This window comes from Pipistrellus hanaki (assembly GCF_964339955.1).
Source record: "Pipistrellus hanaki genome assembly, chromosome: 1".
Classification (NCBI taxonomy): domain Eukaryota; kingdom Metazoa; phylum Chordata; class Mammalia; order Chiroptera; family Vespertilionidae; genus Pipistrellus; species Pipistrellus hanaki.
The window spans coordinates 69,426,573-69,543,760 of NC_140503.1; the positions used below are offsets into that span (position 1 = coordinate 69,426,573).

General features: G+C 36.6%; 6 protein-coding genes and 1 pseudogene across 8 annotated transcripts; 2 read left to right on the forward strand and 5 right to left on the reverse strand.

Annotated features, from left to right (window-relative positions):
• Positions 1–3,382: 3,382 nt before the first annotated feature.
• LOC311610811 (olfactory receptor 4F3/4F16/4F29) lies at positions 3,383–52,536 on the forward strand (the record flags this gene model as incomplete). Of its 2 annotated transcripts, XM_084862329.1 has the most annotated exons (2): positions 3,452–3,535; positions 51,682–52,536. In XM_084862329.1, 2 exons carry the CDS (start codon positions 3,452–3,454, stop codon positions 52,534–52,536), a joined length of 939 nt encoding a protein of 312 aa, XP_084718455.1. The 2 variants fall into 2 exon arrangements, with proteins under 2 accessions (XP_084718456.1, XP_084718455.1); XM_084862330.1 differs by lacking the exon at positions 51,682–52,536 and having other exon boundaries at positions 3,383–4,390.
• LOC311610767 (olfactory receptor 4F6-like) lies at positions 25,644–26,573 on the reverse strand (the record flags this gene model as incomplete). Its single annotated transcript, XM_084862293.1, has 1 exon — positions 25,644–26,573. The coding sequence occupies one exon, from the start codon at positions 26,571–26,573 to the stop codon at positions 25,644–25,646; it is 930 nt and encodes a 309-aa protein (XP_084718419.1).
• A 2,187-nt stretch (positions 52,537–54,723) lies between the features above and the next one.
• Positions 54,724–55,636, reverse strand: LOC311620424 (olfactory receptor 4K1-like; the record flags this gene model as incomplete). Its single annotated transcript, XM_084879817.1, is given in 2 exon segments — positions 54,724–55,107; positions 55,109–55,636. Coding segments are annotated over 2 exon segments (912 nt in total).
• Positions 55,637–66,201: 10,565 nt separating this feature from the next.
• Positions 66,202–67,128, reverse strand: LOC311610800 (olfactory receptor 4N5; the record flags this gene model as incomplete). The annotated part of the gene is made up of 1 exon (XM_084862318.1): positions 66,202–67,128. The coding sequence occupies one exon, from the start codon at positions 67,126–67,128 to the stop codon at positions 66,202–66,204; it is 927 nt and encodes a 308-aa protein (XP_084718444.1).
• An 11,908-nt stretch (positions 67,129–79,036) lies between these two features.
• On the reverse strand, positions 79,037–79,975 carry LOC311610703 (olfactory receptor 4L1-like; the record flags this gene model as incomplete). Its single annotated transcript, XM_084862231.1, has 1 exon — positions 79,037–79,975. One exon carries the CDS (start codon positions 79,973–79,975, stop codon positions 79,037–79,039), a length of 939 nt encoding a protein of 312 aa, XP_084718357.1.
• Positions 79,976–85,573: 5,598 nt separating this feature from the next.
• LOC311620431 (proteasome subunit alpha type-1-like) lies at positions 85,574–98,604 on the forward strand (annotated as a pseudogene). Its single transcript has 2 exons — positions 85,574–85,590; positions 97,886–98,604. The product of its transcript is annotated as a proteasome subunit alpha type-1-like (transcript).
• A 2,532-nt stretch (positions 98,605–101,136) lies between these two features.
• LOC311610734 (olfactory receptor 4Q2) lies at positions 101,137–102,069 on the reverse strand (the record flags this gene model as incomplete). The annotated part of the gene is made up of 1 exon (XM_084862280.1): positions 101,137–102,069. One exon carries the CDS (start codon positions 102,067–102,069, stop codon positions 101,137–101,139), a length of 933 nt encoding a protein of 310 aa, XP_084718406.1.
• Between the last annotated feature and the right edge of the window lie 15,119 nt (positions 102,070–117,188).

Consider the following 117,188-nt stretch of genomic DNA (forward strand, 5'->3'; position numbering starts at 1 on the left):
AGGTATGTGTCCTTGACTGGTATCGAACCCAGGACCCTTCTGTCCGCAGGCCAATGCTCTATCCACTGAGCCAAACTGGCTAGGGCTGGCTGGGGTTATTAATCTAACCTCTCAACCAAGAACTATCTACTGACTTTCTATAGGTACATGGGTATAAAATATGGGCTGTATACATATGAATAATGATAGTTAATATTAATGGGCAACTTCTTAGTATATACTGAGTGGCCAGATTATTATGATATCTGAACACATAATAATCTGGCCACTCAGTGTACTTATGTAAAAGGGAAAGCTTGCAAATCTTGATATGTCAGGGGACCAGGAGATAGTGGCCCTCAGCCTCTGGCTAGTTAAGTCCTCTGCTTCTTTCTAACTACCCACAATGCAGTTCTTATACATGGAAAAACCTTATTTTAAAATCCCAACTCTGAGGTCAGTCTACACTTAGTGGCCAGATTCTTATGCGTTCAGAGATCATAATAATCTGGTCACTCAGTGTACAATTTAAGGTATTTTCCTCACATTGAGTATTTCTTCCTTTTTTCCCATTCAGTTTTCTATAATTCTTAAAGGGCCAAATCAGTATCTGTGCTTCTGGCCTTCCCCAACTGCTCTTATTGACGCAAGTTATTTTCTATCACTGCTCCTCTCCAGCAAAAAACTCTCAGTAATATTCATCTTACTATTCACTTTAAGTATATTGTATACCACATTAGATTGTATTTGTTCTGTGTGCAAGTCATGTATTTTCAACTATTTTCTTCGTTCTTTGGCTTACAGGAGTTAACAAAAAACAAACAAACAAACAAACAAACAAACAAACAAAAAAGCAAATCAGTATGAAATAGATTCTTCAATAGAACCTACAAGAAGTATTTGGAATTTTAGTTGGCCTTTGGGCACAATAAATTTAGAAAGACCAAAAGAATGGGCTCCTTAAAAACATCCCCTTAAATTTTTAAAAATACGTCTTTATTGATTTTAGAGAGAGAGAAGGGGAGAGGGAGAGAGATAGAAACATTGATTGGCTGCCTCCTGCATCTCTCTACTGTGAATCGAGCCCACAACCGGGCATGTGCTCTGATGGGGAAATGAACTGGCATCCTCTTGGTGCATGGGGCAACACTCAACCAACTAAGCCACACGGGCCAGGGCTCACCTTGAGTTTTCTTTAAACAGTTGTAATGACCAGTTACAGAAGCAGCAAAATAAGAATCAGTACAAAAATTTCAATATTAACGAATAATCACTTTCCTAAATACAATGAACTATTTATTGTATTGGTCAAATAATCCTTCATTGGGCACACATTTTACATTTATTTGTTGTTAGCCTGCTATGTAGTCTAGTATTAATAATGGACACTTTGTGTAAAAGTCACTGGTTAGTTTGTGTGTTCACCAGGAAAAATCAGTTTCCCATTTTTCTCTTTTTCACTTATTTTCTCTAGCATTTGTCTTTCTGGAATAGGCATCAAGAGACCTAGCTGTTGGTGCCCAGTTCTGACAGTTGTGTGAATCTGAAGAGTTCAGTTTACTTTGTTGGGTCTCATATTTTCCACCTGAATGATGACCAATTGGGCAGGATGGTCTTTATATAATTCCACGAGAATTTCTTCTCATCACAATGTAGACATGTGCTTTTTCTCACCAAGGTCTTGGGTATTTTTTAACAATCACTGAGTTTCCAGGGTCTCTCCCCAGTGTCTCCATCACATTTCCATGCACATTCATCCTGTCAATCTTCTCCCATGCAGACTCTCCCTGCCCTGATGAGTAGCACATGTGGCTGTTCCCTGCTTACCACCTACTCCAGGTCCCAGGTTTCTGATAATAGAAAGTATGTGCTTGAGACTATTGGCAATAGAGGTGACAGTGTAATTGCTATGTGTAGGTGAAATATAGAGATTCATGCCAGTGATGGTGACCCAGAATTGGGGTCAGGACACAGTGACAGCCTCTATGAGTTTTATGGTCTGGGATGAATGAGGGCCTCAATCTTAGGGCCTTTGTGGAGTTGTAGTTGCAAAAATGAAGGATGTCAATACACCTCTTCTAGTGTATTTCATCGACTCCTAAAATGATTAACCTGTGTTAAGTGTTTTCAGGAACTACTTTCTACTCTAGGGAATGATTGAGGTGGGCACTGAATATAGAGAAACATAACACTTTTCTGCTCACCCTTCACATCACATATAAATACAATACATATTAAAGGACTAAATCTCCAGTGTTGCATTTTGTATTTTATGGTTCAGATGAAGAAGAAAGCGAATCTGCCCTCCTAAAATGTGTCTCATTAGTGTTGGATATTTCTCTTATTTTTGTAATCATAAATCAAAAGTATAAAATACAAAGTCTCTTGAAGATAAAATATTAGAATGTATTTCAGTTAAAGTAAGCAAGGTAATACAAAATACCAGAACAGGTTACCAGGCAGGCAGTACTCAGTATTTTAAAGGGTTGGGGGATGCCAGTGGACATAACGGTGTCACCAAAGGGTACCATTGATGAATGAAAATTCCGTATCTCATCTATTTCAAGTGATGGTCTTTAATACCCAGGTTTGTATGGGCAGAAAAAAGCTGCAGTGCTATTTTATATTTTTAGTGGCTAAGCTAGGCATGTGCCTTGGCTAAACTCTGATGAAATATCCCAAATACACATTTATTAGGCCTAGAGAAAGTCTTGCATCATTAGAAGGCATAGGGTCCTTAGGAAAGCCTTGCAGAGTGTTGAGGCCAGTTAGGGCTTTGTAGTTATGAAAAATCTTGTGGAAATTAGAGACACCCAGGATCATAGTGGACATGATAACATCTGATGGAAAATAGTGCTGGTTCTATATTTTATCAAGATCCACATACTTGTCCTGTTCTACTATATTTAGAGGCTCTCTAGTTTCACAAACCCAGCCTCTTCATTTAGTTTCAATCTACAGTCTATTCTAACTTAGCTTATTCTTATGTCTCAGGAACCTTTCACTCCAGGTGACAGCTCTTCAGTTAACCACGCTTTTCTCTTATCCTTACTTTCAGTCAGTGGATTGTGAGAACCACTGGAAAAAGAAGAGGATAAGGAAAATATACATAAAAGCAAGATGGACTATGTTGGAAATGAGGAATAGTCAATGTCAGAAGTGATTTAAACAGGGGATGAATGTCACGAACACTCATAAAACTTTTGTTCTTGCTTAATCTGTTAATTTGAGAGCTGAACATTACAGTGAGAGTATTGGAGATAGGTTTAAAGTATGTTGCAGCTCCCATGTTGTGATATTATGTTGACTTTTATTCTTTGTTTTGTATATTTGAGGAACTGGATAACTGTATACTTCTCATGTATAATGAGAACATTGAAATTCTTTGACATGTTGTCATCTCCATAATCACAATTTCCTCCTCATTTTCTTAGTTCTCATAATTTCAGCCACATCCCAGTTGGGTGGATCTATGGATGAAGGGAATCACTCGGTGGTGTCTGAGTTTGTGTTTCTGGGACTCACTCAGTCATGGGAGATCCAGCTTCTACTCCTGGTGTCTTCCTCTGTGCTCTATGTGGCAAGCATGACGGGAAACATCCTCATTGTGTTTTCTGTGGCCACTGATCCTCATTTACATTCCCCCATGTACTACCTTTTGGCCAGTCTTTCCTTCATTGACTTAGGAGCCTGCTCTGCCACCTCACCAAAGATGATTTATGACCTTTTCAGAAAGCATAAAGTCATCTCTTCTGGAGGCTGCATCACTCAGATTTTCTTCATCCATGTCATTGGTGGTGTGGAGATGGTGCTGCTCATTGCCATGGCCTTTGACAGATATGTGGCCATATGCAAGCCTCTCCACTACCTGACCATCATGAGCCCACGAGTGTGCATTTTGTTTACAGCTGCTGCCTGGGCCCTTGGTATCAGTCACTCGTTGTTCCAACTAGCATTTATTGTTCATCTGCCCTTCTGTGGTCCTAATGTATTGGACAGCTTTTACTGTGACCTTCCTCGGCTCCTCAGACTGGCCTGCACAGATACCTACAGATTGCAGTTCATGGTCACTGTCAACAGTGGGTTTATCTGTGTTGGCTCCTTCTGTGTACTCCTTATTTCCTACGTCTTCATCATGTTTACTGTTTGGAAACATTCTTCCGGGGGATCATCCAAGGCCTTCTCCACTTTGTCAGCTCACATCACTGTGGTTCTTTTGTTCTTTGGCCCAACCATGTTTGTTTATACATGGCCACACCCCAATTCACAGATGGACAAGTTTCTTGCTATTTTTGATGCAGTTCTCACGCCTTTTCTGAATCCAGTCATCTACACATTCAGGAATAAAGATATGAAAGACGCAATGAAGAGAGCATGCAAAAATTTAGTGATTTACAGAAAGATCTCTTAAGTGATATGATATGTCCTTTTTACTAACCGAAGTGTAGCCTTTTGTTTCTAGGTTTGATATTTTAGATTCAGGAAGTTTGAGGCACCACATATTGATTTGAATGTTATCAAACTTTAATATAATTTTAAACTGCTGAATGTATTTATTCCCAGGGAAGAATGAGCCATAAAAACAGTATATTTACCTATGAAAGTCCCATTAAATACTTTTTAGATATGTTATATAGTTTTCAGTGAATTGGTCTTACCTATCTTTTTTGAGATTTATCCTTAAGTATTTAAATTTTTGATACTGTTTTAAAAAGTATATTTTTATTTAATTTGTAATTGTTTATTACTAATATATATAAATACAACAGATTGTTTTTGCTTTTTGATTGACATTGAATTCTGAAGACATTACTTCTACTTTTTTTTTATAGATTAAGATTTTCTTTATAGATGATTATGTTGTCAGTGAATAAAAACATTTTACTCCTTTTATTCTGATGTGTTGATTTTATTCATTTTTGTTGCATTATTGTACTTGCTAGATCAAAAGGTACAATGCTGAATAGAAGTGGTTAGAGTGAACATGCTTGACTTATTCTTATGAGAAAACATTGTTTTTTCTGTCTTTAAACTAGAGGCCCCAGTGCATGAAATTTGTGCACTGGAGGGGTGTCCCTCAGCCAAGGCTGCACTCTCTAATTTGGGACCTTATGGGGGGTGTCTGACTGCCGGTTTAGGCTTAATCCTACAGGCAGTCGGACAATCCTGGACTGCTGGCTACTAACCACTCGCCTATCTGCCCGCCTGTTTGCCCCTAACCACTTCTGCCTGCTAGCCTGATCACCCCCTAACCACTCCCCTGCCAGCCTGATTGATGCCTAACTGCTCCCCTGCTGGCCCACTTGCCTCCAACTTCCTTCCCTGCCAGCCTGGTTGCCCCTAACTGCCTTCCCCTGCCAGCCCAATCACATCTAACTGCTCTCCTCTCTTGGCCTAATTGCCCCCAACTGCCCTCTCCTGCAGGCCTGTTTGCCCCTAACTTCCCTTCCCTGCTAGCCATCTTGTAGATCTTGTGGCAGCCATCAGGTTCTTATAAGAAGTCAACTGATTGATGTTTCTTTCTCACATTGATGTTTCTATCTCTAAAATCAAAGCAGGTCCTTGGGTGAGGATTGTAAAAGTTTATAAAGACTTGTCTTATGGCCTATAAGAGAGCAGGTTTTTAATCTCACCTTATACTTAGCACTGACAGTTTGCATAGCCTGGTTTCTCAACACAGCTAAGAACATAGGAAAGGGAAGGGCAACAGTTCACAGCTGGTGCTGCTCTGTGAGACTGGAAATAAACACAGAACTGAAGTTAATTTCCAGGAAGGAGAGAAGGAAGCAGAAGGGGCCTAATCCTCAGAAATTCATAGTGCCCTCTGTGAAGGCAAGTTCTTGCTCATACTGAGTGCTAAAAAACTGGAAAAGCTGTCTTCTGGTCAGCTAGCAACAAAGTAAAGAAATGTGTATCCTCTTATAGTTGGCAGTGTTCTGCAAGATTGACAAAAAGCACAGAACCAAGGCTTTTTCTCCAGGAAGGCAAGAAAAAAGTAAGAGGGTCTTGTTCCAGCCTTAAAGCACATACTGTGAGGGACCTTGCTATATATTGAGCACTGTTGACTGGTGAAGGTCTCTCCTGGTCAAAACCAGTTCATAAATACTTGAAGAGGAAGGTGATTATTTAAATACACAGACAAAAAAAAGAAACCTACAAGGAACATAAAGAATGAACCATGACACAACCCAAGAAGAAAAACAAATCTCCAGGAACCAATCTAACAGAAACAGAGATCTGTGAATTGTCTGAAATATAATTAAAAATAATCATACTACACAATAAAAGAGCAATATGCAAATTCACCATCACTCTGCTACACCCACCAACCATGCCCACCAGCCAATCAGAGAAAGTATGCAAATCAACCCCAACCAAGATGGCTGCAACCATAAAGAACAGGAGAGAGGCTACGGTTGCCCCTGGCGATAGAGGAAGCCAAGATTCTGCAGCCCTGGCCAGCCTAGGCCTCTACTCTAGGCTACAAAGTTTCAATTATAGAAGGTAAACAAATCCAAACAGAAATGGCTGTAGCCACTGAGCGAGCAGGAGTTTGTCTCCACTCCAGGCTACAAAGTTTCAATTGTAGAAGGTAAATAAATTCCAGATACCAGGGCCTCCGCTTGGGTTGCCAAAGGGTCTGGCTGGCCCCTCACTCAAGCCTCCCCACACCCCAAAGGAACCCCCACCCTGATCCAGGATACCCTTCAGGTCAAACCAGCTGGTCCCCATTCATGCACCAGGCCTCTATTCTATCTAATAAAAGAGTAATATTCAGATTGACCATCACTCAAACACACAAGATTGCTGCCCCCATGTGGTCAAAGATCCTGCCCCCATGCGGACACAAGATGGCTAACATAAGATGGTCAGCAGTTGGTAGGGACCAGGCCTGAAGGGTAGGGCAGTTGAGAGGGACCAGGCCTGCAAGGGAGGGCAATTGGGGGTAATCAACCCTGCAGGTAAGGGCAGTTAGGGGTGACCAGGCAGGCAGAGGAGGGAAATTGGGGGCAAACAACCTGGCAGGAGAGCAGTTAGACATCAATTGGGCTGGAATGAGAGTGGTTAGGGGGTGATCAGGCTGGCAGGCAGAAGTGGTTAGGGGAAATCAGGAAGGCAGGCAGGTGAGCAGTTGAGAGCCAACAGTCTTGGATTGTGAGAGGGATACAAGATTGGAGAGGGTGCAGGCTGGGATGAGGGACACCCTCCATGCATGAATTTCGTGCACCGGGCCTCTAGTCTTTAATAAGCACATTGAGTTATAAGAGAACATGATAGGTACCTAAATAAAATCAGGAAAGCAACATTTGAAAAAACATGAGAATACCAACAAAAGAGATAGATATGATAGGAAAAAGAACTAAACAAAAATACTGGAGGTGAAGAATATAATAATTGTATTGTGAAGTTCACTAGAGGGGGTTCAAAACAGAATTTGTCAAAAATAAGAAAAAATTAATGTACCTGAAGACAATTCATTTGAATTTATACCTGTCAGAGGAGCAAAAGGATAAAAGAATGAAGTAGAATGAAAAAACCCTAAGGGAATATGACTCACCAAAAATAAAATAAATATATGTATCAGAATATATCCAGAAAGAGAAGAGAAGAAAAAGAGAGAGAGGAGAAAGAGAGAGAAAAAGATAGAGAGAGAGAGAGAGAGAGAGAGAGAGAGAGAGAGAGAGAGAAAGAGAGAGAGAGAGAGAAAGAGAGAGAGAGAGAGAGAGAGAGAGAGAGAGGAGTATAAACCCCATTTAAAGAAATCATGGCTGAAAACTTCCCATATCTAGGGAAGAAAATCAATATCCAGGGGGTTTCAAGATGGTGGCAGAATAGGTGGAAGTTACACTCATCTTTTTTTCAGGACCAAACTGCAATAACAACAATCATCCTGAACAACAAATAGTCTTCAACTGAAGACTAGCTGAGGAAGAATCTTATAAACAAATATTTACAGGAGAAGGCACATTGAGATTGCTAGGAAAGATGAAGATGTATAAAAGACTGGCCCTACTCCCACTGGCTATTACTGAGGTTCTGGGTGGATATCTCAATGGAGGGAGTTTCCCCTTAGAAGTGTGGAGCCTAAACCACAAGCTGGTCTCCCCAGCCAGAGCACCAGAGCCAGGAAGAGGTGCCCAATAATATCTGGTTATGAAAAGCAGTGGAGTTTCTGTGTACTAGAAAGAGACCAGAATCTGCTAGAGACACAGGTACCCTTTTAAAGAGCAAGTGCACAAAATTTCATTTGCAGACACTCACCCTGGGTTTTGGTGGAGGAAAGGAAGAGCAGACTATAGACCTGGAAGGACAGCTACCAGGATCCCTGTGCTGAATCATTCTTCCATACCACAGATGCCCTCTTTTTTTGGATGAAACACTCCCTTTTATGTGACATCAGCCTGGGGCAAAGCAATTGCCCCACCCTCTGGACTCTTTGTCACCCCACCCTGCAAAGCTTAGACCCTGCTGGGAGTCAGCTTCCTTGGCTAGTATGTAGAGGTCTGGGAAAACTCAGAGGATGTCAGTGACTAAGTTGTATGGTTTTGGAGTAGGGGTCATTCCCCCAATTTCCCATGAATCTGAATGGTGCTTCCCCCTCACTAAAGATTGATATAACTACTCTCCTGGCTTTTCGTAGGCACACACTTTGGTCTCTGGAGACCCCAAATACTTGAACCCTAGTGACTCTACCTTGCTGAGGTTGGGGTAAAAATCCAGGATAGATTGACTTATGTGGCTCTGTGGTGGGAGCCACATCCACCACCTTCCCTGAAGCCTGGCTGGCACCTCCTCATCATGGGAGATTCACTAGCTCCATTCTCTCAACTCCACCAGAGGCTCTTATAGGAACTTGAACCTAACAGGCAGCTGGCAGGCAGAGGCAGGTGCATGCAGATCTCAGGGTGCCATGGGACTTTTGCTGACCTGTCTTTATGGGTCTGGTGCTGGTAAAAGCCAAACTTGGTGCACAGCTTGGTTTTTCCCACATGAACCCAAGCCCGACAGAGGCAGCCACACACTGGATTGCTTGTAGCTCCAAACAGGTTGTCCAGGGCTAGGCATAGATAGTGTCTGACTTGGCCTGCAGCAGAGTCCCTCTGAAAAGATCCAGAACCAACACACCCAGTGACCAGCTTCAGACCATATCAGAGCAGGATGCAATAAGCTTCACAAGCAGAATATTCAAACAGAGATCTTGGCAGACACCAAACTCTGCTGAGGTGAATTCCACTTTGTGTGGTCAGCACCTGCTCAGCTGACCACACAAAGTTCACTTACTGTTGGGTTTGTGGCTCATAGTTAGCCAGTCTGAGAGTCAACCCTAAACATGAATGCACCAATAGCAATCAAGACTCAATTACAGCCCTCGCCAGTTTGGCTCAGTGGATAGGGCATTTTAGTTGCAGCCTCTTCCCCAGTCTGGGCCCTGGTCAGGGCCTGTCCAGGAGGCAATCAATCGATGTGTTTCTCTACCATCAGTATTCCTCTCTATCTTTCCCTCTTTCTCTAAAAATCAATGGGAAAAAAATATCTCTGGATGAGGATTAAAAAGAACAACGAAAAACAAAAACAAAACAAAACAAAAGATTCAAATACAACAAGAAAAATTATAACCCACATAACCCACAAAAGAAAAATTCCTGGAGCACCAAGCTCAGGTGATTAAGGAATCTGTGCCAATGGAATCCACAGGACACCTACTATATAAGGCCACCCAATGAAGACTAGGATCATAGCAGGTCTATATAGGGGTGTCGAACTCAATCAGAGAAGGGGCTTAAATCTAAAATCCAGCCTAAATCGCGGGCCGAATGGTTTACTGAACAGTCATAAACTGACAATGTCATAAACTGACAGCAGAGTGCAGTGATGACAGCGCGGTGCGGGCCACATTGCAAGGCCTGGCGGGCTGGATTTGGCCCGTGGGCCTTGTGTTTGACACATGTGAACATAGAAACAAACACAAAGATGCAGCCAAGATGGGGAGACAAAAACAAACAACGAAAAAAACCAAAAAAAGGGTTGAGAGGAGGTAAGATGGCGGAAGAATAGATGGGCGGATTCTGAGCCCTCTCCCGAAGCAGAAAGAGAGAGCAACTGAGGGTCTTGTGCTGTGAGTGTTTATTGGCAAGCTGGGAGACAGCGAACACCAGAAGAAACTGCTGGGGGGCTGCTGACAGAGGTGCCCCTCACAGGGAAGCACCCACGCGGGCTGTGTCCCTGCCCGGAGCTACCTACCGGCTTGGACGGGGAAACCTCGCCATCTTGAGAGGAAGATAGGATCGTGTCAGAGGCCTGAATATCCACAGCCGCAGCGACCACCAAGCATCTGTGACCCCCAGAACGCGGATCCCAAGCGGCGCGAACACTTGCCCTCACAGGATTGCCCCACTGCTCAGCGAAAAGGTCAGATTTCGTGGGGAGAGGGTGGAGAGCGCTCGCGGCGAAAACAAAAAGCCTGTGCGCACAGAGCGCGCTCCCGGAAGCTGGAGGACAGGGGTGGTGATTACAAGTAGAAGCCCCCGCTGTTGGGCGGTTGTCACCCTTGAAAGTGGACGGGGCTCCTAACAGGGGAGATATCTAAAGAGCAACACATTTGGATCCGGCTCGGAGGGATATCGGAGAGTTGCGGGAGATTGCAGTTGCTCGGACCTGCCCCCTCCCCCCCTCCATAGTTCCAGCTTCAGAGAGGACGGAAAAAAAAAAAAAAGCTGGAGAGGCTTTAGAGTCTGGGAAGTCAACCTAGAAACACTGCCCCCAGAGGCTAATTCACAAATTGACTCTAGTGTAATAAAAACAAAGCAAAACCTGCCTAAAAATCAGGACTGGATCATAACAATAGAGGAAGCGAATGACCTTCATTACTGCTAATTTTAATTAAATTTTTAAAATTTTATTATTATTTTTTTTTAATTTTTAAATTTTTGTTTTTTACTTTTGTTTTCATTATTTGCAACGTTTACTCAAGAAACTATTTTTTTTTCTTTTTCCTCACTTGATTTTATCTTGATAATTATTACATTGTATATGTAATCAACATTATTACTACTACTAATTTACCTTTTTCATCTTATTTTCTTTTGTTTATTTTTATTATTTTTATTCCATTTGATTATATATATATATATATTTTTTTTTTTTATTTTTTATTTTTTTTTTATTTTTTATTTTTTTTAATTTCAGGATTACTGTTCTACAGTCTTTATCTATCCTTCTTTCTCCAACGCTTTATTCTATCTCAAACCTACCTTTATGCCCTCACCCTCTTTCCAATCTTTTCCTTTGATACCCTGTTTATCTTAACCCTTTCCTGCTCTAGATTTCCCCCATTCCATCTGTCTACCCCCTCCTAAAATTTCACCCTACTTGTATATATCTAATTTCCAACTACCTGCTCCAAACCCATTCACACCTCCCTCGCAGTTGTCCTAAAAACAAAAAACAAAAACAAAAAAAACAAAACAGTCTTACTCTCTAACTCTTTGAAGTTGTATGTTGAATGTTAACTTTACTGAAGTTGTATGCTTTTCTTTTATAAGATTGATTTGCCTATGCTTTTTGTTTGATTGTATGTTTTTGTTAGCTGGGTTCTAGTCACCCTTATTGGTGGTTATTAATATCGCAAACACATTTCGATTCAGTGCCTTGTGTGTTGTACCTGGTTGTGTTGTATTTTGTGCCTTTAAATCAAAGCAGGAGAGAGAGAACTACACAACCAGACATCATAGATCATGGGGAGACCAAAAAACAGCCCGCATATGAAAGAAAAGCAGGCTTCACCAGAAAAGGAAGTAAACGATATAGAGGCAAGCAACCTACCAGAGCAAGAATTCAGAGTAACGATCTTAAGATGGCTAAAAAGAATGGAAGACAAATTTGACAATTTGAGTAAGACCCAAGAGGAAATGAAAAAAACCCAAGAGGAAATGAAGATGACTCAAGATGAAATGAAAAATGACATCGCTACTATGAAGAACTCAATAGAAAGCATCAAGAGCAGACTAGAAGAAGCAGAGGATCGCATCAGTGAGCTAGAAGACAAGATGGAAAAAAATACCCAATTAGAGCAGCTTCTAGAAAAAAAAATTAAAAAGCAGGAGGAGAGCCTACGGGAGCTTTGGGACAATGCAAAACAAAACAATATTCGAATAATAGGGGTTCCGGAAGGAAAGAAAACCGAGGTAGACATGGAAAATGTATTTCAAGAAATAATGACAGAAAATTTTCCTGAGATAGAGAAGAAAAAACCCACACAAATCCAAGATGCTCGCAGAGTCCCAAGCAAAATGGATCCCAGAAGACCGACGCCAAGACATATTATAATTAAATTGGCAAACACCAATGACAAAGTTAGAATCTTAAAAGCAGCCAGAGAGAGACAGAAAGTTACATATAAAGGAACCCCCATCAGACTAACAACTGATTTCTCAACAGAAACTTATCAGGCCAGAAGGGAATGGGATGAAATATACAAAGTCATGCAAAGAAAGGGTCTGAATCCAAGAATACTGTACCCAGCAAGACTATCAATCAAAATTGAAGGGGAAATCAGGAGCTTCACAGACAAAAAAAGACTAAAGGAATTTATCTCCTCCAAACCAGCAATGCAAGAAATGCTCAAAGGTCTACTGTAAAAATAAATAAATAGGAAGCGAAGAAGGAACACAGGGGTATAGAATAAAAATGGCATCAAATGAGTACCTATCATTAATAACATTAAATGTAAATGGTTTAAATGCTCCAATCAAAAGACATAGGGTAACAGATTGGATAAGAAAACAAGACCCATACATCTGCTGTCTACAAGAAACCCACCTCAGAAAAAAAGATGCACACAGACTGAGGGTGAAGGGGTGGAAAAAGGTTTTCCAGGCAAATGGAAATGAAAAGAAAGCTGGGGTAGCAATACTTATATCTGACAAATTAGATCTCAGAGTGAAGGACATAACAAGAGACAATGAAGGCCACTTCATAATACTAAAGGGAGCAATCAAACAAGAAGAAATAACCCTGGTAAATATATATGCACCCAATACGGGAGCACCCAAATACATAAAAAAACTGCTGGAGGACATTAAGGGAGAGATTAACAGCAATACAATCATAGTAGGAGATTTTAATACCCCACTGTCACCCTTCGACAAATCATCCAAACAAAAAATCAGCAAAGAAATATCAATCCTAAATGACTCACTAGACCAGATGGAATTAATTGACATCTTCAGAACATTCCACCCCAAAGCCACAGAATATACATTCTTCTCAAATGCACATGGGACATTCTCAAAGATAGACCACATTTTGGGACATAGGCAAAGTCTCTTCAAATTCAAGAAGATAGAAATCATATCAAGCATCTTCTCAGACCATAATGGCATAAAACTGGAAATTAACTACAATAAAAATAATCCAAAGAAATCAAACACATGGAGACTAAACAGCATGCTATTAAACAAGGACTGGGTTACCAGAGAAATCAAGGAAGAAATTAAAAACATCCTGGAAACAAATGACAATGAAAACACAACAATCCAAAATCTATGGGACACAGCAAAAGCAGTTTTGAGAGGGAAGTTCATATCCTTACAAGCCTATTGCAAAAAAACTAGAAAAAAGTGTAACAAATGATCTAACTCTACAACTCAAAGAGTTAGAAAAAGAGCAACAAGAAAAGCCCAGTGTAAGTAGAAGGAAGGAAATAACAAAAATCAGAGCACAGATAAACGACATAGAGACCAAAGAAACAATACATAAGATCAACAAAACCAAGAGCTGGTTCTTTGAAAGGATAAACAAGATAGATGGACCTCTAGCCAGACTAACCAAGAAACAAAGAGAGAGGACCCAAATAAACAAAATCAGAAATGAAAGAGGTGAAATAACAACAGACCCCACCGAAATACAACGGATTGTTACAAAATACTATGAACAACTCTACTCCAACAAACTGAACAACCTGGAGGAAATGGACATATTCCTAGAAAAATATAATCTTCCAAAACTCAATCAGGAAGAATCTAAAAATCTCAATAAACCAGTGACTTGGGAAGAAATTGAAACAGTCATCAAAAAGCTTCCAGCAAACAAAAGCCCAGGGCCAGATGGCTTCACAGGAGAGTTTTACCAAACATTCAAGGAAGAACTAAAAACTATCCTCCTCAGACTATTCCAAAAAATCCAAGAGGAAGGAACACTTCCAAATTCCTTCTATGAAGCCAGCATCACCCTAATACCAAAACCAGATAAAGACAACTCAATGAAAGAGAATTACAGACCAATATCCCTCATGAACATAGATGCTAAAATCCTCAACAAAATTCTAGCAAATCGACTCCAGAAGAGCATCACAAAGATCATACACCACGACCAAGTAGGATTTATTCCAGGAATGCAAGGATGGTACAATATCCGCAAATCAATAAACGTGATACATCACATAAACAAATTGAAAGATAAAAATCATATAGTCATATCAATTGATGCAGAAAAAGCATTCGATAAAATCCAACACCCTTTTCTGATAAAAACTCTTAACAAGGTGGGAGTACAAGGATCATACCTCAACATAATAAAAGCTATATATGATAAACCCACAGCCAACATTATACTCAATGGGCAAAAACTAAAACCATTCCCTCTAAGAACAGGAACAAGACAGGGATGCCCACTCTCGCCACTCCTGTTTGACATAGTACTGGAAGTACTAGCCATTGCAATTAGACAAGAGGAGGAAATAAAAGGCATCCAAATTGGAAAAGAAGAAGTAAAGTTATCCTTATTTGCCGATGACATGATATTGTACATAAAAAACCCAAAAGACTCCATTAAAAAACTAATTGACTTAATAAATGAATTTGGTAATGTAGCAGGATACAAAATTAATGCCAAGAAATCCATGGCTTTTCTATACACCAACAGAGAAACTGCAGAAACAGAGACTAAAAAAGCAATTCCATTTACCATCGCACCAAAAAAATTAAGATATCTAGGAATAACTTTAACTAAGGAAGTAAAGGACCTATATGGGGAAAACTACACGACACTGAAAAAAGAGATAGAGGAAGATGTAAGGAGATGGAAGAACATACCATGTTCATGGATTGGTAGGATCAACATCATCAAAATGTCCATACTTCCTAAAGCAATCTATAGGTTCAATGCACTCCCCATTAAAATACCAACGACATATTTCACCGACCTAGAAAGAACTCTCCAAAAGTTCATTTGGAACAATAAAAGACCCCGAATAGCCACAGCAATCCTGAGAAAGAAGAGTAAAGTAGGAGGGATCTCAATACCAGACTTCAAACTATATTACAAAGCCACTGTTCTCAAAACAGCCTGGTACTGGCACAAGAACAGACATATAGATCAATGGAATCGAATTGAGAACCCAGATATCAACCCAAATCACTATGCTCAACTAATATTTGACAAAGGAGGCACGAATATACAATGGAGTCAAGACAGTTTCTTCAATAAATGGTGTTGGGAAAATTGGACAGACACATGCAAAAGAATGAAACTAGATCACCAACTTACACCATTCACAAAAATAAACTCAAAATGGATACAGGACTTAAACATCAGACGGGAAACCATAAAAATACTAGAAGCATCCACAGGCAGCAAAATCTCAGACGTATGCCAAAAGAACTTCTTCACTGATACTACCCCTAGGGCAATGGAAGCTAAAGAGAAAATAAACAAATGGGACTACATCAAAATAAAAAGCTTTTTTACAGCAAAAGAAACCATCAACAAAACAACAAGAAAGCCCACAGTGTGGGAGAACATATTTGCAAATGATACCACTGATATAGGTTTAATCTCCAACATCTACAAACAGCTTATACAACTAAATAAAAGGAAGATAAATAATCCAATTAAAAAATGGGCAATGGACCTAAATAGAACATTTTCAAAAGAAGACAGAAGGAAGGCCAAAAGGCACATGAAAACATGCTCAAAGTCACTAATTGTCCGAGAGATGCAAATCAAAACAACAATGCGGTACCATCTCACACCTGTCAGAATGGCCAACATCAACAAATCAACAAACGACAAGTGTTGGCGAGGTTGCGGAGAAAAAGGAACCCTCGTGCACTGCTGGTGGGAATGTAGACTGGTGCAACCACTGTGGAGAACAGTGTGGAGTTTCCTCAAAAAACTGAAAATGGAACTCCCATTTGACCCAGTAATCCCACTTCTAGGAATATATCCCAAGAAACTAGAAACACCAATCAGAAAGGATATATGCACCCCTATGTTCATAGCAGCACAATCTACAATAGCCAGAATTTGGAAACAGCCTAAGTGTCCGTCAGCAGATGATTGGATCCAAAAACTTTGGTACATCTACACAATGGAATACTATGCGGCCATAAAAAATAAGGAATTCTCATCATTTGCAGCAAACTGGATGGAACTGGAGAACATCATGCTGAGTGAAATAAGCCAATCAATGAAAGAGAAACACCACATGACCTCACTCATTTGTGGATAACAAAGAGCATTATAAACTGATGAACCAAAAGATAGATATAGAGACAGTAAATCAACAAGTAGACTGTCAAATTACAGCGGGGAGGGGAGGAAGATCTGGGGGAGATAATAGATCAACCGAAGGACTTTTATACATGCATATAAGTATAACCAATGGACACAAAACTCTGGGGAGGGAGGGGATGTGTGGGAGGGAGGGTGGGGGGCAAAAAAAAAAAATCAATAAAATATATTAAAAAAAAAATAAAAAAAATAAATTATTGCACCATATCTAATTATGAAGCTAAAAAAAAAAAAAAAAAAAAAAAAAACCAAAAAAAACCCCCAAAAAACAAATAGGCCCAAAATGAAAACAAACAAACAAACAAACAAACAAACAAGAGAATCTCTAGAAAAGGAACTAAATAAATTGGAGGCAAGCAATTTATCAGATATAGAATTTAAAGTAATGATTATATGATTGTAAGGTTGATCAAGAAACTTAGTGAAGCTGGAACCAATTTGGCTCAGTGGATAGAGTGTCGGCCTGTGGACTGAAGGGTCCTAGGTTCGATTCCGGTCAAGGGCATGTACCTTGGTTTCCGGCACATCCCCAGTGGGGGGTGTGCAAGAGGCAGCTGATTGATGATTCTCTCTCACCGATGTTTCTTTTTTAAAATACATTTTATTGATTTTTTACAGAGAGGAAGAGAGAAGGACAGAAGGTTAGAAACATCGATGAGAGAGAATCATTGATCAGCTGCCTCTTGCACACCCCTCACTGGGGATGTACCCACAACCAAGGTACATGCCCTTGACTAGAATCGAACCTGGGACCTTTCAGTCCGAAGGCTGATGCTCTATCCACTGAGCCAAACCGGTTTCGGCTCTCAACGATGTTTCTAACTCTCTATCCGTCTCTCTTCCTCTCTATAAAAAAATCAATAAAATATATTTAAAAAAAAAGAAACTTAGTGAGAACTACAATAGCATGAAAAAGAACACAGAAACCATAAAAAGGACCAGTTAAAAATAAGGAATATAATATCTGACATCAAGATTACACTGGAAGGAATAAACAGTAGGTTGGATGAAGTCAAGGACTGAATCAGTAATTTGGAAGACACATAATCAGAGCAGGAAAAGAAAAAATAACTAAAAAGGATGAGGATTGATTAAAGAATCTTTGAAACAACATGAAGCATAACAATATCTACATCATATTGGTACCAGAAGGAGAAGAGAGAGAGCAAGGAATTGAGAATCTATTTGAAGAAATAATGACCGAAAACTTCCTTAATTTGGTGAAGAAGAAAAAAAAAAAAAAAAAAAAAAGATACACAATGCTAGGAAAACACAGAATCCCAGACAAAATGAACCCAAAGAGGCCCACATCAAGGCATAGAATAATTAAAATGCCAAAGATTAAAGACAGTGAATCTTAAAAGCATTAAAAGGAAAGCAATTAGTACCTATAAGGAACTCCCATAAGACTGTCAGCTGATGTCAAAACAAAAACATTGCAGGTCACAAGGTATTGGAAAGAAATATTGAAGGTGAGTAAAGCAAGGCCCTACATCAAAGCTATAATTTCGAATGGAAGGACATATAAAGAGATTTCCAGACAAGAAAAATTAAAAGTGTATCACACCAAACCAGTATTACATGAATATTAAGGGGTCTTCTTTAAGAAGAAGAGAAATAGTTAAAAATATGAATAATAATATGGCAATAAATACATATCTGTCAACAATTGAATGAAAAAATAAAATAAACACAAGCAGAACAGAAACAGACAAGTAGTGACAGAAAACAAGCTGAGGGTTGGCAGATGAGAGAGTGGGTGATGGATGGTTGAAAAATGTGAAGGGACTAGAAGTACAAATTGTTAGTTACAGAATAATTACAGGGATGTAAAGTACAGCATAAGGAATATGGTCAATATTATAATAACAATGTATGAAATCAGATGGGATGATCACTTAGTTATATTATCTCTAAAAACTGAGTTATACACTTGAAACTAATATAATATTGTATGACAACTATAATTAAAAAATAAAAAACTTTAAAGTAAAAAAAATAAGAAAATTATATGCCAACAAATTGGATAACGTAGAACAAATGGGCAAATTCTTAGAAACATATGATCTTCCAATTCTGAATTGTGAATAAATGTGATATCTGAATGGAACAATGAATGAGGAGGTTAGTAATCAAATACTTTCCTACAAAAAGTCCAGCTCTAGATGGATTTACTGGTCATTTCTACCATATATTTAGAAAAGAATTAATATAAATCCTTCTTAAACACCTTTTTAAAAATTGAAGAGAAGTCAACAGTCCCAAACTAATTTTACCAGGACAGCATTACTCTGATAACAAATGTAGACCATGTCAGTGCAAATTCCCATCTTGAGATCAAGCAAGGGGCCAGAAAGCCTCTATGACTCCCCTAAAGAAACTTTTCTTATCTGTAACTGCTGCATAATGTCTTCTGCAGTGAAAATTCTAATATGTGTATTGCTAAATTACAAGGCAAGTTGAATTCATAACCTCACACCATCTCTTAAATTAAAGGTATGGGATTGATTGAGAAGTAAAATAAAAATGGAGGCATATGGCAAATTCCAATAAAGCTAAGAAACTTGAATCTCTAAATTCTTCCAATCCTTTCTACTCATGGAGGCATCTTTCTTTCTTTCTTTCTTTCTTTTTTTTTTTTTTGTCTGTACCTGAAGAGATATGTCTCCTCTTATCTGAAGAAACTGTAATGACCTTCCCTAAATTGGTTGCCATACATAGGGCTACTGTTAGTTCTCAGTTTCTGCCCTCACCTATTCACATTGCTCCAAGTCCTATAATCAGTTTCAAGTCCCAGAAATCTATAATACAATGAGTCAGGGACAAAGTAGGACTCATGAGAAGATGGAGCACACATAAAAAGAATTGCAAGATTTTTACATATTTATATAAATAGAAATCTAGAACATGTATGGGAATGAATTGCAAGGGTGTTGAGCTGGATGGAATGAATGCAGTATTGGATTGGGCCACATTAAATGATATTATGGCACTAAGCAATGATTTTGTGTTCAATATGTTAGTTCAGATGGCTGGTAGTGACTATAATAGTTTGCTTTGTTTGGTTGACTGCAAACTTAGATGTAAATATGGCATATACAGAATGAGCTTGATCTGCCAGAACCTCCTTAATTTATTATACAAGATAGCATTATTCAAAGGCTCAAGGATATTGGAATATTACAATTGACATAAGATTCCCCCCCCCCGCCGCCCACTATTCTTATTCAGTTATTATTTACTTTCCTTGTTACACAGGGCTGTCTATGGCCAAAAAAAAAAGTGTAACAGGGAAAGGAAATGGTAATTTACAGGAAGAGATGTCACCCCCCAAGTGACCCATTAGCCACTTTTCTCCATAGTTACCCAAGAAAGCTAAAATGACTCTAAGAGACAATTCCCATAATGGACTGATTTCTGGCTGGCAATACCAAGTCTCGGCAATTCCACTTGGTCACTACCCAAGGATAATTAGTGCTGTTAATTAACTGCCTTTACTTTGGCAGCATTTTGTGTAACTCTTTGCACAGGGGAGAATTATGCAACAGAAAGAAACTTTCTAAGTTGTTCTGGCTTCCTGAAGATGCAGTTACCTTATTCCCTGAGGCAGAGGAGACAAATTTTCCTTGTTCATTGTGTTTCAGTTTTAAAAATATATCTATACTGATAGGGTTAGTTTCTACTAATGGTAGTTGACTGTAGGTTTCTAGACAGGAATGACAAGGTTGGAGGTTTTGTGCTGTACCTTGTTCACCATATTTTGGCTTAATTTTATTTATTATTTTAAATTGTAAAATAAAACATGATACACAAAATTTTATAGTATAATCAATTTTATAAAGTAATCACCACTCAAGTCACTGTATAGAACTATGTAAACAGTGTTATCTCAGAAATCTTCTCTGTAACTTATCCAAATCACAACCATTTTTCTCCTCAAAATCATGATTCTGTTATTGTAAAAACTTCCTTACATATATTTACAGCTTTATATTCCAAATGTGCATCCCAAGACACTATAGTTTGTGTTGGCCATTTTTTTTCCATTTGACTTGGCATACACCAAGTCAAATACATATGCAAATATTTGTATGTATTAAACCTATATCTCCAATATTTGCACACTTACATAGTGTCTAATATTTTGCAATCACAATAATACTATATGTATATTTGTATCTTTGGTGGTGTGTCTCCAGGTCATAACAGTGGAATTATTGAGTTAAAAATGGTTGCATACATTAATGCATACATTGATGCATACAACATCTACATATATTATAGATATTGCCAAATTCCCCTCTTTAAGAGTTGAATTATTTTTGTTGTTGTTGTTAATCCCCACTGAGGGGATTTTTCCATTGACTTTTAGAGAAAGTGGAAGGGAGGGGAAATAGACACAGAGAGAAACATCAATGTGAGAGAAACACACATGTCCCAACCAGGCCTCTCACACATGTCCCAACCAGGCCCAGGGATTGAACCTTCAATTGAGGTATATGGCCTTGACTGGAATTGAATCTTGGATGCTTCCGTACATAGGACTATGCTCTATCCACTGAGCAAAATCAGTTAGGGCATGAGTTGAACTATTTTGCATTCCCACTTGAACACTAGCTTTCTTCATAATCTTGACAAGAAATTTAGTGTTTTTCCAACCTGATGTGTGAGAAATGGTTTTAGCTTGTCATTTTATTATTGATGACATTTAACATTTTATATGGTTAAGAGATTTTTAAAATCTGTTTCAGAGTGTTTATATTTTTTTGTCCTTTAAAAAATGAGGTTAAATGTACATAATGTAAAATTTATCATTTTAAAGTGAATAATTCAGTGGCATTCAGTACATTCACAATGTTGCACAACCACCCTCTCTCTAGTTCCAAAACATTTTCATCACCCCAAAAGTAAACCACTTACTATTAAGCAGTTACTCCCCATTCTGCTTCCCTGTCAGGCCCTGAAAACTACCAATTTGACTTTTGTCTTTATAGATTTACCTAATCTGGATATTTCATATAAGTGGAATCATACAATGGGTACTCTTTTGTATCTGGCTTCTTTCAGCATATTTCTGAAGTTCATCCACATTATAGCATGTATAGCACGTTATTTCTTTTTATGGTTGAGTAATAGTCCATTATATAAATATACCACATGTTGTTTACCCATTCATTTGTTGACAGATGTTTGGATATTTTGACTATTTTGAATAGTGCTGCTATGAACATGTCTATATAATTTTTGCCTACTTGTCTTCAATCCCTGTAGGTATATACCTAGGAATGAAATTGCTGGGTCATATGCAAACTCTATTTTTAAGATTTTGAAAAACTGTAAGAATGCTTTCATTTGCTGAAAGTGTTTTTGAAGAATTCCTTCCTCTTTTCCACCTTCAGTGAGTTTTGATTTAGGTGAAACAAAGTTTTCCAGGTGGCCCTCAGACAGGTTATAACAAACAAACACAGTTCTCTGAGAGCCACTATCTTAGAGACTGATGCTGACATAGGGAGGGGTCTAGGAAAATGGCAAGAAAAAAAACCTACAAAGTTATCCTACCATTTTTAGTTGCTTTTATTTTTATTCATTAATCACTTGGTTGCTATAAGCTTATGACTATTTTTCCTAGTTTTTTTTAAAAAAATATATTTTATTGATTTTTTTTCAGAGAGGAAGGGAGAGGGACAGAGAGTTAGAAACATCATTGAAAGAGAAACATCGATCAGCTGCCTCCTGCACCGCCCCCCCCCCCCCCCCCCCTCCACAGGGGATGTGCCCGCAACCAAGGTACATGCCCTTGACCGGAATCAAACCTGGGACCCTTCAGTCTGCAAGCCAACGCTCTATCCACTGCACCAAACCGGTTTTGGCTATTCTCCCTAGTTTTGACAAAGTTGATTCTGGTAGCTTTTGCCTGACTTGTCAATGTTTCTATGAAGCAATGAATTCTTGGATCTGCTTATTCTGCCATTTGCCCCAACATCAACCCCTGTGCATTTTACATTTACCAGATGTTTGGTGTTCCTCTTTCAATTGTGAGAGTTATTTATGTATTAATGACATTAGCCTAATCCGTAACATATATTATAAATATTTGCTCCCAATCTGTCTTGAATTTGCATCTATTTTTTAAAAGACCATTTTGGGTTGCAAAACTTTTGTTATTGCTTGTTATTGTTTTAATTCATCACTTCCTTAAAAAAAATCACATATTGGTTTAGTGTCACAGAAAGTTTTCCCTTGTCCTCAGAGATTTTGGGACATCAACCCTTATTTCTACTGTGTATCTTCATGTTTCACATTTGGATTTCAGACCTAATGCAATTTATTCTTATGCATGGTATGAGAAATGGAGTCTAATTCACTAATTTTTTATTTAGAATTTGCCTCAATTTTCATGGATGATATCCTATTCTAATAAAAGAATAATATGCAAATTGATTGTCATACCAAGACACAAGATGGCCACCCCATGTGGTCAAAGGTGGCTGCCCCCATTTGGACACAAGATGACTGGCACAAGATGGTCACCATAAGATGGCCTGCAGGGGAGGGCAGTTTGGGAAATTAGGGGTGACCAGTTCAGTAGAGGAGGGCAGTTGGGGGTGACCAGGCCAGCAGAGGAGGGCAGTTGGGAGAGAACAGGCCAGCAAGGGAGGGCAGTTGGGAGAGATCCAGGCCAGCAGTGGAGGGCAGTTAGGGGTGGGGGGATCAGGCCTGCAGTGGAGGACAGTTGGGGGAACCCAGGCCTGCAAGGGAGGGTAGTTGGGGGGGACAAAGTCACCAGGGGAGGGCGGTTGGGGGGACCAGGCCTGCAGGGGAGGGCAGTTGGGGAGGACCAGGTATGCAAGGGAGGGCAGTTGGGACGTGACAAGGTCTTCAGGGGAGGACAGTTAGGGGGAGTCTAGGCCACCAGGGGAGGGCATTTGGGGGGGGGGACCGGGCCTGCAGGGGACGTATGAGTACTCCCTTGTAGGTAACTATTTTTTTTTCTTGCTGCTTTTAATATTCTCTCTTTGTCTTTTGGTCTTGGCATTTTAATTATGATGTGTCTTGGTGTGGTCCTCTTTGGATTCCTTTTGTTTGGGGTTCTGTGTGCTTCCTGGACTTGTATGTCTATTTCTTTCACCAGGTGGGGCAAGTTTCTGTCATTATTTCATCAAATAGGTTTTCAATATCTTGCTCTCTCTCTTCTTCTGGCACCCCCATAATTCTGATCTACCCATAATTCCTAGTCTACCCAATGTTAAAGAATTAAATTTATCCAATCAAAAGAACCACTGTCACTCTAGTACATTTATAATAAAAACCACAACAAAAAAACTAGCAAAATTAAAGGAAATATTGTCAATTAAAAATATATTTAGTAGATATATTTAGTATGTAATAATGTTCAGAATTTTGGGTGGGAGTAGAAAATAGTAAATCAATTGTAGAAATTTGAGTACTGAGACTAATTCTTATAATTTAAAAAGAGGATTCTCAAAATAATCTTCCTGAATTAAGGGCTATTGTCACAATTTCTTGGTTCATTTAGATATTTTTGCTGTTTCACTGAGTATAAAGGTGAATTTTTTAAAGAACTATTGTAAAAACAATTAACTAAGATAAACATAAAATTAACATATAGATGGCTTAACAAGACGAAGAATAATAATGCTTTAGACGTTATAAAGAGGGAATAGTTTTTCACCTATATGCTATAGTGATGATCAATTTTGGAGAAAATATAGGAGAAATACCTTGATCAATAATAAATACTCAGTTTGTATCATCAATCATTTATTGGACATCTTTAATTACCATGCACAAGTTTAAACTGTACCAAATTGTCACAATTAATGTTCCTTTAACCAGTCATCCAAGCGATCTCTTAATTGTTCTCCTTGAGCACTAGACTTTTCAGGTTTTATCTGAAAAAATGTCAGTAGCCTTCTTTGTCCTAAGCACCTAGCTTAAGAACAGGCACATTAATAGTAAATAAGCTGAGATCTCAGTGGAGTACCTTCCTCTAGGAATCCTTCAAACTTTTGAAATATGTGTACCCCTTCTATAATTTTTGTAACACTGAGTACCCCTTGTACTCATGAGAATGTAGAATTAGGTGCAGTTAAGCATGGTGCAGTGCATATCCCCACCAAACTCTTCCCGTACCCCTGCAGGTACTCATACCACACTTTGGGAAACACTGAATAAGTTCCTTCAGATATGTTTAGAATTGCAGATACTTAAAAGAATGAACCAGGAGATGCAGTAAGGAGGACTGCAAAAGTAATTTGCTGATGGGAAAAATGGAACACAGGCAAATTTTGCATAATACAAAGTATAGAGTCTATTTGTAAAATCACATTATCCAAACACATTGACAATCAAAGAATGAAAAAAATTCTTAAGAGTTGTAACATACTTTTTCTTATTAACTTAAAGTACAATTAGGATTATAATTATTTATACCTGGACTTTAATGTCTGCTAATTTATATAAATTCATATTTTATCCATTGGATTCACATAATTTCTATAAGAAATATTAACTGCTTTCCAGCGATACTTTTTACCACTATGAACATAGTGAAAAAGGGAAATCATATGTATGTACATGTATATATTTATATACACATTGAAAATTAAATGTAGTCATTTTAACTACAATTTAGTTTTGTAGGTTAGAATGAAATGCATAACACTATTTTTAAAGATACATTTTTATTGATTTCAGAGAGTAAGGGAGAAGGAGACAGAGAGAGAGAAACATCCACAATGAGAATCATTGATTGGTTGCCTCCTGCATGCCCTTCGTAGGCATATGCCCTGACCAGAAATTGAACCATGACCTTCTGGTTCATAGACCATTGTTCAACTTCTGAGCCACATTGGACAGGCCATAACACTATGTTTTATAACTAAAAAAAAAATTGCATCTCTATCTAAGAATGAAATTCTTTGATTTAATACTTTTTTTTATGGAATTCTCAGTTTTTCAAAGGCAGTAATGAAATTGTACACATTCCATAGTGTTTACGGTAATCATGAGGGTCCTTTTGGTTCATGATATTCATCTTGTACCCTCATCAATGAATTGTGTCACATCATCTACCTAGAACTTACAACTTGTCCACTCAGCCTTCTCATTGCCACTTGCATATCTCTGTTCCTTAAAGTGTAGATGGCAGGATTTAAGACAGGGGTGACAACGAAGTCCACAATGGAAAAAAATGTATCCAATGACTTGGTTGGGAAAGGCCACACATAGAGAAACATGCATGGAATGAAAAACAAAACCACTACAGTGATGTGAGCTGACAAAGTGAAGAATGCTTTAGACAAATCCTTTGAAGAATGTTTTCTGACCGTGACCAGAATAAAGATGTATGATATAATTAAGAAAAAGAAGGTTCCCATAGATATGAAGCCACTATTGGCAATGACCACAAATTCTAGTCTGTAAGTGTCCATGCATGCAAGTTTAATTACCCTAGGAAAATCACAATAAAAGCTCCCCACATTATTAGGGCCACAGAAAGGTAAATTTATGACAAAAACAAACTGAAACACTGCATGAATCATTCCAATGGCCCAAGCAGCCACTATTAATAGTACACACATCTGGGGACTCATAATAGTTAGATAGTGGAGAGGTTTACAGATTGCAGTGTACCTGTCATATGCCATAGCTATGAGCAGCACCATCTCCACTCCTCCCATGACATGAATAAAGAACATTTGTGCCATGCAACTATGGAAGGAAATGATTTTGCAATCACTGAAAAGATCAGATATCATCCTAGGAACTGTGGTAGATGAAAGGCCCAGGTCAATGAGTGATAGGTTAGCCAGCAGAATGTACATGGGGGAGTGTAAGTGAGAATCAAAAATCACTGTGAGCACAATGAAGAGGTTTCCCAGGATAATTCCCACATAGAATAAGGCAAAGAAAAGAAAAAGGAAAGACTGCATTCCCAAAGACTGTGCAAGTCCCAGTAATACAAATTCTGTTACCACAGAGCCATTTACTTGGTCCATCGACTCAGAAAGAAGGGAAAACTCTGAAGTGACCTGAAAGAAAAGGAAAAAGAAATCAACTTGTAGGTACTGAAAAAAATATTGTTAAATGTTTATAATTTAAAAACGATTAGTAAGGGGATCCAATATGGCAGTGGAGTAGGTCGATGTTATACTCACTTCCAACCAGGACCAAACTGGAATGATAAATGAAGAGCAATCAATCTGAATAACCAACTAAATGCTAGCTGAAGAGACGTTTTATAACCAAGAATTTATAGAATAAGCCACATCAAGGTTGGTAGGAAGGGAAGAGACATGGAACTGGCTGGCCATGCTCCCACGGCTCCCACGGGCAGACACTGAGATTCTGGAGGAATATCTCAGCTGCGAAGGTTCCTCCTGACAAGTATGGGGTCTTAACCCCAAACTGGACTCCTCAGCCCAGAGCACCAGAGCCTGAAAGACATGCCCATATACCTGACTGTGAAAATCAGTGGGGATTCTGTCTGCCAGGGAGAGATGAGAGTTATCTAGAGACACAGGCACTCTCTTAAAGGGCCAGCTCACAAAATCTTGTTCATTCACTCTGGGCTCTGGGAAAGAGCCACACTCACGTCTTTGTTTCTTAATGTACTGGTATAAATAGCGGCATTCAAGTCAGAGGTGATAGCAAAGTCAATAATAAACACTTATCCAGTGATGCTGTAAGGAAAGGCTACACATAGAAAAACATGCACTACATAAAAATAAAATTATTACAGTGATGTGAGCTGACAATGTGAGAAATGCTTTGGATAAGTCCCCGGGATGCTTTGGACAAATGTTTTTGATAACATTTCCAGACAATGACCAAAATGAAGATGAAGGATATAGTTAAGGAAAAGAGGCAGCCATGGATATAAACCCACGGTTAGCAAGGATTACAAAATCTAGCTTCTAAGTGTCTGCACAGCAAGTTTTATGTCTTGAGGAAAATCACAGTAAAATTATCTACTTTATTATGACCACAAAAAGGCAAGGTTATGGCAAAAAGAAACCTGAGATGCAGAACAAATTATCCCCACTGTCCAGGAAGCCACTAGAAAGAAAACACATTTTGAGGCTTATGAGGGTCATCACATGTCATTGCTAAGAGCAGCACCATTTCAAATCTACCCATGACACGAATAAAAAAATATTCATATGATGCATTTAAAAAATTTTATTTATTTTATTATATTGAATTTATTTTGGTGACATTGGTTAATAAAAATATATAGGTTTCAGGAATATAATTCTATAATACATCATCTTTATATTGTATTGTTTGTTTTCCAGGCCTTGTCAAATCTCCTTCCATCACCCTTTATCCTCTTTAGCTCTCCCTACCCACTTTACCTCTGGTAATTAGCATACTGCTATCTATATTTATGAATTTATTTATTTTTGTTTAATTCCTTCACTGTTTCCACCAAGCATCCTCTGACAGCTCTAGTCTGTCCTCTGTATCCACGAGTCTGTTTCTATTTTGTTTTTTAGATTATTTCATTCACTAAATTCCACATGCAAGTAAAATCATATAATACTTGTCTTTCTCCAACTGGCTTATTTAACTAAGAATAATACTCTTCAGGTCCATCCATGCTGTTGCAAAATGTAAGATTTTCATGTGTTTTTTTTTTATTTTTATGGCCGAATAGTATTCTATTGTATAAATTTACTACAGCTTCTTTATCCACTCATCTATTGCTTCCAAATCTTGCCAATTGTAAATAACACTGCAATGAACATAGGTGTGCATATGTGCTTTCTGATTAATGTTTTGGGGTTCTTTGGATAAATTCCCAGAAGTGTAATTGCCAGGTCATAAAACAACTTCATATTTAATTTTTTTAATATTCTTTAAAATATATATATTTTATTGATTTTTTACAGAGCGGAGGAGAGAGGGACAGAGAGCCAGAAACGTCGATGAGAGAGAAACATCGACCAGCTGCCTCCTGCACCCTCCCCACTGGGGATGTGCCAGCAACCAATGTACATGCCCTTGACCGGAATCGAACCTGGGACCTCTCAGTCCGCAGCCCGACGCTCTACCACTGAGCCAAACTGATTTCGGCTCATATTTAATTTTTTGAGGTAACTCTATACTTCTTTCCACAGTGACTACACCAGTCTGCATTCCCACCAACAATGCATGAGGGCCCCCTTCTCTCCACATCCTTGCCAACACTTGATGTTTGTTTATTTATTGATGCTAGCCATTTGGAAAGGTGTGAGGTGGTATCTCATTATAGTTTTAATTTGCATCTCTCTGATGAATAGTGACATTGAGCATTATGGTCTATAGGTCACCTATGGACCTTTGGAGAAGTGTCGATTCAGGTCCTTTGACCATTTCTTAACCAGATTACTTGTGTGTTTTTGTTATTAAATTGTATATGTTCCTTATAAATTTTAGATATTAAGCCCTTATCAAATGTATTGGCAAATATATTATCCTATTCAGTGGATATATTTTTATTTTTTTCATGGTTTCTTTTGCTGTACAAAAGCTTTTTAGTTTGAATTAATTTTATTTGTTTATTTTTTCTTTTGTTTCACTTGCCTGAGGAAGCATATCAGAAATAATATTGCTATAAGAAATGCCAAAGATTTTATTGCCTATGTTTTCTTCTAGAACTTTGATAATTTAGAGTCTAACATTTAACTCTTTAATACATTTTGAATTATTCTTGTGTATGGTGTAAGAATATGGTCTAGTTTCATTTTTTGACATGTATCTGTCTAATTTTTCCAACACTATTTATTGAATAGGCTATCTTTAGCCCATTGTATGTTTTTGCTTCCTTTGTCAAATACTAGTTGACTATAAAGGCATGGGTTTATTTCTTGGCTCTCCATTTATATGTCTGTTTTTATGCCAGTACCATGCTGTGTTGATTTTTATAACCTTGTGGTATAGTTTGATATTAAATATTGTGATTCCTCCTGGTTTGTTCTTCTTTCTCTAGATCGCCATGGCTTTTCTGAGTCTTTGTGCTTTTGTATAAATTTTTGGAATATTAGTTCTAGTTCTGAGAAATATGCCATTGGCATCTTGATAGAAACTGTCCTGAATCTATAGGTTATTTTGGGTAGTAGGGACATTTTAATGATGTTAATTCTATCTGTGAACATGGCATATGGTTCTACTTATTTGTATCTTCTTCAAATTTCTTCTGTGCTTTATACTTTTCTGAGGACAGGTCTTTTACATCCTTGGTTAAATTTATTCCTTAGTATTCTATTTTTTGGATACAAAAAAGAGAAAAAGATCCACAGTGATGGTTGTACCACTCTGAATTTACTTTAAAAAACCCAGTTCATTGTACAGGTTAGGTGACATGTATAGTATATAAACTATATCTCAATGAAGCTGTTCTTTTATTTCTTTTTAAATAAAGACCAGTCTTATAATCAACTGCAGATGTTTTCAGAGGCCCCTGAAGATTTGCTTACTGTGTCCCAAACCACACCTGTGACTCCCAGTTGACTCCAGTCCTGGTGGATCTGGATGGTGTGGTTTGCAAAGAAGAAGGTGGCAAGAGGCTTGTGGAATTTCTGCAACCCCATTCCTGGGGTCTCCTCCTAGGGCACCAGGGCCATTTCCACTGTGCCAGCTCTCTGCTTCTTTTAACCTGTTGGGCAAAAGAATACTGCAACCATAGATGGCCCGAATGCTTTTTTTTAAATGTAATTTTATGGATTCAAAGAATATAGATGAGGAAAATTTCTCTTTCTGTGAGTTAATAATTGGTGTATAGAAAAGTCATACACTTCTGGATATTAATTTTGTATCCTGCTACATTGCCAAATTCATTTAATAAGTCTAGTAGTTTTTTTGATGGGGTCTTGGGGTTTTCTATATACAATATCATGTCATCTGGAAATAATGAGAATTTTATTTCTTCTTTTCCAATTTGGGTGCCTTTTATTTATTCTTCTTGTCTGATTGTAATGGCTAGTACTTCCAGTACTATGCTGAAGAGGAGTGATGAGAGTAGGCATCCCTGTCTTGTTCCTGTTCTTAAGGGAAATGGTTTTAGTTTTTGACCATTGAGTATGATGTTGACTGTGGGTTTGTCATAGAAGGCTTTTATTATGTTGAGGTATGATCCTTCTATTCTAATCTTGCTGAGAATTTTTATCAAGAAAGGGTGTTGGATTTTGTCAAATGCTTTTTATGCATCAATTGATATGATTATACAGTTTTTAATCTCTTGGTTTGTTTGTGTGGTGTATCACATTTATTGATTTGCAGATGTTGTACCATCCTTGCATCCCTGGGATAAATCCCACTTGGTGTATAGTTTTATACTTTTTTCTAGCTCTGGTTAAACCTCCATTTCTTAGTCAATGGATGATAATTATGGGTATACTAATTACGGGTGTTTTAAGTCAAATTTAAATGAACACTATACTTGCTTCCTTATTTAGCATGAATATATGTGAGTGAGTTTTGAGTTAAGAAATATAAATGATTGGTAACTGGATGGCATTTTATATAATCCTGGTGTATCCACTCTAATTATTTGCAATAGGGAAGTCATACACTGAAATTAATGGGAAAATATGTTACCCATTTATCTTGTCAACCAAATTTTATACTTCTTAAATTTCCATTACATTTTGCTAAAATAGATTGAAGAAATCTGTCTACAAAGAAAAGCTGAAATCAGATTTACTCATAACTCTTCATACCACTAGAGTTGTCATGGTTATCATCTTTATGGAAAATCACATATTTTGTTCAAAACTTATCAAGAGTTGGCATGAGTGGGGGGTTTGGGGGGTAATGGGAGGATAAGGACACACATGTAATAACTTAATCAATAAAGAAATTTAATAAAAAGATTTGGTTCTATCATTAAGTTAGTTAATTTAAAATAATGAGTTCATGTTCAGAGCACAAGAAAATAGTGAATTTACATCCATTAAAAAATTAGTTCTTTTACTTTTTTAGAAAATATTAAAGAATTAGGAATTCTTCAGAGACAGAGTCCCCTAAAAGCCAGTTGCTATCCATGCTAGATTTTTGGCTTTATTGACCCTTGTCAAGTAGGTAATGCAGAAAATCAGAATTTAGATCTTCTTACTTTAGTGACTGAAAATTCCCCCTCCTTTTTCAACCTTTCTACTTATTTGTAGTAATCACAGATATTCTTTATTTAAAAGTTGTTGGTAGCAATTTTATTCCTTTTTAAATATCAATAGCCAAGAGCAATTATAATCATCACAAGATTAAAAACACAAAGAAGCAAAACTGTTCAAACTTATTTTACCATTTTTTTGTTCACTGATGTACCATATTCACTAATTTTTAGAAATCTACTTTTCAGACTGATGGACAGCAGTTACATTATGCCATGTTCATTCGTGCCATTCTCTTTTAAATTTTGATCCAGTCATTGGCTAATGTTATCAAATACTTTAACCAAGTGACAAGCAGAGGGAATGACTGATTCCAGCATTCCCGATGTAAGGACAGAAAATAACTTCCCTGGTACAATCTGTTAGGAGTATTGGAGGGAACAAAATAGCAAGACATAAAATATTTGGTCCTCACAGTGGGAAATGTAAAGTATATAAGATGTTGAAAAAAGTGGTGTGAGATACAGATCCTTGATATACCAACTTACCAAAGTGGGACATAAAAAAATTTCAGTCATTTTAGAAACATATCTTTCTTCAGGCGTAATAAAATCTGGTAATCAAAATAGTAAGAATATAGTGCCCAAAGGGTTGGAACAACTGGAGACAGAAGGAAAGTAGACCAGTGGAAAAGAAAAACAGAAAATGGAGGGGAAATAGAAAAGAGATTGATTTGGTATCATTCAACTTTAGGAGCAATTTTCTGACCTACCTGTTCTGTTCTATGATGTGCATCAGCATTTGGATGAAATAAAATTTTATTTTGTCTTTTGTAGTGAAAACACCTTCAAGAAAAATATATGTTTCTTCCCACTGGGAATATAGTTCATTCGTAGCAGTAGATGGTAGTGACCCATTGATGCCTCTGAGATCCCAAATAACCAACATTTTATTGATTTCTCTTGGGAACCAGGTCTGAGTCATTAATTTTCCCATGAGACAAAAATATCAGGAGAGACAGTTGGTGACATTAAGTAAGGAAATAAGGAATAAGCTTATCTCCTGCATATTGGGTCAAATCTCGTGCTGGGGGCATGGGAAATGCATTCCATTTAGGGCCCACTATAGTAAATGTAGACTTATTGAGCTGGAAAGAGAGACATCATCCATAATTATTGCATGTGCCCTGATTTGTGGAATGGGAGAAAGTAGCCTTATGTATCAATATTTTATTCAGGAACAAGAAAGAGTCTTTATGCAAAGGGGATAGTCCCACAAACATTTTTGATTCCTTCACATTACTGGTAGTGATCGCTGGATTGAATGGTAAGAGAATGATTAATTTTGTATGAAAATGCCAAACTGTCTTTCAAAGTAGCTGTACCATTTAACATTTCCATCAGCATGTATGAAAGTTCCTGTCGATCAGGCTGGCACAATATTTGCAAATCAATAAACGTGATACATCACATAAACAAATTGAAAGACAAAAATCACCTGATTATATCAATAGACACAGAAAAAGCATTTGATAAAATTCAACACCCATTTTTTAAAATTTTATTTTATTTTATTTTATTTTATTTTATTTTATTTTATTTTTTAAATCTTTATTGTTCATATTATTACAGATGTTCCTCTCCCCCCACACTTCCATTGCTCCCCTCCACCAGGTTCCCACCCCACCCTCTGCCCTTTCCCCACCCATCATTGTCATCCATAGGTGCACAGTTTATGTTCAGTCTCTTCCCACATCCCCATCTCCCTTTTTCCCTGAGAATCGTCAGTTCACTCCCCTTCCATACCTGATTCTATTATATTCAACAGTTAATATTGTTCATCAGATTTTTTTAAAAAAACTTTTTTTGGTTTTTAGATTCACTTGTTGATCGTTACATATTTGTTGTTCATAGTTTTTATCTTTATTTACTTTCTCTTCCAAAATAACCCCCCTTCAGCAATTCATATAATTCTGGTTTGGTGGTGATGAACTCTTTTAGCTTTTTTTTGTTTGTTTTTTTTTTGTTTTTTTTTTTTAATTAGTGAAGCTCTTTATCTGGCCTTCAATTCTGAGTGATAGCTTTGCTGGGTAGATTATTTTTGGCTGTAGGTTCTTACTATTCATCACCTTGAATATTTCTTTCCATTCCCGTCTGGCCTGCATGGTTTCTGTTCAGAAATCAGCTGACAATTGTATAAGTGCTCCTTTATAGGTAACTACCTGCTTTACTCTTGCTGCTTTTAATATTCTCTCTTTGTCTTTTGCTCTTGGAATTTTAATTATGATTTGTTTTGGTGTGGTCTTCTTTGGATTCCTTTTGTTTGGAGTTCTGTGCGCTTCTTGGACTTGTAAGTCTATTTCTTTCACCAGGTGGGGGAAGTTTTATGTCACTATTTCTTTCAGTATGTTTTCGATATCTTGCTCTCTCTCATCTTCTGGGACCCCCATAATTCTGATGTTGGTTGGCTTGAAGTTGTCCCAGAGGTTTCCTACATTATCTTCAACTCTCTGGATTCTCTTGCCTTCTTGCTTCTGTGGAGGAGTGTCTTCTGGCTCTTTATGTTCCAAATCTTTGACTTGATTCTTGCAATCTTCTATTCTGTTTTTAGGACTCTGTATAATATTTTTTATTTCAGACAAAGTATTCTTTATTTTTTGTTGATCCCTTTTCATATCCTCATAGGTCTCATTTATTTTATCGGCCCTTTCTAGGAGATTCTTGAACAACCTTATAAGTGTGGTTTTGAACTCTATATCCAGTCGCTTTTTGTCCTCCATTTCTTTTGTTTGTGATTTATTTCGTTGTCCCGGCATTTTCGCAGCTTCCCTGATGGGGTGGAGTTTCAGAGTGGAGCCTACAGCCTTGGCTTCCGTCAGCCACACCCTATGCTGCTCCTGAGTCTCAGTACTCCTCAGGGTCCTTCAGTACTCGCTGCAAGCACCTCTGAGAGTGAGGTGCCCTCGAGTTTTGCTTGCTACCAAACAGTCTAGTCTCTCTCCCAATGGGCCTGGAACTGGGGTTCAGTTCAGTTGGAAGTGGGATTGGAGGTGGCGTTCAGAGCAGTCTGGAGCCCCTGTCTCCTTCCCGCCAGGGCAATCCCGTGGCACAGCCAACCATCCCTTCTCTGCACACAATGTGCGCACCTCCGGGGGCTCTGCCTTTCGCCGCTCCCCGGGGGTTCCGCCTTACAGCCCAGCTCCCTCTGGATGAGCCTGGGTTCCCGGGGTCTGGCCTAGAACTGGGGTTTAGAGCAGTCAGAACTGGGCTCAGCACAGTCCGGAGCTTTTATCTCCTTCCTGCTAGGGAACGCCAGCCAGGTACTCAGCCTCCCCCTCCTCTCCAGCTCAGTCATCTCCTCGCGCACCATGTGTCTCCGTACCTTAGGCTTTTACAGCTCCTCCGCTCTTCCTTCTGGTTTTCTCCTTGCTTCTCATTGTAGAATTTCCAGTCAGTCGACTTTCCTGTAGTTATGGGTAATGTCCATTTTATATTTTAGTTGTATTTTATTGAAATTGTTGTGTGCGGCTGCAGTTAGGTGTTTACCTGTGCAGCCATCTTGGATCCTCCTCTTAACACCCATTTTTGATAAAAACTCTCAGCAAACTGGGAATAGAGGGAGCATATCTCAACATGATAAAGGCCATGTATGACAAACCTACAGCCAACATCATACTCAATGGGAAAAAACTAAACTAATTTTCTCTAAGAATAGGAAAAAGACAGGATGATTAATTTCACCTTACATATTCAACACTAGAGGCCTGGTGTATAAAATTCATGCATGGCTATGGTGCCTAGGCCTGGCCTGCAATTAGGGCCATCTTCCCTGACTGCTGGCAGCTGGCCCTGTCCCCACCGCCACCCACCCCCAGTTCTCCATTCACTATGCAGTGATTAGAACCTTCTGGCTGGGAGGAGGGACCAAGAGGGTGGCCATTCTTTCTCCCTCCCCTCCCTCCCATTCCCTGTTCAATGGCCCCATCCCCCAATGCTGGTTACCTTCTGTGTGTGGCGCAGCTGGTGTCCACCGCCACCCACCTGTGGTTTCCCATTTGCCATAAGGTAATTGGAGCCTACCAGCCAGGCGAAGGAATCTAGAGGTTGGCGGTTCCCACTCACTCACCGGCCATGCCTTTTGCTGCCACCCACTCCTGGTTTCCCATTCACCATTGGGCGATTGGGGGCCTGTGGGCTGGTGGCAGCTCCTGCATTGACAGTTTGTCCCCTGGTGGTCAATGCACATCATAGCAACTGGTTGTTCCACTGTTTGGTCAATTTGCATATTAGCCTTTTATTATATAGAATAGTACTGAAAGTCCTAGCCATAGTGATCAGACAAGAAGAAGAAATAAGAGGCATCCGAATTGGAAAGGAGGAAGTAAAACTCTGATAATTCACAGATGACATGATATTGTACATAGAAAATCCTAAAGATTCCTTCAAACACTACTAAATTTAATAAATAAATTTGGAAATGTAGCAGGATACAAAATCAACACCCCAAAATTTATAGCTTTTTTTATACACCAATAATGAATTCTTAGAAAGAGAAATTAAACAATCACACTTACTATTGAAACAACAAAAAATTAAGATACTTAGGAATAAACTTAATCAAGGAGGCAAAAGACCTGTACTTGGAAAACTGCAGGATGTTGAAAAAAGAGATAGAAGAATATATAAACAAGTGGAAGAATATACTATGTTCATGGATTAAAAGAATCAACATCATTAAAATGTCCATACTACTCAAGGAAATCCACAGATTCAATGCAATTCTTATTAAAATACTAACAGCATATTTCAAAGATCTAGAACACAGACAATGGGGCATAATGGAATGTATGTGGAGTTTGGGGGGAGTAATGGAGAATAAGGACACATATGTAATACCATAATCAATAAAGAAATTAAAAAAATAATAAATTCAAAATGGGTAAAAGACTTAAATATAAACCAGGAAACCATAAAAATTCTAGAAGAAACCATAGGCAGCAAAATCATAGGAATATGTTTACAGATATATCTCCTAGGGCAAAAGAAACTAAGGAGAAAATAAAAAAAAATGGGATTATACCAAAAGAAATAGCTTCTGAACATCAACAAAATGAAAAGGGAGCCTACTGTATGAGAGAACACATTTGGCAATGATACATCTGATAAAGGGTTAATATCCAAAATATATAAAAACTTATATAACTTAACAAAAGGAAGACAAACAATCCAATTAAAAAATGGGCAAAAAATCTAAATAGATATTTCTCTGAAATGGACATACCGATGGCCAAGAGACATATGAAAATATGCTCAAAGTCACTGATCATCAGAGAGATGCAAATTAAAATGACAATGAATCATCTCATACCCATCAGAATGGCTACTATCAAGAAATCAACAAATGACAAGTGTTGGCAAGGATGTGGAGAAAAGGGAATCCTAGTACACTGCTGGTGGGAATGCAGACTGGTGCAGTCATAATGGAAAACAGTGTGGAGTTTCTTCAAAAATTAAATATGGAACTGCCATTTGACCCACTGATCCCACTTCTAGGAATATATCCTAAGAAACCCAAAACATCAATCAGAAAAAATGTATGCACTCCTATGTTCATAGCAGCACAATTTACATCAGCTAAGATCTTGAAACAGCCCAGTGCCCATCAGTAGATGGGTGAATGGAAAAACGGGTACATTTATAACATGGAGTACTATGCAATGGATAAAAAGAAGGATTTCTTACCCTCTGAGACAGTATGGAGGGACCGGAAGAGTATCATGCTAAGTGAAATAAGTCAGCCAGAGAAAGTCAAGTATCACACGATCTCATTCATATGTGGAATCCTATGAACAATATAAATTGATAAATGGAGTGGATCCAGAGACCTGGAAGCATGGAACCTAGTATGGAATCTCAGAAGGAAGGTGGGAGAGGGTGAGTGGGTGGGAGGTAATCAACCACAGACCTTGTGCATCTAACTCATGGACACAGACAATTGGGCGAGGAAGGCATGGGGTAGGGTGTGGGAGCAGGCTGGAGGGAGTAAATGGTGGAAAAAAGGGGATATTTGCAATACTTTCAACAATAAAGAATTACTTAAGGAAAGTTCCTGTTGCTCAACATCTCTGTCAGCATTTGGTGTTGTCTGTGTTCCAGAGTTTGGCCATTCTAATTGGTGTGTAGTGGTTTTTCATTATTGTTTTAATTTGCATTTCCCTGCTCACATATGATGTAGACCATCTTTTCACATACTTATTTTCTATCTGTACATCTTTTATGGTGAGAAGTCTGTTAAGGTCTTTTGCTTTTGTGTATGTGTGTGCTTTTTTTTCTTTGAGAAAAGAAAGAGCTTTATTTACCCATCAATTGGAAAGAAGACAGAATCAAGGCTAAAATCTGTCTCTGATCCAGGATTCAGGATGTGGTTTTAAGGTATAGCATTTTAAGGATTCACAAAAGTTATTTGTGAGAATTGTATCCAAGATTTAAACTGGATCTGGGTCTTGTGTTCTTCTTCATTATATGTATTGGTTTGACATTGGTTAATAAAATTACATGGGTTTCAAGTGTACAATTCTATGATAATTCATCTGTATATTGCATTGTGTGCCTACCACCCGTAGTTAAGTGTTCTTCCATCACCATATATTTGACCCCCTTATTTGACTTGCCTTTTTGCATTAAAAATGGCTTCATTATCACCCTGTAACCTTTCCCCTATGATAACTAACATACTATTGTCTGTTTAGCCCTTTTAAAATCAACTGCTTATTTTCATATTGTTGAGTTTTAAGATTTCTTTGTATATTTTGAATAAGAGACATTTTTCTGATTGGTCTTTTGCAAATATTTTCTCCTAGTTTGTGGCTTGTCTTCTTATTCTCTTGATGTTTTGCAGAGCAGACTGTTTAATTTTAATAAAGTCCAGCTTATCAATTATTTATTTCTTAGATCACATTTTTGGTATTATATCTAAAAGACATCACCATACCAAGATCATCTAAGTTTTTTTCCTATGTTATCTTCTAGGAGCTTTGCAGCTTTTCACTTTACATTTAGGTCTATGATTGATTTTGAGTTAACTTTTATGAAGAGTCTAAGATCTATATCTAGATTCACTTGCCTATGGATGTCCAGTTGTTCCAATATCATTTGTTGAAAAGATTATTTTTGCTCCATTGTATTGTCTTGCTACCTTGTAAAATCACTTTACCACATTTTTTTGGGTCTCTCTAGAGGCCCTCAATTCTGCTCCATTGAACTATTTGCCTATTTTTAATATTTTCCCAATAATAAACTGTCTGGATTATTATAGCTATATAGTAAGTCTTGAAGCCACGTAATACCAATCCTCCAAGTTTGCTCTTTTCTTTCAATATTGTTTTGTCTATTCTGATTCTTTTGCCTCTCAGTATAAACAAAAGAACCATTTTGTCAATATCCTTAAAATACCTTGTTGGGATTGAGTTGAATCAATAGCTCAATTTGGAAGAACTGACCTCTTGATAATATTGAGCTCCAGAGACTTTCACCTGAGGACTTCTTTGGATATCAAAAGTGCTCAACTCATTATGTTCAGCAGCTTGAAACTTGCATGAACTTAATGCCCCAGAGCTGCACCAATACAAAAATATGTGACTTTCTTATCTTTCAAGTTGTCTTTATACAACTATAATTCATAGACTATATACATTTTCTTAGAGGGCAGCCCAGCTGTACACAGTGGTAGGATACCAATTAGCACAGCCTCTATTGGCATCCTCTCTTTGCTTGTCTCCTGTCTTCATTGCTGAATGAGATATTTTTAAATTCACTGCTTTATTAAAAAGTAATATATTAATAAAGTCTAATTAATAAAATTTCAAACAATTAATTATATGTATTTGGAACAAATATTAAAGGCCCCTTCATGTGTTCTCTTGCAAGCTCTTTTATTCTTGGAGGTAACAACTATCATTCTTATAGTGAGTGCTAGTGAGTGCATCCTTCCATTGCTGTTCCTATCAATAGTGATGAGTGTTTTTTTTACTAGAGTTTTTTCTTTATCTTTCTTTGTTTTGTTTGTTTTCAGTTTAAATTTTAAATGAATTAAATGTGAAAGACTATTATTAAATGCTCATTTCTTTCTTTTCTCTTAACCTTTACTTTCCCTATTAGTCTCCTTCATCTTCAATTATCTCATTTTCTCCTCCCAGAACTTCTGCTTATCTTGTTAATTTTTAGATTTGAAAAACATTTAAATAAATTTATTTGTTCTATTAACAATTCTGTGCTCTGAATCTCAAGTTCATAACCATCTCAGTCTGAGAACATAAAGATTCAATGCTTATTCACTTGTTTGGGTGCTACAGTGCACTTTTGAGGCACCATCTTACATAATAATAGACAAACATGTAAATTGATAGTACCTCTGCTATGCCCACAGCCAATCAGAATGAGTATGCAAATTAGAAGACCAAAGATGGTGGCCACCCAGCTGCTCCAGGCATGAGAGGTCAGACAGGGCAGGATGCCTGCTATGAGGAGGATGGGGGGACGGGGGCAAGAAGGGATCTACAGGAATGGAGTGTCACAGTGAAGACAAGACTGTGGACTCTGGAGTCTGCAGTAAAGACGAAGAAGGCAGACTCTGGCTGCAGGGAAAGCCTGGGTCCTGGGTGCCAGAGGAAAACCAGTGCTGGAAGCCAAGGGAAGGAAAGCCTATTGCACTAATCTCTTCATGCAATGGGCCTCTAGTAACATATAATCATCATATCACTTAGATCCATTTATAATAAAAAAAAATAGGCAAAAAGAGGGTAAGTGACTTTAAAAGCCTACAGCTATTTTTTTTAAAAAAATATTTTTTATTGATTTTGTACAGAGAGGAAGGGAGAGAGATAGTTAGAAACATCGATGAGAGAGAGTCATCGATCAGCTGCCTCTTGCACACCCCCTACTGGGGATATGCCCGCAACCAAGGTACATGCCCTTGACCAGAATCGAACCCAGGACCACTTTCAGTCACCAAACCGAGGCTCTATCCATTGAGCCAAACTGGTTTTGGCAAAAGCCTATAGCGATTAAGTGCAAGACCAGTGAGAGATGTATTCTGGGAAAGGATGCTGGTTTATAGGAGAGTTTGAGGAAGTATATGAATTTTCTGAAACTTGAAGAACAATAAACACTTTTATGATGCAATAAAGTTTTTCTGGGTAGCTAGTAATGTTCTGTTTATTTTCTTGGGTATTGGTTGCCCATTTTAATTTTTGAAAACCCATACAGCTATACATTCATGATTTTCTTACCTTCCTGCTTTTCCAGGTCTTCCTTGCCCAGTATTTCTATCACTGTTCAGTCTCTTTCCACACCCCCCACTCCTCTTTTCCCTGAGAATCATCAGTCCACTCCCCTTCCATACCTCTGATTCTATTATATTCAACTGTTAATATTGTTCATCAGATTTTTTAATTCCCTTGGTTTTTGGATTCACTTGTTGATAGTCACATATTTGTTGTTCATAATTTTTATCTTTATCTTCTTCCCCTTCCTAAAGAACCCCCTTCAGCAATTCATATAATTCTGGTTTGGCGGTGATGAACTCCTTTAACTTTTTTTTTGTGAAGCTCTTTATCTGGCCTTCCATTCTGAGTGATAGCTTTGCTGGGTAGAGTATTTTTGGCTGTCAGTTCTTGTTGTTCATCACCTTGATTATTTTTTGCCATTCCCGTCTGGCCTGCATGGTTTCTGTTGAGAAATCAGCTGACAATCGTATGGGTGCTCCTTTATAGGTAACTACCTGCTTTACTCTTGCTGCTTTTAATATTCTCTCTTTGTCTTTTGCTCTTGGAATTTTAATTATGATGTGTCTTGGTGTGGTCCTCTTTGGATTCCTTTTGTTTGGGGTTCTGTGTGCTTCCTGGACTTGTAAGTCTATTTCTTTCACCAGGTGGGGGAAGTTTTCTGTTACTATTTCTTTCAATATGTTTTAGGTATCTTTTTTTTTTTTTTTAAATATATTTTATTGATTTTTTTACAGAGAGGAGGAGAGAGGGATAGAGAGCTAGAAATGTCGATGAGAGAGAAACATCGACCAACTGCCTCTTGCACACCCCTTACCGGTGATGTGCCCCCAACCAATGTACATGCCCTTGACTGGAATCGAACCTGGGACCTTTCGACGCTCTACCACTGAGCTAAACTGGTTTCGACATGTTTTCGGTATCTTGCTCTCTGTCATCTTCTGGGACCCTCATAATTCTGATGTTCGTTCGCTTGAAGATGTCCTAGAGGTTTCTTACACTATCTTCAACTTTCTGGATTCTCTTGTCTTCTTGCTTCTGCGGAGGAGTGTCCTCTGACTCTTTGTGTTCCAAATCTTTGACTTGATTCTTGCAATCTTCCATTCTGTTTTTAGGACTCCGTATAATATTTTTTTTTTCAGAGAATGTATTCTTTATTTCTAGTTGATCCTTTATTATTTCTAGTTGATCCCTTTTCATATCTTCATAGGTCTTATTTATTTTATTGGCCTTTTCTAGGAGATTCTTGAAAAACCTTATAAGTGTGGTTTTGAACTCTATATCCAGTCGCTTTTGTCCTCCATTTCTTTCGTTTGAGATCTGTTTCCTTGTCTCAGCATTTTCGCTGCTTCCCTGAGTTGGTAGGGTGGGAGGATCAGCTGTATCTATGCCAAGAGACAGCCTTATTCTACTAGACTTGGAAAACTGCAAGAGCCTCTGTGCTCAGCTTGGATGGGGCGGAGTTTCAGGGTGGAGCCTACAGCCTTGGCTTCCGGTTAGTCCTGCCCTATGTGATTCCTGAGTCTCAGTGTTCCTCAGTGTCCTTTGGTACTCGCTGCAAGCACTTCTGTGAGAAAGGTGCCCTCGAGTTTCGCCTGCTACCAGACAGTCTAGTCTCTCCCCAACAAGCCTGCAACTGGGTTCAGTGCAGTTGGAAGTGGGGTTAAGAGCAATCCAGAGCTTATGTCTCCTTCCTGCTAGGATAATCCAGCAGCTCAATCAACAGTCTGTCCTCTGCGTGAAATGTGCGCGACTCAGGGGCTCTGCCTTTCGCTGCTCCGCCTTACAGCCCAGATTCCCTCTGTATGAGCCTGGGGCCCAAGGGTCTAGCTCATAACTGGGGTTCAGTGGTGTCGGAATTGGGGTTCAGCACAGTCCAGAGCTTTTATCTCTTTCCCACTAGGGAACGCCAGCCAGGCACTCAGCTGCCCCTCCTCTCTAGCTCCATCCTCTCCGCGCTTGCAACGTGTCTCCGTACCTTAGGCTTTTACAGCTCCTCTGATTTTCCTTCTGGTTTTCTCTTTCCTTCTCATTGTAGAATTTCCAGTCAGTCCACTTTCCTGTAGTTCTGGATAATGTCCACTTTATATTTTAGTTGTATTTTTTGAAGTTGTTGTGTGAGGCTGCAGTTAGGTGGTTACCTATGCTGCCATCTTGGTTTCTCCAGTTACCATAAAAAAAAAATGATTTTATTGATTTCAGAGAGAGAGGGAGAGATAGAAACATTAAAGATGACAGTAATTGATTGATTGGGAATTGAACCTGCAACCCAGGCATGTGCCCTGACATGGATTTGAACCATGACCTCTTGGTTCATAGGTTGACACTCAGCCACTGAACCACATAGGCTGAGTTGTAAGTTATCATTTTTTAACTTATTAATTTAAAAAACTGCTCTTTTTTCCTCATTGCCTTACTATGTGATATAAAATAGTTGTCATATTGATTATGAAATTTAAGAACTACATAAACCTGTGAACCCCTGTTCATGTGCTATAACAATGACAGGGAAAGGAGACAGTACAGTACAGTACAGTACAGTACAGTTAATTACATGGTCTTGAAAGTCAGACAGATCTGGATTTGAATCTTCACTCTGCAATAAGCAGAGTGGCGCTAGTCAAGTTACTTATTTTACCTGAGACTTAGCTTCATTAAAATGGAAATTCATCCTGGCTGGTTTGGCTTAGTGGGTAGAGTGTCAGCCTGGGACCAAAGGGTCCCGGGTTTGAATCTGGTCAAGAGCACATGCCCAGGTTGCAGGCTTGATCCCCAGTAGGAGACGTGCAGAAGGCAGCCAATCAATAATTCTCTCTCATCATTGATGTTTCTATCTCTCTTTCTTCTCCCTTCCTCTCTGAAATCAATAAAATATATTTAAAGAAATGAAAATTCAAGTGAACTTTCTCACTTAAGCCTTTTCATTGTGAATATGCTTCACAACAGAATTCTAAACCATACTTATTCAATAGTTAATAACTATCCTCTGTTCACTGATATCAGTTTTAAATGTAACTTGTAGACATTCCAATACCAGGAAATATTGATTCTTCTTTAAAGGATTCCTCAGGTCTGCTAGGTTGCACAAATATTATTTTGTTTTCCTTTAATTTAATTCAGTATCAAACTTTTAATATTCCCTCTTTCTTCAGGCCATGGGGATTCCAAGGCTAAATTCCCAAGATGAATGGATTGAGAACTGTTAGGTCATCAAAGAATCAGGTGATCATTGAGAGTTGATGAAGTAGCTCTTACTCTAGTTATGTCCCCGAAGTAAGCACAGGGCAGCAAAATGGAAAGATCTAAGAAATCATACAGGCATATCAAAAGATATTGCTTTCTGATATCTTTCTTCTTCTTTTTGTGGTCAGGTAAGTGAATAAGATAAACTAAAGTTGGCAGTCTGCTGAAATTCCAGAATTATAAGGATTTTATCTCACTTTTTAGATTCAACAAACATTAAATACCTCCTAGGTGCTAATGTTTAGTAGGAGAGAAACAAAACTTGCTTCAGGCTACATGGGTGGTTCTATATATCCAGTTTATGCCCCAATTTATGGGAAGATTTTGTGTCTGGATTATAACATATTCCAAGAAGGATGAGACAGCTGATTATTAGGTGCACTGTTTTGGATGTGCCTAGATGGTTTTTAAAAACTGGTAAAGTAGAGAGCTGTTTTCCCCCCTTCTGTTTTCCATGCTTTATTGGTTGTTTATGTCTATTGAAGTGTATTGTATAGAAATATGATTTTTTTTTTTTACTTCATACATGCTATTATATTGTTCTTAAAACTATAGGAAAATCCAAGTGTGACTGTTGAGGTATACTGGCACTCATGTTTTTTCGAGGAGCACTATAGAAGTGGGGAAGGAGTGAAGTGGGGTAATATTTTATCATTTTGGGTTTAGTGAATACTCCTAAGGTAATTAAATATGTTATCGCATGAATTTCTTTTGATAGAAATATACTTTTTAGATGAGTTAATCATATTTAGTACCTTAGAAGTTTCGACATTCAGGTGTAGAGAAAGTAATTTAAAGTTCACAAATTAGTGGATTCAAAATTATTAGAGAAGTATCTATACTTTCACAGAGGAATTGGTTTGTAGAAGGTCGGTCACAGAATCTTGTTGGACACAGTCAACACTAGCGAGAATAGAATCAGTAGGGGAATGTAGAGAAGACAGAAATGAGAGCAGTTCTCTGTGATTCTTCTTCCTCTGCCAAGATCACACTGTGATCATTGTAATATTGTGCTTCATTCCCCCCTGTTCTCATAGAATTAATGAGAGGAATGAATAGAAACTTTTAGGGTTTGTTTCCTCTGGCCCAAACCCTAAATTCAATATGCATATTTACTATAGATTTTTCATACTTTGACTTTTTCCCCTTTGGACAGACATTAGACATATTGATAAACACTTATTAATACTTATACTATTACTTTAAGAGCACGAAAAAATATTTGGGTATTATTAGGTAGGTCATAGAGTTTAGTTAAAATAAAGTCATCAGATAAAAATCCCTAATAATATAACTGACAATACTTCAAAGTATTTGGAGGAGGGAATTTAAAATAATATGTAAACTGACATTAAAAAATAATTTTCCAGGAGACTGCTTTATTTGGTTAGATGCCATAAATATCAATTAATATAAGCATGCCAAAGTTAATTAAAAAAATTTGGGGGTAGTGCAAAGTTGAAAAGTATCATATTTATTTCAATTATTTCTATCCTGTATTAAAAAGATAAAGGCCTAATAACAAAGGGAAGGCTCATCTAAGGAATGAAATAGAAAAGGTTGTGTATAAACATTTGATCACTTTGAACTGATTAAGATTAGTAGAAAAGAAGTAATGAATATTGTAAAATAGTGATCCTTCCTATTTACTTTTTGACTATTTTTTTATTGGAGAGAGACAATTCTCACATGTTGAAATAAGCATCAGTATAAATGACTTACAAGATAAGTATGCACTGAGATAATTGTATTTATTAACAGAAGGACATGGAAAATAAATCCACAGTTCCTGATATAGTTTAAAAGATGAAGGGAAGTACTTAGTATGTTGATAGTGACTGAGGAATATCACCATGTATTGCTTGTGTGTTGCCAACAACAGTCAAAGAGCTTCTGCTGTTATTGCCATTTCTATCTCCTGATTCATATAATGAGAATTGAAAGATTCATTAGAATCAAGTAAAGTAGCTCCGAGCTACAGTGAGGAGTGTAGTGAAGTCTGGGAAGTTCCGTGAACTGATATGTTTCAGAGATGAATGGACAAAAGGAGTTAAAATTATGGAGGAATTTAAAACATAATGTAGTGTGTTTCCTAAGAAATAGTTAAGACATAAATATTTAGAAATATATTTAGCCAATAAAGCAGAACTTGCCTAGACAGTGGGGTATCTGGAGAGACTGTCAGGAACCAGCTCCACTTCCTGTATATCCCATCCTCACAATGACATAAATTTAGACAATAACCCTGAGGGCATCAGCCTCCTTAGCACGTGGGTTCCAACAGGACTTTACACTTGTTAGGGCTATCTTTTCTAACTTGCTTATGCATGTTATTCTGTGGAAAATGGCACTAGATGAAGCCTCTTCCTTCTCTCTGGCAATCACCATACCTTTATCTGTGTTTGTGTGTGCATGTGTGTTTGCTTAATCCCTTCACCTTTTTAACCCCGTCCCCCAACTCCCTCCCCTTGACAGCTGTGCATCTGTTCTCTGTATCTATGAGCCTATCCTATTTTTATTTATTAGTTTATTTTGTTTATTATTGTAGATTACATACATACACTGAGTGGCCAGATTATTATGATCTCTGAATGCCTAGTAATCTGGCCACTCAGTGTTTATCCTATATAATAAAAGGCTAATATGAAAATTGCCCCCTCAACCAGGAGTTTGACTAGCAGGCAGGCCGGCCAAACTTCCATGTCCTCTCCACCTGGCCAGGCTGGCCGGACCCCACTTATGCACGAATTCATGCACTGGGCCTCTAATATACACTGAGTGGCCAGACTATTATGATCTCTGAACTACCCAGTGTACCATATTTTACTTACAGTGAGTATTCTGGGATACTCAAGGGGATGTAGGAACAGCCTCAGATGTGATGAGGGGGAAGCCCCCATCTTCCCTCCCCAGCAGCTGGGAAAGAGGAGAGGCCCAGGCACGCTGGTCCTCGGTTGGTCCAGCCACAATGGGGTATTTGGAGAGACTGGTGGGCTGAGGACTGAGCCTGGTGGGCTGAGGGCTAAAGGTGAGCCCCCGAGAGGGTGGGCACTTACTATGGACCAGAATTTGTTAGTGAGATACTATCTATCTTTAGAGAACTCAAAGATATGTTAGGAGTGACATACAGATGGTCAAATTATAAAGTAGCATCATAATTATTATGCTTGTACACCTTAACATGAGGAAATAAAGGAATAAAGTAAATGGCAGTTGGAAGAAAGAGGAAGCTCTACTTGAGGAAGTGACGCATGGATTGTATTTAGAGGTGAGAAACAGCAGAACTAAAAGCATTCAGTTCAGTTTGCAGGCACACAAACAAGCTAACATTTAACAAAAACATGTTTATCCAAGCAGTTTAAGAAAATTGAATGATATTTTGTGGGAGTAGTAAAAATCTAGATGTGAGGTTAGAAATAGACAGAGGATAATCACCTCTTTGAAGGAGTCTAAACTTTGGGAAGGAGCAAACTCATTGAAGGAGTTGAAGTAGGACTGCAACTCTCATGGAGACTGCCTTCTTTTTCCTTTACTCTCTGAATGGCTTATTTTTATTTTCCCCTGTTTTTATCCTGTCACTTCTCTCCCCTTTCCTCTTTTTCTCCTAGTCTCTACACACACACACACACACACACACACACACACACACCCCTCTTGGAAAAGATGGTGTTAAAGATATAGAGGTTAAAATTTAAGAGGGACCTCTATATAGCAGTATAGAGAACTGCTATACTAATAGTTTTTTGGTTTTTGATGAGAAGAGTTAATCATTTACTAGTAAAATTTCATTTCACTTTACTATTTGTGCTGCCTTCATTTAACATGCTGTAACATCTCAAATTTTCACATTTGTATTTTAAAAGATCCATAATCTTTATTAACAAGTGTTGATTATTTGTAAAAGGTATCTAAAATGCAGAAATAAAGATTTTAGGAAGAAGTTCAAATCATGTATAATCAATCACATTTTACTATGTTAATAATTCTTAAAAGTTGATCATTTTAATTTTTAAAATTGATTTCAGAGAGGATGGCAGAGGGAGAGAGAGATAGAAACAAAAATTATGAGAAAGAATCATTGATCGGGTGCCTCCTGCACAACCCTATTGGGGATCGAGCCTGCAACCTGGGCATATGCCCTGACCTGGAATCTAACTGTGACCTTCTGGTTCATAGGTTGACACTCAACCACTGAGCCACACCGGCCAGGCAAAAGTTAGGCTTTTAAGATGTTTTCATGAGTATACGCACAGAATTATACTAAAGTGATATTTTTCACAATTAGGTCTCTGTTATGTAGAACTATTATTATTTTTAATAGCTACATAATAGCTGATGATATAGCTACATATAATTTGATTTAAAATTTCGAATTCATTTATAATTTGGTTATTTATAACTATTTGCTATTGTTATAGAAAAATAGAATGCTGAACATGTGAAAATATATATCAACACCATGTAATTAAAATGTGGAATTTCCTTTGGCTTATAATATTTCCTCCATGAATTTAACCCTTTTTTAGTGTTAGGAGCCCTTTAGTGTTATTGCATAGATTTAAACGTTTTAAATTCTAATAAGCCTTACTAATTCTCACTCTCACTAATCATACGTAAGGATCTACAATAATAAAAGAGAAATATGCAAATTGACTGTGCCTCCATGACGCCCACCAGCTAATCAGCAATGAGTATGCAAATTAACCCAACAAAGAGGGTAGGTTAATTTGCATATGCTGAAGACTGAAGAGGTTTGGCTTCTCTGCTGCTGCCAGAGTGAAGGCCTGGGTCCTGGGTGCTGGAGGAAACTGGTTGCATCAGCCAGGGGAGGAAGGCCTATTGCATGCATTTTTGTGCAATAAGCCTCTAGTTTCTACATTTAAGGTTATGTGTATTTCCCAGTTGAATGTATTATTGTAACAGTTCTTCATTAATTTAATTTAGGTATTATTCAAATTTTTCCTTTTTATAAATAATTATATAACATTTGTCCTAATAGCTAAATATTTTAGCTCATTGTTGGTATACCTTAAGAAAAACTTATTTAATAGGACTCTAGTCATAAGGGAAGTTTTAAATATTGATATATATTTTCAAATTGTGTTCTAAAGAAGTGGTATGATATGTGTACTCTGAATCCTATAGTATGAGAGAGTCTCTTTCCTCACAGCCTCACTCATATTATTAATTTTTAACTCAATATAGTAATTCTATATTGTTTTATTTATTTACATTTCTTTAATAGTGACTCTGTTCTTTAGACATTGACTATTTAGATTTCTTATTTGATCCAAGTCTTTGTGTTTGTTCATTTTAAATTTGGCTTATCATTATATTTAACAACCATTTTCCCACCTTTAATTTTTTCTTTTAAAAATTAATATAGAAGATTTAAATTTTTTTAAAATATATTTTTATTGATTTTTTACAGAGAGGAAAGGAGAGAGAGAGCTAGAAACGTCAATGAGAGAGAAACATCAACCAGCTGCCTCTTGCACACCCCCTACCGGGGATGTGCCCGCAACCAAGGTACATGCCCTTGACCGGAATCGAACCCGGGACCTTTTAGCCGGCAGACCAATGCTCTACCACTGAGCCAAACTGGTTTTGACAGAAGATTTAAATTTTGAATCTGGAAATGTCAGTGTTTTCATACATGGTTTACACATGTTAGGATATGCTTAGAAAGAGTCTTCTCATACAAAGGAGTATCTAAAAATAAGTTCATATTTCCTATTTATTTTATTTTTATTTAAATACTAGAGGCCTGATGCATGAAATTCATGCACTCAGGGGTGGGGGTGGGGGATGGGGGCCTCAACCTGGCCTGCACCCTCTTGCAGTCTGGGAGCCCTTGGTGGATGTCTGACTGACATCCTTAGTGCTGCGTTCACCATGTGAGCCCAGCCTCTAGCTGAGCAGTGCTCCTCCGTGGGAGTGCATTGATCACCAGGGGGCAACTCCTTCATTGAGCGTCTGCCCTCTGGTGGTCAGTGCATGCCATAGCAACCTGTTGCTCCACTGTTCAGTCTATTTGCATATTAGCCTTTTATTATGTAGGATCCATTAAAATTTACTTTAGTTGCTATTGTACCTATTCAACCTATTTTTTTGCAAGCTTTTATTATGTAAGATCCATTAAAATTTACTTTAGTTACTATTGTAGCTATTCAGCCTATTTTTTCCAAGTTACTATTCAACCTATTTTTTCCAAGTTTGATAAGTTGTGCCAACACCATTTATTGACAAGTTTATTCTTTCTGTACTGATTTAATATGATCCTTTGACAGTCTTCCAATTGGTCTTTCACCCTTTCCTCTGATCTCTCTATTACATTCTTCATTTTACAGTTACTCTAAACTTTTTAAAGCACTAATATGATTATTTCATCATTCTGCCTTAATTGCTTTCTATCACTTCCAAGATATAGACCAAATTGTTTACACACCCTATTTGATTCCAATTTGATCAGACCCTTATAGGTCTTTTATTTATTTATTCCAAATTGATCTGTTTCTTCATGTTTCATAATATTTCCCATGGCCTTTCCCCTGGATAGATCACTCTTCCTATCATTCTTCACTTATTTAACTTATAGTTTGCATAGCCTTTTGTGTGTGTGTGTGTGTGTGTGTGTGTGTTTCAAATAAGTTACTACCTTTAAGTTAGTACCAAATAAGTTTGGGGACTTTAATTCAGTTGCTAGACATTACAAAAGAGATACTGTGATAATTGAATGTAACCTCATAATAAATTATCTATTCTAAATATTATAAAGTGGTGCCTTTCAAAAAAAAAAAACCCCAAATTTTATGTAATTATTTAAGCATTTGCATTACTTGAAGTTATTAATATCATCTAGCTATACAATTAGTTATTTAATGTCTAGCTTCACAACTAGACTACAAACTACAGAAAGATAGGGTGTTTATTTTATTCCAGAATGTGGCACAATGCAAGTACCTAGGAGGCCTTCCTGATAGTTGCTCAGTGAATACATGTTAAATTAATAAACTATCGTAAGACTTTTCAAAGGATTTTTGTGATGAGTAGTGAAGATTTCTCTTTTTAAAAAAAATATATATCTTATTGACTTTTTACAGAGAGGAAGGGAGAGAGATGAGAGCTAGAAATGTCAATGAGAGAGAAACATTGACCAGCTGCCTCTTGCACACCCCCTACCGGGGATGTGCCCGCAACCAAGATACATGTCCTTAACTGGAATCGAACCTGGGACCTTTCAGTCCGCAGACCGACGCTCTACCACTGAGCCAAACCAGTCTCGGCAAGATTTCTCTTTTAATATCAGAATTTAAAACCCAGTAACAACTGCTTCTTTCGATATCTCTGGTGCATTCTTTTATAATTATTTTTATTTGTTTTTGTTTTTCAGGTAACACAGGGTCAATGAATAAAGCAAATTATTCTGAAGTGTCTCAATTTGTGTTCCTGGGACTTTCTACCTATAGACCAATGCAGCATTTCCTCCTGGCCTTCTCTACGGTGTCTTATGTAACAATCGTTCTAGGAAACCTCCTTGTTGTGCTTACAGTGACTTTGGACTATCATTTACATTCTCCCATGTACTTCCTTTTAGCCAACCTCTCAGTGATTGATTTCTGTCTTTCAACTTTAGCAGTTCCTAAGATGATATCTGATTTGTACTCTGGGCACAACACTATATCCTTCCGGGGATGTGTCATCCAGATGTTTGTCCTTCACATTCTGGGGGGATCTGAGATGGTGCTGCTCATTGCCATGGCCTTTGATAGATATGTGGCCATATGTAAGCCCCTCCACTACCTGACTGTCATGAGCCCACTGATGTGCATTTTGACTCTTTCTGGTGCTTGGGTTATAGGCCTCATTCACTCAGGGGTCCAGATAGCGTTTGTTGCTCATTTGCCTTTGTGTGGGCCTAATGAGATAGATAGCTTTTACTGTGACCTTCCTTGGTTTATCAAACTTGCTTGCACAGACACCTACAGAATGGAATCCATCGTTACTGGCAACACTGGGTTTATTTCCTTGGCTACCTTAATCTTGTTGATCATCTCCTACATCTTCATCCTGGTCACTGCATGGAAACACTCTTTAGGTGGTGTGTCTAAGGCCCTTTCTACTCTCTCAGCTCACTTCACTGTGGTGGTTTTGTTCTTTGGACCATGCATCTTTGTTTACATATGGCCATTGCCCACAGTGGCAGTGAATAAGTTTCTTCCCATTTTGGACTTTCTGATTACACCCATTCTGAATCCCATTATCTACACATTGAGGAACAAGGATATGAAGATGGCAATGAGGAGACTAATTAGTCAACTCCTGAGTTTGAGGAAGATCTCCTAAATAACTCACATGAGCATAAACTACCTTGTAAATTTTCAAGCAACGTCAAGTAATACAAATGCTTAAATAACTATCTAAAATTTGGGGCTATTTTTTTCCAAAGGTACCACTCTATAATATTTAAATAGATAATTTATGATGGGGTTACATTCAATCATCACAACATCTGTTTTTTAAACAACTTGTTTGGCAACTAAATTAAAGTCCCAGAAAATGTTTATGGGAAGTTAAGGAAAAAGCATAGATGGCCGAGACTGGTTTGGCTCAGTGGATAGAGCGTCGGCCTGCAGACTGAAAGGTCCCAGGTTCGATTCCGGGCAAGGGCATGTACCTTGGTTGCGGGCACATCCTCAGAAGGGGGTGTGCAAGAGGCAGCTGGTCGATGTTTCTCTCTCATCGACGTTTTTAACTCTCTATCCCTCTCAATTCCTCTCTGTGTAAAATCAATTATATATATATATATATATATATATATATATATATACACACACATATATATACATATATACATATATACATATATACATATACATACATACATATATATATATATATATATATATATATATATATATATATATATATATTTTTTTTTTTTTTTTTTTAAAGCATAGATGACAGACTTAGAATCTGCTGAAAGTATGACTTGAGACATCAGCCTTCCTGGATTCAAGTGAATTAACTTAGAGCTAATATATTCAAACTTTTGAGGAAACTATGAAATGTGCAACTGTCCTCTGAATCAAACCCAGAATATGAATAATCAAATTTATATATTTTTCTGAAACATAAAAAATGTGTGTGAGAGGTTTTACGAAAGGACCAAGCGATATTTTATAACTGAAAAGGAAACATATGAAATTATGAATTTAAGTAAGCTTAAAAAAAATGACTGGACACAGCAGAAGAATGGGTCAATAGATTCAGACAAGTTAATAGGAATTATCTCAACTGATGTACAGAAATTAGAAAAATTTAAAAATCAGAGCAGATAAATATAGAATGTCTGCAAGAAAGGTATACACACACATTGAATAATTGGAAAGGAAGTATTTATTAAAGTAATTTCTGTTTCTCAAAATTGAGCTGTCAGCTGTTAAAGTGTGTATAAATTTTTGGGGACACCGTGGTGTGTGTGTGTGTGTGTGTGTGTGTGTGTGTGTGTGTGTGTGCGCACGCGCGCGCGCGCAGAAATAGTGATTGTTTTTTAAGGGTCTATGCTTTAGACTCTAAGTTAGCAGGACCATGTTATCTCTAAAAAGCAATATGAAATTTGAAATACATCTGGTTCCATGAATTTTAAATGAGGGGATGTGAACATGTATAGGAAGAATTCTTAAAAGTTTTGTTATATGTAATAAAGAGCAATTCATGAATATTGCACATAATCTAGTTGCTTACAGGCCACCTGAACACTACAGTGACTTAAACAATAGTTTATTCTAACTTTTATAACATTCCCCTCTCTCTGATTTTGTTGGTATAGATATTAAGCCCTTTCATCCATTTATAAATAGAAAGAGAAGTAGCAAAATACTCAAAGGTTAGTATACCAATCATTCTATTTAATGTATATCTTCCACAGACAATTACATACTTTTCACAAATTGCTAAAACATGAAGTTGAGGGAATAGCATTCCCTTCAGATTATAGTTATAATTCAATTTTTTTTTCTGAGTGTGATACAAAATGAATAATGATTACCTTTATACCATCTTTTCAGATAGTTAGGTAGTTAGAATGTTAACTAATTGAGAAACAAATTTATCCATTAAAAATAAAGATAGCAATATTCAATGCACTGACATATTAAAAGAAATTAGAGATCTATGTGAAATTCCTTGCTTAAGAAAATGCTTAGCATAATAAAGAATTTCAAGATTTGTGGTGGGTGTTGAATTAGCAACACCAACAATAATAATGTTATCAACTTCAATTGGGCACAACCAAAATCATAGTTATACTGGCCAAATTTCCCAAATTATTTTGCATTCAATGATCAATAAATGATTGTGAACTATAAGAGAATTATGTAAAACTCACATCTGGAAATAAATCTGATTTCCATGTATGAATTGGGGAATCTTTCCCAGTCCCACATTACAGGACAAGAGTGGCTAATTTAGGGAGCTTACAATGGACATTCTGATAACGTAAGACCCCGAAATATCGCAGAAATCCACATGCTAACGTCTTAGTCTCTTAATGGCATTTCTAATTTCTTTGTTTCTTAGAGTGTAAATAGCTGGATTTAGGAGAGGTGTAATGACCACATAAAATACAGCAAGAAACTTGTCCACCCAGGTGATGCTGAGAGGCCACAGATAGATGAAGATGGAAGGCCCAAAGAACAGCACCACCACTGTGATATGGGCAGTACAGGTGGAGAGAGCCTTGGATGCTCCATCCTTAGAGTGAAGGCAGACAGTAAACAGAATATAAGAGTAAGATATCAGCAACTGTATGAAGCAGATGGTTGCCAGCACCCCACTGTCAGCATTTATCAACATTTCTAGAACATAGGTATCCATGCAGGCTAGCTTTATTACCAATGGAATATCACAAAAAAAAGCTATCCAATTCCCTGGGTCCACAGAAGGGGAGCTTTATAATCATAGCTATTTGGCTTACTGAATGCACAAAGCCAACGGTCCATGAGGTCATCACTAACAGGATGCACATGCGCCTGTTCATGATGCTGGAGTAATGAAGTGGCTTACAGATGGCCACATAACGGTCGTAGGCCATTGACACAAGCAGCGCCATCTCACCCCCTCCAAAGAAATGTACAAAGAAAATCTGACACATGCAGCCTCCAAAGGAGATGGTCTTGTTTTCCTTGAGAAAGTCTGTGATCATTTTAGGGGTGGTGACTGAGGAAAGGCAGAAATCAATGAATGAAAGATTGGCTAACAGGAAGTAAATGGGGGAGTGGAGATGAAGGTCGGTGATAATTAGGAGCACAATGAAGATGTTGCCTAAAATGGTGATCAAATAAAGTGAAGAAAATATCATTAGGAGGAAGGCCTGGAGCTCCCATGAGTTACATAGCCCAAGGATAATAAACTCGGACACCACAGACTGGTTAACTTCTTCCATTTTGTTTTAAATTCATCTGAAGAAAAAACATGAAATTCATTTTTTGAGTAAACAGTATGTGAATTAGGAGAAGATGATCTTTTATATATTATTAATAGGGAGGGTATACTGATATAATCACTTTGGGCCTTATCTTGTATACTTCAACATTCACACATTCTACGACCTCGCCCTTTCATTCCATTTAAATACCCAAGATAATCTCTTGCATATGTATATAAGGATAAATTTATAATACAATAATACCCATAGGCAGGACAATGCAATATTATTGTGACAAATAAAATACAATTATATGTACTGATATAGTTATATCTTAGTAAGATATAATAATAAAGGGGGAAAATCCAAAGCAGATCCATTCAGCATAATTTTAATAAGGTAAAAAGCAATAGAAAAATAACAGTGTACTTTGCAGGAACTGTATAAATGATAAAACTATGCACAAAAAGAGAAGATACTAAAATGTAAGTGGCCTCAAATGTGGGAAAGCTGAGGGTCAGCATGAGGATGAACACACAGCAGTTGTATGTTATTATCAATTGTTTAGATCTTGTATTAGGTCATGTGTTCATAGATATAAACTTTGTAGTAAATAGACAAATACAAAACAGTCATGGAAAAAATGGTGAGAATATGTTTTGAATAAAGGATTATAATCAATTCAATACTATGGACCTGAGACAAAATAACTTTTTTTTTTAAATGGCATTTTGTGTAGTGAATATATGGTAGAAAAATAGTTTTTGTAAGTAAATTTGAAAAATTGAAATAATATTTAGCACATGACTGAAGGTTAATGATTTTTTATTAATGCTTAAACACACCAGTCAATAAGTTAAAAAAGAGATATTAATACTAGTCTTGCCAAATAGATGAAAATTTTTCACAGAGTTAACTAAGTAGAAGAGCAGATAAATCAAGGAGAAGGTTAAAGAATGAATGTTATAGGCATAAGAAAGGATAAATCATAAGCATTTGGGAGAAATATCCTTTGTTCAAAAAATTTAAAGCTTTTGTAACCTGCAAGAAATTACTCAAAGCCTAAAGTACACCTCCACCACAGCTGAATCCTGAAGTTGAATCTTGAACATCAAACTCTCAATTATCTTTGAAAGCCTTATTTTGCTAGACATTATCAAGGACTACAGAATACAGAATCTGGTGTTAAGGTTTTTAAAATTTTTTAAATTTGAAACAACATAGCTTCTGAGAAACTAAAATCTGGACATCTCTGCAATGTCTAAAATGATCCAAAAGCTGTGGTGAACACTGGGAGAGAGACTGAGTCACTGTACTTGAGATAAAGATTTTTTTGTGTTACACAGGAGAGGGTCCTTGGGTTCTGAGGCTCTAGCTACCATTTTAGAGTTAGGTAAATTCTCCTATTTCCAACATGTCCATAGCAAGCTACTTTCATTCAGTATCATATGCCTTGTCATGATTTTTGAAATATATGTTCTCCCAAACAATCTTTGGCAGAGTAAATTACAAATTAATTAGAGTTCTTATCACAAGTTAGAATTTAGTTTGTCTCTATAGGAGTTATTTTTGCTATTTAAATTACTTAAAAAATCTAACAATCTTATTATGCTGTAAAGAAGATATATTTTTTTTTCTTTTAAACTTTTCTCTCTCTCCTCCCAGTTTTTCTTCTCCTCTTTTCACCTCCTCCTATTCCTTCTTCTTTTTCAAATTTTTGGATCTCAGTCTTTGCCATAATAGATCAATTATCTCTAACAGCCAATACTAAGTTCTTGATGACTGGTGTTCCTAGCCTTCTATCAAAGTTGGGAACAGCTATATAGTTTTAAATTTTTTTCTATATAACTCAGAGCTATACAAAACATTTTAAACCACTCACAATAACAATCATACTCATTGTACTGCTGGCAAAACAATGTCAATAAAAGGTAAATGGCCAAACACAGTTAACAGAGGACCTATTAGAATTAAGAAAGAATGTTAATTTAGAGAAGAGTTAGTTTGTTGAGAAGAAATATGATTTCCTATAAATCAAGAAAAAAATAAGATGTTCCTTAAGAATTAATGACCTATGAAAAAGTATTGACATAGAAGAAATATAAATAACCAATAGATGTATGAAACATGTTCTCGGTATCTATAATAATTCTGTTATTGCTATTGGCACCAATTGCTTCAGAATTTCCTCTAATTTAGTCTGGGCTTTACCCTCACTGTTGTCTATAATTAAAGTTGTTGTTGATGTTTTCTAAATTCATTAAAGTTATAAGATATCAAGGATGAAAATAAAAACAAAATTAGAAAGTACTAAGTGTATAAGAGGATTTTAATTTTTTCTAATATGGCCAATAAGAATTTATAAAATATTTTCTTACTGCACACTCATCACTTCTGGGCTCTTTAGATGGAAAAGAAAAAGAAAAAGAAAGGACCTTAGGTTATACCAAAGAAGTAAAAGTCTATGTCTTCTTTTTTTACTTAATACTGGCTTTTAAAAATGTTAATATTATTTCAGTTGAGTTACTAAAGCAAAATATTACTGCTAAAATAATTATGTTAATATCCATACTCATAATACTTTTAAAATAAATTTTCAAGAGTATTCTAGATGGGGGAGATAAATCTCCAGCTTCCAAGAGTATGTATGGAATCAAAAGACTTAAAAGCAGAACTCACCAAAGAGAATAAAAACTTAAAAAAAAAATGTGAAAAAATTTCCATTTTTCCTTTTGGAGCTGCTAATTTCAGGATCATTTCAAAACTAAGTACCTCTGTCTCTCTGTGTTTCTCTGTCTCTCTCTGAATGCACTCTTTGTGCTAGGAACTTTCACTTACATTGTCTAAATTAATTTCCACAATAAACCCATGAAATATGTCTTATTATTCTGAGGTTGACTCTCAGGACAACCTGTTAGAAGTCTCAGGGCTAAGAGACAGCATGACAGGGATGCACACCCAATGTTCTCTGACTTTAGTCCTTCTCCTTCTGTGATATCATTCTATATATCCTGCTGTTCCACGCGCACCCATTCCATTTCAAAGGCACTATTGACTGTTTTAGCTTTTGAGCTGTTTTCCTCCATGTTTCTATTAGGCTTCTTTCTGAGCTAACTCATTAATAACCAATTTTCCCCATGTTGGAAATTTCTGTTAATTATAGTACATATCTGTGCCTGGAAGAGTTACTTAACCCATGAAAATTGTGGAATCTAATGATTGTGGTGCTGTGAGAACATGAAAACTTTCTCAACCAGGGCATTGAAGGCGCTATGTGACTATATAGAAGACATATATTTTGATGTGATAGGAGGTCCAGAAGTACCAAGATGTAGCTAAGAGAAACAAAAAACCCCTGATATTTCTGGTATCTAAGAAGCAATGTATGATCAACTTCCATCCCAACTAATATGTATGGATATATGGTATTAAAACTTTGTGAAGTTATTTTCAATGTGACAGGGGAGGGTAATTAAGGGAGAAATGAAGACATTTACATAGTATAAATTATATTTTTTTACCTGAGAGACACCATGTTTGACCACATTTTTTCCCATGGATAAAGCATTGTTCACAGTCTAACTAGAATCTGAAACAAAGTCATATTTCAGCAAAACAATCCATTTTCTGTTGTGACCAGTGATCGTGGGAGAGTGTGAGGCATATATTCATTATAGAGAGTAGCCTCTGGGGTAGGAAACTTTCAAGCTAGTCATGCTATGCTCCTTTGGGACTTCTTAATTTCTGAGTTTCTCTGAATTAAGAGTATTACCTGTAAGTGTGCCTATGGTCAAAGACAGACTTGGTGAGTACAATCATATAAGTTCTAATGATGAAATTTAAACACAGTTTTAAAATATTTCTTCAGTTATTTTCTTTTCAAGAGGAACATTCTTTCAGAACTGAGTTATCATTTCTAGTCCCAGCAGAATTCAGTTGACTTGGATAAGTAGGCAGGAGATGTCTAGCAGAGAGAGATGAGCCAGTCACTGGTATATGCCAATGGTGCCTTGAATTGCTGGTTTTGTAGGGTTTTCATGAAGAGTAGAAAATATTTTGAAGTTTCAAAAATTTCTGTGTTTTCTTGAGCAATGTTCTAGGTTTAACATTGAGTAAAAAGCAGCATTATTAATATTCTTCTAAATAACAAAACAAAATAGAAACCTACCTATTATTTGTAATACTTTTACAAAGTATTATGTAAATTCCAGTGTTATTAAGATTCCAACACTTTATAGGTTTGAGAAGGAAATATTATGATCTGACTCTGTTTTCCCTTTTTTACTATTTTCTTTTCACTGAAAAAAATAATTAACAGTTGAGACCTAGATCTTCAAGTACAAATTATGCAAAACAAGTGGAACTTCAGAATAATAGTGGCTAATGTTAAATCACAGTTCCAGAAAGCTCTAAGAACACAAGCAGGATAAAGAAAATCTACATCAGAGCATATTATATTCAAAATCAAACTAAAAAAAAGAAAAAATAAATCTTGATGGACTCTAGAGAGAAATAAACCATGTTACTTATAGAGGAACAAGGATAAGAATTACATCAGATTTCTTGTCATAAACCATGTACTAAGAAAAAAGTATAAAAATCTAGGTTGATTTTTTTTAACACTAAATATTTTATAGTGTTAAAAAAATCAACCTAAATTGTTATGTTGTGTAAAATTATACCTCAAAAGTGAAGGATAGAGAAAAACTGAGAGAAGATATTCATTTTCCAAAAAGACAACATTCCTTAATTTATACGTGCCTAACAACAGAGCCTGAAATATATGAGTCAAAACTGAAATAACTCCAAAGAGAAATAGACCAAGACATTAGTATAGTTGGAGACTTCAACACTCTGTTTTCAGTGGCAGAAAATTAGTAAGGACATTGCTGAACTCATCAAAACCATCAGTCAATTTTACCTGATTAACATTTATAAACCACTTCATCCAACAATAGTAGAATATACATTCTTCTCAAGAACACATGAAACATTTGCTAAGCTAGACCACTTCTGGGCCATCAACTACAACTAAATGTAAAAGGTTTCACTCAGAGGGCACACCCACACCCATACTCAGTCATAAGGATGTGGGAGGAAACTGGAGTACCCAGAGAAAACCCAGGTGGACTGAAAGAGAATAGAATGTGCAAGCTCCACACAGACAGTGGACTGGGCCCAGAATCCATTTTTTTTCAATAATAATATCATTATAATAAATTGATCTTGAATAAAATTATATTATTCAAGGAGCCAGAGGTGGGAAGTCTGCTGTCTACAAAATGAAGCATAAAGAGAATTAAAAACAATCTATACTAATACAAGGGTAGTATGCTAATTTGAGCAGATATCTCTGGACAAAGCCACAGCGGCTGCAAGGCCTGGGGCTCAGGCAGCTGTGGGTTCAGGCAGCCAAGGGCTCAGGCAGCCATGAACTGGCCTAAGCCGCCAGTAAGACTTCTCCTGAGGGCTCCCAGACTGTGAGAGGGGGCAGTCCAAGTTGAGGGGTCCCAACCCCCAATACACAAATTTTTGTGCATCTGGCCTCTTGTTTTTATTATATAAATCTCTTTAAAAGATAACTATATAAAGCAAAAATAACAATATATTAATGAATGTATTATCACAGTAGATAGTAGTAGACATTTCATATAAAACAGCACAACACAAGAGCTCAGGGGAGGTAAATGGAAGCTTACTGTAGTAACTTTCTTATATAATATCTGAAAAAATATAATATAGAAATTAGACTGGGATAAGTTAAAAATGTAAAATATGCATTTATAGCTCTAAAATAACCACTAAAAATCACACAAAAAAGAATTAGCTAAAAACCCAATATTATTAATATGAGAAAGTTTAAATAAAGAACAAATAAAAATAAATAATAATATAAAATAACACTCCAGTATATAAAAAAATGACAAAATTAAAAAAAAAAACCTGACAGATGGAACACAAATAAAATAGAAATTTTAATCAAAATGTAATCATAATATATGCAAATAACCTAATAACCTAACTAAACAGAGATTGTTGTATTAGATAAAATATATGTTGCAGGAAAGAAGCCACCATTAAAAAGAAAAACTCATATAGATTAAAAGTTAGAAATAGAAATAGAAAACTATGCTAATACGTTACTATTTATCTGAACAATGGTGTATTAATTTACTGTTCTTGCTGTAGAAAATTATCTTATCTTAATAACGTAAACTAGCAAGTATTTGCTATCTTACATTTTTTTTTTTAGTTCAGAAGTCTGATGCAGATCTCACTGGGCTAAACTCACAGGGTTGGCCGAGTTGCATTTCTTTCTTGAGGCTCTGGGGGAGAGTTCATCTACTTGCCTTTTCAATTACACCAAAAGGAAGCAAAAAGAGTAGGAAAATATAAATAAATATAAAGTATCTCACTAGAAAGTAAATTTTAATCCAGCCATAACAATAATAAAACTATTATATGTAAATGATATTTTATTTTTTACAATAATCATATATGTAATTATATATGACAAGCCCCACAAGACATCATGCTATATTTTATGTATAGTCAGTATTCACTGTATGCTTATTTACATATATCAACATATTTAAAAATCTATTTTCTCTTATTTTTTATTCTTTCTTTGAAATTAGAAATTCCTACAGAAATTAGAAATTGGAAATTCCTACAGAATTATTTTCTATTATCTGAAGAACAGCAATTAATATTTATTTAGTGAAACTTCTTAGGCAACAGATTCACTCATTTTTGTTTTTTCTGAAATGTTTTTATTTTACCTTTATTTAAAGACAATGTTTTAATCTCATATAGACTTTCATTTTTTCTTTTTTTCTTTTTAAATTTCTTTATTGATTAAGGTATTACATATGTGTCCTCATCCCCCCATTAACCTCCCAACGCCCCCACTCATGTCACTCCCCTGGTGTCTGTGTCCATTTGTCCATTGGTTAGGCTTATATGCATACATACAAGACCTTTGGTTGATCTCTCCTCCTTACCTCCACCCTCCCCTACCTTCCCTCTGAGGTTTGATGGTCTGATCAATGCTTCTCTGTCTTTGGACCTGTCCCTGTTCATCAGTTTATGTTGTTCATTATATTCCATAAATGAGTGAGATCATGTGATATTTATCTTCTCTGACTGGCTTATTTAATTTAGCATAATGGTCTCCTCTTCTATTTACGCTGTTGCAAATGGTAAGAATTCCTTTCTTTCTTCCTTCCTTCCTTCCTTCCTTCCTTCCTTCCTTCCTTCCTTCCTTCCTTCCTTCCTTCCTTCCTTCCTTTCTCTCTCTCTCTCTCTCTCTCTCTCTCTCTCTCTCTCTCTCTCTCTCTCTCTCTCTCTCTCTCTCTCTCTTTCTTTCTTACTTTTTTGCCACAGTGTAGTATTCCATTGTGTAGATGTACCACAGTTTTTTAATCCATTCATCTGTTGATGGGCACTTAGGCTGTTTCCAAATCTTAGCAATAATAAATTGTGCCACTTATATAGATTTTTAGATTGTTCTCTTTCAGCATATTAAATATGTCACTCCATTATCCTTTGGCTTTCATGTTTCTATTATAAAAAAGCTGTTAGTCACCCTAAATGGTTTGGCTCAGTGTATAGAACATTGGCCTGCCGACTGAAGGGTCCCAGATTCAATTCTGGTCAAGGGCATGTACCTTGGTTGTGGGCACATCCCTAGTAGGGGTTGTGCAGGAGGCAGCTGGTTGATGTTTGTCTCTCATCTATGTTTCTAACTCTCTCTCCCTCTCTGTAAAAAAATCAATAAAATATATATATTAAAAAAAGCTGTTAGTCTTACCATTGTTCTTTTCAAATAAACATGCATTTCCCCACCCCAGATGATTCTAAGATTTTCCTTTATCTTTCTTACATTGATGTGTTTGTGCCTTTTATTGTTCTTTGTTCTGCTTGTGCTACAATACATAGAGTATTTGTATATGTGGATTTATGTCTTTTTAAAAAAATAAATCTTTATTGTTGAAAGTATTACATATGTTCCTTTTTCCCTCCATTCCCCTCTCCCACCCCACTCTCACCTGAAGCCTTCACCACCCACTGTCTGTGTTCTTGGATTATGCATATAAGCCAGTCAGAGAAATATAAATATCACATGATATCATATGTGGAATCTAATGTCTGGCATAAACTGATAAACAAAAATAGACCCAGAGACATAGAAACATAGAACAGACTGTCTAACCTCAGAGGGAAGGCATGGGAGGTTAAAGGGTGGAAGGTATCAACCAATGGATTTATGTCTTTTATCAATTTGTAAATGTTCTTTGTAATTATATTGTATCTTCAAATATTGCATTTCTCCCATTCACTCTTTTCCCTAGACTATTTGGACTTCAATTGTACATCTATAAGAAATTTTCATTCTATCTAACATATCTCTAATATCTCTAATATCCTTTTCTGTATTTTCCATTCTTGAATTTCAATTTTATTATTTTCTATTGACTTCAGTTTCAGTTCATTCTTTAGTTTCTTCCTGTGTTTAATCTAATTTTAAACTCATCTAATGAATTTAGATTTTAGATTTTTTCCACTTTAGAATTTTCATTGAATTCTTTCTATGGATTCCAACTCTTAGTTCAACTTCTTTTTTTAAAACCTATTTATTACATTTTTTAAATTATTATTTGGAACATACTGATTATTGTAATTATAATGTTATTTTTATTTGCTTTCATAGGATAATGTGTGCTTATATTTTAGTTATCTCTCTTTTTTCTCTAATTTTTTTGATAACATGTTTTTATCTTGCTATTTCTAGTGATTATTATTAAATTATGGACATTTCATTAACATTTTAAAGGCATATAGGCTTCCCCAAAAGATCATTCCTCTCACCACTAGATCTATATAGTGAAGGTTAATTCTCTTAATCCAGTGTGTCTCAGCAGGGGGCAAGTTTGTCCTCTAGAGGACTGCAAAATGTAGGGATACTTTTGGTGTTACAGCTGAGGAGCTTCTACTGACAGCTAGGAAGTGGAAGTCAGGATTGCTGCTAAGCATTCTATAGAGCACAGGAAAACCTCTCACAACAAAGAACTATATGGCCCCAAATGTCCATAATGCCAAGGTTGAGACACTCTGCTTAATCCAAACAAGAGTTTGGATTTAAGCTGATTTGCAGCCTTCATAATACTCAGTCTATCTCTGGTTCATCTACAGACCTCTAGAATTAAAATTGAACCCTGATGTATTCTCAGGAATTCTGATTCACTTATGTGAGATTTAAATTTAGGAATAATGGGTGTGGGCATAAAGATAACATAATACAAGGCTTTCATTTTTATGGGGATATATAGTGGCACTAAAGCAGCTCTGGAGTGTTTTCAGGTGCTGTGATCCTGGAACCAGCAGGAAAAAATAGGACTTCTGTGTTTCTTAGCTCCAAAATTTGCTATGTGAACAGTAACTCCTTGTGTATACCAGTTTGTTGGTAATGTCTTGAGGTTTGCTACTGGTTGCCACATCAAAGGCTACTCTTATAGGTATTTTCATGATTTTGTAAATGCCTACCGCCTTATATTATTCCCATTTTAAAAATAACCAGGGTGATTTAGTTATCTGTAACCAACTAATGATTGTCACACCAAATCCTTATTATCATTGCATTCAGGGTAAAAAGATTTTCAAATAAATTCAAATTCCTCTCTAACATTTAAAAAAATAACTATTAAAAACAACCACAAAACTCTCCAAAACTTTAAAATAGAAAGTTAAATAGTTTCATAACAGTGTTCCATGGAATATAACAACCTTCTTTTCCTCTCTCCACTAAATTAGGAAAAAGTAGCTAGAACTTTAAGTGTCCATAAAAAATACTTAGCAGCACGATACTTTCTACTTAATGATATTTGGCTGCATGTAGTCCTTTATTCAGAATCTTCAGGTTGTTGCCTACGTCAAATAGGAAACATTAGGTAGTTATTTTTGCTTAGTGTCTTTTAATGGTTTGTCTTTGAAATTTGAATAAATTGAAATTCTTACCATCACCTAAAATACAAGATTTTGCCCATACCAACTTCTCCAATTTCAATTCCTGCCACTTTTGCATTCATTAACTGCTTGACAGCTACTCTATATCTCTTTATGGTCTTCAAAGCTCATAAGATCTTTGTGCACGTGTATAGTCATCATCTCTGCCCAGATATTTCTGTCTCCAAGTAATTGCATGGTTGTTTCTCTCAAGTCATCTGGGTATCAGTTAAATACCACTCAAGACCTTGCTTAACAACCAAAAGTAAAGTAACTATAATTTTCCTGTCAATCTCTATCATAGCATTACTTTTGATTTGTTTCAGAGCACTATCTCATTTTAATATTATGGTGTTTTCTTGAAAACACCATAATATTAGGTACTTGAATGTAACCATAGGAGACCGGGAATCTTACCTGTCTTATTCATACAACTATAATAGAACCTGAAAATTGGAAGTGCTAAAAAAACACAATATCTGCTAAATGGTTGACTGATTCAGTGCATAATGAATACATTAGTTAACTAATTCAAAGTGGACTTTCTCTTCTTGCTTTTTTTCATTCCTTTGTTCCATTCAGAAAACCATGTGCCCACAGAGTAACCTCCTCATGGAAGCTTTCACTTCCTGATTGCGTAGGGTGTAAATCACAGGATTCATCAAAGGGAAGATCACTGTGTGGAAGAGCGAAACCACTTTGTCAGCTGGGAAGGCTCTGAAGGGGCGAGTGTAGATGAAGATGGCAGGTCCAAACATGAGAAACACGATGATAATGTGTGTGGTGCATGTGGAGAAAGCTTTGTTCTTCCCTTCAGAGGAGTGCCCCTTGACACGGCACAGGATGACTGCATAGGAGGCCAGAAGCCCCAGGAAGCACAGGAGGGTGAGCAGGCCACTGTTGGAGACCATCAGGAGCTCCACCACAAAGGTGTCAGTGCAGGCCAGCTTGATGACCTGCGGCACATCACAGAAGAAGTTATCCAGCTGGTTTGGGCCACAGAAGGGCAAGTGGAGGATAAGGGCCACTTGTACAATGGAATGAGTGAAGCCTCCCAGCCACAGAGCCAACAGCAAGGCATAGCAGGCTCTGGGGTTCATGACAGTTGAATAGTGTAAAGGACGGCAGATGGCTATGTAGCGGTCAAAGGCCATCACAACAAGGAGAAACATCTCTCCTGCTCCAAGGAAGTGCAAGAAAAAGAGCTGAGTGATGCAGCCCCTGTAGGAGATTACCTTCTTCTCAGAGAGGAAGTCCACCAGCATCCTGGGCGCCACAATGAAGGAGTAGGATGCATCCAGGAACGCCAAGTTGCCCAGAAAGAAGTAGAGGGGGGCTGTGAGGCCAGGGTCTGATCTGATGGTGAGAATGATGAGGAAATTTCCAGGGAGGATGATGACGTAGAAAATTAAAACTAGCACAAAGACCAGTAGCTGAATGTTTTGAGACTGGGTCAGACCAAGGAGGATGAATTCTGTCACCACTGTGCTGTTTGCGCTCTCCATGACTCCTCAAGCTACAGGATAGCAAAGCAAAAAATATTGTTATAACCTTCTTTTCATCCGTGCCATAGCTCTTCTCCAAATAAAAAACAATATTTGCCACAGCCAACATTACATAGCTGAAAACAACTTATGCCTTATAACTCTCATATACTTTGAGTTAATCTTTCTACCCTTCATTTTCCCAATTCCTCTAGACACTGTTCTTATGACCACATTGTTCCCATTTAAGTGTATCTATATAATTGTGCCCCTTTAGGACTCTGGGCTACTTTGCTTGAGGTATATTAACAATTTCCCGATTAAAGCAAAACTTAGCCATTATTAAAATGATCAGATTTTGTTGTTGTTGCTGCTAGTGATTATGTTACCAAAGTTTTGATTAGTTGCTGGATTTGGGTCCTCTGTGTTCATACCAACAGAGAAAAGTGCTTTTGCAGGTGCTTCTTTCCTTCAGTTCCTGTAGAAGGCCTAGTTCCCAGCTGGCAGCTATATGTATTTTTTTCCTTCTGAATTTGCCTTAATAGTTCTCATTACATCGTGCTTCTTTGGTGCCCTTGTGCACCTTTAATCCAACCTGGTCACTGGGATCTCATTGTACAGTAAGATATGTACATTTTACCAAACTTAAAGGTAAGCACCCCTGGTAGAGTCCCAGTCCTGCATCTGTTCCACACTGTTCTTAAATCTTAACACTAATCTGCAAATAACAGGATTATTTCTGTTATATTCTAGGTCTCTTTTGCTCACTATACAGTATATCCATCACCCACTTCTTCCTCAGATCTCATAATGATAGCCAAATGATTCTTCCCACAAATATTTTTAGATAACATAAAATTTATTACAACATGTAAAGTATTTTTGCTATCTCTAATAAAATCAAAGCACACTAGAGCTGGAATTGGTCATATAGCACATAGAGTCTAATATACTCACTTGGCAGATGAGAAAAATTAAGCAATTGCAGCTAAGATTTTTCGATTTGCAATGAGTTTTCTTCTTAATTCTTATTAGAAAATTGTAGAAAAAAAGGCATGTTTTCCTTAGTTTAAATTGATTAGGAAATTGTTAATTTCCCTTCAACTGGTATTATTTTATTTAGGCACTTAAATAATTAACCATGATATTACTTGTGTAAATAAATATTTCCCATTTTGGGGGAATAATCTAGTTTAAATAAGAACTCTATTCATGTTGGAGACATTCAGATGTGAGGCTTAGTCTATATAGTGGCCTCCAAAGGGGTTGCTTATGTTCACCGCAGGAGATACACAAAATAATTAACTAAGGTACATAAAAATAGTAGACTTTCTCTCTGTATTATTATAAATTATGCATTTGCAATGTTTTATATTTGTGATTGTTTTATACTTTTTATATTACTACAACTGTAGAAACATTTTATAAATAAACTAGAGGCTCAGTGCACAATATTTGTGCACTCAGGGGAGTGCCTCAGTCTGGCCTGCACCCTCTCGCAGTTCGGGAGCGGGCCTACGCCATCAGTCAGACATCCTTAGTGCTGCCATGAGGAGGGAGAGGCTCCCACCGCCGCCGCCATTCTGGCTGAGCAGTGCTTCTCCTGTGAGAGTGCACTAATTACCAGGGGGCAGCTTCTGCATTGAGTGTCTGCCCCTTGGTGGTCAGTCCCTGTCATAGAGACCAATCATTTTGCCATTTGGTCAATTTGCATATTATCCTTTTATTATATAGGATATGCATATGTAGTATTATGATATATGGGCATGTTTGACTGTAGGAATAATTTTAAGAGTGAAAAATTGCTAATTATAATAAAATAATATAATGTGACATACAATATTTCCCTGATTTTTAAATACATGCGATACTTGTATTTCTAATGTGTAATAGATAGTGTATTACAATTTAGCAATAAAAAGGAGTGAAGTACTGATACATGCTACAACATGGACAAACCTCTAAATATTATGCTATATGAATGAAGTCAGTCACAAAGAACTGCATATTGTATAATTCATTTTATGCAAAATGTTTGGACAAGGCAAATCTGTAGAGACAAAAAAATAGAGGAGTGTTTGCCTAAGGCTAAGAGTAGGCTGTGGGAAGGACTGCTAATGAGTATGAAGTTTCTTTTTAGGTGATGAAGATTTTCTAAAATTATATAAGTTAATACTTAAATAACTCTATAAAAACATTAAAACCATTGAGTTGTAATTTTTAAATGATGGAATTTATGATATGATGATCATATCTCAATAAATCTTTTTAAAGTAGAATATAATAGAAGTAACCCTGTTAACTTGCAGATTTTTAATATTTTCTAAAATTTTTGTGATATACTATGTTAGTACAGTTTTGGTAATATTATATTTAAAATATTTTTCTTGAAACATTAATGTTTATTGCATGTAACATTATTATATTTAAAATAGTTTTTCTTAGGGTGGGAAGAAGAAAAAAAAAACTATTGAGTTGGGGGAAAGACCTTATAATTCCCCATTTAAATTTGACAGAAATGATTGTTACCAGCCTTAGAAAGAGAATCTAGGAAGAGAGGAAGGAAGAAAAGAATAAAGAAAAGTCAAGCTTAAAAAGTCAATGAATGGAGAACTCATGGGAAATTTAAGCAATACACTGTTGTTCTAGACACACCTAACCATCAGAACATTTGTTCTGTATGATTAGTAACCTTTGTAATTAGCAGCCAAATGTATGGAATGGGATTTTATAACACATCGGCACATATTCACACATGTAAGCACACACATAGTGAGTTGAAGCAAATTGGAATAGAAAATAGTCCTTCACATTAGCTTAGGAGCTTCCTCATGTCTTTTACCCTCCTGGACAACTAACTATTGGCTTCCACATTCATTCCTCAATCTGCAAACAGAAGCCTGTCTCAAGAAAGTAAGTCAATAGTTCCCATTACCTTTTCTGAAGTGTGATGTATTCCAGGTTTTCAGTTATTTCATGCTTCTTTGGGTTGACAATTCTAGACACAGGCGACACTCTGAGAGTTACAGTCTCTTCCAATCCTCCTTTGTTTTTTATGTTCTATCACCCATGTCTATGTCCTGTCTATTATTAATAGGCGGAATTGCTTACCACAGACATCTTCCCTCCACTTTCCTCCTCCCATTCTCATTTATGCACATTCTGTTCTGGTGATTCTCGAATTGTGCTCACCACCGTCGTTGAGGACAGATTTGTCTCAGATGGACATTACTCTGTACAAAACGAATTCCTGGGGAGGAAACAAAAGCAATGGAGCTTATACAGACACATTTTTTGTTCTAGTCAAATAAGGCAAAGCACTCTTATTAGTGTAGCCAAAGACAGAAACTTGGATGTTTCTCTCGAACCTTTTTTATTATTTGAACTGATACAAACACACATTTGGCACCAAAGATACATAGATAGAAAGGGTGCCGATGTCCCTCCCCTATGTCAGAGTGCAGACACCCAGCCCCTGCAGGCTGCACGGAGCTGGCCAGGATTCTGGCTGCTATCAGACCAACTCCTGGAGCAGGTGTTTGGAGACCTGATCACCATGCCAGCATCTCAACCTTTCATGTTTCCCCATTCATTTTCTTTTTCTTTTTTTCTTTTTTATTTTATTTAAAAAAATATATTTTATTGATATTTCACAGAGAAGAAGAGAGAGGGATAGAGAGTTAGAAATATCAATGAGAGAGAATCATCGATCAGCTGCCTCTTGCACATCCTCTACTGGGGATGTGCCCGCAGCCAAGGTACATGCCCTTGACCGGAATCAAACCTGGGACCTTCCAGTCTGCAGACCGACGCTCTATCCACTGAGACAAACCAGTTTTGGCACTGTCACTTATTTTATCCCTGGCTTTTCCTTCCTTATCGCTCTCCTCCTTATCCCTTTCTTCCTGCTCTCATTCACCTACATTATTTCCATCTTAAATCTTTTTCACTTTGTTCTCTACATGTATTCTACTTCATTATATTCAATGCCTGTCTTTCCATTAATTCTGAGGCAATAGGTTCTTTTATCAATCCATGGTGGACTGAGTATTGTAGGTCCTTCCTAAGTGGTCCATTCCAATGGATTTTTCTGCAGATTGAAATTCTTAACCTGCTCTTTAGTGTTAAGCCTTTCCTCCTAAATATTACCACCCTTGAAATTTGCTCATTCTGAACAATGCATTAGTTACTTCTCATTTTCTCACATATGGTGTCTAACTCATTCTGATAAAAACAAAGTGACTTATTTTTGTGCTTTAAAATGAGTCTCCTTAATATTATTCCTGCTAATATGAATACAGTGAATAAAAGCATGAAAATGATAGTGTCTTTTCTGATACTGTATTTATTTTTATATTTAAGTTGTCAAAACATAGGAATAATACTTAATTGCACTAAAATATTTAATTGCACTATTATAAAAAATGAAAATGGCAATAACTTTGGAAGATTCACCATTTGCATTTAAATTTGGGTATCACATACATGACTGATTTTCTGCCATGATAACTCAGAGATAAAATGGAGGAAGAATTCAGAATTCACAAGTCAGAAGGGGTAGGCTGAGTCAAGTTGTTAAAATATACTGTTACCCTACAAGTTTTTAAAAATGTGGATCAGGCTGAAGAACATAAAAAATATTTAATTCGCTGAAACCGGTTTGGCTCAGTGGTAGAGCGTCGGTCTGCAGACTAAAAGGTCCCGGGTTCGATTCCGGTCAAGGGCATGTACCTTGGTTGCAGGCAAATCCCAGGTGGGAGATGTGCAAGAGGCAGCTGGTCGATGTTTCTCTCTCATCGATGTTTCTACCTCTCTATCTCTCTCCCTTCCTCTCTGTAAAAAAATCAATAAAATATATTTTAAATAATATTTAATTGATACTAGAGATGAAGATTATATAAAATTTCACTCAATTGAACAAATCTTTACCCAGATAATTACTTATCAAACAAATGGGATAGATAAATTAGATGATGGAAACATCTGTAGTTCTTTCATACTTAAAGGTTTTAGACAGTATCATGAATATTGTAGGAAGAGAATTGGTTTGGGAATTATTCTGCAATTTGGAAACTATAAACTTAAATGTCATTTAGTCCTTTGAAACCTGATGTTTAAATTTATAAAGGAGTAATAATATATTCATTCTTTTTACTTCACAGCATTAATATAAAGATGAAATTAGGTGATTAGTAGTCAATTCACATCTACTTAAAATGAACTAAGAAAACATTCAGTGATTAAATAAATTCTAGAAAAAAATGCGAAGTAGACAGTATGTCACTATATCTTTTGTCACTACCCTGCAGTTAATCCCAGAGGAAATGGTGACTGCTTAAATGGGACATTTCAAGGTAGGAACTCATGGAGGTTCAAGGAAGGGTCCATGTAAAGTTTTCTTATCTAATTCAGCTAAGGTTTGTGAATTGTCTTGTTTTAAGATCTCTAAATCTGAGCCTTACATTGGTGTATAATAGAACCATATGCAGGAAACTCATGATAGTTGAGTAGGGGACAAAGGGGTTTGCCGACTTGTAAAGTTAGTGAGGGTTGTCTCTGGAACTCAGCCTACTCCTTCTGACTTGTGAATTCGGATTTTCTCCTCCACATAACCTCTGATTTATCATGGGGGAAATCAGTCATTTGTGTGATACTCAAATTTAAATACAAATGGTGAATCTTCCAAAGTTATTGCCATTTTCACTTTTTATAATAGTGTAATTAAATATTTAGGCCCTTTAAAATAATATTAAGCATCAGGAAGACATAACAGGCAGTGTATTTGAGAAACAGAGTAGGAAGTGCCATATGTATGAATTTAGATCTTACCCTTTCTCTGTTTCTGCAGCATTATCATATCCTCATGCATTTAAAGGCAGATGTCCCAGACAAAGAGTTTGAATTTTGTTCTATTTCTTCTTCCTCTCAGTTAAAAAAAAAATTCAAAGAATGACCAAAAATTTCACCTTGCCAGGAATCCAATACTACTCTCAAACATATAGCTATCCTCCTCTTTCTTATGATGAAAAGATCAACTGAATATTCCAGAATTTTTCCTTAAATATATATTCTCATGGTGAATAATAATAAATTGTGAAATTTACTAATTTGTGATGCAACTGGGAATATTCCTTGGGGTTTACGGCAACTTTCAGCCTGTAGATTCCTTTCAATGGTAATTATTCGAATGTAAACTAAAATTAGAAAATTTTAAGGACTAAATATTCAAAATGTAGGCTTGCTAAGGTCCCACTGGATCTCATTAGATTCTTGATTTTGACGTTTTATCAGTAACAGTGATCTTATTAAATAATTCATATAAGTGGTAAGAAGGCATTGATGTTTAATAAGTTAAAGTACTGAGATTACTTAGTGGTAAATATGCTGGTGCAGTTTTGGTGCAGAAGAGCTAGATAGTAAAATAATATGTTGTGTTCAAAAAACTTTTCAGGAATAAGTCTTCCTAAGTAAGAGAGCATTATGCTTTCTTATACATTCTCTAGGGCTGTGCTCTCTCAAGTAAGAGAAAAATTAATTAGGTGTGATTTTTTCAGTAGGGAACATACAAAAAATGAATTCATAAATAAGTGGAACAACAAATTGATCTCTCTCTCTTCCTCCTTCTCTAAAAATCAATCAATAAATAAAAATTTTTAAGTGCTCCTCAACTCTTTGATAATGGACACATTGCCTTTTCCACCCACTGATGCTGCTTGTGGTTTAGACATTATCTGGTCCTTTATGGTCTAATAAATCCTTTCTTTTAAAAAATGTTTTGCTATCAATTGTTTGTTCATTTATTGATGGTAGCCATTCTGACAGGTGTGAGGAAATATCTCATTGTGGTTTTAATTTGCATCTCTCTGATGATTAGTGATATTGAGCATCCTATATAATAAAGAGGTAATATGCAAACTGATCATCACTCCAACATACAAGATGGCCTCCTCCATGTGGTCAAAGATGGCTGCTCCCATGTGGACACAAGATGGCTTCCACAAAATGGTCAGCAGGGGAGGGCAGTTGAGGGTGACCAGGCCTGCAGGGGAGGGCAGTTGGGAGGGAACAGACCTTCAGGGCAGGACAGTTAGGGGCAACCAGGCCTTCATGGGAGAACAGTTAGGGGTGACCAGGCTGGCAGGGGAGGGCATTATGGGGCAATCGGGCGGCAGGGGAGCAGTTAGGCATTGATCAGGCTGGTAGGCAGGCAAGCAGTTGAGAGCCAGCAGTCCTGGATTGTGAGAGGGATGTCCCAGATTGGAGAGGTTGCAGGTTGGATTGAGGGACACCCCCCCCCCCCCCGCACAAATTTCATGCACCGGGTTTCTAGTTTTTTCATAATGTCTGTTGTCCATCCATATATCCTAGATATAGACAGTAATGTGCTGATGACCAGAGGAAAGAGGGTGTGGAGGTAGGGTGGAGGCGGACAAAGGAGGGTGAAATAGGGACAACTGTAGTAGTGTCACTAATAAAAATAAAGTTAAAAAAATAAAAAGACTTTAAGCCACGGAAGTTAAGATTTTTTAAAACAATATCATGCACAATATCTTGTACCTTATTTATAACTTTCCACATATCTTGGGGAATTTTCCATGTTAATGCTTAAAGAATTTTTTTTTTAAATTTATTTATTGATTAAGGTATTACATATATGTCCTCATCCCCCCAATAATCCTCCAATCCCCTCCCCCCCTCACTCATGCTCTCACCCCCTGGTGTTCATGTCCATTGGTTAGGCTTATATTCATGCATACAAGTCCTTTGGTTGATCTCACCTCCTTTCCCCCACCCTTCCCTATCTTCCCTATTTGATAGTCTGATCAATGCTCCTCTGTCTCGGGATCTGTCCCTGTTCATCAGTTTATGTTGTTCATTATATTCCATAAATGAGTGATATCATGTGGTATTTATCTTTCTCTGACTGGCTTATTTCGATAATGCTCTCCAGTCCCATCCATGCTGTTGCAAATGGAAAGAACTCCTTTTTTACTGCAGAGTAGTATTCCATTGTGTAGATGTACCACAGTCTTTTAATCCACTTATCTGCTGATGGGCACTTAGGCTGTTTCCAAATCTTAGCTATTGTAAGTTGTGCTGCTATGAACATAGGGGTGCATAGATCCTTTCTCATTTCTAGTTTTTTGGGATATATTCCTAGAAGTGTGATCACTAGGTCAAATGGGAGTTCCATTTTTGCTTACAGAATTCCTTAACACTTTATATGGTTGCTTATTACTCAACCAATAATAAATTATTATCAACACTTCTACTCCAGTCATGTCCTCCGTGATTCAGGCTGGCTTATTGCTTTCTAGCATTCCAAATGTTTCCTTCTCATTCTTTTAAGTTCCTAAATCCATATGTTATTTTGAAATTAGTAATACTTCATTACTCTAAAATTATGTTGTTCTTGGTTAGTGCAAGTTTAAAACATTTTTAAAATATATTTTTATTGATTTCAGAGAGGAAAGGAGAGGAAGAGAGAGATAGAAACATTAATGATGAGAAAGAATCATTGATTAGCTGTCTCCTGCATGCCCACTTCTGAGGATTGAGCCTGCAACCCAGACTGAAAATCAAACCAGTAGCCGCTTGGTTCCTGGATTGATGATCAACTGCTGAGCCACACCCAGCTAGGCAAAAAATTTTAAGACCAATTTCTCTTTAGTTATATACACTGGTGTTTGATAATTCTATTAGACAGTGGACTTTAATCCTATTTATGTGAAATACAGGGTAACAAAATAAATAGGAGTCTATTTTGCTTATATATGGAGATATGATATTAGGTAAAAAGACAAAAGTGGAGTCCAACATTTTATTATTTATATGTTTTCAATTATTTTTTCCTTTTTCTTTCTCTTTGTTTAATTAGATGGATGTTTAAACCTGTAGAGAATTTATTTTTCCTCCCATTTCTAGGTGAGGAGAAGTCAGTTCAATAATAACTCAATTTAATAATAAATAAGTTAATTCAATCATAACTCAAAACCAGCCTTTGAGTTCTTAAAACAAAAGTCACCTTAGTGTTGAAGAATGAAGCAAATCATCATATAAAAGAATAAACCTTAACCTGGTACTGCATAAGAAGAGGCATATAGATCAATGGAACAGAACAGAGAATGCAGAAATCAACCCAACCCACTATGCTTAATTAATATTTGATAAAGGAAGCAAGAACATACAATGGAGTAAAGGTAATGTCTTCAATAAGTGGTGTTTTAATGCAAAAAATGAAACTAGACTGACTTACACCATACACAAGAATAAACTCACAATGGATAAAATAAATATTTAAATGTAAGCTGTGAAACCACAAAAGTCCTTGAAGAAAACGTAGGCAGCAAAATATCAGTCATATCGCATAGCAAAATTTTCACTGATATGATGTCGAAGGCAAATAAACAAAGGAAAAAAGAAACAAATGTGACTATATAAATAAAAAGCTTCTGTTCAGCAACATAAGCCAGCATCAAAATGAAAAGGAAAACCACTGTATGGGAGAACATATTTTTCAATGATACATCTGATAAGGGGTTAATAATCAAAATATATAAAGTACTCATACAACTCAACCATAGGAAGGCAGATAACCCAATAATAAATAGGCTGGAGACCTAAATAGACACTTCTCCAAAAAAGGCATACAAATGGCCAGGAGATACGAAAAAATGCCTAAAGTCACTAATCATCAGAGAGATGCAAATGAAAACAACAATGAGGTACCACCTCACACCAGCTTGAATGACTACCCTCAATAAATCAACAAATGATAAGTGCTGGCAAGATGTGGAAAAAAAGGAATCCTAGTACACTCTTGGTGGGAATACAGATTGGTGCGGCCACTATGCAAGTCAATGTAGAGTTTCCTTAAAAAATTTAAAATGCAACTGCCATTTGACCTAGTGATCCTACTTCCAGGAATATATCCTAAGAAACCCAAAACACCAATCAGAAAGAATGTATGCACCCCTATGTTCATAGCAATACCATTTACAATAAATAAGATCTGGAAATAGTCCAACTGCCCATCAGTAGATGAGTGGATAAAAACATTGTGGTACATTTACACCATGGAATACTATACAACTGTTAAAAAAAAAAAAAGAATCCATTACCCTTTAAGTCAGCTCGGAGGGACTGGGAGAGTATTACACCAAGTGAAACAAGCCAGTCAGAGAAAGACAACTATTATATGATCTCACTTATATGTGGAATCTAATGAACATAATAAACTGACAAACAAAATAGATCCTCAGAGGGAATGCAGTGGGAGAGGGAAGAGGTGAACCTAATAACTTATATCCTTATATCCTTATATGATTAACGCATGGACACAGGCAATAGTGGGTTGAAAGCCTAGAAAGGGGCAGAGGTGGGGAGGAAGAAGGTCATTGGGGAGCAAAAAGGGAAATCTGTAACGCTGTTAACAGCAAAGATATATTTTGAAAAGAAGAAATCTTATCTACCACCATTCCACATTAGAGCATGAGATGCAAACTAAGTTCTCAATTAATATAATTAGAATATTTTTAGGTAAATGGAACCTCTGGGATTCTTTTTGCTTATCATTCATCTTCCTTTATAATGAAACTAGAGGCCCAGTGCATGGGATTTGTGCAGTGGTGGGGCCTGCTGCAGGAGCAGCCTCTCAACCCAGTTAGTCAAGCCACTGTGGACCTACCCTTTGAGTAGCTGCTCCCAATGCATTGAGCATCTGCCCCCTGATGGTCAGTGCACATCCTCATGACTGGTCATTCTGCCATTTGGTTGCTGGGCTTTTATTATATACTAGAGGTCTGATGCACAAAATTCATGCATGGAGTGAGGGAGTGGGGGAGTGTTCCTCAGCCCGGCCTGCATCCTCTTGCAACCTGGGACCCCTCAAGTAGGGTCCCTAGGCCTGGCCAGCAATGAGGGCTTATTGGGGCTTTTCTTCCCAAGGCTGCTGGCAGCTGGCCCTGCCCCCAACACTGCCACTGCTTGCCATTTGTTTGGCTCTGCACCCTCTCTCCCCTGCTACTGGTCACCTCTCTCTGCACTCTCTCTCCCCTGCTACTGGTCACCTCTCTCTGCAGGCGATGGGCATGGGGTGTCATCACTTTGCTGGCCTGGGCCTCCCTCTGCAGGGCAATCTCTGGCCGGCCCTGCATACCTGCCAGAGTGTTGCTGGCCAGTAGCCTGGGCCATGTTCTGTGGGGCAATCGATCACAAGGCCCCAGATTGACCGCCCCACAGAGGGAGACCCCACCCATTACTGCATCACTGACAGCCAGGTGACCTGGGTCTCTCTCTGTGGGACGATTGATCACAGACTCTATGATCAACCCGCAGAGGGAGGCTGCACCCACTTAGACTCTATGATTGATTGCTGTGCAGAGGGTGGCCTCGGCCTCTCTCTTTGGGGCGAACAATCGTGAAGCCTTCATTAATTGCCCCACAGAGGGTTTCCCTCTGCGGGGTAATAATGGGCCCCCTACCAATAGCATCACACCTGCCTTGGCTGGCCTGGTGCCAGTGCATGTCATAGTGTGGTCATCCATTCCATCGTTCAGTCAATTTGCATATTATGCTTTTATTATTATAGATAGTATTGTGACATGAATCTATTTCCCTTGAAAGTATGACATATTATCTTTTCAAATAAGAGGACTAAAGCTCAAATTAGTTATATTTTTTTTATTAGTACTGTAAATATATATTGAATGACTATGTGAAAGTACTCACTGATTTTATGTCTGTTTAACTGCAGGCTGCTAATTATTATATGCTATAACTTCTTTGTGATCATTAAAATATTTTATTATTTTTTTCTGTACTGGTTATGATTTTAACATAAGAAGAGTAAAACCATGTGCTATGTATAATCTATTCAAGTCTGTTAGCATAGTATTTGAGGGTAGTGTTAATTTTATTGTGCTTAAATTTAGAAGTTCTGCATAGAGCTAGTAAGTAGGAATGGTAATTTTCTCATGGCCACTTGCATTTTCTGATTTCTCAGGGTATAAATGATCGGATTCAGGAAGGGTATGATAACTGTGTAAAATACAGGAAGGATTTTATTGCCTGCAAAGCTACTGAATGGCCAGGCATAGATAAAGATACAAGGTCCAAAGAACAGAGTGACTACAATGACATGTGCAGACAACGTGGACAGAGCCTTGGAGAGGCCTCCAGATGGTCTCTGCCACACAGTGCCCAGGATGACAGCGTAGGAGACCAGCAGGAGGATGAAACAGATAAGTGAGAGTAGTCCACTGTCAGCAATGACAAACAGTTCCAGGGTATAAGTTTTCATACAAGCAAGCTTAATCACAAGGGGGAGGTCACAGAATATATTGTCTACCACATTGGGGCCACAGAAAGGCAAATTCACTACTAGTACCATCTGGCTCATGGTGTGTATAAACCCAATTATCCATGAAAGGATCACAAACCCATTCAGCAAGCGACGGCTCATGATTGTCCTGTAGTGCAGAGGTTTACATATGGCTACGTATCTGTCAAAGGCCATGACTATCAAAAGCGTCATCTCAGCACCCCCAAAGAAGTGCATAAAAAACATCTGGGTCATGCAGCCCCATTTGGAGATGGTCTTGTGTTCAGCGAGCAAGTCTGTGATCATCTTGGGTGTGGTGACAGTGGAGAGACACATGTCCAAAAAAGAGAGGTTCCCAAGGAGGAAGTACATGGGAGAATGAAGGGTGGTGCTCAGTGTCACTGTGACTATAATGAGGATGTTTCCCAGTGCAACAGCACTATAGACCAAGGAGAATGCCACAAAGAAGAAAATTTGAAGTTCCCATCGTCCAGAAAATCCTAGTAAAATAAACTCAGTCACTACAGATTCATTTTTGAGATCCATTTACTCAAATCAGTAAAGTCCCAGAAGTTCTTTTCTACAAAAAGAATAAAAAAGAAATTAAGCCACAATTAGCACCAATGTTTTTCTATTTCTATTTAATGAATAATAGTTGGTGATATGAGAGCATCTGAAATATATCAGCATATCACTATTTACAATTTGAGATTAGTTTATGAGTCACATTACTTAGTAACAATATTCTTATAGTTAGTAATTAAAGAGTATTTGAAGAAGTGAAATCTTATTTTCTACTTTAGTCTATCAAAAATATTCATCAATTAATCATAACTTTGCCACTAATATGTTCATGTCAAAAATTAGATAATAACTAGATTAATGTTTATTTTGTCTTTTTATTATAATCTTCTTTATGTGTCACCCTTTGAGATTATGTTACCTCAATATTTGGAATTAGGATTTGGAGATGAGGAAATTGTATTGTCCTATATCTCTGAGTTAATTTGCAGAGGTTATTCTATCATTATAAAATAAACAAGTGTACACACAGAATTTTAGAAATGAATTTATACATGTAAACAAGTCTTTGAATTCATTAAAAATAATTTTGCTTTTTGGTTTCTGTTTTGTACTATACTGAGAAACATGGGCTCAACCGCAGATATTTTTGCACTTGTTTTCAGTAAGGAGTATGTGTATTTTGTGTAAGCGTACATATGCGTTATTTTAGAAATAATGAAATAATTCAATCCTAACATATGGATTTTTCCAGGTTGTAATATATCATATTAAATTGTCTTTACTCAACTTTTTAGACATTGTTCATGAGATCTAGAGTGGTCAAAATTGATCACTAACATTAGGTGATTATTGTGTGCTAAAATCTGTTCTCTTTCACATCCATTAACACATTTGAGTTTCATAACAATCCCAAGTATGATTATTATCCTAATTTTTGCATATTAGGAAACTATGGCATAGAAGTATTAAATGACTTACTCCTGCTAAGGATCAAAGCTGGTATCAAGCCCAGACAGTCTAATAGCCGAACCTGCCCTCATACTAATATCCCATATTGCCTCCCAAATTAAAGAAATAAGTATTTATGGTTAAGTTATTATATTACTAAATATTTATTGAATTCATATGTTCCATCTGAATTCCATAGAAGATATGATTCAATAAGTATATTGGAATCCCTGTATGTTGTAATTAACTGCATTATTTTTTTCTTATACAGAATAAATTGATGCTCTATAGTCTAGAGCAGGTGTTGGCAACCTGCGGCTCCGGAGCTGCATGCGGCTCTTTTTGTTAAATGAAAAAATCCTTTTTCTGCACGATCGGGTATATAGCATTAAGGTAAGAAACAATATATGCAGTGTTATATTTGTTTTAAATGTCGCAATGGTTTTGCGGCTCCCAGGTTTTTTTTTTCCTTCGAAAACAGGTCCAAGTGGCTCTTTATGTCTTAAAGGTTGCCGACCCCTGGTCTAGAGAGTTTACAATCTAGAGAGACATAATTATCAAACAAAAATTGCAATAAATCATACAAGAAACTATTAAATTTATTACAGGGTATATGTAACTTGTACAAATTTTAAAATAATGGAGACCAATTCTAAGTGACACTTCAGATATGGCTCTAAGTTATTATCTTCAAAACATTTTAAAAGTAAAAACAATTCTCATGGTCAATAAACAAAAAGGATAGGCTTAAGAGAATGTGTGAGAATTTAGAGGAAGAAAATAATTAAAAACAGTGAAAAGAAAGAATGCTGTATTTAGAAAAGGGATTGAATTAAGGTATGAAGATGCATAGGCAGTGTCTGTTCTCTTTTCTCCAATGACCTGTAATTCTCACCTTATTTTCATTTCTACTCAGGCTCTTGTCAAAAGTATCCTATCACCATTATCCAAACTTAATTCCTTCAATTACTTTCCTTACTTATATACTTTAAGAAATAGATGGTGCCTATAAATTAGGGAAAATAAAGATGAAGGTGATGGATATACTTCCCGTAGGACAACCTTCAGGAGTACACGGAGTGGATGCTGAGAGACTGGGTCTGGAGGAGCACAGAGAGGACCACCACCACACCATGCCTTTTGTGAAGGGCTGTGCTACATTATTATCATGTACTTGAGCAGAAATTTTGCTGTGAGACTCTTGTGACAGAGATTGCAATAATTAGATGCACTTTGAGAATGACAAGTGTTGATAATTATTAGATGGAATGAATATGCCAGTTATAATTTGGGAATGAATACCTTTGCTACATGGAATTTTATGCCCCAAGATACAACAGAAAAATTTGGCTCAGTGGCTGGAGAGTGGGTCCAAGCACCGAAAGGTTGAGGGTTCAATTCCTGGTCAAGGGCACCTACCTGGGTTGCAGGTGTGGTGCTGGCCCCAATAGGAAGATAAAGGGGGAGGCAACCAATTGATTTGTCTCTCACATCAATGTTTCTCTTTCTCTCTCTCTTTCTCTCCTCCTCTCTCCCTCTCTTCCTCTTTTCCACTCTTAAAAATAAATGTAAAAAGTATCTCCGGGTGAGGATTAAAAACAACAATTAATACAATGACTGGTATCAAGAAGATATTAATGTAAAAAATATCCTCGGGTGAGGATTAACAACAAAATTAACACAATTAAGCATAAATTGATTAGGAAATATTTTATTATGCCCTTTTACTTAGGAGGGAAAGCTGGCATTCATTTATGGGATGGCCTTCCCAGAATTTGTTTCTCTTATCACTCTTCTGCTTTTCTCAAGCAAACTTTCTAAAAATATTTCTTTAGTTCTACACCTCATATGCCTATTCTTACATTATGAGTATACAAAGGCAATATAAATAGAAGAAAAGAAATTATCATACAGTTTAGAAAAAAATTCTGTTAGGGAAGAAAAATTTCTTTCTCTTGAACAATTAATTGCACATTTTATTATAATTATTTTTACTCAATTTGTGATTCACTTTGGATAATAATATTAGAGCTAGGAATGAAATTAGTAATATTTATTCTCCACACCTTATTTAGTAAGTAAAAATTCAAGATCCACATAATTAAGGAAACCCTCACAAGTCTTAGAGACAGGACTACTCCAAAGGGATGTGGTGAGCATTAGGCAGATGGTACAAGTATAAACTCTTGGTCAGGCTCAGAATGAGTGCTGAGAGCATATGTGTTCAATCTGAGTCATTCATGTAAATCTGAGATTACAATCCTGAGAATTTTCCATATAAATCTCTTTTAGGAAAGCAATGAGCCAATACTTATTTTATTAAGTACTTGGATATGAACATTTTTGTTCTTGCTCATGCATTAATATAATATAAAATATATTAATATAAAAATTATTCAGGTAATTATTTTCTTCATCTTTCATTATAGGCATTTTAAGAATATAAATGCAATTTCAATCTCTATTGATTTTATCCTTTTAAAAATTATAATCATTCTAAGTTATAGTTGGACTTCAAAAACATAATGCTAAGTAAAAGAAGCCTGACATAATAGACCACATGTAGTGTAATTTCATTTATATGAAATGCCTTGGTAACACAAATTCATAGAGGTAGAGTGGTCACCTTGAGCTGGGGACTGAGTTCAGATGGGCACGAGTTTTTGTTTTTGTTTTTTGTGATGATGAAAATTATTTAAAATAAGATTGTAGTGATAGTTGGATAACTATACAAATGTAATAATCATTAAAATGTATACTTAAAATAGGTGAATATTATACCATGTAAATTATATTCAATAAAACTTAAACTCTTATTTTACTTTGCTTATTCTTGTGAAAATTATTTTAATGTATTACTTTAGCATTTTAAGTGCAGCTTTCTAGAACCATCCAGCAGCTTGTACTCAAATATCTTATATTAGAAGACAATCAATGACATACTGCAAATCCTATCCAATCTAGTTTTAAAGTTTCTTTGAGTTCCCTTTTTGAATTTATGTTTTTACTGCCTTATGTATCAGGAAACTTGCATTCACTGGTTTTGTTTAGCAGTATTGTTAATAATTTTCCAACTATGTAAAATACTCATAATAAATTTCCCAAGTTAATTTACATTTCCCTTCATTCCCCTAAATTTAAATATCTTATAAGATTGCATTTATATTGTATTTATTGCCCAATGGTAAGTTTTATACAGAGATTTTCCCAAATATCTAGTTCTAGTCACTAATGCTCCCTCATCAGCTTCTTCTCTAATATGCTTACTTACATATTCTGTCAACACCTGAAACTTGATAAAAAGGGAAATATTCCTATTCTGCAAATATTTATGAGTTTCTAGCTTTTCCATTATTTTTGATGATGATATGAGTTATCTGAATGCTCTTAAATTTAGTCATCATTCCTAATAACTTACCACCTACTGTCAACATTTACTCTGCTGTCATTTTGAAAGCATATATCCTTTAAATTTTCATAAAAATTTTTGGATACAGAGCACTGTGAATAGTTATGTGACCTCCCAGAGACAGGATTTCATATCTCAAAGTCACATCCTTTCCTTTCAGCAAACACAAAATTAATTAAAACAACATCTTCAGTACATTAAACTTCGAATGAATTAACTCTCTCTAGAATATTTTCTCTTACCTGTTCTAAAGGCATAGTATGAGGCACGACATGTTCACAGGATTTTTAATATTGAAAATCTACCTTTCACACTCTGTGGCACTCTGTATCAAACTCTGCATACGGTGTTCTGCGTCTTTTGTAGAGATGTGAACCACTTTGGAGGCATATTTGTTGGAGCTCTGGGAATCCAAATTTCAGTGGGAGTTGTTAAAACACTGAAGCTGCTGCCCTAGCATGACTAGGAGAGAGGTTTGTACTTAATTTTGGGACCTGTAATATGCTGTTGCTATCTCTGAGCATTGCAGAGTATTGGGTGATTCCTTGCACTATAAGAGTAGGCCTTTTTTATTTAGTAGACCCCTCCTTTCCCTCAATTGCCTCCCAAACTATCATCTCCCCTTCCTTCTGATAACTTTGTGGGTCATTTTTAGATGAATAATATCCAAACTTTTCTGAGCATAACATTCTCAATATAATAATTGTTCTACATATATTATAGATTCATTACTAAAAGCAGATATTACAACATACTAACATACTCAGAAATTAGGAATTAGAAAGAGAAATTTAAGATGTGTTAAATAATTTAAACTGTGATATACATTAATGGTACAATGAATAGTTTATGCTCACTAAATTATTAATAATAAATTTTTATTTAGGTATCCTGCTATTGAAACCAGATAGCCAATGGGTCAGGGCTACCTTTCACTATTTGAGCCAATTAAGCAGAGACAGGGTTGAATAATAGACGAGTGGTTATTCCAATGCTGGCAGTATGGGAGAGCAGCAGGTCATCCACAAAATCTGCTCTCTACCCCTGCCCCACATAAACTAGCTGCTTCTATGGGGTACAAGGACAAAGATTACATGGGGAAATGGGCAAAAGGAATAAGAATGGATATAATGGTTATAGGTTGTAGGCAATGTGGGCTGGGAGTTTGCAAAGGGCTGGGAGCATCCAGGGACTCCATTGTTTCCTTTCACAACAAAGTTATTGATCTTTCCATGATAATAGGCAGCTCCCTGAAGGGGAGGATGGACCTCATTTCCAGGTGAGCTCCCAGGCGCCCTACAACTCACAGCCAGATTATAATGTGCTTTCTTTGTCTTTTTTTTTAATTATTATTATTGATTTCAGAGAGGACGGGAGAGGAAAAGAGATAGAAACATTAATGAGGAGAGAGAATCATTGATTGGCTGCCTCTCGCATGACCCACACTGGGGATGGAGCAGTCAACCCTGGCAGGTGCCCTGTTAGGAAATTATGTAATCTCCCAGTTCATAGATCGATGTGCAACCACTGAACAATCCTGGCTGGCCTGAATATGCTTTCTTAAATCAGAACAAAACAAACACAGTTAACAGAGCATGATTAATATTTTTATTAATATTTCTTATAAACATTCTATTTCTGCCCCTAACATATGAGATTTTCAGAGATTATCTATATGGCACAAAACAGTTTCATAATCATTACACCTTTCATTATAAAATATTACAATAAAGTTTCATTTTACAAGGGGGTGTTGCTCTGGTGCACTTTGCATCACAGGCTTGAAAGTGCGTGGGTTTTTTTTTTTTTTTAATATATATTTTTTATTGATTTTCCACAGAGAGGAAGGAAGAGGGATAGAGAGCTAGAAACATCCATGAGAGAGAAACATCGACCAGCTGCCTCCTGCATACCCCCTGCTGGGGATGTGCTCGCAACTAATGTACATGCCCTTGACCAGAATCTAACCTGGGACCTTTCAGTCCACAGACAGATGCTCTATTCACTGAGCCAAACCGGTTTCAGCTCAAAGTGCATCTTAATAACTTGGCTACAAAGCATGTCATGAATAAGTTTTAAATTGGTTGACATCTCTGTCACTTAACTCCAAACCTTTTTAAAATTCCAAATTCACCACCTAACCCATGGATTTATGTGGATTTTTGTCATAGACATTAATTTTATTACAAATCATTACAGTGGATGAGAAAACATATGCAGTAAACTCTCAGACATCTCTTGTAGCAATATCTTTGCTGATATATTTCCCAGGACAAAGGAAACAAAGGGGAAAATAAACAGATGGGACTACATCAAACTAAAAAACTTCTCATAGCAAAGGAAATTATCCACAAAATGAAAAGGAAACCCAGTGTATGGGAGAAAATATTTGGCAATGATACATCTGATAAGGGGTTAATTTCCAAAACAACTTCTACAACTCAATACCAGGAAGACAAACAACCCAGTTAAAATATGGGCAAAGACCTGAATAGACACTTCTCCAAAGAGGACATACAGTTGGCCAATAAAGACACAAAAAATGTTCAATGTCATTAATCATCAGAGAGATGCAAATTAAAACCACGATGAATATAGCCTCACACTTGCCAGAATGACTACCATCAATAAAGTAGCCAATAATAAGTGCTGGTGAGGATGTGCAGAAAGGGAACCCTAGTGCACTGATGCAACCACTGTAGAAAACATTATAAAGTTTTCTCAAGAAATTAAAAATGGAGCAGCCTTTGACCCAGTAATCCTACTTTAGGGAATATAGCCTAAGAATCCTGAAACACCAATTTGAAAGAATATCTGCACTCCTATGTTCATGGCAGTGTTATTTACAACTAGAGGTCCAGTGCATAAAATTCTTGCACAGGGTGGGGAGGTAGGGAAAGGGAGAATTGGAAGGGCCCCTCAGCCTGACATGCTCCCTCTTGCAATCTAGAACCACTGGATTCTAACTGCTGGCCTGCCTGCCTTCCTGATAGACCTAACCCCTCTGCCTGCCTGCCTGATTGCCCTTAACCACTCACCTGCCTGCCTGATCACTCCTAACCACTCTGCCTGCCTGCTTGATGGCCCCTAATCACCTCTGCCTGCCTGTCTCATTACCCCTAACTACTCCCCTGCCTGCCTGTTCATCCCTAACTGCCTCTGCCTGCCCGCTGATCACCCCTAAATGCTTCTGCCTTGGCCCCCGCCACTGAGGCTTAGTCTGGGAGGACATCTAGAATGACGTCCGGAAAGTCATTTGGCTGTCAGGTCTAATTAGCATATTACACTTTTATTATTATAGGTAGCTAAGATCTGTCAACAGCCAAAGTGCACATAGTAGGTGAATGGATTAAAAAGTAAAACACCTGTATAATATAATGAACAACATAAACTGATGAACAAAAATAGAGCCAGAAACATAAAAATATTGAACAGACCATCCAACCTAAGAAGGAAGACAGGGGTGGGTGGTGCTAAGAAATCAACCAAAGGACCAGTATGCATGTATATGAGCATAACCAATGGACACAGACAGTAGGGAGGTGAGGGCATGTGCTGGGGGGAGGGGAGGGGGTTGGGAGCTGCTGGGGAGAGATCAATGGGGGAAAAAGGAGGCATATGTAATACTATAAACAATAAAGAATTTTAACAAAGGCTGTGGTATATTTAATGGAATATTATGGAGCTGTAAAAATCAAGGAATTATTACTCTTTTGACAGCATGGATGGACCTGGAGATTATTTTGCTAAGCGAAACAAGCCAGACTGAGAAAGACAAATACCTTATGATCTCACTTATATGTGGAATCTAATGAACAAAATAAACTTATATCAGAGGGGAGGGTTTGGGAGGGACTGGACAAAAGAAGGTGAAGAGATTACCCAAAGAACTTATATACATAGCCCATGAACACAGACAACAGTGTGGTGAAGGCAGGGGGATGTTAATTGGGAGTGGGCAAAGGGGGAGGGATTATCAACAATAAAAAACAATAATAAAATAAACAAACATTAAAAATAGGATGTATGGAACAGATGTATGACTTTTCACTGAATTTCAGCTTTATATAAAACTATATATTCTTACTCATTCAGGAGATATTTCTTTAATATAATTCTGCTCAAAGTTTGTATTCTAACAGTACATTCTTATAATTTGTATGATTATATTACAGGTAAATAATTATTGAGCTAAAAAAATAACACATATACACTCTTTGAATAATTATTAATCCTAATGGGTTAAATATGAAAAGAAAAAAACATCAATTGAACTATCAGCTATTAAAGTGTGTATACAATTTTGGACCATCCTTTATATACACATACATATATATTAAACCCCACACATACACTTTGGAATGAACTCTGCAACTGTCTTTCCTTTTCTAAAACAAGATTTTTCTCATTAGCTTATTTGTCTAAAAAATGATATAAAAGCGCCCCGCTAGCGTGGCTCAGTCGTTAAGCCTGGACCTATGAACCAGGAGATCCCAGTTTGATTCCTGGTCAGGGCATATGCTCAGGTTGTAGGCTCAATCACCAGTGTGGAGCATGCAGGCAATAGCCAATCAATGATTCTCTCTCATCATTGATGTTTCTATCTCTCTCTCCCTCTCCCTTCCTCTCTGAAATAAATAAAAAAATAAAATAAAAATGATATAAAAGTTAAATTTTCATTTCCAAATTATAGTTCAAGACAGGAAGAGCTATCAGTTTATAGGCAGTAAGACATGACACATTTGGCACAGGGTAGCTAACATAAGAGTAAATAATGACCTGTGATTTTATTTTTGTGTTTGTATGTTTATGTGTTTATTTTTATTTATTAAGGTATTATATGTGTACATATCTTTCCATTGCCCCCCATTCCCATACATGTCCTCCCTCCCACCACCAGTGTTTTTAGGCCATTGGTTTGGCTTATATGAATGTATAGGAGTCCTTCGGTTGATCTCTTATCCCATATCTCCCTATCCTCCCCTCTGTAATTTGACAGTCTGTTTGTTACTTTACTATCTCTATATCTATCTTTTTGTTCATCAGTTTATAATGTTCTTTATTATCCATAAATGAGTGAGGTCATGTGGTGTTTCTCTCTCATTGACTGGCTTATTTCACTCAGCATGATGTTCTCCAATTCCATCCAGGTTGCTGCAAATGATAAGAATTCCTTCTTTTTTATGGCAGCATAGTATTCCATAGTGTAGCTGTACCATAGTTTTTGAATCCAATCATCTGCTGATGGGCACCTAGGCTGTTTCCAAATCATAGCTATTGTAAATTGTGCTGCTATGAACATAGGGGTGCATATTTCCTTTCTGATTGGTGTTTCTGGTTTCTTAGAATATATTCCTAGGAGTGGGATTACTGGGTCAAATGGGAGTCCCATTTTCAGTTTTTTGAGGAAACTCCATACTGTTCTCCACAGTGGTTGCACCAGTCTGCATTCCCACCAGCAGTGCACAAGGGTTCCTTTTTCTCCGCAACCTCGCCAACACTTGTCGTTTGTTGATTTGTTGATGTTACTGCATTGTTGATACCACATTGTTGTTTTGATTTGCATCTCTCAGATGATTAGTGACTTTGAGCATGTTTTCATGTGCCTCTTGGCCTTCCTTTTGTCTTTTGTTTAGAAGATTCAAATTAGGTCCATTGCCCTTTTTTTTAAAAATATATATTTTATTGATTTTTTACAGAGAGGAGGAGAGAGGGATAGAGAGCTAGAAATGTCGATGAGAGAGAAACATCAACCAGATGCCTCTTGCACACCCACTACCGGGGATGTGCCCACAACCAAGGTACATGCCCTTGACTGGAATCGAACCCCGGACCTTTCAGTCCGCAGACCGACGCTCTACCACTGAGCCAAACCGGTTTTGGCCCATTGCCCATTTTTTAATTGGCTCATTTATCTTCCTTTTATTTAGTTGTATAAGCTGTCTGTAGATGTTGAAGATTAAACCTTTATCAATGATAGCATTTGCAAATATGTTCTCCCGTACAGTGGGCTTTCTTGTTGTTTTGTTGATGGTTTCTTTTGCTGTAAAAAAGCTTTTTATTTTGATGTAGTCCCATTTGCTTATTTTCTCTTTAGCTTCCATTGCTCTAGGGGCAGTATCAGTGAAGAAATTTTTTCGGCATATGTCTGAGATTTTGCTGCCTGTGGATGCCTCTAGTATTTTTATGGTTTTCCATCTTATTTTTAAGTCCTTGATTCATTTTGAGTTTATTTTTGTGAATGGTGTAAGTTGGTGATCTAGTTTCATTCTTTTGCATGTATCTGTCCAATTTTCCCAACACCATTTATTGAAGAGACTGTCTTAACTCCATTGTATGTTCATGCCTCCTTTGTCAAATATTAATTGAGCATAGTGATTTGGGTCGATATCCAGATTCTCTATTCTATTCTATTGATTTATATGTCTGTTCTTGTGCCAGTACCAGGCTGTTTTGAGAACAGTGGCTTTATAATACAGCTTGAAATCTGGTATTGAGATCACTCCTACTTTACTCTTCTTTCTCAGGATTGCTGTGGTTATCTGGGGTCTTTTTTTGTTCCAGATGAATTTTTGGAGAGTTCTTTCTAGGTCAGTGAAATATGCCATTGGAATTTTAATGGGGTGTGCATTGAACCTATAAATTGCTTTGGGAAGTATGGACATTTTAATGATGTTGATTCTACCAATCCATGAACATGGTATGTTCTTCCATCTGTTTACATCTTCCTCTATCTCTTTTTTCAATGTCATGTAGTTTTCTGCATATACCTAGGTCTTTTATCGCCTTATTCCTAGGTATCTTAGTTTTTTTTGCAGCAATGGTAAATGGGATTGCTTTTTTAGTCTCTGTTTCTGTAAGTTCACTATTGGTGTATAGAAATGCCATAGATTTCTTGGCGTTAATTTTGTATCCTGCTACATTGCCAAATTCATTTATTAAGCCAATTAGTTTTTTAATGGAGTCTTTTGGGTTTTTTAAATACAATATCATGTCGTCTGCAAATAAGGATAACTTTACTTCTTCTTTTCCAATTTGAATGCCTTTTATTTCCTCCTCTTGTCTAATTGCAATGGCTAGTACTTCCAGTACTATGTCAAACAGGAGTGGCGAGAGTGGGCATCTCTGTCTTGTTCCTGTTCTTAGAGGGAATGGTTTTAGTTTTTGCCCATTGAGTATGATGTGGGCTGTGGGTTTATCATATATAGCTTTTATTATGTTGAGGTATGATCCTTCTATTTCCACCTTGTTGAGAGTTTTTATCAGAAAAGGGTGTTAGATTTTATCAAATGCTTTTTCTGCATCAATTGATATGACTATATGATATTTATCTTTCAATTTGTTTATGTGATGTATCACATTTACTGATTTGCGAATATTGTACCATCCTTGCATTCCTGGAATAAATCCTACTTGGTCATGGTGCATGATCTTTCTGATGTACTGCTGGAACCGATTTGCTAGAATTTTGTTGAGGATTTTGGCATCTATGTTCATGAGGAATATTGGCCTGTAATTCTCTTTCATTGAGTTGTCTTTATCTGGTTTTGGTATTAGGGTGATGCTGGCTTCATAGAAGGAGTTTGGAAGTGTTCCTTTCTCTTGAATTTTTTGGAATAGTCTGAGGAAGATACATTTTAGTTCTTCCTTGGATGTTTGGTAAAACTCTCCCGTGAAGCTATCTGGCCCCGGGTTTTTGTTTGCTGGAAGATTTTTGATGACTGTTTCAATTTCTTCCCAAGTCACTGGTCTATTGAGATTTTTAGATTCTTCTTGATTGAGTTTTGGAAGGTTGTATTTTTCTAGGAATATGTCCATTTCCTCCAGGTTGTCCATTTTGTTGGAATAGAGTTGTTCATAGTATTTTGTAACAATCCTTTGTATTTCGATGGGGTCTGTTATTTCACTCTTTCATTTCTGATTTTGTTTATTTGGGTCCTCTCTCTTTGTTTCTTGGTTAGCCTGGCTAGAGGTTCATCAATCTTGTTTATCCTTTCAAAGAACCAGCACTTGGTTTTGTTAATCTTATGTATTATTTCTTTGGTCTCTATGTAATTTATCTCTGCTCTGATTTTTGTTATTTCCTTCCTTCTGCTTACACTGGGCTTTTCTTGTTGCTCTTTTTCTAACTCTTTGAGTTGTAGAGTGAGATAATTTGTTACCATTTTTTCTTGTTTTTTTTGCAATAGGCTTGTAGAGATATGAACTTCCCTCTCAAAATTATTTTGCTGTGTCCCACAGATTTTGGATTATTGTGTTTTCATTGTCATTTGCTGCCATGATGTTTTAAATTTCTTCCTTGATTTCTCTGGTAACCCAGTTCTTGTTCAATAACATGCTATTTAGTCTCCATGTGTTTGATTTCTTTGGATTATTTTTATTCTAGTTGATTTCCAATTTTATGCAACTATGATCTGAGAAGATGCTTGATATGATTTCTATCTTCTTGAATTTGAAGAGACTTTGCCTATGTCCCAACATATGGTCTATCTTTGAAAATGACCCATGTGTACTTGAGAAGAATGTATATTCTGTGGCTTTAGGTTAAATGTTATGAAGATGTCTATTAATTCCACCTGGTCTAGTGCATCATTTAGGACTGATATTTCTTTGCTAATTTTTTGTTTAGATAATTTGTCCAAAGGTGACAGTGGGGTATTCAAATCTCCTACTATGATTGCATTGCTATTAATCTCTCCCTTAATGTCCTCCAGCAGGTTTTTTTTTTTTTTTTAATGTATTTGGGTGATCCTGTATTGGGTGCATATATGTTTACCACGATTATTCTTCTTGTTGGATTGCTCCCTTTAGTATTATGAAGTGGCCTTCATTATTTGTTGTTATGTCCTTCACTTTGAGATCTAATTTGTCAGATATAAGTATTGCTATCCCAGCTTTTTTTTTCATTTCAATTCGCCTTGAAAATCTTTTTCCATCCCTTCACCCTCAGTCTGCCTACTTCTTTTTTTTCTAAAATGGGTTTCTTGTAGACAGAAGATATATGGGTATTGTTTTCTTATCCAATCTGTTACCCTATGTCTTTTGATTGGAGCATTTAAACCATTTACATTTAAAGTTATTATTAATAGGTACTTATTTGATGCCATTTTTATCCTATAACCCTGTGTTCCTTCTTCTCTTCCTATTTCTTTATTTTTACAGCAGACTCTTTAGCATTTCTTGCATTGCTGGTTTGGTGGTGATAAATTCCCTTAGTCCTTTTTTGTCTGTGAAGCTCCTGATTTCACCTTCAATTTTGATTGATAGCCTTGCTGGGTACAGTATTCTTGAATTCAGACCCTTCCTTTGCATGACTTTGTATATTTCATCCTATTCCCTACTGGCCTGATGAGTTTCTGTTGAGAAATCAGTTGCTAGTCTGATGGGGGTTCCTTTATATGTAACATTCTGTCTCTCTCTGGCTGCTTTTAAGATTCTTACTTTGTCATTGTTGTTTGCCAATTTAATTATAATGTGTCTTGGCATTGGTCTTTTGGCATTCATTTTGCTTGGGACTCTGCGAGCATCTTGGATTTCTGTGGGTTTTTTTCTTCTCTATCTCAGGAAAGTTTTCTGTCATTATTTCTTAAAATACGTTTTTCATGTCTTCCTCAGTTTCCTTTCCTTCTGGAACCCCTATTATTCTAATATTGTTTTGTTTTGTATTGCTCCAATGCTCCTGTAGGTTCTCCGCCTGTTTTTAATTTTTTTTTTTCTAGAAGCTGCTCTAATTGGTTTTTTTTTTCCATCTTGTCTTCTAGCTCACTGATGTGGTCCTCTGCTTCTTCTAGTCTACTCTTGATGCTTTCTATTGAGTTCTTCATAGTAGCGATGTCATTTTTCATTTGTTCTTGGTTTATCTTCATTTCCTCTTCATTCTTCTTCATTTCCTCTTGGTTCTTCTTCATTTCCTCTTAGTTCTTACTCATATTGTCAAATTTGTCTTCCTTTCTTTTTAGCCATCTTATGATCATTACTCTGAATTCTTGCTCTGGTAGGTTGCTTGCCTCTAACTTGTTTACTTCCTTTTCTGGTGATGCCTGCTTTTCTTTCATATGCAGGCTATTTCTTTGTCTCCCCATGGTCTCTCTTTTCAGGTTGTCTGGTTCTCTTTCTCCTGTGTTGATTTAAAGGCACAAAATACAACACTATCAGGTACAACACAAAAGGTACTGAACAGGAATGTATTTGTGATTTTAATAACCTCTAATAAAGGTGACCACTAGAGAAAGGCAAATTAGGGGATATGAGAGAAAGAATAGAAGTAAAAAAAAAAGTAGGGGGATAAATAAGGAGATAGAGAAAAGAAGAAAAAAGTAGTGTCAAAATGAAATTGGGAAAAAGGGAAAAAGGGAAAGAGAGAGAGAGAGAGAGAGAGAGAGAGAGAGAGAGAGAGAGAGAAGCAGACTATGAGAGAAAAGGGGAACAAACTACATATGTATATATATTTATCAGGAATATATATATATATATATATATATATATATATATATATATATATTTGGAGAAAATTCCAAAAGAACAACTATAATCCCAGAAAACACCAGCAACAATACTGCAAACGACAAGAAAAGGACAGAGAGAAAAACATTTTTTTTCAATAGTTAATATAGCGAAGAGAGTAGTATTTATTTACTTGGATCAGGGGGTTGGAAATTAGGTATATAAGTAGGGTGAAAATTTTAGCAGGGGGTATACAGAAAGAATAGGGAAAAACTAAACTAGGAATGGGTTAAGATAAACAGGAAACGAAAAGGGGAAAGGTTAGTAAGAGAGTGAGGCTGTAAAGGTCAAGTTGAGATAGGATTGAACGATGCTATAGTAGAATTGAAAATAGAATGAAGAAGACTAATCCCAATATAAAATAAAGAGAAAACAAAATGGTAATTAAACAAAGAAATAAAGAAGAAGGAAACAAAAAATGCAAAATAGCAGTAGTAATAATGATGATTGAAACTAAAAATGTAATAATTGAAAAAGTAAAATCAAGTGAGGAAAAAAGAAAAAAATTTGTTTCTTAAGTAAAAGATGTAAAAAATGAAAATAAAATAAAAGGTGTAAAAAAAGAAAATATAATAAAAAATAGAAAAATTAGCATAAAAATGTGCAATAGTGGTCATTCACTTCCTCTGTTATTCTATCTGGCACGCCTGTTTCTTGGTCCAGACAGTATTGAAGCTCTCTGTGTTCCACTGCACCTCAGTTTTGTAAGCTAGTCCTTAATTTTAAATAGGCTATTTCTCAGTTATTTGTCTTCATTTATTTTTGATTAATTAAAAGTAATAAAAAAAGTCAGTTTGTAATTCAGCCCCTAGGTGGCAGTGTTTCTGGATTGACTTCCCGTCTTTTTGGCTGCTCTAGCCGTCTTTCTCTATGGCTCTATGTTTTGTTGAGAAAAGATGCCTGGGTGCCGGCTCCCAGATTGACTCGGTTCCCAGATTGTTTCTTCTCGCTCTGATTCCCTGTTTCCAGGAAGGCAATTTCCCCCTGCAGTCTCCCAGGATATGCCAAACTGGGCAGTCCTTCCCTAGTACTCAGAAGCAAGGGAGTGAAGGGGACCAGGTGCAGGAAGGGTCTGCACCAAGGTGTCCAGATGTTCCGCTGTTGGTGGGACAGTTCCGATTCTTAGCAATTTGTCACGCGTCCCTTGGTGTTTTAAAAAAGTCCTGATTTTTGGGAAGATCACGCCAAACCCAGAACTGGATCTTGCAGTGCACGATTCTCTCTGCAGCCGCTGCCTCTTTCTGAGCCACTCTGGCCACACAGCCGCTGCAGCTGCCACCACCACCTCTGCAGCGGGGACCCAGATCCCTCATGTTATCCCAGGCAAACTCTGACCTTTCCGTGGGTGATTGAAGAACTCCTTTGAATCCATGTGTTTGCACTGATTGGGGCATCACAGCTATTCGATGGTCTCCACTGTTGTGGGTTTTTCAGACCTCAGATAAGATCCTCTTTTCTTTGTAAGATGGAGTAGTTTTCCCTCTGAGCCTGTAGCTCCGGGAGAGGTCTCTGCTATAGTGTGGGCTGTTTGGTCAGGAAATCCTGTCCAGCAGATCTTTACCTTCTCTTAGAGTTCTGCTACCCCTTAGCTTGCCAACTAACACTCCCCGAGCGACACACAGGCGCTCCTTCTATCTGCTCTGGGACTAGGCTCAGAACAGGTCCAGCTGTTCAACTACCATTTTGTCTCTCCCCTGTGAATTTTTGTCCTACTTTTAAAAGCCTGAGAAGAGAAGAAAACAGACAAATACAACACTATTTCAGGATCCCATTGATTTAAGAAGTATATTTTTTCTTTTGGATGCATTATGATTAATCATTTTATTTAAAAAATGAATACATGACAATGATAATAAATTACACAAGTTAATTTTTATATGGGAAAATATTTTATGGCTAAATATTTTATGGTAAAAACTGAAGTTATAATGTTAATATTTATTATGCATTAGATTATAAAATTAATTATTTTCACTCACAGTAGACTTTATTTTTATTTTCACCCACAGTGAAACAAACACTATATTTTACTGATTTTATTTCTCCCTTTGGGAATCATCTTATTAGGAAATGTATTTGAATATCACAGATTGAAATTATTTGCTGAGTTTTAAAAAATGTCCTGAGAAAACATTTGGATCTGGAAAAGAGAATCACAAACAAATTATATTTTACATTAATTAAATTAATGGTCAAGAAATGAAAGCATTGTTCCTTAACATTGATTATAAAACATCAATTATTTGGGGCAATGTCTTCAATCAGGGAAAACAAACTCCTAGGTACTTCTGATTTCCTTTATGACTGCAATTCCACAAATAGGCTTAAACACTAAATTAAGATAGAACTCTGCATTATCAAGATATGTTAATCAAGAGTTCACTTGCTTACTACTGTGATAATATTATGTTTTGATTTTATAGAGTTTGGACATAGTCTATTTTTATGATCATTCACACCCATATATCTGAATATATGGGTGTGAATGATCATAAAAATAGACATTTAAAGAGCTCAAAAGGAAATAAACATCTGCTTTAGGGCAATTTAGTTTTTATTAATGTAAAATGATTATTTACTTTATATACTTTGGACACAGCCATTTTATCCTCAAAAATATAACTAATACTATTTATACAATTATTTATTCAATTAACAAATGTTTGTCAAGGACCTACTATATTTCAGATTCTGTCATCTCACAGGCACTCACGCTCAGCACCCAGAATACCCATACACTTTCCAAAGGACGTGAGCATTTTAAAAATCTGAGATTTCATATTTTATTTGAACAGATGCACTAAATATTGGATTCAAGATTTAAATATATCAGTCATTTGCTGTGTTGTCATAAATAATACTGTCTTGGATAAATTTCTTAACTTTGTGTCTTTGTATTCTTATTATAAAACTGCCTCTCTTTTCTCATAGAGTTTGATTTTCTGTTGAAATGATTTTCTGTTGAAAGTAGCTAGCACTCCTTGATTTGCAGCTTCATAGGAGACAATAGCCAGGCCCGTGTTGGGTCAGAACCATGTTTCCCAACTAGTATGACAATAATGTCACTGGAGCTCTCAGGACAGGATTCATAAAATTGACTATGCAATGAAAGCTGTCAAACAAGTTTCAGCCACAGTTGGTCTGAAATAAAAAAATCCATGCAGTATTGGTTTCATTGAAGAGAGCTCAGTCAGAGTTTGCAGCTCCAAAAATTTCTCCAATGTGACAGCCATATTGGTATCTCAATTGCAGAACTTACTGCTGATGATAGACTGTTATGTAATTTTATGTGCCAGGAATGTTTGGATTCCAGTTTTGTATTTGACAGACCTATGTCTCATTTTGTATCTTGTGAAGCAAGACCCAGATACCAACACAAAGATATGGCTGGAAACGATATGGTGTTGAACTAATTATTGATGGTTATGATTATATGGGCCCTCCTACTTTCTAAACCTGTCCATCAGCTAACTATTTTGACTGCAGAACTATGTCCATTGGAGCCCATTCTCAATCAGCTCTTCTTACTTGGAGAGACATGTGCTTGAGTTTATGGAGTGCAATTTGAATGGTCTGCATACTTAGAGAGACATTTCCTGCAGAACAGGACCTAACTACAAAGAACGTTTCCATTGGAATTGTTGATAAAGATTTGGAGTTTGTAATTTATGAGGATGATAATATGTCTCCATTCCTGGAAGGTCTTTAAGAAAAGCTATAGAGAAAGGCACAGCTCGTTCATCCAGCTGGTGAACCTGTAGAAAAGGCCAAAGAACCAATGGAACATTAATTGATAATTCCCCCATCTATAATGTGTATTATCAAATGTGTAAGAATGCGGAAACATGTACTGATGACTATAATCTATACTTTGAACCAAAAGATGTAGTGTGGAATGGTATGCTTTAGAAATCAGTCCAAATGTGTGGTTTGGAATTTCAAGCAGCTTCATTAAAACCATATAATGGGAATTTTTCTTTTTTTGGGGGGGAAGGGTATATATAATCATTTTCTAGAAAATGTAGTTATCTGTACTAATGTTTTTATATGAAGAACATTTGTGGTTTTAAAGACGACCATGGAATAAAAGAAAAGAAATGAAAGTAGCCTTTGAAAAGGATAAGAAAAAAAGCAATTTAAAATTGCTAATATGGTTAACAATTTCTGAGTATTTTTATATACCTATATAGAAGCAATGTTTTTTTAAATATGTATGTTTTCTTCAGAATTTCTAGAGAATATTTATTTCTATTTCTATTTCAACACATATTTCACTTAACCCGTAGAGTTTATAGTTATATATGTTTCTATATATCTTACATTTCCTAAGAATAATGGTTTTATATTACAGGCTTTTGTCTTCTTTTACTCCAGAATGTTGCATAATTTTTACAAAATTCCTAAGTATTACTTTTATCATATATCATTGATTAGTGGGAAATGTTCAACATCAATATTAATTTATAGTGAAAAACCAACTGGGTTATGTATTTATGATTTATTGCCTGAATTCTGCTGAAATTTGATCCTCAATGCCTCATGAGTTGGTAGTATTGTTAATAAAGTACTGATTGAGAATTCAAATATAGACTTCTCTGATTCTGTAGGCACGTCAATATAGATGAAATCACATGAGTAATAGTTGCCTTATTATGAATTAAAATTTTAAATTATCTCTTTTATATTGAGATATTTATCTGACTCACTAACAACAGTGGTGGTATATCCATAAGTGTTTTGATCTGCTCTTGTTTCTGTAATATCTCTCAAAATGTTTTCTAAGTCTCAATGAAAAATTTACAAGTTACCTTTCCAAGTATGAAAAAAGAAAACATCTGTGAAATATCTCTTTCCTAATCATTACCACATTGATCAGAGAATATATAAAAACCTCCTTCATTTGTTCAATACAAATTTATTTTATTTTAGACATTTAAAAAAGTGTTGGAAATGTAAAAATAATAAAGACAAAACTCCAGTTTTCAATGAATTTACATAACATTATTGGCTACTGACTTCATCACCTAAATTAGTTACTAAAATTGCTTCTATAATCCACTGAATATAAAAAACTAAAGCAATGAAAATAAGTTATAGTACATTTGTATTTTGCATTCATATTTTATTTGTGTCTACTTTGTCATAAACTTGACTGTTAATTTAATTTTATTATCCTTGATTATAAAATCTTAGTAAGCAGTACACAAGCTTATGAATTAGTCCTACTATAACTCTGAGGACAATCAATTCAATGAGGAATTTTTTTTATGATAATGGTGACAGAATATAAACTATGTTCAATAATTCATACAGGGGAAATATCATCGCTCATTTTTAAACACTTTCTGACATCCTTCACAAATTATTTATAGACCATGCTGTTGTTTCACTAAAGCAAATCAACCAGTTTCGAATATCACCATCTGTATATTCTGTCATAAAAAAAAACTTTAATAAATAAATAATTGTAAAGCTCTGTTATGAGCTAGGCAACAAACTAGATATATTCATATCTATTGTAATTTGTAGTCTCCAAAAGAGCACCGAGGGGTAAGGCATCATTCAGTGAATACTATAGATAAGGAAATTATGGTTCCAATTATCTCAGTAATTTGTCTAGATTCAATTGGCTTGTAACTCACAGATGGGTATTGGAACCCATTCTATTAGGCAATTGATCTGTCAATTATATTGCTAGATGGTTGTTGGCAGTATGGAGAAGTGACGAAACTAACTAATATGTCCCATTAGTTTATTGTTCAGCAGTCATATAAATTTGATACACCCTAATTCATTTAACTGATACCCTTTAAATATTTTGTGGGAATAAAAAAATGTATATAAATTCTGTATTCAATTCATCTAGTTTTATTCAGACATCTAGTTTTTAAAAGGTTAAAAATCAAGAAGAAAAAACTGTGGCAAGGCAAAGAAAAAGTAGTGAGAATTTGGAAAGGATAGTTTGTACCACTGTGTAATAGCAAACTGAATAGAAAGAAAGAATAGAATAAAATTTGATCAAATGAATGGATCAAATGAAAGATCAAATGGATAGAATGAAAGAACACCCTAATAAAAACAAGAAACATATTTTCTTTGGGGAAGAAAAGGAAACAGGAGATAGGAAAATTTAACATGCAAGGAGTTTTCTTGAGTTTAATGTAATTGTAAAGCCATAAATAGAAGAATTATGAAAGAAAACTGAACAACTAGTCTATCGTCTCCTAACTCATTAATACAAAATGAATTATTTTAATAATTCTTGGTATTATTAAATACACATTTTTTTGCTTTCAGAACTCACTTCAAATTCTTAGGTCCTTTATTTTTTCCAAGAAAGTCCATTCCTACCCCACAGCTTCCGCATGGCTGACTTGACCTCTTTGTTCCGAAGTGTGTAGATGAGGGGATTCAGCATAGGGGTAATAACATTGTAGAGCACAGACACCACTTTGTCCACAGAAAAGATGGAGAAGGGACGAGCATAAATGAAAATACAGGGTCCGAAAAAGAGTGTTACCACCATGAGGTGGGAGGCACAGGTGGAGAGTGCCTTTTTCCTTCCCTCCTTGGAGCGAATCTTGACAAGGATAATGGTGTAGGAAGAAATCAGCACCACAAACGAGCTGGTAGAGATCAACCCACTGTTAGATACCATTAGTAATTCAATGACAAATGTGTCTGCACAGGCAAGTTTGATGACAGGGGGAACATCACAAAAGAAGTTGTCTACCTTGTTTGGTCCACAAAAGGGCAGATGGATAGTAAGAATTGTCTGGACAGTAGAGTGCACAAACCCTCCCATCCAGCAGGCAGCTACCAACACACAGCATAATCTTCGACTCATGATTGTGGTATAGTGCAGGGGGCGACAAATTGCAACATAGCGATCATAGGCCATGACTGTGAGCAGGAACATCTCAGCTGCCCCTACAAAATGCAGGAAAAAGAGTTGTGCAATGCATTGGTCATAGGGAATGAGCTTTTTATTGTCAAGAAAGTCAGCCAGAAGCTTAGGAGTAGTTACCGTTGAATAGCAAAGGTCTAGGAAAGAGAGGTTGCCAAGAAGAAAATACATGGGTGATGAATTTAAATTGTTATCAGAGGCCACTGTGACCATGATGAGGACATTGCCTATCCATGTGGACACATAGAAGAAGAGAAATAGTACAAATAGCGCTGCCTCAATAGATGGTTTCTGTGAGAAGCCTGCCAGGGCAAATTCTCTCACCACTTCTGTTTGGTTTTCATCCATTTGACCTGGCCCCACCTAGATGCAAGAAATTAAACAAGGGACATCAGTAATAAAAACGGATGAGATGTTTTACACAAAATACAAGAAACTTTTCATTTTCAAGAGATAGTTTTCCCTAGAGTATTTTGTTTAGCTTGAAGAAATTCTTCTCTCCCTTAGCTAATATAAAAATATATTCTCCAACCAGCTCCAACTTTGAGACAGACAAGATTATTTTAGACTAGAGCATGAAGTTGCCTGGTCCCAGGCATTTACCTTCAGCTTGATGAATCTCTCTTCCATAATTTGCTACTTTACTTCTCTTTTTTTACATTGTCTCTAAATATATGTTACATTTTGCAAAGATAGTAATATATACATATGTACATATGTATATACTAAAAGCCTGGTGCATGGAATTTGTGCACTTGGCGGGGTGGTGGTGGTGGTTGTAGTGGTGGTGGTGGTGGTGGTGAGGGGGTGGGGGGATCCTTCAGCCCAGCCTGCACCCTCTCACAGTCTGTGAGCCTGGCTTCTGGCTGAGTGACACTCCCCTGTGGGAGCTCATTGACCACCAGGGGGCAGTTTCTGCTTTGAGCATCTGCCCCCTGATGGTTAGAGTGCATCATAGTGACCAGTCATTCTGCCATTTGATCAATTTGCATATTAATCTTTTATTATATAGGATTAATATTATTAAAATTTTAAGTGAGGCTTTTATTTTAAAAAATGAACCAACAAATTATGAAAATAAAATGCTACCTTCTCCAAAAGAACATAAATTGTAACTGCAAGTCTCATGTGGCAACATTGGCATAATTTAAAAATTATAGATATTCCCCACTTTGCCTCCCTCTGCTCAGCCCCTAACACACCCCAGGCCTTCACCACATCATTGTCTGTGTCTATGGGCTATGCATAAAAGTTCTTTGGTTAATCTCTTCCTACAACCCTAACCCCAAAAACCTTGGAAAAAAATAAAACTCGAAGGTAGAATTTAAAATTCAACTAAATAGGCATAAGCTCTGTAGAAGTTGTATTTGGGATAGGAAACCACACTATGTAGATGTTCAGGCTACAATAATTACCCTGCACTCTTTTCTACTAAGATAACTCTTGTGGGTCTCTGCCCTGTGCAAATGGCTGGAGGAAGGATCACATTCCACTTTGGGCTTATTGCTAATTCATTGACCCTTACCTAACTTTCCTGAATGCCTGTCCAGCTTATTATCATCTATAACACATTTCTGTCCAGATTATTATGGGCTACAATACATTTCTCTTCTTAAGTCTGCTGTGGACATATGGGCATAGGTTATGCTTTTAATGATCTAAATAGAATCATAAAATAATTATTCATGCATTTAGGTGACTCTTTTGACTATCCTATCAAGTTAGATAAAAGTAAATTATTTCTCTGAAGTAAAAAATATTAGCCATCCAGGGAGTGTGTGTGTATGTGTATTTTACCCATTTATATGAGCAATGGCTAAAAGAAATTATTGCATTAAATGAAATGGGTGATAATCCTTTGAAGACTCATGAAAGCTGCTATTGACTCAAATTTACAGTTCTAACACATACAAAGCAAATTTGAAGTATTAAGATATAATAATTTAAAATTAAAGACAATAAAATATTTATAAATTTTGACTTTGACATTTGGGACCTCTTTACTTGTTGATAGTTTTTAATTTTCTGCAATAAACTCAATTATACTTATGATAAATATATAAACTTTCTGTGAATTTCTGTGGTTATGCATATCCACTTATCTTATGACTTTCTACTTTATTTTTATATGAAAAATGAATATTTAAAATTTGTTCTCTTTCTTCAACGTAGTTATTATTTACTTATAGTTACTAAGTTTCAGGTAAAAATTACCCTTAATTATAATCCATGTAACTTTTTTTGAGAATAATAATTGCTGTCTAGATAACATCAAATATAATAGTTGCTGTCTGGATAACATCTAGATAATAGTTGCTGTCTAGGTAACATCGAACCCAGATTTATCAGAAGCAAGTTTTAACAATGGATTTGTTTTGCAAGATATGTTTTACTATTTATTTATTTATTTATTTATTTATTTATTTATTTTTCATATTTTAATTTCTTTCTGATTACAAAAATAATGACTGTTTATTGCTGAAATTTGGAAACATGGAAAACATGAAGAAAATAATTATTCTCCCAATATTAAAGGTAAATACTGTTAACTTTAGCTAGTCATATATATATATTTTCCCCATGTATTTTTATTGATTTCAGAGAGGGAGAAGGAGAGAGAGAGATAGAAAATATCAATGATGAGAGAGAATCATTGATAAGCTGCCTCCTGCATGTCCCACATTGGGGATCAAGCCCACAACCCAGGCATGTGCCCTTAACCAGAATCAAACCTGGAACCCTTCAGTCTGCAGGCTGATGCTCTATCCACTGAGCCAGACCAGGTAGGGCACTAGTCAGATATTTTAAAAATCATGCTAAATGCATTTTTTGACTTATATAATTAATATAATATTGCACTGAAAAATACCACAATAACACTTAATGCTAGTCCTGAAAGTGAGTACAGATGACAGGAGCATGAAGAAAGGCTTTCAGTAGAATACATTTTAAGTCAAATTACACACCTTCTATCTGTAGAGTGTAGGTTCTTAGGTCCTGCAAACACAGAATACTGGCACTCTTATAATATGAATCCATCCTAGACATAACAGAACCCAGAAGATAAATAAATTAGTTGGAACCCCATGGATACACTGGCCATCATTAGGCAAGTTTGATGTTTAGGGATTTAGAAACTCAGGTACTCAGAATCAAATCACAAAGGGAATTATTTTACAATGTTAATTACAACCTTTTGACAGAAATTACACAACATAAAAATACATGTGTGTTGGGGTGATTGTGGAATATCAAGGTAAGAGGCAATTTACAGAGAAAAGATAAAAGATGTGATAGTTGCAATAATGTCAGCTAGGTTACATTGAGAGTCAAGTGTTCCCAGGACTGAGGTTGATGGGAAAGATAATGAAACATTAAGGAAAGTTTGGCTGTAGTTGTCTTGCCAACACCTTTGTTTGTGTGACTTTCTCCATATCAAGTGCCTTCTCTGATCAGAATTTTCAACTTTATTTTCTATTTATCTTTATTTTTAAAAATATTTTATTGATTTTTTGCAGAGAGGAAGAGAGAGGGATAGAGAGTAAGAAACATCGATGAGGGAGAATCATCGATCAGCTGCCTCTTGCACACCCCCCACTGGGGATGTGCCTGCAACCAAGGTACATGCCCTTGACCAGAACTGAACCTGGAACCTTTCAGTCCGCAGGCAGATGCTCTATTCACTGAGCCAAACTGGTTTCAGCAGAATTTTCAACTTTAGATCTTATATTGTTTTATTTTCTTAAATTATAGGAATATGTAAAGTAAGAATGAAAATCTCCCCTTTCTTCCACTGCCACCTCCATACCACTGGGGGAGGGGGGGAGGGATAGGGAAGCAAGGGGGGAGTGAGAAGAAAGGGAGAAGAGAGGGGGGAAAAAAGAGAGAGAATAGAGAAAGAGAGAAGACAGAAGAGACAAGAAAGGAGAGAGCTTAGTAGGCACACTTCCGTGAACTGCACACAGCTCTAATTATTTTTTAATTGATACATATTATTTTTAAAAATGGGTATGCTATAATGAGATAAATACTCTATTGGTGGACATGTAGCTCATTTAAACTGATGACAGATGACAGGTCATGTGGAAAGAACTGAGATGCCTAGGCTGATAGCTAATTCCTATTGCCTATCTGCCAACAACTAGGTATGTGAGTGAAATAATTGATCTTCCAATTTCCAGGCTCATCAAGCAGGTCAGCAGAGAGAAGATATGCTGGCCAGGCCAGAGAAGAAATATAAAATCAGTGTTGCTTTAAAACAACACAATTTGAGGTGGCTTGACATGCAGCAAAATCTATTAGGTAAAATTGTCTATTATTTTATTCCAGATTATCATAATTATTCCTTAAATGACATAAATAAAATTTATTTAAAACTGGAAAATATAGGTTGTAATAGCAGAAATATAAGCTACCTGTTAATATTAGCTTCCCATTTCAGTTGACATTTTCTTGTTTCATTTCTCCAACCTATTTTATTGTGGCTTTTTTGAAGCACATAGATACAAAATGTCTCACACACATTTTCTGTAATAAAATATGTAAATTTTAATAGTCAGAATTCAGCCAAAACTCCTAAACTAAGACCACATATTTGAAATATGAAGATTTAGAGATGTCCTACTCCTCGTGCCTTCTTTTAAGACAAAACAATTTAAATCAGTCCATATACCAGAATCTGGTGGCAAAATAGGACTTCACTTTTTTCAATTAAAATTTTTTATACTAGATTTGCATAAAAGTGAACAAAAGTAGACCCTCCCCCAACTTAGATTCTTTCTTGTACAGTTGTTTAATGAAGATATTTAACCATTATGAGCCTATACAATGGAAAAGAAATAGTGCAGAAAACAGGGCATTTGAATTTTCTTCTTTATACGGACTTTTAGTATATGGCATTTGCTGAGTATACTCATTCTCTCTTATCTAAAACCAATACTATTACCCAAGGTCAAGATTCCTTCCATTTATTCTGTTAAGTACCTTGCTTTCTAAGGTATCTTCTTCCAACCACAAACTTACATCTTCCCATTTATACTCATAATTCTTGCAGAGATATTTGCATTGCTGTAACTACTTCTTTATCCCTGCCCACTTCTCTTACTGCTTTGTTTTTCTACATTTGCTCCATTTTGTATGCTTTGTGTACTGTGACCCTATGGGAGGACCACCAAGAACTACATTATCTGGCACCTATTGACATTAGAGAGTAGAAGAAACTGGCAGGAGATCAGAGAGAGAGAGAGAGAGAGAGAGAGAGAGAGAGAGAGAGAGAGAGAGAGAGAGAGAGAGAGAGAAGAGAGAGGTCTGGGTATTTCTTTATTTCTCATCTCTGCTACATCCCTAAAATTCTGGCATATTTACTGACTTGGCTACTCAGTACCTTGCTGTCCCTTTGTGGCTTCAGCTCTGACCTATTACCATTCCCTTCTCTTGTCCCTTCAGGTTATGGATGATAAGGTTCCTGATGTTGCTGTTGGTTCCTAAATGCCTCATTTTATTCTGCCAAGACTTATTTATTTACTTATGTATTTATTTATTGTTTATAGTATTACAGATGTCCCCCATTTTTCTTCCCTGGGTTCTTCTCCACCCAGCCCCTGCCCGCCCCAGGGCTTCACTCCACTACTGCCCATGTTCATGGGCTAAGCATATATGTGTATAAATTCTTTGTTTAATCTCTTCCTATCCCCCCACAACCTCCCTCCCCTCTGAGATCTGTCAGTCTGTTCCATGAATCCATGCCTCTCGATCAATTGTGTTTGTTCATTCATTTTATTTGTTAGATTCCAAATGTAAATGAGATCATGTGATATTTGTCTTTCTATGACTGGATTATTTTGTTTAAAACTACAATGAAGTATCACCACACACCTGCCGAAATGGCTAGCATTAATAATCCAACAAACAATAAGTGCTGACAAGATAAGGAAACCCTAGTACACTGCGGGTGGGAATGTAGACTGGTGCAGCCATTATGGAAAACTGTATAGAGTTTCCTCAAAAACTTAAAATGGAACTGCCACTTGACCCAATGATCCCAATTCCAGGAATATATCCTTAGAATCCTGAAACACCAATCAAAAAGAATATATACACCCCTATATTTATAGCAGTGTTATTTATAATAGATAAGATCTGGAAATAGCCCAAGTGCCCATCAGCGGATGAGTGGATAAAAAAGCTGTCGTACATTTACACAATGGAACACTATGTGGCTGTCAAAAAGGATCTCTTACTCTTTGTGACAACATGGATGGATCTGGAGATTATTCTGCCAAGACTTTTATAAATAGTTGATTCTTATGCTCAAAAGCTCTGCTGAATGTACTTTCAGTTTCCTCCTGTGACCTTAATTAATAAACTTCTTGACCCATTGTAATCTGATCTTGGACCTCATCATTCTATTAAAACGACTCTTCTTTATCTTTTGTTTTAGAAGTCTGCTAAAGCATGTAAAAAAAAGTGGCCTGCTGAAATAACTAAAAATAAAAAGGCCTCTGATCTCAAGAGGAATTATATTATTCCCTTGTGAGAAGAGGGTGCTAAAGATAGTTATGATTTTAAATAGCAGGTTTTCTCTCTCATATATATCCAGTTACCTACTAAGTACCTCCACTTCAAATCCATTATGTACAATACTAAGTTCATCATCTTACCCATATGTGACACATAATAAGTGTGTTAAAAATGAATGAATAAATTGCTCTATTGTAGGAGTATATATCTTCTTGCTAGATCCCCAAACAAGAAATCTGAGAGCCAATTTTTATTGTCTCTTACCTTCAAAGGTAGCCAGTCAATAGGACTTACCCTATATAATAAAATCCTAATATGCTAAGTATCCGGTTGTCCATTCAACCAATCAAAGCATAATATACTAATGATTTGCTAAGGCTGCTCAATCACTCACTATGACATGCACTGACCACCAGGGGGCAGATGCTCCTACTGGTAGATTAGCTTGCTGCTGGGGTCCAGCTGGGAGAGATGGGCTGGACATGCCCTGGAGCCCTCCTGCAGTCCCTCCCTGCTGGCCAACCTTCTGCATCCCTCTCCCGCCCTGATCATGCACTGGTGGGGTCCCTCAGCCTCTCACAATCTGGGACCTCTTAGGGGATATCAGAGAGCCAGTTTCATCCCCATCCCACAGGCCAGCCTGAGGGACCCCACTGGTGCACGAATTTATTTACCGGGTCTCTAGTTTTTAAATACCTCTGAATTTGTTCAATTCTATCTATTCTGCCATCATCTTCAGGTAGCCCAACATCACCTCACCCTAGATGCAATAGATTTCCAGCTTATCTCTGTCTTTAAGGTTTTCTATTTCTAACTTATTTTCTTAATCATTCAGAATGATCTTTCTAAATGCTTAACAACAAAACATCAAAAACACTTCAAAGTCTTTCCATTGAAAAGTCAGATTCCTTAATATAGCTTATAAAGTCTTTCCAAAATTGTTTTCTCTTCCCAGACTTCCTTCTCATTCTTCCTACTTTTAGCATTAGTTTGGATAACTCTTAACTTCTGTAATACATCATGAAAATCCAGACACTTAATTAAGAGATTATATTTATGCTTATGTAACTATGCACAGTGGTGTTTCTAGCTGGTAGTTGGTCATCCACACATGATTAAGCTTTCATATTCTTGATCTAACAGTTTTTAGGGCCTCTGAATCTTCTGTATTCACTTGTCAGGGGAAAGTGGAGTATTAAGGCATACTCAAGTATTTATTACCTTAGTTCAAACTATTTCATGTTTTTACATTTTATTGGCAAGTGTAAGACACATGACACTACCTGGCTGGGAAATGTATTCCCTACTGGACAGCCATTTTTCTAATGTCAGCTAGAGGAGGAAGCATGGCATTTGGTGGATATTTAGTTGTCTCTGACTCATTCCATCTCCTACAATCTAAACTCAGGTCAAACTGAACTTCTTTTAGATGTGACTATCTTATCATCAAGCCTTTGAAGTTAGTTTTCAGTGCCAGGGAGAACCTTACCTTCTGTCTTCATCTGCTAACACCTCAGGTCTCAGGTTCTTTTTGTCTGCCCTTAGACTAAGGGAGTGCTTGAATCATTCATTTGCCAACACTTAATTCTCCATCAGAGCAATTCAGTCTTGATAGTTAGTATTTGTTTAATCTGACCTTTCCACTAAGCCTGGGGTCTTTCCCATCTTTCCCTTTATTGTGTTCCCAGTAAGTATAGTGCCTAGAATATGAGAGATGATGCATTTCATTAATGTTTGTTGATTAAATTCATGCTTTACTTAAGTCTAGTTTCCATGCTTTTAACTTTTATTAAACTATTCCAAGGTGTAGCACAAACATAAAATTGATAAATTGTAAGTATATAGCTTGATTAAATAATTATCATATATGTTCGTTTCCTATAGCTGCTATAAAAAAATAAACTATTACAAACTCGATGGTTCAAAACAGCAGACATTTATTGTCTCACAGTTCTGGAGGTCATAAATCCAAAATCAGTATTACTGGGCCAAAATCGAAATGTCAGCAGGGCCATCCTCCTTCCAGTGGTTCTAGAGGGGCTTCCACACCTTGTCTCTTCCAGCTTCTCTGTCTGTCAGCATTCCTTGGCTTGCTGGTACATCACTCCAATCTTCAAGGCCAATATTTATAATCTCTCTGTGTTTCTTCTTGCACCACCTTCTCTTCTGCATGTTTTAAATCTTCCTCTGCCTCTACTTTATAGTAATAAATGTGATTGAATTTGGGGCCTATTTGGATAATCCAGGATAATCTTTCCATTTCAAGTTTTTTAATATACTGTACTCCTATCTACAAAGATTCATCTTTTCAAATAGATAGTAATATTTGAACATTCCAGGGATTAGCACATAGATACCTTTTGAGGAACCATCCTCAGCCTATTACACTATAACATTAACACAACCACATGACTATTTCATAGATCAAGATGAAATATTAACAGAACACCAGACATGCACTCCTTTTTGCCTTTCTATGATGACTACCTTGATTGATATTTTTTGCTCAATATCCATGCATGTTTTTGTGTAGTTATAGTTCTTTTATTTTCTTTGCTACATAGTATTTTATTTTATTAACTACAGGCCGACTGCATGGAATCATGCATGGGTGGGGTCCCTCAGCGTGGCCTGCAGGGATAGGACGAAACCAGCAGTCCAACGCTGCCTGCTGCTCCTGCTCATCCCAGCTCCACTGCGCCTGCCACCACTGCTGCTCCATAGGTTTGCTGCTGCTCCATTATGGTCTCTGGGCTGCGGAGGCCAGCCCTGGGTCTGACACCCACTGGTCAGCTGAGTGGTGCTCCTGCTGTGGGAGTACACTGACTACCAGGGGAAAGCTCCTGTGTTTAGCATCTGCCCCCTGACGGTCTTTGTGCATCAGAGTTACCAGTCGACCAGTTAAGCAGTCAAGTGGTTGACTGGTCACTTAGGTTTTTATATAGATAGTATATAGATGTACCTCAATTTATTTCTTCATCCTATTATTAGTGGGTATATGGCTAGTTTACAGTATGGTACTACTAAAATGGTACTCTGTAAACATTTTTGTACATACTTTTTTAGTGAGGACCTGATATATATATATATATATATATATATATATATATATATATATATATATAAAATAACTAGGAAAGATTTAATAAAATTAGTGAGTGATAGAGCATGTATACGTTCAACTTTAGTGATACTGACAACAGTTTTCAAAAATGGTTGTACAAATGTATGCCATCAACAGTAGTGGTTGGGAGTTTCTGTTGCTCCACATTCTTATTAATACCCAGAACAGTAATGCTTTCTTTCACATTGTAGTTTTAGTGATCATATCCCTAATTATTAATGAAATTAAGCATACTTTCATAGACTATTTAGCACTTGCCTATATTCCTCTGTAAAGTATCCAGTCAAGTTTTTGCCCATTTTTTTATTAGTCTGCTTTTTAAAAATTAACTTGTAATCAGTTTATAAAAATATTCTAGATATAAGTTGGTAATATGCATAGTACATACCTTTTTCCAAATTATAATTTGTATTTTGCTCTCTTAATGTCTTTCAATGACTATTGATGATGTATTTGAATAAAGTCTGGTTTGTCATTTTAAAGTAATTTTTTAAAAAGTATGATAATTTGCATCCAATTTTAAAAATCCTTGCCTAGGATTTCATGTTCTCTATGCAACATAAAAACATCCTCCTACACCATGGTTTAAAATATTTATTTTTTCCAATTGATACAAAATCCTATATAATAAAAGGCTAATTTGCAAATTGGCCGAACAGTAGAATGACCAGTCACTTTGATGTGCACTGACATCCAGGGGGGAGGCGCTCAATGCAGGAGCTGCCCCCTTAGTGGCCACTGTGCTCCCACTGGGGGGCACGCCATCAGCCAGAAGCTGGACTCATGGCTGGTGAGTGCAGCGGCAGTGACAGGAGCCTTTCCCACCTCCAAGGCAGTCAGACATCCTTCGTGGGCTCCCAGACTGTGAGAGGGCGCAGGCCAGGCTGAGGGATCTCCCCACCCTCCAAGTGCATGAATGTCATGCACCAAGCTTCTAGTATAAACATAAGAATCTGACTTAATATTTGTTAACTGTGAGGTTAAAATCAAGTTTTTAAAAAAATGTAAATATACACTTGAACAAGCACCCTCATTTTACCCCTGCTCTGATTATCATCTCTTTTTATAAACCAGATGACTGTATATATGCATTTTGTTCCAGGATTCTCAATTATGTTCCATTAGCATGTTTCTATTTTCTTTTACCAATACCACTAAATGTTAATATACACTGAGTGACTAGATTATTATGACCACCCCATCAGTACTTTGTTGGGCCAACTTTTGCCTTCAATTCTGTGGTGATTCTTCTTGGCATTGACTCCACAAGATGTTGAAAGGTGATGCGAGGAATCTGACACCATGCCTGATGAATAGCACTGTCCAGTTCTGTGAGATTTGATGGTTGTGGAACCAGCTGCCTGATCTGGGGATTGTGAGGGCCACCTAAACAAAGTAAAGTCTCCTTCATATTCTCGGAACCACTCCTGCTCAATACATGGCACATTGTCTTGTTGGAAGAAGCCATCTCCATTGGGATATGCCATCAACATGATATGATGAACTTGATCAGCAATGATACTTAGGTATGTTGTGCTATTCAGACGTTGTTCCACATGAATTAAAGAGCCCAAATCATGCCAGGAAAACATGCCCTAAACCATAACACTGCCCCCACCAGCTTTAAGGGTTATATTCATGCATGTGGGGTGCATGCTTTCATGTTGTTTCCATGGAATTCTCACTCTGCCATCTGCATAATGTAACTGGAAATGTGATTCATTGGACTACATGACTTTTTTCCAATGCTCAACTGCCCAATCCTTGGGTTCCTATGTGAATTGGAGATGTTTAATCTTGGTAACTGCAGATAGCAGTGTATGGCTAATTTGCCTACAAATGTCAGTTGGTCATAATAATCTGGCAATCAGTGTACAGTCTAAATACTAGTTTTAATACAACATTAACATTAAAAGTCTAAATATATGGTAGTATGTCTTCCTTCAAGAGTCCGTTGGTTATTCTTATCTTTTTGCATTTCTGTGTAAGTTGGATTATTAGCATGCCAATTTCCTTGAATATGTTAATTGGACTTCATTGAATCATAAATCAACTTGGAGGAAATGAAACTTTATTAAGCAACACTGCTAAGTACACTATAATTTCCCAAGTATTAAAAAATTATATATTCAGAAGTTCAACTAACCCAGTCCAAGGAATTTAAAGAGAAACACACCATACAGATGGCATGGCTCAGTGTTTGAGAGTCAATTTATGAACCAGGAGGTGATGGTTTGATTGTGTAGGTTGTGGGCTCCATCCCCAGTGTGAGATGTACAGGAGGTACCTGATCAATGATTCTTTCTCATCACTGGTGTTTCAATCTCTCTCTTTCTCTCCCTTCTTCTCTGAAATCAATACAATTTTTAAAAAAGAAGAAGAAGAAGAAGAAATACACCAAAGCACATCATAACCCAGTTTCTGAATACCAGCAAAATAAGAACATGTTATAATCATCCAGAAAGAAGGAAACACAAATTACACACAGGGTCCAATCTATGCTAATCTCTTCTGTGCATTTTGCCTTCAGACATTGCCATTTTCTTCTCTAGAAATTTTATTTAGAGCTTTTTAAATATTTTTCATCTTTTACCTAATATTCATCTTTACCTACCTTCTTGAGCATAAGAAGCATATTTATTAGCTATTTCAAGAGTCTTGCTTGATAATTTTATTACATATGTTATTTATTTCTCAGTCTCCTTTTTTTGGGTTGTATTATCTTCTGCTTATAGGTCATACCTTTTTGCTGCTTTGCATGTTGTAATTTTTCATTGTGAATGCATGGTGAATGTTGCAATGTTAGTTCCTTTTCCCCTTCTCTACTCATTCCTGTAAATGTTATTGGATTAACAGTGAAGTTACTTGGGATCCATTTGAAGTGTTCTAGGCTTCTCTCTTAGCTTTGTTTGTGAAGATCCAGCTTAGCTTTTAGTCTATGGCAGTTCTTTGAACACTGCAAAAGCCAAACATTTCTAAAACTCTACTCTGGAGAGAGGAAACATAAACGTTCCCTTGCCTGTGAGAGGATTGTTTAGCCCACCTCTTTCCTGCTGCTTCTTTCCCTGGTTTCAGATAACTGCCTCACACATATGCACTGATGAATATGTAGTCAAATACTTCAAAGGAGCCCTTTATAACTTTCTGTTGCTATATATCTTTGTAGTTCTTTCTTTTATAGTATTTTTTACCTAGAAATTCCAGCCATCCCTAACACTCTGGACAATGAAATATGAGATTTAGTGGTTAACCTTTATGATATTTATTTTAGTTTTCAGAGACTCTTTCTTGCTTATGCATTTCTGGTTGTTAATTTTGTCAATCTCAGAATAACTTCTCAGCTGCTGAGACTGTTTTCACTTGTGATGTTGTAACGAATAGGAAAGGACATTAAAATATTGACTTACACTAAGCCTCTCAGTTTCATCATCTATAAAATGGGCATAAGCTATGTACCCACCATACAATGCCACTATGACCAATGTCAAATGTAAAACTGAAAGTCATTGGCACTTATTAGATATTCAAAAAGTGGCTATTGTTAGTTTAGGATAATTCAAAATCAGAAGAAAAGCATTGTTTTGCTCAATATAGAGGATGTGATTGAATATATACTAAGTGGAATAAGATCAATCATGATTTATTCTTTGCCCAAGAGTACTTAAGAAAACACCATTACCTGGACCAGAGCTATTAGCTTATGAGAGTATATTTCCTTGGACTACAAAATCAAAACACAAGTTATTATGTTATAAAGAGAAAAAAATCTTTAAATAATATTACATAAATATCAAAGCATGCATATCTAGAGTAACCCATTATTAAATTACAATAAAATTGTTCTCCAGAAATGTTTAAATATAGTTAGAAAAATCATTGATTTTAATAATTATAATACCTCCTCAACTCGAATAATCCCATTAAAGTCTCCATATTCATGAAACACCCACTAAAACTGAAACCCAGACAGAGGTCCATAATTCCATAACCTTGCAACTTGCTGGAAGGAAAGGTCCAGGTATGTAAATCTTGCCTGTGTCACTAGTTCACGGAAATGTTTAGACAAGCATTTATATTTTCTGGTCTTGAATTTCCTCAGGGAATGAGGAGTCTGGCTTAAATGATCTCTAATAACCCTTTTTAACCAAAATTCCCTGATAAAATGTTCTCTAGCCCTCCCTTAATCAGGAGCACTTCTTTTATTTGTAAATTGATAAAAGCCTTACATGATCCCTAATTATTTTTAATAGCTGCACAGCATTCTATTAAAAGGATGTACCAATAATATAGTTCAGGTGTATACATTAATAAATATTTAGGTTTTGTATATTTATGTTTTTCCATAGTTTGTTCCTAAAAGCAAAGCTTTCAATAAATATCACGCACATATTTTATTTTATATATGCATGGGAATATCTGTAAGATAAAATACTGTAAGTATAATTACCAATTCAGATTTTTAAAATGTTGATGATATTGAAAAATTTCCTTCATATATTGTATCATTTTAGAGTTTTGATAACAATGTTTGAGGTTTCCTGTTTTATCAAAGCCTTGTCAGCACAGTAAACTATCAAACTTTTAGATCTTTTTCAATCATACAACTGAACAAGGGAATCTCATGCATTTATACTTACATTCTCTTATATGTTAGTTTTATTCATATATTGATGAGTAACTTACATTACATTAATAATAAACTACCTTTTCATATACTTTGCTAAATTTTCTATTGGATTTTTTTTTTTGTCATTTTCTTATTGTTTGTCAGAGCTCTTGACAAATTAAAGACATTACTCCTAAGAACAATACTGCTTTTCACCTATTTTTCCTTTTGACTTTATTTGTGATAGGCTTTATAACAAAACAAAACAAAACAGAAACCTCTGTGGAAAATTATATAGTGATGGAAGGAGATTTGATTTGGGTGGTAAACACACAATGCAATGTAGATATGATATGTTACAGAATTGTACACTTGATACTTACATAATTTTATCAACCACTCTCACTCCAATAAATTTAATTTAAAAATAAAAATGCATAACACAAAAAAATAAAACTATGTAGTTAGACATATGAACTTTTTTTACTTTATAATTTTTGGATTTTTGCCAAATTGAATGTGATCGGTTATGGCTATGTCTGATCAGTAAAAATCCAAATAGAACAATGGTAAATTAAGAATTATAAAATTGAAGAATATCTCTGGCATGACAAATAATTGACCAAATTAAACAGCCCCTCATAAACTCTAATTTCCCTTCTATTTCTTCTGTTCTTTTCCTCTCTCTTCCTTTCATTTCCCCCTTATTCCTGCTCCTCCTTTTCTTCATTATGGAATTTTGAGGATCAGAACAGTGAAATGACTTAATTTTGCAAGGGCACTACAACATCTCCATTTTTACCAGCAGGACAGAGTTAAAAGGGAATAAAAATACTAACAACAATACCATGGCTGCTTTAATTTTTATTTTATAATTAAAATGTTTTTGGCACTGCATAAAAATATATAAAAGTTATTCAAATTTAAATGGTCATTATCATGTTTGACATTATACAAATGAAGTTTATCAAAAGACAAGGTTCTAAGAAAACTAAATGGTATCATGGTTCAAACAGACTGTATGTCTATATCTAAAACCCAGCTTGCACTAAGACTTGGCATGCAGAGTTAATACCTATGCGCATAGCCACTAACGTATGTCTTACAGTATACTTAAAAACTGAATCGAGAGTACTGAACTTGGCTTTCCATTTTTTGTTGAGCAATTCTTTTTCATTGTTAGAATACATTTAGCCTCTCTGTTACAAGGCCTTTTTC